Source organism: Callithrix jacchus, chromosome 10, assembly GCF_049354715.1.
Source record: "Callithrix jacchus isolate 240 chromosome 10, calJac240_pri, whole genome shotgun sequence".
NCBI classification, from domain to species: domain Eukaryota; kingdom Metazoa; phylum Chordata; class Mammalia; order Primates; family Cebidae; genus Callithrix; species Callithrix jacchus.
The window spans coordinates 115,032,381-115,171,273 of record NC_133511.1 but is presented as its reverse complement, the minus strand read 5'-3'; the positions used below and the strand labels follow the sequence as shown (position 1 = coordinate 115,171,273).

The following is a 138,893-nucleotide window of genomic DNA, read 5'->3' as shown; positions in this document are numbered from 1 at the left end:
AATGGGTTTTGAATTTTTATCCAATTTGCCAGTCTGTGTCTTTTGATTGGTGCATTTAGTCCATTTACATTTAGGGTTAATATTGTTATGTGTGAATTTGATACTGCCATTTTGATGCTAGCTGGCTGATTTGCCCGTTAGTTGTTGTAGATACTTCATTATGTTGATGCTCTTTAGCATTTAGTGTGATTTTGGAATGGCTGGTACTGGTTGTTTCTTTCTATGTGTAGTGCCTCTTTCAGGAGCTCTTGTAAAGCAGGCCTGGTGGTGACAAAATCTCTGAGTACTTGCTTGTTCGCAAAAGATTTTATTTTTCCTTCACTTATGAAGCTCAGTTTGGCTGGATATGAAATTCTGGGTTGAGAGTTATTTTCTTTAAGGATGTTGAATATTGGCCCCCACTCTCTTCTGGCTTGTAGTGTTTCTGCTGAGAGATCTGCTGTGAGTCTGATGGGATTCCCTTTGTGGGTGACCTGACCTTTCTCTCTGGCTGCCCTTAGTATTTTCTCCTTTATTTCAACCTTGTTGAATCTGACGATTATGTGCCTTGGGGTTGCTCTTCTTGCGGAATATCTTTGTGGTGTTCTCTGTATTTCCTGCATTTGAGTGTTGGCCTGTCTTGCTAGGTGGGGGAAATTTTCCTGGATAATGTCCTGAAGAGTATTTTCCAGCTTGGATTCTTTCTCTTCGTCCCCTTCTGGTACACCTATCAAATGTAGGTTAGGTCTCTTCACTTAGTCCCACATTTCTTGAAGACTTTGTTCATTCCTTTTTGCGCTTTTTTCTCTGATCTTGGTTTCTCGTTTTATTTCATTGAGTTGATCTTCGACTTCTGATATTCTTTCTTCTGCTTGGTCAATTTGGCTGTTGAAACTTGTGCAAGTTCTCGTATTGTGTTTTTCAGCTCCTTTAATTCATTCATATTCCTCTCTATGTTATCCATTCTTGTTTTCATTTCCTTGAATCTTTTTTCAAGGTTCTTAGTTTCTTTGCATTGATTTAGAACATGTTCTTTTAGCTCACAAAAGTTTCTCATTATCCACCTTCTGAAGTCTAATTCTGTCATTTCGTCACAGTCATTCTCCGTCCAGCTTTGTTCCCTTGCTGGTGAGGAGTTTTAGTCCTTTCTAGGAGGCGAGGTATTCTGGTTTCGGGTGTTTTCCTCTTTTTGCGCTGGTTTCTTCCCATCTTTGTGGATTTATCCACCTGTTGTCTGTGTAGTTGCTGACTTTTCAATTGGGTCTTTGAGTGGACTCCCAGACTGTTGATGATGAAGTATTTCTGTTACTTGGTTTTCCTTCTACCAGTCTAGCCCCTCCGCTGTACGACTGATGAGGTCCACTCCAGGCCCTGCTTGTCTGGGGTGCACCTATAGCAGCTGTGGAACAGTGAGGGATGCTACCAGTTTCTTTTTCTGCTGTCTTTGTCCCAGAATGATGGCCGCCAAATGTCAGTCTTTTGGATATAGAGGGGTCAGGGAGCTGCTTGAGGAGACAGTCTGTACTTTATAGGAGTTCAAGTGCTAAGCTGTGAGCTCTGTTGTTCATTCAGGGCTGTTAGGCTGCTATGTTTAATTCTGCTGCAGCAGAACTCATAAAAAAAAAACCCTTTTTTTCTCAGATGCTCTGTCTCAGGGGGTTGGGGCTTTCTTTGTGAGTGTCCGTTGTGCTGTCCTGCCCAGCTAGGAGGCAGTCTAGTCACTATTTGCCTGCCAAGGCTCCGCCCTGCTGGTGTGAGGTTTGCCCTGTTTCTGCAGGCTCTGCCCTGCTGCTGCAGTCTCCGCCCTGCTGCCACAGGCTACGCCCTGCGGCGGAGTCTCTCTGTTTTAGCGGGTTGCCTCGGCAACGGCAGGCAATGGGCGTGTACCTCAGTAGGGGCTGATTGCCTCGGTAATGGCGGACGCCCCTCCCCCAGGGAGCTGCACCGTCCTGGGTTTAGCTGTGTCCTCAGGGAACCTCTCCACCCAGAGCGTTTGGAATCGCTGTTTTGTTTGTCCCACTGCGCTACCTCAAACACTGTTTCCCTGAAATTTCCTGGCCTGGCTCACTGTCCAATTCCCGTTCAGTCTCATGTTCAGCCCTCTCAAGTCTCAGATTGCCGGTTCAACAGGGCACCCGGACCAGTGCGCTTTGTGCGGAGAGCTGTGTAGCGCCACTGCACTACAGCACTGGCTGCCGGCTGCACCGGCTGCCGGCTGCACCAGCCAAAGCCTCTGCCTGGCATCCCGCGTCTCTTTTATACCTGGGAATTTCCCTGTTCTGTGGGCAACAAAGATCCGTCTGGAAATGTGGCCCTGACTCACCCTCTCTGTGCATTCACAGAGAGCTTCAATCCTGGGTTGTTCTCACCACGCCATCTTGAGTCCTCTCCTTTTTTTTTTTTTAAGACAGAGTCTCACTCTGTTACCTGGGCTGGAGTGCAGTGGCTCACTGCAACCTCTGCCTCCCGAGTTCAAGTGATTCTCCGCCCTCAGCCTCCCGAGTAGCTGGGTATGCCACCACGCCTGGCTAATTTTTTTGTATTTTTAGTAGAGACAGGGTTTCACTGTGTTAGCCAGAATGGTCTCAATATCCCAACCTTGTGATCTGCCCGCCTCAGCCTCCCAAAGTGCTGGTTAGTATTTCTTCTTAAGAAAAGTTTTTGGTGGGCACTCTGGCTCATGCCTGTAATTCCAGCACTTTGGGAGGCTAAGGTGGGTGGGTCACATGAAGTCAGGAGTTCAAGACCAGCCTAGCCAACATAGCAAAACCCAGTCTCTATTAAAAATACAAAAATTAGCCAGGTGTGGTGGCACATGCCTGTGGTTCCAGCTACTTGGGAGGCTGAAGTGGGAGGATTGCTTGAACACAGGAGGCAGAGGTTGCAGTGAGCTGAGATCGCGCCACTGCACTCCAGCCTGGGCCACAGAGTGAGACTGTCTCTAAAAAAAAAAAAAGAAAGAAAAGAAAAATAAAATTATTCAAAACTTGGAAGCAGGGCAAAATAATTCTGAAAAATCAGGGTCACTTGATTCTTGGAACACAGAAAATGGCTGGAGGGATTATTTTCCCAATTCTCCCACAGACAGTACACAATTAGCACCACTCTAGTTGCAGAGGAGAGAAGTTGATCGATTATCAACAAAGAATGCTCTGGGCATTAGGGCTTAGTCCGTTCATTGGTTTCTTGGTTGAGAAATGCTATTCTAGCGGAATAGCATTTTCTCTGATTTCTTATTTTTCTAGACTAGGGCCAAGAGTCTGTAATGTCAGATGCTGACCTATGAAAAATGGGTAAGACGCAAATGGCTTTTGTCTGGTAGAGATGTGAATGAGATGATAATGATAGCCCCAAAGGTAATGGTCTTGATGCAGGACAGGTGAGCCCCAAAGTGAGGCTTAGCTGGTGAGGGTTCTTAGCTTTGCCCAGGAAAGAATTCAAGGGCAGGCCGGAGGTAGAAAACAGTTTTATTGAAGAGGCGGTGTCCTGACTCTGTAACTGCGCCTGCAAAGCAAGGCTTCTCCGTAGGCAGAGAGCAGCAGCTCAGGGCACTTCTGCAGCCATATTTATACCCACTTTTCACTATACGCAGATTAAAAAGCAGTTTAGGGGCGGGTGCGGTGGCTCACGCCTGTAATCCCAGCACTTTGGGAAGCTGAGGCAAGTGAATCACCTGAGGTCTGGAGCTCGAGACTGGCCTGGCCAACATGGTGAAACCCCGTCTCTACTAAAAATACAAAAAGTTAGCCAGGCATGATGGTGGGTGTCTGTAAAGCCAGCTAATCGGGAGGCCGAAGCAGTAGAATCGCTTGAATCTGGGAGGAGGAGGTTGCAGTGAGCGGGATGTCGCCATTGCTCTCTAGCCTGGGCGACAAGAGTGAAACTCCACCTCAAAAATAAATAAATAAGTAAACAAACAAACAAATAAATAAATAAAGCAGTTTATGCAGAAATTTCTAGGGCAGGGAAAGGAACTTTTGAGTCATCAGGTCTTTGTGGTGGAAAGGGGCAGTGACTCCTAGGTGTTTCCATGGCAATGGTAAACTGACATGGCACACTGACAATCTTATGGAAAACTGCTTCCACCTGGGCCTTGTTTTGGCTAGTCCTCAATTTGGTCGGTATCTGAGCCGCACCCCGAGAGTTGAGTCCTACCTCCTATCTCAGTCTTGTCCTACAGGGCAACAGCCAGTTTTGTAGCTAAGTTGTCTGTGTTATTCCAGCATTCTCTTTTTCACTGAACACATACACACGCACACACACACACCAGTTTCTCCAGTCATTCTTTGAGGCAACTTTGTCTTCCTGATGGTGATCTTGTGACGGTTCTCACTGTGTATTCGTGTGAGAAGGACGTTTCTAGCATTTTGAGAATTACGTTGCGGCACGCCCTTTCGTGGGGCTACTGATGCTTTGTAAGTAAGAACGGACCACGGGCTGAATTTTGTCCCTTATTTCCTACAAATACAGTAGACCTTTCTGGAGAAGGGCACAGGTTTCGCAGCCACAAGTGAGGGAGCTGTGGGGGTCCCTGCTCCCATTGTATCCCCAAACTCTTCACCAATTCCCTTTCTCACCAGCCCTGACTCATTCACCTGAGCTGTTGCCTGCCCAACTCTCCAGGGACTGGACCTTCCTGGGAACCTCACTAGAGAGTCCTCACACACAGTACCCTTCTGCTAGCGACCCTCTTCTCTTCCTCTTCCCTTCAGCCTTTAACTGGTATGAGGAGGTGGATGGGGATTAGAGATGAAGACGGGGATGAGATCCAAATAGGTGCTGAGATACAAACACCCCAAAACCCAGACTTATACACCCTATTTGCAGACCCTGGCAGGCCTAGGAATAAAAAGCTTTTCAGAGTAGAGCAGAAACATTTGATGACTCCTGACAGATGTTCTAATTTGGTTCATTTAATCATTTTTCTTTTCTTTTTTGTGAGAGAGTTTTGCTCTTGTTGCCCAGGCTGGAATGTAATGGCGAAATCTCATCTACACTGCAACCTCCCCCTGCCTCCGCCTCGCAAATAGCTGGGATCATCACAGGTGCCACCACACCTGGCTAATTCTGTATTTTAGCAGAGATGAGGTTTTTCCATGTTGGTCAGGCTGGTCTCCAACTCCCAACCTCAGGTGATCTGCCCACCTCGGCCTCCCAAAGTGCTGGGATTACAGGTGTGAGCCACTACACCCAGCCCTCATTTAATCATTTTTCTAAGGATATTTAAAATTATTCTTTTCCTGGGTGCGGTAAAGGTCACTGAGGTCAGGAGTTCGAGACCAGCCTGGCCAACATGGTGCAACCCTGTCTCTACTAAAAATACAAAAGTTAGCTGGGCGTGGTGGTGCGCACCTGTAATCCCAGCTAAGGAGGACACTGAGGCAGGAGAATCACTTGAACCCAGGAGGCGAAGGTTGCAGTGAACTGAGATGGTGCCATTGCACTCTAGCCTGGGCAACAAGAGCAAAACTCCATCTAAAACAAACAAACAAACAAAAAACAACTTTTCTATCAATTTGGACACTTAAAATTAAAAGTTACCACAGACAAACTGCTGTTAATAATTTTGAGTGTTTGCTTCCAGATTTGCCTGCTTATAAATCATGTATACCTCACCTCTCCCCATACACGTAATGGTTACTCTTCTACAGTTCCTTATTAAAGTAGCATGAGCATTGTTTTATGTCATTGCAGCCAGCTCTATCTCACTCTTTCTAACAGCTGCACAGTATTCCATTGTATGGATGTATTACAAACTATTTCTTTGATCTCAACCTGAGAGAGACATTTGGATTGACTCCCAAACCAACCCCCTTACCTGCATGCTGGTTCCAGAAGTTTCCCTCTTGCTTACTACCTTTTCCACTTTTTGTGCAGCAGCTTACCTGCCTTCTCTGCCCGCTTTCTGTTTCTGACCTTTGTTTCCAATTCTCCTTTGCCAGCTCTGTAGATAGAAACGCCGGGGCTGGACTATTTCCTCGGCTGTGAATTTGGCTCCTTTCAGATTGTGGTCTCTTGCTTTGCCTTGCACCTCCCCTGAGGGTGAAAATGCCTGCCCCACTTCCAGGAAGGCCGGAATTCACCCTGCACTCCTCAGTGCCTGCCGGGGAACAGGGAGCCACCCTCCTTGCTCTGCTCAACTTGAACATGAAGCCCCCGTGGTCTCTTCTCCAGTTACAGACTTTTCTTTGCTTCAGCCTGTAAAATGCAACCACCCTTGCCTTACAAACCATGTACGTACCACATTATCTAAATATTTCTGTGCCTCAAATGGTAACGTTTTCAGATAGAAGAGTGGCTATATTCCCCCTCCCCACCCATAGCATTATATGTGATTAGATGCAGTACGAAAAGCGGAAAGGGTGTGTGTCTTTTATTTTTTTATTTATTTTTTATTTTTTGAGATGGAATTTCGCTCTTGCTAGCCAGGCTGGAGGGCAATGGCACAATCTCGGCTCACTGCAACCTCCGCCTCCTGGGTTCAGGCAATTCTCCTGCCTCAGCCTCCTGAGCAGCTGGGATTACAGGCATCCGCCACCATGCCCAGCTAATTCTTTGCATTTTTAGTAGAGACGGGGTTTCACCATGTTGACCAGGATGGTCTCGATCTCTTGCCCTCATGATCTACCCGCCTTGGCCTCCCAAAGTGCTGGGATTACAGGCTTGAGCCACCACGCCCAGCCTTTATTTTTATTTTTTGAAACAGAGTCTCACTCTGTCACCCAGGCTGGAGTGCAGTGACACAATTTTGACTCACTGCCATCTCTGTCACCACACCCAGCTAATTTTTTTGTATTTTTAGTAGCAATGGGGTTTCACCATGTTGGTCTCAAAGTCCTGACTTCAAATGATCTGCCTTCCTTAGCCTCCCCAAGTGCTGGGATTACAGACATGAGCCACTGCACCCAGCCTGATTTAGGAATTCCTTCACTCCTCTCTCCTTCCCTCCTTCTTTTATTCCTCCCTCCCCGCCTTCTATTAGTTCATTATTGTACTGCTAATGTGTATCTGAGACTGGGTAATTTTTTTTTTTTTTTTTTTGAGATTGAATCTTGTTCTGTCACCTAGGCTGAAGTGCAGTGGCATGATCATGGCTCACTGCCTCACTACAACCTCTGTCTCCTGGGTTCAAGCGATTCTTCTGCCTCAGCCTCCCTAGTAACTGGGACTACAGGTGTGTGCCACTACACCTAACTTTTGTATTTTTGGTAGAGATGGGGTTTCACCATATTGGCCAGATTGGTCTTGCACTCCAGACCTCAGGTGATTCACAAGACTGGGTAATTTATACAGGAAAGAGGTTTGATTGACTCATAGCTCCATATGGCTGTGATGCCTCAGAATCATGGTGGAAGGCAAATGAGAAGGAAAGTCAGGCCTTACATGGGGGCAGGCAAGAGCACTTGTGCAGGGGAACCATCAAAGCTCATGAGACTTACTCACTATCATGAGAACAGCATGGGGGAAACTGCCTCCATGATTCAATTATCTCCACCTGGCCCCACCCTTGAGATACGGGGATTATTACAACTCAAGGTGATATTTGGGTGGGGACACAGCCAAACCATATGACCCTCCTCCTTTTTCTTTTCCCTTTCCTTCCCCTTTTTTTCTTTTTCCCTTTCCTTTCCTTCAGAGCATATCACTCTGTTGCCCAGGCTGGAGTACAGAGATGTGATCATAGCTCACTGCAACCTTGAAGTCCTGGGCTCAAGCCACCCTTCTGCCTCAGCCACTCAAGTAGCTGAGACGACAGGTGCACACTGTCATGTCTGACAATGTTTAAAAAAATTTTTTTGTAGAGAAGAGATCTCACTATGTTGCCCAAACTCTGGAGCTCAAACCTTCCTCCTGTCTTGGCTTCCCAAAGTGTTGGGATTACAAGCATGAGCTGCCACACCCAACCAGTTCTTTCCGATTACAAGCTTTTTGTCAGTTATATACGTTGCAAATATAATCTATCCTATGTCTATCTATTCCATTATATTAATATTGCATTTTGAAAAACAAAGGTTATTCATTGTAATATGGACAAATTTATCACTTATCTTCTTTATGGTTAGTATGACTTTGGATTGCATCATAGAACTCTCCCATCTATTCATACACCCACTCATCCATTTGTACTGCAACTGCATCAGGAATCCCTTCCAGGGGAAGGACCACATCTCAATTTGCTATGTTGAAACTGCAGCTACTTTGTGTGCACCTAAAGAATGATGATCTAAGTCAGGACCTTTCGTGAACACCACTCTGGAAGCCTCACCTCCAAGGACCAATGGGGCACCAGCCTCAGCTCAGAGACTTGGCTCCACAGCCACCTCGTCTGCGTCTTGCAGTGTACATTAACAGGAACACTCACCTCTAAGTGCCACTAAGTGGTGAAATAAAGATGGTTAAAGACTGAAAAAAAATACCCAAAACCTTTCCTATCTATGATAAAAAATGTGCTCTCTTACCATTTGAACTTTTTTTTTGGCCTTTCACATTCAGATTTACAATCTGCCTGACACTGATTTTTTTTTGTATGGTGTAAATAGGAGTATAACTTTATGTTTTCATATGTGGATATCAAATTGTGACAGCAGGCCTGGCACGGTGGCTCATGGCTGTAATCCCAGCACTTTGGGAGGCTGAGGCAGGTGGATCACCTGAAGTCAGGAGTTTGAGACTAGCCTGACCAACATGGTGAAAACCCATCTCTACTAAAAATACAAAATTAGCTGGGCATGGTGGTGCATGCCTGTAATCCCAGCTACTTGGGAGGCTGAGGCCGGAGAATCGCTTGAACTTGGGAGGTGGAGGTTGCAGTGCAGTGAGGTCAAATCATTGCACTCCAGCCTGGGCAACAAGAGCAAAACTCCATCTCAAAACAACAGCAAGAACAATGAAATTGTGACAGCACCATGTTTAAGTTCTGATATACAGTAGACCAAGTCCTCACATTTTATTCTTCTTTAAGAAGATCTCTGCTACTCTTAATCCCTGAATTTCCATATATATTTAGAATCAGCTTGCCAGATTCCACAAAATAAAAGCCAAAAATATTTTGAGATTTTGACTGGTATTACCTTACATCTACAGATCATTTTGGGGTGAACTGACATATTTATAATGGTAAGTCTTCTAATCTATGGACATGTTATAGCTTTCCAACTATTTGGATCTTCCTTAATGTTTCTCAATATAGTTGTTGATATGGTCAGGCTCTGTGTCCCCACCCAAATCTCATCTTGAATTGTAATCCCTATAATCCCCATCTGTCAAGGGAGAGACCAGGTGGAAGTAATTGAATCATGGGGGTGGTTTCCCCAGTGCTGTTCTCCTGATAGTGAGTGAATTCACCAGATCTGATGGTGTTATAAGGGACTCTCCCGCCTTTGCTCAGCACTTTTTCTTTCTGCCACCTTTTGAAGGATGTGCCATGCTTCCCCTTCACCTTCTGCCATAACTGTAAGTTTCCTGAGGCCCTCCCCAGCCATGCACAACTGTGAGTCAACTAAACCTCTTTCTTTTTAAATTACCCAGTCCTGAACAGTTCTTTATAGCAGTGTGAAAATAGTCTAATGCAGTTACATAGTTTGCTCTGAAGATGTATTCCATCTATTTTTATAACTTTATTCCCAGGATCTTGATTTTTTTTCCTGCTACCGAACACGGTATTGTACAATTCTGCTATTGAACATGGGGGTTCACATGGTGAAACCCCATTTCTACTAAAAATACAAAAATTAGCTGGGCACGGTGGCATGTGCCTATGGTCTCACCTACTCAGAAGCTGAGGCAGGACAATTGCTTGAACTTGGGAGGTGGAGGTTACAGTGAACCGAGATCACACCACTGCACTCCAGCCTGGGCAACAGAATAAGACTCCATCTTGAAAAAAAAATTTTTGGGGGGAGGGTCCTCATTTTCTCTCTTCTTTGTTTTTGCAACAAGGCCTAGTTTTATCACTGGCCTAACAGGCTCAGATTTTATATTTACTTTTCAGTTCCAGGTTCCTCGAACTTGGCTGGGTTTAGGTCTTCAGTCTTGGTTCCTAATTTGAATGCTTTATCTCCGCCTCAGGTCACTATAGGAGGCGGTAGAAGATGAACTAGCCTCTCACCCAGAGGGACTAGAGGAGATTGATCTTTCCCTACATCCAGCCCATCACTAAACCTTTTGGTAGTATCTTCAGAATGTATTCTGAATCCACTCAGTTCTCTCCATCGCTGGGGCCACAACCCCAATCTAGCCACAGCCATCTCTTGCCTGGACAACTGAATAGCCTCCTAACTGGTTTCCATGCTTCCACTCTGTCCCTTCCAAAAATTCTTCAATCCACAGACAGAATTATAATAACTAATATAATATAATATATGATAATCAATATATATTGGCTTTCCATGGGAGACCATTCTTTTTTTTTGAGACAGTGTCTTGCTCCGTGCAGTGGCACAATCTCAGCTCACTGCAACCTCTGCCTCCCAAGTTCAAGCAATTCTCATGCCTCAGCCTCCCAAATCGCTGGGATTACAGGCTCCCACCACCAAACCAGGCTGTTTTTCTTTTTTTTTCTTTTTTAGTAGAGATGGGGTTGGCCCAGCTTGTCTTGAACTCTTGACCTTGGCTGATCCACCCACCTTGGCCTCCCAAAGTGCTGGGATTACAGGAATGAGCCACTGCACCTCACTGGCAGAATATTCTTATGAGAAGTCACTCATGAGCCTTTCTCGTCACTCTTATAATAAAATCTAAACATCTGACACTGGCCTACCAGACTAGGTCCAAGCTGACCTCTGCCACCCTGTCCAACCTTTGCCTGTATTACTCAACGCTTTTTATTACATCTAGTGCCTGGCCTTCTGAAAGTTTCTAGAATATACCTGTATTAGTTCATTCTCACATTGCTATAAAGAACTACCTGAGACTGGGCAATTTATAAAGAAAAGAGGTTTAAGTGACTCAGTTCCACAGGCTATACAGGAGGCATTGACTGGGGAGGCCTCAAAAAACTTACAATCTTGGTGGAAGGGTAAAGGGGCGGCAATCATGTCTTCACATTGCAGCAGGAGAGAGAGCAAGTGAAGGGGGAAGTACCACACACTTTTAAACCATCAGCTCTCATGAGAACTCACTCATTATCATGAGAACAGCAAGGGGGAAATCTGCCTCCATAATCCAATCACCTCTCACCAGGCGCCTCCCCCAACATTGGGGATTATATTCAACACACAGAGCCAAAGCATATCATTCTGCCCCTGACCCCTCCCAAATCTCATGTCCTTCTCATAGTTCAAAATACAATCAATCATGTCTTCCCAACGGTCCCTTGAAGTCTTAACTCATTCCAGCCTTAACTCAAATGTCCAAGTCCTCTGCAGGGGTTGAGAAAATTCAAATAAAAAACAAAATAAAACAAAAAAGTCCAAGGCCAAAGTCTCATCTGAGACAAGGCAAGTCCCTTCCACCTATGATGAGCACGTAATATCAAAAACAAGTTAGTTACTTCCAAAATACAATGAGGGTACAGGTATAGGTTTAATGCTTCCATTCCAAATGAGAGAAGTTGGCCAAAACCAAGAGGCTACAGGCCCCATGCACATTCAAAACCCAGCAGGATCGTTATTAAATCTTAAAGCTCCAAAATATTCTCCTTTGACACCATGTCTCACATCCAGGGCATGCTGATGCAAGGGGTGGGCTCCCAAAGCCTTGGGCAGCTCCACCTTTGTGGCCCTGCAGGGTATAACCCCTGTGGCTGCTTTCACTGGCTGATGTTGAGTGCCTGTGGCTTTTCTAGGTGCACGTGCCAGCTGTTAGTGGATCTACCATTCTGGAGTCTGGAAGACAGTGGTCCTCTTGTCACAGCTCCACTAGTCAGTGCCCCAGTGGGGAGTCAATGTGGGTGCTCCAACCCCACATTTGCCCTCCACACTGCCCTAGTAGAGGTTCTCCATGAGGGCTGTGCCCCTGCAGTATAATTCTGCCTGGACCCCAGGCGTTTCCATACATCCCCTGAAATCCAAGTGGAGGCTCCCAAACAGCAACTCTTGCCTTCTGCGCATCCGCAGGCCCAATACCTTGTGGAAGCTGCCAAGGCTTGGGGCTTGCACCCTCTGAAGCAATGGCCTGAGCTAAAGCCCTTCATGGCAGAAAGGCAAAGGGGAGGCAAGCCTGTTTTCCCATGGTGGCAGGAGAGCAAGCTAGAGAAGGGGGAAGTGGCACACACTTTTAAACTATCAGATCTTGTGAGAACTCACTCACTATCATGAGATCAGCAAGGGGGAAATCCGCGGCCATGATCCAATCTCCTCCCACTGGTTCCTCCTCCAACATAGAAGATTACAATTCAATATGAGATTTGGGTGGGGACACAGAGCCAAACCATATCAGTAACTTTGCTATTCTCTGTGCCAGGACTGCTCTTTTGGCAGCTTTCTACCTGGTTGCTTCATCCTTCAGGTTGGGATTTTTTTTTTTTTTTTTTTTTGAGACAAGATCTCCTCTATCCCCCAGGTTGGAGTGCAGTGACACCACCTAGGCTCACTGCAACCTCCCCCTCCCAAGCTCAAGCAATCCTCCCACCTCAGCCCCCTAAGTAGCTGGGACTACAGGCATGCACCATCATGCCTGGCTAATTTTTAAAATTTCTGTAGACATGGGGTTTCACCATGTTGCCCAGGCTGCTCTCAAACTCCTGGGCTCAAGCAATACACCCACCTCAGCCTCTCAAAGCACTGGGATTACAGGCATGAGCCACTGTGCCAGGCCCAGGTTGGGACCTTTAAAAGTTTCTCTGCAGAGAAACCTTCTGACCACCCTCCTTATTTCCTACCATAGCATCTCTGTGGTTTTCCAAATCACATTTGCCACAGGAGGGACCATCATTTCATTTGCTTTTCAATTGCTGGATTATTGTTTGTCTTCCCATCAGACTGTGAACCACAGAATAGCAGGGGCCCTTTCTGTTTTATTCACCATCGTATCTTTGGCACATGGTATTGTGCTCACCATCTAGAAGAGATATATATTAGACAGAGTCTTGCTTTGTTACCCAGGCTGGAGTGCAATGGTGCAATCTTGGCTCACTACAGCCTCAACCTCCCAGGCTCAAATGATCCTCCCACCTCATCCTCCTGAATAGCTGAGACTACAGGCACACACCACCACACCTGGCCAATATTTGTTTGTTTGTTTGTGTGTATGTGTGTGTGCGTGTGTGTGTGTGTGAGATGAAGTCTCACATTGTCGCCCGGGCTGGAGTGCAATGGGGTGGTCTCAGTTCACTGCAACTTCCGCCTCCTGGGTTCACGTGATTCCCCTACCTCAGCCTCCCGAGTAGGTAGGATTACAGGCACACACCAGTATACCTGGCTAATTTTTTGTGTGTTTTTAGTAGACACAGGATTTCACTATGTTGGCCAGACTGGTCTCAAACTCCTGACTTTGTGATCTGCCCACCTCCGCCTCTCAAAATGCTGTGATTACAGGAGTGAGCCACTGCACCCACTCTATAAGATATTTCATAAATGTTTGTTGAATGAATGCATACACCTTGCTTAAGCTATAAGACAGAAGTTGGAGCACAGGGATCCCTGACAAAGGCCACGAGAAACTTCCCAGAGTTTCAAGTGATTGTGCATAATGATTAGTAAGGATGATGTGTATGTCTGGGAGAGGAGATGGGTGAATTAACTGAGAATAAACCCAGTACAAAAGTTCTTCACCTAGTTAGAGGCCACTTGAGAGTCCCATCTGTTGGCCCCTTAACAATTCCATCTTTCTGATATGTCTCCCTCCTTCATCTGAATGAGTGAAAGGAAGAAGAATACCAAAAAACAGGAAGAGTGGGGTGTTAAAAGAAGCAGACTGTTTGCACACTGGTGCCACCTGCTAGCTTCTGCTGTGGCTGGGGGCCACTGTGGGGCACTCATGGGGATGTCCATTGTGGTTCAGGGTCAGAATTCTCGCCTGCCTTGTGGGAGGCTCCGATTCCATTTCTGGTCTGTGCAACTTCCTTTCAGCCCACCACCTGGCACACAGCAGAAACTCAATAGATATTTGTTGAATGATTGAATGAGCAAGGTCCTTTGATATTGGCTATCAAGGACACAGATTAAATGGTCCAACTGTGCCTTCTAGCAGTTATTTTCTCCTATACACTACCCATATCTACAGCCTCTTCTAGCAACTGCTACTGGGAGACTGGCGGTGCTTGTTACCTCCTCTCGTAACTGATAAGAAAAAGAGAGAAGAGACGCAAAAATATTGCCTGGAGATGGGAGTGGAGGCGGGAGAGCAGGACCTCCCCCAGATTCCAGAGAAACAGCTGCACCAGGAGAATATTAACACTTCAGGGTGAAGGCATGTTTGGTACTCCACGGCCCCCACCCCAATATATTTCTGTCCTCTGTTCATTATGACTTCCAGTCTTGGGCTATTTTCATTTTCCACACCAGTTTATCAAATAGATACAGAAAACATAAACACATTTGTTGCCTACCTTTACGTGGGTGCTACCACAAAATGATCACTTGGCAAAAGTTGTTTTAAAAACCACCATGACACACAGAGCCAGGCCGACGCATGCTCTCCAGCCCCCAGCAGTATTCTGTCATCGCGTAACTTCATCCCGGGTTTATTTACTTGCTCAGCTTAGTGTTAATTTTGGATTCCAACCTGGCTGAGGCTTTTCATGTAGTCAAAAGCTTCCTAGGGTCTTTCTGGCCTCTGCTTCAGGCTACAGAACAGCTGAGCCTAGTGGCAAAGCTCCTAACTCACAGGACTCTTTCTCTGTCCGCATTTTCAAAGAGGACACTTTCATCTCCCACTGCCATTCTAATTTGCCATCCACATAGCTGACCTGGAAAGCTGACCCGGAAAGCACACCCATTGGTGGATTCCGGCTCTCCCGCTAAGCCTCTGGACTTTCTCTTCAGCCTCTTCTCCGTGAGGTTAAAATAGAAGGGTAGGCGAGAACAAAAACCCCGGGGAGGATGGGGAAGTCAGGGGCCCTGGTATCTACCTCGGGGATGTGTCCTCTGAGCAGGATGTGGTTACCTGGGTGACCAGAGTCAGTCTTCAGGCCTTTGAAGAAGCCCCCTGGTTTGAATGCTAATTTACACTTCTTCAAAGTGCCCTCATTTTTTTTTTTTAACAAGGTGAGGCAGCTTGGATTTAAAGGGACGTTGTCCTTTGTTGGCCTCTGAATGGTTTTAAAGCGTGTTCTAATGGCAAAACCCAATTCTGAAGTAGTGTTCTCTCAGGGTGCTCCAGGAAGCTGACTCCCCAGGCCCTAGGTCTTGGCAAGGGCAGGCTGTGGGGTAACTCGAGAGCTTCCCACCTTCCTGTGGAGTTGGTCCCTGGCTGATGGGGACAGATGTCTCATTCCCAGGAATGTGCTGGGGGAGCTGCAAAGTGTCCTGAAGGGTCTGGACAGCCTGGGAATTTCTGTCTCACCTCCCTTCACAAGGTGTTATATCCTTAGATCCCAGTCTCATTCTCTGTAAAATAAAGGGCTTTCACTTTTGCCATATGACCTCCACCGATTGTACTATTATTTAGTTTCATGTTGTTAATGGACTCATTTTTGTTTACTTGAATACACACATAGAAAAGAAATGACGTCTCCAGTTCTCTATATACATGGAGAACTGGCAGCATGCTACATTGATAGAATGAATCAGGGCCAACCAGGCACAGGACCTAGACTCTGTTGGTTTTTCAGGGGCCAATGGAAATGCTTTAATTGTAATTTCTTTCTTTCTCTTCCTTCCTTCCTTCCTTTCTTTTTCTTTCTTTCTTTCTTTCCTTTCTTTTCTTTCCTTCCTTCCTTCCTTCCTTCCTTCCTTCCTTCCTTCCTTCCTTCCTTCCTTCCTTCCTTCCTTCTTTCTTTCTTTCTTTCTTTCTTTCTTTCTTTCTTTCTTTCTTTCTTTCTTTCTTTCTTTTTTTCTTTCTTTCTTTTTGAGATGGAGTCTCACTCTGTCACCCAGGCTGGAATGCAGTGGCGCCATCTTGGCTCACTACAACTTCTGCCTCCTGAGTTCAAGAAATTCTCTGCCTCAGCTTCCCGAGTAGTTGGGATTACAGGCACACGCCACCACGCCCAGCTAATTTTAAGTATGTTGAATATTGGCCCCCACTCTCTTCTGGCTTGTAGGGTTTCCGCTGAGAGATCTGCTGTAAGTCTAATAGGCTTCCTTTTATAAGTAACCTGGACTTTCTCTCTGGCTGCCCTTAGTGTTTTCTCCTTCATTTCGATCCTGGTGAATCTAACGATTATGTGCCTTGGGGTTGCTCTTCTTGAGGAATATCTTTGTGGTGTTCTCTGTATTACCTGGGGTTGAATAGTGTCCAGCTTTGGTAGATTGGGAAAATTTTCCTGGATAATATCCTGAAAGCAGGAGTTGCAATTCTCACATTTGATAAAATAGATTTCAAAGCAACAAAGATACAGTGGTAAAAGGATCAATGCAACAATAAGAGATCTTAATACCCAGATACATAAGACCCATAACGAGATTTAGACTCAACAAGACAGAAAATTAATAAGGGTATCCAGGACTTCAACTCAGATCCAGAACAAGTAAACTCAATAAATATTTATAGAGTTCTCCATTTTAAATACACAAAATATTGATCGGCCATTATTAATACCCATTTTTAGAATGAAGCAATATTCCTGTTCTCTCTCCCTCTTTTTCTTCCTCTTTCGTCCTCTCCTTCTCCCCTTTTTTTACTTTTCAACATCCTAGTTCCTCACCTCTACTCAATACATTCCTCTGAACACCTGATTCCTTGTGATTCTCCCATCCCACTGAAACCTCCAATCCATTAAAAAAATAATAATAATAATAATTTTTGTATTTTTAGTGGAGATGGGGTTTCACCATCTTGGCCAGGGTGATCTTCAACTCCTGACCTCATGATCCACCTCCCTCAGCCTCCCAAAGTGCTGGGATCACAGCCATGAGCTGCCATGACCAACCACTGTAATTTCTTTTAAAATTAGGAGAAAAAAAATAAATATAATAGCAATGCATAAATAACGAGGCCTGGTGTGATGGTTCATGCCTGTAATCCCAGCACTTTGGGAGGCCAAGGCAGGCGGATCACTTGAGGTCAGGAATTTGAGACCAGCTTAGCCAACATGGTGAAACCCTGTCTCTACTAAAAATAGAAAAATTAGCTGGGCATGGTGGTGGGCACCTGTAATCTTGTCTCAAAAAAAAAAAAAAAAAAAAAGGCCGAGAGTGGTAGCTGACACCTGTAATCCCAGGACTTTGGGAGACCAAGGCTGGTGGATCACTTGAGGTCAGGAGTTTGAGATCAGCCAGGCCAATGGGTGAAACCCTGTCTCTACTAAAAATAAAAAAATTAACCAGGTGTGGTGGCAAGAGCCTGCAGTCCCAGCTACTCGGGAGGCTGAGGTGGGAGAATTGCTTGAATCACTTGAATCTGGGAGGCAGAGGTTGTGGTGAGCTGAGATGGCACCACTGCCTTCCAGCCTGGGCAAAAGAGCAAGACTCCATCTCAAAAAAACAAAAATAAAAATAACATTTCTGTATAAATTTTGTAGTATGAAAAATTTCTACAGTGCAAAGCAGTAGAAAATAAGTCTCCTTCCTACTCCATCCTTAGCCACCTGGCTTCTCTCTTCAAACTGATAAATCACTCTTATCCATTTCTTAAGCATCCATCAAGGTTAGTCTATAATTGTTCAAAGATAAGTTTCAGAAAAAGGTAAAATAATAACTCTTATACAGGTATAATATGAACATGTGTTAAAAATTTCATTCTACTGTTTTATCAATGAGAGAAACAGGCAAATGTTAGAATCAAAGAGATGTTAGAATCAAAAGAGAATCTGAAAACAGACACATCTATAGATCAAGAGTATTGAAATGAATACATAAATAAAGGCAAACTGGCTGTTCCATGGGGCGAGGGGCAGGAAGTCAATTAAGCCTCTGTAATAACTCGAAGATGGTGAAAGGCAGACAACGTGAAAGAATATGCTGTTTGTAGAAAAAATTGGTTTCCTCCCAAGTTGATAACCAATCTATTAGGTGTTCAGGTATCTTTCCAGGTTAGTCTCTAACATGCAAACATAAATGTATATATTGTAGGGTTTTGTTTTGTTTTGTTTTTTGAGACAAGCTCTAGCTCTGTCACCCAGGCTGGAGTACAGTGGCACAATTACAGCAGACTGTAGCCTCGACCTCCCAGGATCAAGTGATCCTTTCACCTCAGCCTCTCAAATAGCTGTGACTATAGGCACGTGCCACTATACCTGACTAACTTTTAATTATTTTTTAGAGATGGGGTCTCACCGTGTTGCTCAGGCTGGTCTGGAACTCCTGGCCTCAAGCGATCCTCCTGCCTCGACCTTTCAAAGTGCTGGGATTATAGGTACGAGCCATTGTGCCCAGCTTATGCTGCTGTCTTTAAACACACAAGAATGGTGCCATGCCATATGCAATGTCTGAAAAGCCTTTTACCCCCCCATGTATTAATATATTTCTCGACTTTTTTAGAAAGTCTCTAAGATCCTCTCCAACTCTGTAATTGGGCCTCTTCCAACCCAGACAGAGCTGGGTTGTTTACAGCCAGGCACTGTGCCCCACACTTGTAGTCCCAGCCATTCTGGAGGCTAAGCAGGAGGAATGCTTGAGGCCAGGAGTTCAAGGCTGTAGGGTGCTCTGATTGTGCCTGTGAATAGCTACGGCACTCCAGCCTGGGCAACACAGTGAGACCCCACCTCAAAAAAAAAGAGAAGTTTCTGCCTCATTCAAGCGTGGTAGATGACAACCATTCTCCCCCATGAAGTACCTGAGAGAGACCTGAGCAGCAACCAGGCACTGCCACACCTTCTACGACAGGAGCACATCTATGCCTGCAAAGGCCACAGATGTCATGGAGCCTAAGAAACCATGACCCTGTGTGGGACATGATGGCTCACACCTGTAATCCCAGCACTTTGGGAGGATGAGAGGGGCGGATCACCTGAGGTCAGGAGATCAAGACCAGCTCGACCAACATGGAGAAACCCGATCTCTACTAAAAATACAAGATTCACCAGGCGTGGTGGTGCATGCCTGTAATCCCAGCTACTCGGGAGGCTGAGGAAGGAGAATTGCTTGAACCCAGGAGAGGCAGAAGTTGCAGTGAGCCAAGATCACACCATTGCACTCCAGCCTGGGCAACAAGAGCAAAACGCTGTATCAATCAATCAATCAATCAATAAACCCTGACCCTAAGGAAAGGAAAGAATCAGAGGTAGGAGATGAACAAGTGAAAAGAGACTCTAGAGCACTTGTTACCTTACAAGGCTAAATGGCTAAAAAAACACCCAGGTGATGCTGGCCAGGCCAGGAAAAATAGGAGGTGATGAAGACTGTGGCATACAGGGGTATGCATTCCTGGTGTAGAGGGACAGGATTTTGATCTGTCCTCCAGGCTGGCGTGCAGTGGCACAATCACAGCTCACTGCAGCCTCCAACTTTTGGGCTCAAGCTGTCCTTCTACCTCAGCCTCCCAAGTAGGTAGAAATACAGGCATGTGCCCGGCTAAAATTTTTTTTTTTTTTTTGAGATGCCGTTTTGCTCTTGTTGCCCAAGCTGGAGTGCAATGGTGCCATCTCAGCTCACTGCAACCTCCACCTCCTGGGTTCAAGTGATTCTCCTGCCTCAGCCTCCTGAGTACCGAGGATTACAGGTGCCTGGCACATGCCTGGCTAATTTTTACATTTTTAGTAGAGATGGGGTTTCACCATGTCGTCCAGGCTGGTCTTGAAATCCTGACCTCAGGTGATTCTCCTGCCTCAGCCTCCCAAAGTGCTGGGATTACAGGTGTGAGTCACTGCACCCGGCCATTTTCTTTTTTTTTTTAATTTTGTAGAAACAGGGTTTCCCTATATTGCCCAGGCTAGTCTCAAACTCCTAGCCTCAAGCCATCTCCATCTTCCTGCCTTGGCCTCCCAAAGTGCTGGGAACATAGATAGGCATCAGCCACTATGCCTGGACTGCATTTTTCAAGAGAAGCCAGAAATAAATATTTTCCTTTATTTAAAAAAAATGTTTTTCTTGTTAGGATAGCAAAGAAATAAACATTTTAATGCAAAAATCTTCTGTGTTAAAAAGAGAATATTTATTATTTAATTGGTTATCTTTTTTTTTGAGACAGAGTCTTTGTTTCTCGCTCAGACTGAGTGCAGTGGCACAATCTCTGCTCACAGCAACCTCTGCCTCTCAGGCTCAAGTAATTCTCCTGCCTCAGCCTCCCGAGTAGTTGGAATTACAGGCATGCGTCACTGCTGCCTGGCTAATTTTTGTATTTTTACAGAGATGGGGTTTCACCATGTTGGTCAGGCTGGTCTCAAATTTCTGACCTCAAATAATCCACCCACCTCGGCTTCCCAAAGTGTTGGGATTACAGGCGTGAGCCACCGAGCCTGACCAAAATGTTATCCATTTTTGAAGAGGTAGTTCATTCACATTGTTCCAAAAATTAAAGGAAATAGGCTATAAAGTAAAAACCCCCTCTATGTCCTCCAACCTAGTCACCGAGTTACCCTCTCCAAAGATCATCACTGTCACCAGTATCTTGTATTTTTCCAGAAATGTTCTAAGCTTATGAGGCAAATGTTATTTTCCCTTTATGCACACAGATTATAACATACTTTTCACAGGATACTATATTTTGTCTTTTCCCTATGAAGAGCCTTCTCTATCAATGCATAAACAAGATTCTTCGTTCTTGGTTACAACTGTCTGATATATTTTTTTTAATTTTAAAAAATAGAAGAAATAAAATAAATAGACACAGGGTCTCCCTATGTGGCTCAAGCTGGTCTTGAACTCCTGGGCTCAAGGGATCCTCCTTCCTCAGACTCCCAAAGTGCTGGGATTATCGACTTAAGCCACCATTGGCATGCCTGATATTTCTTTGTATGTATCATTATTTAGCCAGACCCCTTTTGATAGACATAGAGATTGCTTCCAAAGTTTTGCTATAATAAACAAGCCTATATTTGTATTATTTAACACGTTGATAATAAATCTATTGGATAAAATGCCCAGAGGCAAAACTGATAGATCAAAGGAATGCATATTTATAATTTTATTTTATTTTATTTTTGCTTTGTAATTAGTATATTAAGGAGACAATGCATTTCAAGAATTGCTTAAATTCTGATACCCAGATTTAAGCATGTGAACATATGAGACTTTTAAACATACAATTAAAGCTATTCATCATAATTTGCTATACTACCAACATTAGCTACTTTGGAGCGTAAGTCAAATGGTTTAAAGTAATCCTGTAACATACCTAACGAACACCTTCCTATATTACGCATGCAAATTACTTCTCCATGTAAAGGTCTTTTCACTTTAATTTCTATGTTACCCAGTTCTGAAGTCACTACTCGGGCTTATCATGGTCCACAGACAAGGAGGGGGGTAAATAACCAGGACTGGTCAAGATATATATGGAGCTATATATATATATATGGATGGCACAGCAGAAGGAAACAGTTTTGGAAGTGCAAGCCTTCAAGAAGCAGCATATTATGATAAACCCCTCCTACAGAAAGGTATCATTTTTATCACTGATACCACAGGATAAATTATATATTATGCCATCTTCAAGTAACAGTTGAGGCAATAGAATAAATGCAGAGGCATTACAATGATTCCCACTTAATACAAGAACTATGCAGACCAACACTTCTCTACAATTTTCTTGTTGCCAGTTAAGTACAGTTTTACTTTCAGAGCTTAACAATGAAGGGTCATACACTGAAGCCAATACATATACCTAGCATTTCAGTCTAAGCTTGTCCACATACATAGCTGAAGTCAATTACAAGGTTTGGTCTAGCGATGCTAGGGGAACTTCTTTGTAAAGTAGTTTTTACAGGTATTTTGCACGCTGAAGTCATCATACATACAGGGCAAAGTCAGAGCTTTTATAGTTGCCTTTATTCTTCATTTAACTTTTTAAAACACTACTATAGTTGATTAAAACAAAAACAAGAGCAAGTAGTGAGCATATTATGATTACATCCTTACTCATTCACTACTGCACATAAAATGCCAGCAGTGAGTGTTATTCACTGGCCCATTAAGAGGTCTGACACTGAACACCACCTCTGGGGTGATGGTCATCATCCTCATATGCTTCTCCATTGTAATGGTGCCGTCTTTCCTGATTTGGATCAAAGTCCGCCAGTTCTACTTAATCCATCTCATCAGTCTCTTCTATTTCCTTCCTCTCCGGTAGGAGTTTTTCCAGCAAAGACAGTTTATCAGGAGAGAGAAAGCCATTCTCAGGGAAGTTTACCTTAAATTCGATGATTAGGCGACCCTTTTCATATGGTCTACGATAAATTGGCATGCCTTCATTTAGTACACACTTGATATCTCCATGCTTGACAATCTGACCTGGATGAGAGGTGATGACTGTGGTTCGGTTGTCAAGAGTAGATAACGGCTTTTGGAAGCCACACAGTGCTTCAACCAGCTGTATGTCCATATGCATGAAAAGGTCTTCTCCTCGTTGAGTAAAAACAGCATGGTCCTCTGATCTAACACAATGATTATATCTCCTGGCTCATGTCCTGGTTCCTGGTCTCCTTCACCATGGAATGTTACCTTCTGGCCATCTTTCATGCCTTTGTCAATATGAACTTCTAGAATCTTCTTCTCTCGAACTATCGTCCTTCCATTGCAGCTTTTACATCTATCTTTAGGACTGATGTGCTCCCCATGGCCCTGGCGCTCCATGCACACAGACTGAATTTGCCGAACCATTCCAGGTCCTATCAGATGAATTCTTATTTGCATTCCAGTACCTCGGCAATTGGGACAGCACTCTACTGCTCCTTTCTTACCTCCTCTACCTTCGCATTTGTCACAAATCACATTCTTTTGCAGAGCCAGTTTTCTTGTTGCACCATTATATAAGTCTTCTAGGGTTACTGAGGGCTGATGTACAACGTTTTTACCTCTCCTTTCTCTCTGCATCCTTCCTCCTCCTCCAAAAAACATATCAAAGATGTCCATGGGAGAGCCAAAACCGCCACCTGCTCCACCCTCTTTAATTGCCTGTTCTCCTCCTTTGTCATATAATTCCCTTTTCTTTGCGTCAGAGAGAACTTCGTAAGCTTGAGATATCTGTTTAAACGTCTCTCCTTCATTTGGATTCTTATCAGGATGGTACTTCAAGGCCAGTTTCCTATAAGCCTTTTTCAATTCTTCCTGAGTAGCATTGGGTTTGACTCCCAAAACATAGTAAGTGGTTTCTTTCACCGTCTTCTACTGCCTGTGAGAGGGCTGAGGTCGGTGTGTGAGGGAGAGGAAAGGAGCACGGAGCTGTGGGCAGCTCGGTCAGCTACCGCTCCTCCGACTCTCACCCAGCGTTCTGGAAAGTTCCTCCCAGCGCGCTGCAGCCGTCGTCTTTTGTAGCCGAACCCTGGCGCGTCACTCCCATATTTATAATTTTAAAAGATACTGACAATTTACTCATCATAGAGATGGTACACATTTACAGGTTTTTTTTTTTTTTGAGAGATAGTCTGGCTCTGTCACCCAGGCTGGGGTGCAGCCGTGCAATCACATTTACATTTCTATCAGTAATATATGAGAGTGACTATTTTCCCATACTCTCCCAAAGATATGCATTCTCAAACTTAAAAAAAAGTTCCTTTTTTTTCTTTCCATGCCTAATGCAGCCATGGCTTATGGTCCCAAGAAGCATCGGAAGCAGCTCCGAAACACTGGATGCTGGATAAATTGACCAGTGTGTTTGCTCCTCGTCCATCCACTGGTTCCCGCAAGTTGAGAGAGTGTCTCCTCCTGATTATTTTCCTAAGGAACAGACTTAAGGATGTCCTGACAGGAGACGATGTAAAGAAGACCTGCAGGCAGCGGTTCATTAACATCGATGGCAGGGTCCGACCTGACATAACCTATTCTGGATTTATGGATGTCATCAGTATTCACAAGACGGGAGAAAATTTCTGTGTGATCTATGACACTAAGGGTCGCTTTGCTGTACATCATGTTACACCTGAGGAGGCCAAGTACAAGTGGTGCAAAGCGAAAAAAAATCTTTGTGGGCACAAAAGGAGTCCCTCATCTGGTGACTCATGATGCTCGCACCATCCGCTACCCTGATCAAGGTGAATGATCCCATTCAGATTGATTCGGAAACTGGCAAGATTACTGATTTCATCAAGTTTGACGCCGAAAACCTGTGTTTGGTGACTAGAGGTGTTAACCTGGGAAGAATTGGTGTGAACTCCAACAGAGAGAGGCACCTGGGATATTTCGACATAGTTCACCTGAAAGTGGCGACAGCTTTGCCACTCAACTTTCCAACATTTTTGTTATTGTCAAGGGCGACAAACCATGGATTTCTCTTCCCAAGGGAAGGGGTATCTGGTATGTAATTTAAAATAACGTGGCATGATTAATTAAAAAATATTTTTGTCAATGTGGTGAAAATGGTACTTTGATGTGATTTTCATGTGTATTTCTCCTATTATGAGCATACTTGATATCTTTTTTTATATTTAGGAACGATTCATGTTTTTTTCATTGAATTATCTTTTATGTGCTTTGTTTTCAGCTAGAGTTGTTGATTTTTTTTGTTTTTTGAGACGGAGTCTTGCTCTGTCACCCAAGCGAGAGTGCAATGGCATGATCATGGCTCACTGCAATCTCTGCCTCCTGGGTTCAAGCGATTCTATTGCCTCAGCCTCCCAAGTAGCTTACAGGCATGCACCTCCACACCTGGTTAATTTTGTATTTTTAGTAGAGACGGGACTTTGCCATGTTGGCCAGGCTGTTCTTAAATGCCTGACCTCAGACATTCCACCAACCCTGGCTTCCCAAGGGCCATTGATATATTTATGCATTTATAGGTGCTCTTCCTATATTAGGGGAATTAATCCTTTGCTTGGAGTGGGTTTAAAATAAGTTTCCTAGTTTGGTTTTTAGGTTGCTTTTTCTTTTTGAGACAGAGTCTCACTCCGTCACCAGGCTCCAGGCTGGAGTGCAGTGGCGCGACCTCAGCTCACTGCAACCTCCGCCTCCTGGGTTCAAGCAATTCTCCTGCCTCAGTCTCCCAAGTAACTGGGACTACAGGCATGCACCACCACACCCAGCTAATTTTTTTTGTATTTTTAGTAGAGACGGGGTTTCACCATGTTGGCCAGGATGGTCTTAATCTCTTGACCTCATGATCCGCCCGCCTCGGCCTCCTAAAGTGCTGGGATTATAGGCATGAGCCACCGCACCCGGCCGCTTTTCTTTTTTTAGAGATGTGGTTTCACTTTGTCACTGAGGCTGGAGTGCAGTGGCATGATCAAGGCTCACTGCAGTCTTAACCTCCCAGGCTCAAATGATCCTCCCAAGTCAGCCTCCAGAATAGCTAGGACTATAGGCATGCACCCCTGGGAAAGGCTAATTTTTTTTTTAAGACGGAGTCTTGCTCTGTCGCCCAGGCTGTAGCACAGTGGCACAATCTCGGCTTACAGCATCCTCCGCTGCCCGGCTTCAAGTGATTCCCCTGCCTCAGCCTCTTGAGTAGCTGGGACTATAGTCGCCTGCCACTACGCCTGGCTAATTTTTTTGTATTTTAGTAGAGACAGGTTTCACCATGTTGGCCAGGATGGTCTCGATCTCCTGACCTCATGATCCGCCTGCCGCAGCCTCTCAAAGTGCTGGGATTACAGACGTCAGCCACTGCACCTGGCCTTTTTTTTTCTTGAGATGGAGTCTCACTCTGTCACCGGGGCTGGAGTGCAGTGGCACGATCTCAGCTCACCGCAACCTCTGCCTCCAAGGTTCAAGCGATTCTCATGCCTCAGCCTTTTGAGTATCTGAGATTACAGATATGTGCCATCACACCCAGCTAGTTTTTGTATTTTTAGTAGAGACAGGGTTTTACTGTGTTGCCCAGGCTGGTCTCAACCTCCTGACCTCAAGTGATCCATTCACCTTGGCCTCCCAAAGTGCTTGAATTACAGGTGTGAGCCACCGCACCCAGCCAAATTTTTTAAATAAATTTTCGGTGGCCCGGTGTGGTGGCTCACACCTGTAATCCCAGCACTTTGGGAGGCCGAGGTGGGTAGATCACAAGGTCAGGAGTTCAAGACGAGCCTGGCCAATATGGTGAAACCCTGTCTCTACTAAAAATACAAAATTAGCTGGAAGTGGTGGCACATGCCCGTAATCCCAGCTACTTGGGAGGCTGAGGCAGGAGAATCGCTTGAACCTGGGAGACAGAGGTTGCAGTGAGCAGATATTGCACCACCGCACTCCAGCCTAGGCGACAGAGCGAGTCTCCATCTCAAAAAAAAAAAAAAATTTTTTTGGTAGAGCTAGGTTTCCAAACATGAGCTGCTATGCCTGGCCAGGTCTCTCATTTTTAAAAACATTGCATTGATGGGGTTCCAGATATCCTACTCTAATATGACCAGAATATGTCATCCCAAAATACACTTCTCTCACGGAAAACTCTCGTGAAGGGAAAAAACAGGGACTCCACTCTGTGTAACAAATCTTACCCATGTTTGTGGTATTTTTCCTGGCCTCCTCGCTTTTCTTCTTTGCCTCAGCAGGCAGGAGTATTTAGGGCACCTCTTGGAGATTTACTCATCTCCCTGAGTATTTCCCACATATTCAGAAGGTGTATATGTTAATAAACTTGTTTGCCTCTTAATTTGTCTTTTGTTACAGGGGCTTGCCCCAACTAAGAATGATGAAGGGCAGAGAAAAAGGTATTTTTGTTCCCCTGTGACATCATAGCTTAAAACACGGGTAAGCCACATAAAGCCTGCAAAAATCAGACTCTGAGTCACCAGTTTGCCAAATCGTAGGGAAATGGATGGGAACACCAAGGTAGGGAGGCTATGAACTGCATGGGCCAGAGTCATGCAGCTGTAACCATGGACCTCACCACATCCAGGTTCAGGACAAGGGGATGCTTCTTGAATACCAGCTGTTCCTGATGACAATCCAACAGCGAGGTGGAACTCCTCTGCTCCCACCAAATGGCCCAATTTGGAAACACTCACGAACAAGACTGAGGCTGAGCCTGTGGAGAAGGACCTGCAAAGCAGGAAGTAGACCAGGACCGAGTACCCCTGAGTTCTAACCCATGACCTGGGCAAGGCATTTCCCCTATCTGGGCCCCTGTTTTCTTACCCAACCCAGTGGGATGTGGTGGGGAGTGGTTATATAATACTGTAGTTGACCCTTGAACATGGGTTGAGCCTCACAGGTCCACTTACAGGTAGATTTCCTTCTGCCTCTGCCACTCCTGAGACTACAAGACCAACCCCTCCTCTTCCTCCTCCTCCTGAGCCTACTCAGCATGAAGACAACAAACATGAAAATCATTGTGATGATCCACTTCTCCTTAACAAATAGTAGATATATTTCCTCTTCCCTATGATTTCCTTAATAACATTTTATTTTCTCCAGTTATCTTTAAGAATATAGTATATAATATCTATAACGTACAAAATATATAATATATGTGAATCAACTTGAGGTTCCCAGTGAGGCTTCTGTTCAACAGTAGGCTATCAGTAGTTAAATTCTGGGGCAGTGAGAAGTTAGATGTGAATTTTCAGCTGAGCAGAGGGATCAATGCCCCTAACCCCTGTGTTGTTCAAGCGTCAACTGTAGATGATCTCAAAGCTCCCTTCCAGTTCTGAGATTAAGGGGGGCTAACTGGAATGTCCTGGGAAAGCCAAATTTGAGAACATGTCTATCACTGGGCATTTTGTGGTTAAGGAAAACAACTTACAGGTGCACATCAAGTCTTCCAGGTAAAACCACATTAAGTAGACAGGGCAGAGAGTCTCACCCCCTTTTTTTTTTTGTGATGGAGTCTTGCTCTGTCTCCCAGGCTGGACTGCAATGACGTGACCTCTGCTTACTGAAACCTCTGCTTCCCAGGTTCAAGCGATTCTCTTGCCTCAGCCTCCTGTGTAGCTGGGATTACAGGTGCCTGAAACCATGCTCGGCTAATTTTTGCATTTTTAGTAGAGACGGGGTTTCACCATATTGGCCAGGCTAGTCTCGAACTCCTTCCTGACCTCATGATCCACCTGCCTCAGCTTCCCAAAGTGCTGGGATTACAAGGGTAAGCCACCTCGCCCAGCCCTCAGCCTCATTTTTAACATGAAGAACTTAAGGCCCAGACAGATGTGGCAGTTAATAAGCAGGAAGTCAGTAGTTCTGGGTTTAAGTTCCACCTTAGAGAGTGAACAGCTGTGTGACCTTGGGATAGTAGTCACCTGGCCTCGGAATTTCTTCACCTATAAAATGGAGACAAGGCTGGGTACAGTGGCTCATGCCTGGAATCCCAGCACTTTGGGAGGCTGAGGTGGGAGGATCAATCAAGCCCAGGAGTTTGAGACCAGCCTGAGCAACACGCTGAAACTCTGTCTGTATAAAAAATACAAAAATTAGCTAGGCAGGCGTGGTGGTACATGCCTGTAGTCCTAGCTACTTGGGGAGGCTGAGCTGGAAGGATCACTTAAGCCTTCGAGGTTGAGGCTGTGGAGAGTGGTGATCATGTCACTGCACTCCAGCCTGGGTGACAGAATGAGACTCTTTCAAAAAAAAAATCTGGTAACAATAAAAGAACCTATTTTAGGAAGTCAGAGAGAAAATTAAGCAAGCAGTATTGAATGGATCAATTATGACACCGCATGTCAAGCACTTAGTAGAACATCTGTGTCCCTCAAAATTCACATCTTGAAGCTGTAACCTCCGGTGTGGTTGTCTGGACATGGCACCTCTAAAGAGTACTTAGGATTAAATGAAGTCGTGAGGGTGAGACCCTAATCTGACAGAATTCATGTCCATATGAGAAGAGACACTGGAGAGCTCACTTTCTCTAATACCCACATTGCCTGCACAAGCACCCGAGGAAAGGCCATGTGAGGACACAGCAAGAAGGCAGCCGTCCGCAAGCTGGAAGAGAGCCCTCATCAGAAATCGAATCATCTGGAATCGTAATCTTGGACTTCCAGCCTCCAGAACTGTGAGAAAGTAAATCCTGTTGTTAAAGCTATTTGGCCAGTGGTACTTTGTGATATCAGCCCAAGCTGCTACTACACCCTTGCACATCCAATATACATTAGTTATTGTTGTTATCTGTTACTACTGCTACTTATCATGTCCAAAGTCTCACAACAAGGAAGCCAGCGAATGGCTGAGCCCAGCTGAGGAAGCGGGGTCCTTGACTCACCAGGTCACCTTCCTGCTCTTGTGGCAGGAATGTCCCCAGCCCCTATCCTGGGACCCCCTGTCTCGATGACTGCCTCTATCCATCCCTCCACTTTAATCACAAGGGCAGGGCTCATGGTGCAGGAGGGGTGTGTGTGTGTGTGTGCGCGCACGCGTGCGTGCATGCATGTGTGTGTGTGTGTGTGTGTGTATATGAGACCCCCAGGGGAACTGGGGGTGTGGGGTAAGCAGGAGGAAGTACCTTCCCTGATCAAAAGAAGCAGGAAATTCTCTTCTGTCTCTGGTTCCTGGGAACTTCTTTAAGCTCTAGGAAGATGGGGAGGGGTGGGGTAGTTCTGAGATTAACCCTCCCTGCTCCAAATACGAACAAGCCCAGGGAATGGGCATGAAAGGAAATCAACCGATCCTTCCTGGTCCAAATTCTCCCCTCGAAGATGCACTGAAGAAGGCTGTTGGAGACATCTGAATAACCTGAACCTCTTTTTTGGTTTGGTTGTTTTTTGTGATGGGAGTTTCGCTCTTGTTGCCCAGGCTAAAGTGCAATGGCACAATCTCAGCTCACTGCAACCTCCACCTCCCACGTTCAAGTGATTCTCCTGCCTCAGCCTCCCAAGTAGCTGGGACTATAGGCATGCGCCACCACGCCCTGCTAATTTTGTATTTTTCATAAAGACAGGGTTTCTCCATGTTGCCCAGTCTGCTCTCAAATTCCCAAACTCAGGTGATCCTACCACCTTGGCCTCCCAAAATGCTGGGATTACAGGCGTGAGTCACCGCCCCCGGCAACTTGAACCTCTTGCCCAGAACTCTAGAGGCATTATAAATAGGTAACATACTTTCGCATCTACAAGGTGTCCCCTTGCATACACCATCTCATTTTATCCTCATAAGAGACTGGCAAACCTTACAGTTGGCAGAGCTGAGTCTTGGAAGAGACATACCTCATATGTGCACATCACTTAAGAGGCCTTCCTCCAACCACCTTTTGTGATCACACAGATGTGTGTCTCTTCTTCTCAATGGTGAAGATAGAGCCAGCCTAACCCGTGCCTGAGTGCCACAGAGTGCCCCATACACCTTGTATAAGTAGGTGTTCAATAAATTTTGTAGATAGATGAGTAACTGCCAGTGACCAGATCAGAGAGAAGTAAAACAGGGTCTCCTATTGGGGAAGATAGTGTTGCACTGTTCTAAGGGAGCAAGCTCAGGCATCTCTGTTCCTATAGCCTGGTACATTCACTCCTGGGCAGGCACCTGACATCATTTTAACACTTATTTATTTATTTTTCTTTTTTGAGATGGAGTCTTGCTCTGTTGCCCAGGGTAGGGTGCAGCAGTGGGATCTCGGCTCACCACAACCTCTGCCTCCCAGGTTCAAGTGATTCTCCTGCCTCAGCCTCCTGAGTAGCTGGGACTACAGGCACATGCCACCATCCTTGGCTAATTTTTGGTATTTTTAGTAGAGGTGGGGCTTCACTATGTTGGCCAGGCTGGTCTCGATCTCCTGACCTCGTGATCCACCCACCTCAACCTCCCAAAGTCCTGGGATTTTGGGATGAGCCACCATGCCCAGCCCATTTTAATATTTACTGTGTTATCATTATTATGACTGTCACTTATTGTCCACCATTCAAAGTTAAGTTCTTTGTAAATATCCACTCATTATTCCTCACATGCACTATTATGAGCCCCATTTAACAGATGAGAAAATGGAGGCCCAGACAGGTCAAGTAGTTTGCCCAAGGTTATTTAGCCAAGAATAGTGGAGCTGGGATTCAAACTTGATTGTTTATATCTTGGACTTAGAATTTTCAAACTTCCTCCATTTCCCTCAGCTTAGCCTCACAATGGTCCTGGGAAGCAGACACCCACCCAAAGCCATACTGCACATGGGGGCAAATGTGGAACTAGAACCCAGATATCCCTGGGGCTTGTTCTGACACACAGAGGTCTGCATTGTGAAAGGACATGAAAATCACACCTGTGGGCTGCCCCACTGTGTGTGGGCTTAGAACCCAGCTATTTCCACTACTGTGAATTTGCCTCAGGATGCAGCGTTTCTGTAAGAAAAAAAAGAGCTACAGAGCGTGGACAGAGGCGTTTGCTCCTGTTTCTGTAGACACTACCCCCTTTGCTCATGCTGTTCCTTCTTGTTAGGACATCTTCATCCCACGCTCTTACTCTCGCTGACTCATCATGTTTCACAATACGCTTGGATTTTTCTCTCTTTCGGGAAATGTCTGCCCCTCTCTGAAGGGAGATTAAGTGATCTTCCTCATATTCCCGGAGTACGAGGTGATTCTCCACATCATTATCATTAAAAATCAGGAGCTGCATTCTCTCCCTCTGGCCCAGTAGTCTGAGAGCTCCTCAGGGGCGGGGACTCCCCTTTTTCATCCTGGTGTTTTCTGCTGGCAACGCCTGCCCCCAAGTAGTAAGTGCTGGTTTTTTCGTGTGTGTGTGTGTGTGTGTGTGTGTGTGTGTGTGTGTGTGTGTTTGGTTTTCTTGAGACAGAGTCTGGCTCTGTCGCCGGTCTGGGGTGCAATGGATTGATCTCGGCTCACTGCAACCTCCGCCTCACAGGTTCAAGTGATTCTCCTGCCTCAGCCTCCGGAGTAGATGGGACTATAGGCGCATACCACCACACCCAGCTAATTTTTTTTTTTTTTGAGACTGATTTTCTCTCTTGTTACCCAGGCTGGAGTGCAATGGCGCCATCTCGGCTCACCGCAACCTCTGCCTCCTGGGTTCAGGCAATTCTCCTGCCTCAGCCTCCTGAGTAGCTGGGATTACAGGCACGTGCCACCATGCCCAGCTAATTTTTTGTATTTTTTTTAAGTAGAGACGGGGTTTCACCATGTTGACCAGGATGGTCTCGATATGTTGACTTCATGATCCACCCGCCTCGGCCTCCCAAAGTGCTGGGATTACAGGCGTGAGCCACCGCGCCCAGCCTGTATTTTTAGTAGAGATGGGGTTTCACCCTATTGGTCAGGCTGGTCTTGATTTCCTGACCTCGTGATCTGCCGGCCTCTGCCTCCCAAAGTGCTGGGATGTAAGTGCTTGTTGACTGAGACTACTGATCAGAGGCAGGTGTGAATGTCTTTGTTCCCTCATCTCTACCCCTGTTCAGAGGTTACAGACAGTGTCCTATTCATTTCTGGCATATAGGAGATGCTGTTAAAGTTTATTGAATTGAATGAAACACAATTAATTGATCTGCAAAATCACTGGGAATCAAAATACTTATTTTAAAACTATGGGCCGGGCACGGTGGCTCACGTCTGCAATCCCAACACTTTGGGAGGCCGAGCTGGGCGAATTACTTGAAACCACGAGTTCGAGATTCTGTCTCTACTAAAAATACACAAATGAGCCGGTCGTTGGGGTGCGGGTCTGTAAATCTCAGCTACTCAGGAGGTTGCCTAGAGAACAGCTTGAGCCGGAAGGCGAAGGCAGCAGTAGCCGATATTGCCACCGAACTCCAGTCAGGGCGGCAGTGAGACTCTGTCAGAATCAACAAAAACAAAAACTGGGGCGCGGTGGCTCACGCGTGTAATCCTAGCATTTTGGGAGGCCGAGGCGGGCGGATCGCGAGGTCAGGAGTTCGAGACCAGCTTGACCAACATGGTTAAACCCCGTCTCTACTAAAAATACAAAAAACAAACAACAACAACAAAACTGTGAGTTGCTGAGATCACAAACCGGTGCTCAAAATCTACTGATTTCCCTTCTCCTCTCGACTAAAGTTGGGTGGGGAAGGGGAAGGAGGGAGGGATTGGCCCTCCCAACAAGTCTCATCTTCCCCAGATGCTGCTTGGTGCTCAGGGGCTGCAAGTACTCCGTCCTTGCCCAGAGGGGTGGGGACTCCAGCGATGCATGGGGGCATACGCTAGGCCCACAGCTTGTAATGGACCAGCAGTAGTAAAATAAGGGAGGAGGAGCAGACTCTCTTGGAGAGGAGCCTCCGGAGTCCGTCTAGGGGCATCTCCCACCAACCGTTTCCCAAACCAGCATACAGTAGGCACTTAGTGAATACTAAGCCTAGTAAAGGACTGAACGACGGTCGACCGAACCCCCAGAGCAAAAGAGAAAGGGTCTAACAGCGCCTCCTTGCGGTGCTCTTCTCCAAGCCACGGGGAGAAACGTTGCGGCCCGCGCGCAACGCCAGACAGCACAAAGGATCCGGGACAGCGGGGGAGCGGCTCGGAGGGCACGGGTCTACGCCGTCCACCACGCAGTTTCGGAGATGGAGCGCTGGGCCCACGGAGGGAAGGCTGCAGGCTCGGGGGCTGCGGAAGCTCGCTGGGGCAGGGGCTCAGGGCGGTGGTCTAATGGTTGAGGCCGCCGAGAACTGTCACGGAGCTGCGTTTGCACAGCAAGCATCCTTTATTTACTCAGGGCGAGCGTGTATGTGGGGCGGCGCGCGGAGGGCTGACAGAGAGCGGACAGCTTCCAACCGAGGGGACCGGAACCCGGATGAGCGCCCCCCAGCGCCCCTGCACGCTCGCGGCCGGTGCACGCGCCCCCTCAGGACTCACGGTCCGCAGAGCCGCGCGCCCGGAGGCCCGCCCCCGTCTCCCCACAAAGACCGTGAGTCCCGGGTCCGAGACCTCCACGCGGGGATCGGGCGGGTGCCCGGCGGGTTGTCCCTTGGCGGCCTCCTGGCCTCGCCCGAGCGGGTGCGGGGAGGTCCCGCACCGACGCGGGAGGAGGGGTGGGCGGGGCTGCCGGGGGTGGGGTCCTCGGGGCGGGGTGGGGCGGGGCGCGCGGTGTCGCGGGTCGGGACTCGGTCCTGCTGGAGGCCGCTGGTGCCACACACTCGGTCCCGAGATGACGGCGAGCGTGCGAGTGGCGAAGGTAATCGCTCGTAGGGTGACCCTTTTCTCTTGGCTCCCCTTGCCGCCCCCCGCCCCCTCCCCCCCCCGCGTATTCCCGCCTCCCTCCATCCCCTCCGCGGTTCTCCGAGCTCATTTATTTATTTGTCTGGGCACCTGCGCTGGCCGAATCCCTGTCCTCCCCGCCCTCTACTCAGAGGAGGAGTCTGGCCTGCACGAGTGGCCAGAGCTGGAGTTTTGGGGGCTTGGAGGGCCCATGGGGAGGGGATGTTGCTGGCCCGTTGACCTGTATGCGTGGTGAGGATGAGCCGGCTCCCACCAAACTGGTTTCAATTTCGATTTTCCTGCCTGAAACTTGTGATAAGGATGGAGTGCGGCTCCAGTGCTGGAAGCGTTCTTGGCGTCTTGGTGCCAGGCATTCTGCTACTGCTGGGTGGGTTATGAACACGAATGACCAGGATGAAGTCCTTGCCTTGGAATAAGCCATGGCCCATCCCACAATTTGATGCCTGCATTACTAGAGTACTGAGAAACAGGGAATGCTGATTAGAATTTGGGGCAAAGTTCCCTGGGTATTCTCTGGAGGAAAAGATGCGGAGGCGGACCTGGAAGGCCTCCTGGAGTAGGTGGCTTGCATTAGTGAGTTCTGCCAGTGTCGAATGCCTATATGTGCTGGCCCGGTTCTAGGAGGTGGGGGTGGGGCGGGCAGAGATGAACACAAATCCAGTCCTTGTTGAATTTTATTCCGATCAGGGACACAATTTGAAACAAGACCTGGAAGGATGGGGAGGGGGCAGTTTCCTCCAGAAGCTGGAAAAACCCAGGGTGCTACCCTCAGCCTCTGAGAAGAAAATGGCCTCAGACTGCGACACCCAGAGCAGGCTTGGCCCAGAACCTAAATCTGGAGGTTGGCAGCAAAATGAGGCAGAGGGTCTTTCCAGCCGAGTGGGAGAGAGATGGGAGCCAGAATTTATTGCACTGGAACCGTTGAATGCCAAACAGTTTACGCAGTTACTTCATTTAATTCTCACAGCAGTTCTGTGAGATAAGTAATATACACCCGCGTTTTACAAATGAGGAAATTGGGGCGCAGAGAAAATAACTTGGTTGTCCAGAGTCTTTCAGTAAGGAGCAGTGGGACTGCTATATGAAGCCAGGTCTGCAGGCCCTTTTAATGGCCTCTCTACTTTCATTTTCTGTTCTTCTGAGTCAGGTGATTTCCTAATAGGCAGTAGGAAAGAACTGTGTTTTAAGTTGGGTTTCAACTTCCTCAGGCTTTGGGAACGTTTTGGCAGAACTCACCCTAAATGGATAAAGTCCAAGGGTGCCCAGTTATAGTCAAGTCAGGAAAATGTCTATTCCAGATCTTCTCTGGTCAACCTGGGGCTTCGTTCTTGCCAAAGAATCACAGATGATAGTGAAACTCTTCCGAAATGCAGATGCTTCTAGTTTGGGGTAAAGATAAATGAGGAATAAAGATAAATGGGGTAAAGATAAATAGAACCTGGGTGGAAGGCACCAGAAGCAGCTTATTGGTTGAACGGCGATGGAACACAGATTAGAGATAGGAGGGGGGCATGGGATGTGTTTAATATTATATATTGGGCGGAAGGCAGAGAAATTTCAAGAGTTCTACAGTGTCCAAAGATCATGTATCCGTTGTATGTTTTTAGATTTGAGGTTACTGGAGGTTTTCAAACAGTATCTTATAACCTGTTATTTTATTTTATTTTTATAAAGATGGGTTTCACCATGATGACCAGGCTGGTCTTGAATTCCTGACCTCAGGTGATCCACCCACCTTGGCCTCCCAAAGTGCTGGGGTGCTGGGATTACAGGCATGAGCCACCGTGCCCAGCACAGATGATTTTTTATTGCTCATTAGCTTTTTTTTTCTTTTTTGATTGAACAGCTGCTTTTTAGCATTTCTTAATAGGACTGGTCTGGTGTTGATGACATCTCTCAGCTTTTGTTTGTCTGGGAATGTATTTCTCCTTCATGTTTGAAGGATATTTTCTTCCTTTTTTTTTAGAGATGGGATTTCACCATGTTGGTCAGGAGGCTGGTCTTGAACTCCTGACCTTGTGATCTGCCCACCTCGGCCTCCTAAAGTACTGGGATTATAGGCGTGAGCCACAGTGCCCAGCCTTGAAGGATATTTTCACTGGATATACTATTCTAGTGTAAAAGATTTTTTCCATCAGCCATAATTCATTTAAATATGTCATACCACTCTTTCCTGGCCTGTAAGATTTCCACTGAAAAGTCTGCTGTCAGACATAGTGGAGCTCCATTATATATTATTTGTTTATTTTCTCTTGCTGCTGTTGGGACCCTTTCTTTGTCCCTGACCTCTGGGCGTTTGATTATTAAATGCCTTGAGGTAGTCTTCTTTGGGTTAAGTCTACCTGGTGTTTTATAACCTTCTCATATTTGCATATTGGTATCTTTCTCTAGATTTGGGAAGTTCTCTGTTACTATCCCTTTGAATAAACTTTCTAGCCCTGTCTCTCTCCCCACCTCCTACTTAATGCCGATAACTATTAGATTTGCCCTTTTGGGGCTATTTTCTAGATCCTGTAGGCATAGTTCATTCTTTTATTATTTTGTTTTATCTGTTTTCAAATACTCTGTCTTCAAGCTCTCTAATTCTTCTGCTTGATCAATTCTGCTATTAAAAGACTCTGATGCATTCTTCAGTATGTCAATTGCATTTTTTTTTTAAGACGGAGTTTTGCTCTTGTTGCCCAGGCTGGAGTGCAGTGGTACGATCTCAGCTCACTGTAACCTCCGCCTCCCAGGTTCAAGAGATTCCCCTGCCTCAGCCTCCTAAGTAGCTGGGATTATAGGCATGAGCCACTAAGCCTAATTTTTGTATTTTTAGTAGAGATGGGGTTTCACCATGTTGGCCAGGCTGATCTCAAACTCCTGACCTCAGGTGATCCACCCACCTCAGCCTCCCAAAATGCTGGTATTACAGGCATGACCCACTGTGCCCGGCCTCAATTGCAATTTTCAACTCCAGAATTTCTGCTTGATTCTTTTTAACTATTTCAATTTCTTTGTGAAATTTGTTGATGGGATTTTGAACTCCTCTGTGGAGGAAATATTGAATTTCTTTGAGTTTCCTCAAAACAGCTATTTTGAATTCTCTGTCTGAAAGATCACATATCTCTGTTTCTGTGGAACTGGCCCCTTGTACCTCACTTAGTTTATTTGGTGAGGCTGTGTTTTCCTGGGTCGTCTTGAAGCTTGTGGATGTTTGTTAGTGTCTGGGCACTGAGGAGTTAGGTATTTATTACAGTCCGTAGTCTGGGCTTCTTTGTACTCAACCTTCTTGGAAAGTCTTTCTAGGTATTCGAAGAGGGTTGGGTGTTGTGATCTAAGTTTTGGTCATCGCAGCCATGTCTACACTGGGGGGACTCCAAGCCTGGTAACACTGCAGTTCTTGCAGATTCTTAGAGGGTACTCTTGGTGGTTTTGGATAAAATTAGGAAGAATTCTCTGGATTATCAGGCAGAGACTCTTGTTTTCTTCCCTTCCTTTCTCACAAACAAATGCAGTCTTTTTTTTTTTTTTGAGACAGAGTTTCACTCTTGTTACCCAGGCTGGAGTGCAATGGCGCAATCTCGGCTCACCGCAACCTCTGCCTCCTGGGTTCAGGCAATTCTCCTGCCTCAGCCTCCTGAGTAGCTGGGATTACAGGCACGCGCCACCACGCCCAGCTAATTTTTTTTGTATTTTTAGTAGAGACAGGGTTTCACCATGTTGACCAGGATGGTCTCGATCTCTTGACCTCGTGATCCACCCGCCTCGGCCTCCCAAAGTGCTGGGATTACAGGCATAAGCCACCGCGCCCGGCCAACAAATGGAGTCTTACTGTCTTTGCTGAGTTCCCCGGAGTTGGGTGAGGTGACATAAGCATCCTTACGGTCACCAGAACTGGGAGTGCACTGGATCAGGCCTGAAGCCGGCACCACACTGGGTCTTGCCCAAGGGCTCCTGTAATCACTACCTGGCTATGCCCTGTGTTCACTCAAGGCCCTAGGGCTCTACAATCAGCAGGTGGTGAAGCCAGCCAGGCTTGTGTCCTTCCCTTTAAGGTGGTTAGTTTGCTGCCGGGCCCCACACAGGTCCAGAGTTGCTGTCCACGGGCTAGGGCCTGGAGTTTGAAATTTTAGAAATCTACCTGGTGCTCTGTTCTACTGCAGCTAAGCTGGCACTGAAACCGCAAGACAGAGTCCTTCCCACTCTTCCCTCCCCTTTCCCCAGACATAGGCGTCTCTCCCCGTGTCTGCCACCACCACGGTGGCAGTACTCTATGAAGAGTACTGCCAGGGTACTGCTGATGTTCACCCAAGGCCCAAAGCCCCTTCAGTCAGCTTGTGGGGAATGTGACCGGGCCTGAGGCTCACCCTTCAGGGCAGCAGTCTCCCCTCTTGTTGGACCAGATAATTCTTTGTTAGGATGTTTATTAGCATCTCTGTCCTCTACCCACTAGATGCCAGTAGCACTCCCCCAGTTTGTGACAATGGAAAAATGTTCCTGGATATTACCAGGTGTCCCTGGTTGGGAAAAATTGCCCCTCCCTGGTTGAGAAGCACTAGTTTGTACCAATTCACTGTTCCAGAGAAATGTGACCTGCCCTTGAGAGTCTTTGTATCTTCCCCAACAAGAAAAGGCCTGCAGTCCCACAAGATGGACCCTAAAAGATGGGCAGCATTCCTTCATCAAATACAGTTGAGAAGTACTGCATGCTGTGGGCTCACATCTTGGGCAATCTCCATACATAATAACATATTAAAGGCTCTGGGAGGCCGGGCGCAGTGGCTCACACCTGTAATCCCAGCACTTTGGGAGGCTAAGGAGGGCAGATTATGAGGTCAAAAGATTGAGACTATCCTGGCCAACATGGTGAAACCCCCTCTCTACTAAAAAGTACAAAAATTGGCTGGGCATGGTGGCTCATGCCTATAATTCTAGCACTTTGGGAGGCTGAGGTGGGCGGATCACCTGAGGTCAGGAATTCAAGACCAGCCTGGCCAACATGGTGCAACTCCCTCTCTACTAAAAAGTACAAAAATTGGCTGGGCATGGTGGCTCATGCCTATAATTCCAGCACTTTGGGAGGCTGAGGTGGGCGGATCACCTGAGGTCAGGAATTCAAGACCAGCCTGGCCAACATGGTGAAACCCCATCTCTACTAAAATTATAAAGAATTAGCCGGGCATGGTGGCGGGTGCCTGTAATCCCAGCTACTTGGGAGACTGAGGCAGGAGAATCACTTGAACCTGGGAGGAGGACATTTCAATGAACCGAAATTGTGCCATTGCACTCCAGCCTGGCGACAGAGTAAGACTCCAAAATAAGTAAATAAATAAAAAGTGGTAAAAGGCTCTGGGAAGTCCTACAGTGAAGAAACATCTTTAGGTTAGATTTCCCAAATGTGCTTGACCTTGGAATGCTTTTCCTGTACTACCTATTAACCTCCTGCAGGACATACTGTACACATTTGCCCCATCTGGGTCCTCTGCCCTGGTGCCTCTCCCCTTCTCTGCATTATGGACTCCTATTCATTGTACATGGCCCAGCTCACAGTGTGCACCCTCTGTGAAGCCTTCCTTCTCCCCTCTCATCTCCTTCACTACTGTATGTCTATACATGTTCATATAATCACATTCATGTTTTGTCCATTACTCTACTGAAATTCCTGAGGACTAGGTCCTATCTCAGTTAAATGTGGGTAGAGGATGCTCAGTAATGGCTGTTGGGAGAATTCAAGGATGTTCAGGTGCTTGGGCTGTAGTTCTGGGAAGGTGAGTCACTTCTCGCCCCCTTGTTTCTCTGCTTGGTGTGTAGAGTTCTCCGCTGTGGTCTGCCAGAGTCATTTCCCTTCTCCAGCCCTGGTCCAGCCGAGTTTGAAGGGGTGGGTGATGGCTTTGCTATAGATGCTCCGTGGATACTCATGGAAGGAAGAAAGGAAGAGAGGAAGGGAATGAGAACTTAGTGACTTTCTGGGAAGAAAGCCAGAGAGCAGACAGAGGTTAAGTACCCTGCTTTCAGGAGAAAAGCCCCCTCAGAGCACTTACTCCCAAGTTTTAATATCTGGGAGAAGTGATCTGCTTTTCCCTGCCCCTAGTACCTACGTGTAGCAGAGCTTGTGGTGAGTCCACAACCAGAGAATTTACTTAAAGCACCAGCACCACACCCGATACATACTAAGTGCTCACTAAATGTAGGCTCTGACTTGACTAGCTTCTGTTTCTAGGATGTCCAGTTTTGGACTTGGGACAGCTTGCTGCTGGGGCAGGGGGAGGGGACTGAAATGGGAAGGACTAGGCCAACTGCCCACTCACTTGTACCCCCTACAGGAGCTGGAGGATCTTCAGAGCGAGCCTCCTCCGTACCTGCGGAACCTGTCCAGCGATGATGCCAATGTTCTGGTGTGGCATGCTCTCCTCCTACCTGTGAGTATCCGTGGGGATCATGGCTTTGGATTGGGGACAACTTAGGTGAGGGGCATGGGCAGGGAGGGGTAGGACCGGGCAAGAGTTTTCCCTGCCTTAGGGTCCTTTGACCGGAGGTTATCATTGCTGGAGGGGCCTCTCTCTGAATTGATTGCTTCTGAGGTTCATCTTCTGATGAAGATGCTAAAGGACTTTTCGACTTAGTAGGAGACTCCCCTTCCTCAAACCAGTGGCCACCAAGCTCACCACAGAACTTGAGGAGACAAGCAGCATTAAAAAGAAGAAGTAAAGATATTTTGGACCTTTGTCAAGGGGTCAGGGTAGGCTTGCAGGCTCCCACTGTTGGTAGAATTTGCTCCCACAAACCTAAATTGTATTTTGCTTTTCTTTATTCTTATTTCAGAAACCTGTTACCTATGAAAACACAAATAGCCCATTTCTACTGTTCTTATTTTTCTCTGTTTATTATTCGGTATTTTCTTTTTTTGTTTTGTTTTGTTTTTGAGATGGAGTCTCGCTCTGTCACCCAGGCTGGAGTGCTGTGGCATGATCTCGGCTCACTGCAACCTCTGCCTCCCAGGTTCAAGCGATTCTCCTGCCTCAGCCTCCTGAGTAGCTGGGATTACAGGTGCCCACCACCATGTCTGGCTAATTTTCGTATTTTTAGTAGAGATGAGGTTTCACCATGTTGGCTAGGCTGGTCTCGAACTCCTGACCTCAGGTAATCCACCTGCTTCAGCCTCGCAAAGTGTTGGGATTACAGGCGTGAGCCACTGCGCCCAGACTATTTGGTATTTCTTGATAAAGTCTCTCTGAAAGCAGTATTCCAAAATACCTATCAGAGTGCAAGATCTTACTTTCATTTGATTATTCATGACTAAAGCTACTTTAATAAGTTAATCTACACTTTTGGTTACTTGGAAATAAAATTTAAGACATTGAACTTTTTGTTAGTCAGAGCTCTTTGGAATATCATGGGAACAGTTCATCTTATTATTTAGGATTTGGACCTTTTTTTTTCTTTTTGAGACAGAGTCTCGCTGCGTCACCCAGGCTGGAGTGCAGTGGCATGGTGTCGGCTCCCTGCAACCTCCACCTCCTGGGTTCAAGCGATTCTCTTGCCTCAGCCTCCTGAGTAGCTGTGACTACAGGTATGTGCACCACCATGCCTGGCTAACTTTTGCATTTTTAGTGGAGACAGGGTTTTGCCATGCTGGCCAGGCTGGTCTTGACCTCCTGGCCTCAAGTAATCCACCTGCCTCGGCCTCCCAAAGTGCTGGGATTACAGGCGTGAGCCACCACACTCAGCAGGATTTATACTTTTTACTGACAATGCAGTGTCCTAGGTTGTGTTATCTTCTCTTTAAACTGACCCGTAATCCAGAAAAATGGACAAAAGCTTGAGTCAGGTCAACATGGGAACCTCTGTCAGGTCTCTTGGGTTACTATATCGAAATGATTCCCCTTACCTGGCTTAGAGTGAGGACACCTGTTCTAGGCCTCAGGTGCCAGGAGAAGATGCTCAAAGGAGGGCCAGGGACTGATCATATCTCCAAGGAGACCAGCTTTAAGATGATGAAAGTGAAGCGGGGATGATAGGAAAACCTAGGAAAGGTCTCGTTTGGCAGAATTCTTTAAAATCAGAAGACCTCAATGGCTGGCAAGACCAAGGTGGCTAAGTGTGCCCCAGACACTGGCCACAGATTTTCCAGCCACATGGGGGTCCTGAAGAAGCATGATAGTTGGGAAGAATTCCTGAGCTGGAGGACCAAAGTTAATGTAAGTCATCAGCTATGGGGGCCTAAAGGCGCCTGGTGAGGCAGAGCCAGGAAAGGTCTTTGGGAATAGCAGACAAATTCCCCCTCAAAGGCTTGGTCTCAATTTATGTGTTCATCAAAGTGGCCCCACTTGTCATATCTTGGTCATAGAAGGTTTCAGCTTGGTTAGTTTTTTTTTTTTTTTTGATACAGAGTCTTGCTCTGTCACCCAGGCTGGAGTACAATGGAGCAATCTCAACTCACTGCAACCTCCATCTCCCAGGTTCAAGCAATTCTCCTGCCTCAGCCTCCCGAGTAGCTGGGACTATAGGTGCCCACCACCATGCCCAGCTAACTTTTGTATTTTTAGTAGAGACAGGGTTTCACCATATTGGCCAGGCTGGTTTCAAACTCGTAACCTTGTGATCTGCCTGCCTTTGCCTCGGAAGTGCTGGGATTACAGGCATGAGCCACCGTGCCCAGCCTCGATGTTGAAGCTAATAGTAAGGGTTCTCATTCCCTGAGAGTCTCCTGTGGACCAAGTGCTGTTTTATCCTCTCAACCATCCATTGAGGAAGGTTTTCTTTCTCTGAAAATTGCAGAGATGGAAACCAAGGAGGTTAAGTAACTGGTCTGTGTTTACTCAGAATAAAGTAGTAGGAGTGGAATTCAGCGGACTCCAGGGTCTTCTCTCTTAACCACTCCATGAAAAATGAATAGTTTTCAAAATTTTTTTTAAAAAGTAGCAGGTGGAGCACAGTGGCTTACGCCTGAAATCCCAGCACTTTGAGAGACTGAGGTGGGTGGATCACCGGAGGTCAGGAGTTTGAGACCAGCCTGGCCAAAACTCTTTTTCTTTAGTAGAGACAGCAACCCTGTCTCTACTAAAAATACAAAAATTAGCTGTGCGTGGTTGTGGGCTCCTGTAATCCCAGCTACTCAGGAACCTGAGGCACAAAAATTGCTTGAACCTGGGAGGCAGAGGTTGCAGTGAGCCGAGATTGCATCATTGCACTCAAGTCTGGGTGACAAGAGTGAAACTCTCTCTCAAAAAAAAAAAAAAAAGGAGCAAAATACCTTATTTAACCTAGTACTTAGAAGGTAGTAGGACTTTCTCAAGTGACAGTAAGACACAGTATGGAATCCTCTGGTCCAACTTCTCCATTTTACAAATGAGGCAACTGATCCTCAGAGAAAGCTCAGTCATACAGCAAGTCCGAGGCAGAGCTGGGACAGGTCCCCAGAGCTCTCAGCTCCAGGACTCTGCTACCTCCTTCCTCTGTTAAGACCTACAAAGCCCAGAAAGAAGCCCCTTCAGACAGGATACACCTACACCCTCTCTTAGTCTGTTTGTGTTGCTGTAAAGGAATACCTGAGGCTGCGTAATATACAGAGAAAAGAGGTTTATTTGGCTCAAGCTTCTGCAGGCTGTACAAGAAGCGTGGCACCAGTATCTGCTTCTGGTGAGGCCTCGGGCCTCAGGAAGCTTCCACTCATGGTGGAAGGCAAAGGGGAGCTGCGTATACAGATCACATGGCAAGAGAAGTGAGAGAGAGAGAGAGAGAGAGAGAGAGAGAGAGAGAGAGAGAGAGAGAGAAGAGAGAAGAGAGGGCAGGTGCCAGGACGTTGTAAACAACCAGCTCTCTCGGGAAGTATTAGAGTAAGAACTGTCTTATTACTGTGTGGATGGCACTGAGCCATTCATGAGAGACCTGCCCCCATGACCCATACACCTCCCACAAAGCCTCACCTCCAACACTCGGATCAGATTTCTTTTCTCTTCTTTTTTTCTTTTCTTTTCTTTTCTTTTCTTTTCTTTTCTTTTCTTTTCTTTTCTTTTCTTTTCTTTTCTTTGAGACAGAGTCTTGCTCTGGAGCGGAGAGCAAGACTCATTGCAACCTCTGCCTCCTGGTTTCAAGCAATTCTCCTGCCTCAGCCTTCTGGGTAGCTGGGACTACAGGTGCACACTACCATGCCTTGTTAATTTTTTGTATTTTAGTAGAGACAGGGTTTCATCATGTTGCCCAGGTTGATCTTGAACTCCTGAGCTCAGGTAATCCGCCTGTGTCGGCCTCCCAAAGTGCTAAGATTGCAGGCCTCAGCCACCGCACCGGCCTTGGGGAGCAAGTTTCATGAAATCTGAACATGAGGTTTGCAGAGGCAAACATCCAACCACAGCACCTTCCCATCCTCCTCTGAGGCTGCAGCCCTTGGCCTTCTCCGACTGACAAGTCCAGCACTGTCTTCTTATTTTCTTACTGAGACCATAAGAGCTGAGATATTTTCTTTATCTTCCTACGAGTTACTCCATCTCTTATCTCAACGTGCTCAAGATCACCGTGGTTTCTATTTTGCCCATTAAGGAGGAGGAGCTCTGAAAATCTTGACTCCGCTTAACCACATAGGCCATTCTTGCTGTCTTTTGCTCTGTCCTTTCAATAACAAAAGCTCTGAAAAGATTTGGTAATTTGGAATCAGCCTGAAGGCACCTGTGTTCTGCACTGGGGTCACCCAAGTTCTGGGGTTTCTCCCTCCTGGGGAGGTGGCTCACGCCTGTAATCCCAGCACTTTGTTTAGCTTATTTCCCTCAGTACAGTGTCTTCAAGCTTCATCCATGTTGTAGCATTCATCAGAATTTCATTCCTTTTAAAGCCAATAGTATTCCATTGTGTGTATATGGCACGTTTTGTTGGCTGAGCCATTGATGGACACTCGTTTGCTTTCACCTTTTGCCTATTGTGAAGAATGCTGCTGTAAACATCCGGATACAGATACCTGTTCACTTTCAGTTCTTTGAGTACATACCCAGAAGAATTGCTGCATTGTGTGGTAGTTCTGTGTATAATCTTTTGAGGAACAGCTATACTGTTTTTTTTTTTTGTTTGTTTGTTTTTTCGTTTGTTCTTGACTCGGAGTCTTGCTCTGTCACCAGGCTGGAGTGCAGTGGCACGATCTCAGCTCACTGCAACCTCCGCCACCTGGGTTCAAGCGATTCTCCCGCCTCAGCCTGCCGAGTAGCTGGGACTACAGGTGCGCACCACCACGCTGGGCTAATTTTTGTATTTTTAGTAGGGACAGAGTTTCACCATGTTGGCCAGGATGATCTGGATCTCTTGACCTCGTGATCTGCCTGCCTCGATCTCCCAAAGTGCTGGGATTACTGTGTGATCCACTGCACCTGGCCTGCTATACTGTCTTCCATCGCAGCTGCACCATTTTATTTTCCCAAGCTCTTGAGTTCTTAGGATTTTCTCATTTTCTCCATTTCCTCACCCCCATTCTACTGTCCTAAGAAAGGATGTTCTATCCTTTTCTTCCATAATCTCAGAAAGCCTTGAAAGCTGAGATGGTTGTTAGAGCTCACCTAGGCCATCTTTATCCACTTTTCAATTGAGGAAACTGAGGCCTAGGGGTGGGAAGTGGCTCACCTGTGGTCACACAGCAAAGGCCAGGATCGGACTTCTCTGCCCACTAGGCCAGTGCCCTTTGGTGATTCCACACTTTGAGTAATCCATAACTCAGTTGTCAAATGAATGCAGGTGCCGTGCATACCCTGGCTCATGATTCATCCTGGAAGTGAAGCAGACAATACCTAGGACCCTCGGATGGGGGCAGGAGGGGAGGAAAACCAAACCAGAGCTTGATCCTTTTTCTCTTTGCACAGGACCAACCTCCTTACCACCTCAAGGCCTTCAATGTGTGCATCAGCTTCCCCCAGGAGTATCCGTTTAAGCCTCCCACGATCAAATTCACAACCAAGATCTACCACCCCAATGTGGATGAGAATGGACAGGTTTGCCTGCCCATCATCAGCAACGAGAACTGGAAGCCTTGCACCAAGACTTGCCAAGGTGGGTCTGGGCTTTGCCTGGAGGAGGGACTGCTATTGGAGGAGGAGAGATTACTGGAGAGGGGGTTCACAGACTTACTCTGAGCTTGAAAAGCCCAAAAAAGAGGAGATAAAAACTGTGAGTCTTGGCTGAACTTACTGTGAGATAGAAGGGGTGCTTCCTGGACAGGCTGACTTCCTCCTGCCTCTGTTTCTATACCTGGGCAGTAGTGACAGAAGAACTTTGCCGTGGTTCATGGGAGAGGCAGCTTGGCTGCACCAGGAAGGGCTCGGGATAAGAAAGCCCCCTGTTCCCTCTGTAGACTTTGGGCAAGTTTTCGATCCTTTCTGGGACTCTGTGTCCTAAATGACAGTGGAGGGAACTGGCCTAATAATAATGATAAGACCTGTCACTCGACTGAGCACTGTGCGAAGAGCATCTCAGGCCGACTTCATTTGTATTTCCTCCACAACCCCATGAGGTAGTGTTGTCATGTTTAATAGACCTGGACATTGAAGCCTGTGAGAGGTGAAGTGGTTGCCTGAGCTCATACAGATGGCAAATGACAGCACTTGGCTGGCTCACTAGCCACATGTGGTGGTTGTAATGGAGGAACTCAATTCTTTTTTTGAGACAGAGAGTCCTGCTCTGTCGCCCAGGCTGGAGTGCAGTGGTATGATCTCGGCTCACTTCAAACTCCGTCTCCCAGGTTCAAGCGATTCTCCTGCCTCAGCCTCCTGAGTAGCTGGCATTACAGGCATGTGCCACCATGCCTGGCTAATTTTTGTATTTTTAGTAGATATGGGGTTTTGCCCTGTTGGCCAGGCTGGTCTCGAACTCCTGACCTCAGGTGATCCACTCACCTCAGCCTCCCAAAGTGCTGGGATTATAGGCGTGAGCCACCATACCCAGGCAGAACTCAATTTTTAATTGTAATTAATTTTAATTCTTTTTTTTTCTTTTGACCCAAAGTCTATCTCTTTTCCCCAGGCAGTTTAGTGGTGAGATCTTGGCTTACTGCAACCTCCACCTCCTGGGCTCAAGCCATCTTCCCGGCTCAGCCTCCCAAGTAACTGGGACTACAGGAGCATGCCACTGTGCCTGGCTAATTTTGTATTTTTGGTAAAGACCATGTTTTACCATGTGGCACAAGGTGGTCTTGAACTTGTGAGTTCAAGCCATCCATCCATCTTGGCCTCCCAAAGTGTTGGGATTCCAGGTGTGAGCCACTGCACCTGGCCTGATTTTAATTAATTTAAATTTAGATGCCCGCGTGTGGCTAGTGGCTGTCATATTGTACAATGCAGCTCTAGAGCCTGTGGCTGAATCAGTAGGCTATTCTCCACCTGGATTAGCTTAGGAGTTCTTATCTCGAGAAAAAAACGTCCTTAGGTTGGTGGGAGTGGGAGCTAGGAGAGGAGTGGTTCTTGGATGAGCTTCAGGGGGTCCGGGAAGCACTCTAAGTCAGCGCTGTCTGTGTTGCATGTGGATGTGTGCATCTGTCCAGGGAGATGGGCTGCTACCTTCTCCAGGTTCCCAAAGGCACCTGTTGAAAGATGAAGAGCCAAGGGCAGTGGTGGTTTTCAGTCTTCAGCCTTAGACCCCTTTTGCCCTAGTAAAAGTTTATTTAGACTCTCAATATACTGGAGGAAAACAGTGTTTTTTGTTGAAATGGCGATAAGACCCAGAAACCGCACTTATCTCAGTGGCCCTGGTAATGAGGAGCTTCTTTGAAGCTGTGGAATGTAGCTATTTGAAAACCACTGATGTTTGGCCGGGTGCGGTGGCTCATGCCTATAATCCCGGCACTTTGGGAGGACGAGGCGGGTGGATCATGAGGTCAGGAGTTTGAGACCAGCCTGGCCAAGATGGTGAAACCATGTCTCTAAAAAAATAAAAAATTAGCTGGGTGCGGTGGCGCACACCTGCTGTCCCAGTTACTCAGGAGGCTGAGGCAGGAGAATTGCTTAGAACCCGGGCGGCAGAGGTTGCAGTGAGTCGAAATCCTGCCACTGCACACCAGCCTGGGCAACAGAGAGAGACTCCGTCTCGAAAAAGAAAACCACTGGTGTAATCATTCAGGGCCTTGGGTGTCAACAACCAAGAATGGGCAGGGCATTTGATCTGGTCATAGAGTCATCTTAAGCTATGGAACCTTTTCCCCAAGGAGTGGGTGTGGCATGTCAGGGCACTGGGAATGGGCAGCCATGACCCCCTTCCCTCTGCCCTGATGTCCTGATCTGGCCTGTCCCTTCCCAGTGCTGGAGGCCCTCAATGTGCTGGTGAATAGACCGAATATGGCAGAGCCTCTGCGGGTGGACCTTGCTGACCTGCTGACGCAGAATCCAGAGCTGTTCAGGAAGAATGCTGAAGAGTTTACCCTCCGATTTGGAGTGGACCGGCCCTCCTAACCGTGTTCTGACCCTCTGTGTACTGGAGCCTCTGCGTGGTGGACGGACACACCTCATAGACTGGGGCCGGAACCCCTGGATGATCCATTGCCCCACTCATTTTTCCCTTCTTAGGTTGTTAGTCATTAGTTTGTGTGTGTGTGCGGTGGATGGAGGGGAGCTGTGAGTGTATGTGTTGTGTGTGGACTCACTCTCGGGTTCGCCTGGCCACACCCTTCCCACACCCTTTGCATCCCCCAGAGCCAAGGGAGTTGAAGTTTGCAGAGTTACAGGCCAGTTCTCCACCTTAGAGAGACAGGTAACCCAGCAGGCCCGCTTGCAGGAAATGAGCCCAGCCACCGACTCAGATCCCCCTAGGGCTCAGGCACTGAGGGCCTGGGGACAGTGGCGAATATGGGTGGGAGGCACATGGAAGGTACCCTATTTACAACTGAGTCAGCCAAACCACTGATGGGAATGCAGATGCAGGTGCTAAGCCTTTTATTTTCCACGGATGAGTCACAGTAGGAAGAATCAAACCTCCATCCTAAAAATCTGTATGTTTCGAAACCACTTGCTGTTGTGTTCGGTTGCCGGTTCCTGGGACCAGGCCTCAGACTGTGAAGTGTGTGTCCTCCAGCATCCAGTCCAGGGGGAGCCACAGAAACCATGTTCTTGCTTAAGCCATTAAAGTCAGAGATGAATTCTGGAGTGCAGCTGAGTCTGATGGGGGGATGGGTTGGTTTCATCAGGACCAGAGAGGACTGGGGATTTAAGCTGAAATTTCTCACCCTGCTTCCCTTGGATGTTTCCCAAACATCATGAGGAGTGTTGGCCATGGAAAAATAGGCCATCCTTGGACAGAGGAGCTTTCAGAAGGTCCGCAGGGACGACATCTCCCTTTCCTTTCCTTTCCTTTTTCCTTTCCTTTTTCCTTTCCTTTTTCCTTTCCTTTTTCCTTTCCTTTTTCCTTTCCTTTTTCCTTTCCTTTCCTTTCCTTTCCTTTCCTTTCCTTTCCTTTCCTTTCCTTTCCTTTTCCTTTTCCTTTCCTTTCCTTTCTCTTTCTTCTTTCTCTCTTTCTTTCTTTCCTTTCTTACTTTGAGACAACATCTCACTCCACCACCCAGGCTGGAGTGCAGCGGTGCGATCTCTGCTCACTGCAACTTCCGCCTCCTGAGATCAAGCGATTCTCCTGCCTCAATCTCTCAAGTAGCTGGGATTACAGGCACCTGCCACTATGCCTGGGTAATTTTTGTATTTTTAGTAAAGACGGGGTTTCACCATATGGGCCAGGCTGGCCTTGACCTCCTGACCTCAGGTCATCCACCTGCCTCGGCCTCCCAAAGTGCTGGGATTACAGGGGTGAGCCACTGTGCCCAGCCAACATCTCCATTTTAAAGATGAGGCAATGGAGGAGTCACAGGGCACTTGAGTGGATTGCTTGGACTCGCTCTGCCAATCCACAGCCCCACAGGCGAGCGAGGGTTATGGCTGGGGTGTGTTTTGTGTTCTGTTCTTCCCTTTTTCGTGAGCTGCTTTCCTCAGCACACATGCCCCAAATGGCTGGTAAAGCCAAACTGGATAGTTAGCAGGAAATTGTCATCGGCCCAGGGGTTTGTAGCTCTTGAGCAATGGAAAAATAAAAACAAGCCAAAGCTTCAGCCAGATGGAGGGATTAACTTAACCCAGAGGAAGAACTTTCTGGTCGCAATTGTAAGCTCCTGGAATACTGCTGGCGTTTCAGAGACCGAATACGGGGTGTCTTTGAGTGAAGAAAATGACCCAGATCCCACTGGTTTCTGGAGAATCTTCTCTAGCTCCTGCCCTGGAGTCCCCCAGCCTGAGAAGTGTAGAAAGGGGGAAGATAACCAGAAGAAGTGCCACCAGAGTCAAAACGCAAGTTCGTTTTTATTTTTGGCCACCGCTTATTGACCACTTGAGTGGCAGGACTGGGCAAAGGTTTTTGCCCATTTCATCATCTCATTTAACTCTCACAACATAACTCTTAATTCATAAGGGTGGAATTCCCATTATTCCCTTTCAGACTGTAAACTGAGGCCCAGAGAGGTTAACCGTATGTCCCAGTGTCACACAGCTTGTTAGTGGTGGGACCCAAGCCATTGTCCTTTCCCAGACACCTTGCACAGTTACTGAGATCTCAGCAGGTGAGGAAACCCCTGTGGCCAGAGTTTATTATCCCAGAGTGCAGAGGTTCCTGGGCCAAGTATGGAGAGAGCACTGAAGGGCCAGACAGGGTTTTACAAAAGCACTTTTTTTTTTTTTTTTTTTTTTTTTACAAAAGCACTTTTAATGCAGTTAAAACCAGCATCACACATCCTTGCCTGAGCCCCTGGCACAGAAGGGAGCCTCCAGGCCACGGCTGGTGAGCTAGGCGCCCTGCCCATCTCTGCCCACAGAGCCAGCCACCTCCTCATTTCTTCTTGGTCTTCACCAGTCCTTTCTGCACGAGGCTGCGGTACAGTTCCTGGATGTAGGTGTAGACACACTTGGAGTCGGGCACGGCCAACCGCACCATGTCATCCACGTCCAGCAGCTGAGCACAGTCAGCCAGTTTCCTAAGGAATGGGGTGAGATGAGGAGCAGAAGGTCAAAGGTGAAGGAAATGGGAGCTAAGGGGATGGGTGCAGGTAGCCCAGCAAGGATGAAGCCCATAGGATGGGCTAGGATGTTGGAGGTGGGAGATCAGCTAAGCCAGCCGTCCCGTTATACAGATGAGATAACCCAGGCCAGGTGCTTTAGCTGTGATACTCCTATAGGTAAATCAGAGGATGTAAACAGGTAATCCCAAGGCCAACATCAGTCAATTCTTCAATAATGAGTTTTAGGCCAGGCACAGTGGCTCACATCTGTAATCTCAGCACGTGGGGAGGCCAAGGCGGAGGATCCCCTGAGCTCAGTAATTCGAGACCAGCCTGGGCAACCTAGTGAGAACTTTTTGGAGAATGGGAGCTTCTAAAAAAAAAAAAAAAAAAAAAAAAAAAAAAAAAATTAAAGACTCAAACCCAGCTGGGACTGATTCCAAAGCCACATTTTCATTGCACTTCTTGTCCTCACATGGGAGCAGGACCCTGTGGTCTCTAGTTCTGCATTAACCCACCACTTTCACATGCATGTGTATCTGTCCTCTGGAACCGGGGAGCTTCTGTTAGGCCAGGTCCCTCAAAAAGAACTTAAAGGGGCTGGACGTGGTGGCTCACACCTTTAATCCCAGCACTTCGGGAGGCCAAGGCAGGTGGATCACCTGAGGTCAGGAGTTCGAAACCAGCCTGGCCAACATGGTGACACCCTGTCTCTACTAAAAATACAAAAATCGGCTGGGCATGGTGGCAAGCGCCTGTCATCCCAGCTACTCAGGAGGCTGAATCAGGGGAATCACTCAAACCCAGGAGGCGGAGGTTGCAGTGAGCTGAGATCACACCACTGGACTCCAGCCTGGGTGACAGAGTGAGACTCTTTCTCAAAAACAAACAAACAGGCAAAAAGATAAAGGACAGGAACCAAATCCCAGCCAGAGTCCTGTCTTGCAGCTGCCGTATCTCCAGGAGCGTCATTCATTCGGTCTCTGTGTATTTATCGGGAGCCTATTATGTGCCGGGTCCTCTTCTAGGCTCTGAGAATTCACCAGTGAATAAAATCAAAACTTCCCCACTCTCGTGGCATGGAAATTCTTGTGGCAGGAGACAGTAATCAGCACACACAGTAGATGGTACATCAGATGGCGAGAGGTGCTAAGGAGGAAAATAAGGCAGGAAGGGAGACAGAACATGTTCCTATGTTGGAGGAGATCTGGCATTTTAATTTATTTTTTAATGGATGTAATTATTTATTTTTGAGATGGAGTCTTGCTCTGTTGCCCAGGTTGGAGTGCAGTGGCATGATCTCAGCTCACTACAACCTCCGCTTCCTGGGTTCAAGCGATTCTCCTGCCTCAGCCTCCCAAGTCACTGGATTACAGGCGTGTACTACCATGCCTAGCTAATTTTTGTACTTTTAGTAGAGATAGGGTTTCACCATGTTGGCCAGGCTTATCTTGAACTCCTGACCTCAGGTGATCTGCCCACCTTGGCCTCCAAAGTGCTGGGATTACAGGCGTGAGCCACCGTGCCCGGCTGTGGTATTTTTTTTAGGGTGTTCAGGGTAGGCCTCTTAAAGAGAGTAAGTCATATGCACATCTGGGGAAAGGAAAGAGCTTGTGCAAAGGACCCGAGGCAGGAGCTTGGTGTTTCAGTAGCTGCTGGCACTTGGCAACAAGTCTTCTTTTTCTGACTTTGCAGCTGCCCTTTGGGGCTCTGTGACACCACAGGCTTTGCTGAGGCCGAAAAGCTGAGCTAATCAGTGTTGGGGCCTCACGCCAAACTCCTGCTTTATCAGATGCTTCCCCTCAAATGTTCTAATAGACTCCTTCCCTCCATCCTCAGCCATCAGAAGAGGAACTGCAGACTCAGAGTGGTTTTGGTGGCTTGGCCAAGGCCAAAGTGAGTGACGCAGCTGAGCCTTAACCTGGGGGCCTGATGCCTCTGGCATCCTCACTCTGGAGCTGGGTCTCAGCAGTCCCTGCCCACCAAAGCCAGCCATAGGTGCTGGCATAGGAGAAACCAGGGCCCAGGTGGAAATCCTCCTTTGGGGCTGAGACTGCCAAAATCCACACCAGACTGGGAGCCGTGGGAAGAAGGACACACACTGGAGGATTTTGGAGAATTGTATAAGCTCCCTGCATCCAATGCAGTGCCCCACAGTTGTGGGTTAGGGTGCTGTCCTTCTGTGTGGCAGAGGCAAAAACCTTCATTCCCATCGAGCCTGGGGAGTGAGTGGGGAAGGGCCCCGCCACTGAGGGCTTTGGCATTGGCCACTCCCTGCCCTCACCCCTGGACTCCATGGGAATCCGAGGAGAGTTGTGGAACGGGCAGTGCGGTATGATGGCTGTGGCAGACACTCTTTCCTCTTCACACTTAATCTTCACAACAAGCCCTGTGAAGTGAGGCTTCCAGAGAGGTTAGGTCAGCTGGAGAGGGTCACAGAGCTAGGGAGGAGGAGACAGGGTTCAAACCCAGGCACCTCAGCTTCTATTCTCCTCCCTCCTTCTTCACACATCTCTACAGCCTCCTGGCCTTTCAGGTGCCTGATGCCTCCTGTCGGCCTGTCATTGCCATCTGATTTCTCCTCCCACCTTCCAGTGGCTCTGCCTGGCTTGGAACCAGAGTCCAAGCAACTGCAGGAGGACAGTGGTTCACACCCTCCAGGCCAGGAGCACTTGGTCAGGGCAGAGCTGTCTGACCTCCTGATATTCTCTTAGAGCTGTAAGTCCAGATGTCCAATTTCCCTTTCATTTTTAAAAATAATAACTTTTTTTTGGAGACAAGGTCTTGCTCTGTTACCCAAGGTGGAGTGTAGCAGCTCAATGACTCAATGAAGCATTGACCTCCCGGGCCCATGTGATCCTCCCACCTCAGCCTTCCTAGTAGCTGGGACCACAGGTACCCACCACCATGCCCAGCTATTTTTTTGATTTTTTGTAGAGATGGGGGGGGGGGTCTCACTATGTTTCCCAGGCTGGTCTTGAACTCCTGGCCTCAAGTGATCCTCCTGGCTTGGCCTCCCAAAGTGCTGGGATTATAGGCGTGAGCCACTGCCCTTGACCCAAACAGAGATTCTTGTCTGTTTCACCCACTGCTGTATCCCCAGGGCCTGAAACAGTGCCTGGCCCTCTAAAAAAAGTGTCTTTTTGACCAGGTACAGTGGCTCACAACTGTAATCCCAACACTTTGGGGGCTAAGGCAAGTGGATCATGAGGTCAGGAGTTCAAGACCAGCCTGACCAACATGGTGCAACCCCATCTCTACTAAAAAAAATTACAAAAATTAGCTAGGCATGGGGTCATGCGCCTGTAATCCCAGCTACTCAGGAGGTTAGGTCAAGAGACTCTCTTGAACCCAGGAGGTGGGGGTTGCAGTCAGCTGAGATTGAGCCACTGCCCTCCAGCCTGGGCGGCAGAGGGAGTGTCTGTTGGATACATTAATGTGTGGCACCAGCATAAATGTAACGGCCCCACTACTCAACCCCGTAAATCCAGTCCTTGCCTAAGCTCCCATCCGGCTCTGCCAGCCCATGGCTGTGGCTTACTCTGCTGTGGAAAAGGCCAGGGTGAAGTTGTGCCGGCGCTTCGTGGGGTCCAGTTCTGCGTAGTCAAATGCGTCAGGGAAGAACTTGTGGATGAGGGCACAGAAGGCCATGCCACTGCTCCAGCTGGAGGAGAAGTTCTGGATGTCCACATGCTACGGCAGGCAGGGCACAGATGGGGCCTCAGTGAGCCTCGGCCAGACGGCCTAGACTTGGCTCCCTTCCCACTCTCCTACCCTTTGGGGTTTGCACCCCTCAGACCCTCCCTGGACCCCGGCCCCACCCATGCAACTCTGTCACATGTCCACCTCGTATTTTCTCGTCATGGCTCGGCACCACTCCAAGAGCATGTTCTTGACACCACCGATGGCTGCCCCGGCTGCCTTAGTGTTCCGGAACAGGGCTGTGGGGCCAGAGGCTGCCCTGTGTGGGGGGAGGGGTGCAAGGCCAAGCCAGAGAACAGGAGGCCATGAAGGGCCCCACTGGGAGAATCCCAGTCCGCAGATGTCCATCCCCCTGCCTTGGCCTGGGCTGTTCCTGAGGTCATCCTCCCACCAACCCTCTGGTACCTACGGGAAAGCCCAGCCCAGCCCCTGGACCATGTCCTACCCGCCAAACTTGTCCATGATGGCTTTGCGGTTCTGTGCCCGCAGCCCCCGGGGCCGAGCAGGGGCTGATACCCTGCGCTCTGGTGCCTTCTTCTCCCCTGACGGAGGGGACTCAGGGGGACTCTGGGGTGCATCGCTGGGTGAAGACTCACTATATGGAGAAGTCCAGAGAAGCGTGAGAGAGGCTGGGACCAGCATTGCAGGACTCAGGGAGGGGGCCGAGGTGCTGGGGGGTGGGCATTGCTGTCTAAAGGGCTGTGTGCAGTTGTGGCACACATTTATTCTCTGCTCAGCACTGGGAGGGCATTGAGAAGGAAGAATGAGTCTGGGTCTAACTTGGGGGAGCATATGCACTGGTGAGGACATGTGGGCGGAGCTAGGACACCTCTGAGGTCTGACCTGAGTTTGGACCCTGGCTTCGCTTCTTCCTACCTGACCTATGTAAGAAGGTGAATGTAAAGCACCCAGCTGTGCCTGCCACGTGCAGTGACTATGCACTGGTTATCTTTCCCTGTGAAAGGGACAAGGAGGCAGATTTTCGCTCCATGTAATGGGAGGTTCTTCTAATGACAAGTTGCGCAATGGCAAGCACAAGCCTATGATTTTATCCAGCACCTGCCATGGACCACGCACTGGGCTAAAGAGCTTTGCACTTGTTACTCACTGAAGCCTCCCAGTAATCCTATGAGGGGGATACAGTTGCTACTCCTACTTCACAGATGAGAAGAGGTTCAGTGACATGGCCAAGGTCACACAGCTGATACCTGGCAGAACCACTGGCTTTCCCATCATGCTTTTATAGACAACCGGCACCATGGAAACATGATCAGTTGAAAGATAAGGAGCTCCTGTGAAGGGTTAGGGATGCTGAAGCACAGACTTCAGCCACAGCATGGGAAGTGGACCAGGTATCCATCCAGCTCCTTTCCGCCTCTGGGGTTTTTGTTTTTTTTTTTTTTGAAATGGAGTCTTGCTCTGTCACCCAGGCTGGAGTGCAATGGCACGGTCTCAGCTCACTGCAACCTCTGCCTCCTGGGTTCAAGTGATTCTCCTGCCTCAGCCTCCCAAGTAGCTGGGATTATAGGCACACACCACCGTGCCTGGCTAATTTTTGTATTTTTGGTAGAGTCGGGGTTTCATCATGTTGGCCAGGCTGGTCTCAAACTGCTGACCTCAGGTGATCCGCCCACCTCAGCCTCCCAAAGTGCTGGGGTTACTGATGTGAGTCCCTGCGCCCAGCCATGCCTTTGGCTTCTTTGGTTTCCTGGGCTCTGCCTGGAATAGGACGCTGAATGCCAGGAATCCTGGAATATCTTGAAATCAGGTGCTGGGGGAGACCCAGACTGAAGTGATGGTGGATGCTGAGCGGAGCAGGAGGTAGGGGGAGTGGGAGCTGGAGCCCCAGAGTTTGACATTACCTGGCTGAAGGACTGGTCTCTCCAGAAGCTACGAAGTCTGGACCCAACCCATCTGGAGGAAAGGGAAAGGAGGGAGGGAAGCTGGGGCTATCCAGGACATGCTCCTCCCGCCCCTCCCCCAGGTGGCCCCTGCAGCATTCCGTGGGCTCTCACTCACCTGTGCTGAGGGCATGCCCCTCCCCCGTGGGGCTCTCAGGCCACTCCTCAGGGGAGCTGGGAGTTACCCCTGCCCCTTCCTCAGGCTCTATTTCCACGTCCTGCTCCTGCTCTTTGCTGGGACTGCCTGGCTCCTGGAATGAGCATGATCTGCGTGGGCTCATGGTCACACGGCACCTGCCCTGGCTTTATGAGGACTCAGAAAGATCTGAAAGGCAGCCTGGGATTACAGTGCTACACCCCTCGCCCCCCTCTCCCACCCCGGGCTCTGGAAATCAGGGGGAGGAAGCCTGGACTTTCCAGACTGACTGAAGCAGAGGGGGCTTGCTTCCAGAGCAGGAGACGCCACAGCCTCCTTGCCCTGTTCCTGCCTCACTCACGGCTGCTTCAGCCTCCATTGTGGCATCATCCTCCACCTTTGCATCAGCCTCCGCCTTTGCATCAGCCTCCTCTTTTGCATCAGCCTCCTCTTTTGCATCAGCCTCCGCCTTTGCATCAGCCTCCGCCTTTGCATCAGCCTCCTCTTTTGCATCAGCCTCTGCCTTTGCATCAGCCTCCTCTTTTGCATCAGTCTCCGCCTTTGCATCAGCCTCCTCTTTTGCATCAGCCTCCACCTTTGCATCGGCCTCTGCCTTTGTATCAGCCTCCTCTTTTGCATCGTGTTTGGCCTCCTCTTTCCCACTGGGCTCCTTGGGTCCAGCCTTAGCCTCATCCTCCACCACGGCCGCCTTCTGCAGTTCCACCCTGGCCTCTTTGTCTGCAGCCTCCTCCTTAGGTTCAGTGCTGCGCTCCTCCCTCTGGCCTCTCTCCTCCCGAGAGGCTGTCTTGGCCTCCTCCTCCCCAACAATCGCCTTAGGTTCAGGCTTGTCTCTGTCATTGGCATCGGCTTTCTCCTTAGATTCTGGCCTGGCCTCTTTCTCCTCAGCCTTTTGCTTCTTGGAGGAAGCCAGTGTGCTCTCCTCCTTTTCCTCAGCCTCCTTGGGTTCAGATTTGGTCTCTTCTTTCCTGCCAGTCATCTCCTGAGAAGTTGTGGTGGCCTCTTCCTTCTCACCATCCTCCTTTTTAAGTTCAGCCTCAGCGTCCTCTTTCCCACCAGCCTCCCTCCGAGATTCCACCTTGACCTTATCTAATCCATTCGCTTCCCCCTGGAGTTCTGCTGACGTGCCATCCTCGGCTGGTGCATTTTCCTGCTTTCCTGCCTTGGCGGGAGGCCCCTCATGGATGACCTTTCCAGCTGTGCCTTTCATCTCCTCTGCCAGGTCTCTGCCTCCTGACATCTCAGGGTTGTCTGCACCTGGGGAGACGATGGTCCCATCCTCAGAGGGCTTCTCTTCCTTCTGCTCCATCTCTGGAAAGAAGACAAGCAAACCCACTCATTCCCCATCTCAGGATGAGGTGAAGACCCCATCCTCAGAGAGCTCTGGCCTGGGAGTCAGGAGGTCCATGGTTCAATCTTGGCTCCTACTTGGACATGGGACCCAAGCAGGAAGGAGAGAGAACTGCTTCCCTAAAGCTGGGTTGGTTGGGCGACATTGACATGATATTGGATGGTGTTTACCCCACAACCCTCTATAGGTTCTGGCTTCGGCTTTAAAGAACATTGAATCACATAATGCCTTTTCAGTCATGTTGCCTCTTTTTGATTAACCCAGTGAAGTGGTCACAATGTTATTGTATTATTTATTTATTATTTTGAGACAAGGTCTTGCTCTGTTGCCCAGGCTGGAGTGCAGTGGCACAATCTAGGCTCACTGCAATCTCTGCCTCCTGGGGTCAAGTGTTCCTCCAACCTCAGCCTCCTGAGTAGCTGAGACTACAGGTGCTCACCACCACACCTGGCTAATTTTTGTATTTTTTGGAGAGACGGGGTTTTGCCATGTTGCCCAGGCTGGTCTCGAACTCCTGAGCTCAAGCGATCTGCCAGCCTCAGCCTCCCAAAGTGTGCTGGGATTACAGGTGTGAGCAGTCCCTGGTCACAATTTTATACTGGCATCCTAGAACACCTACGTTACAATTGTTACTTTCCCCTGAGAGCCTAGGCAAGCAGAAGTATCTAGATGGAATTGATTGACACTGGTTTCCATTGTATCTATTTTTACAGTTACTTTCTATTTCTGGCAAATGATATTAAGTTTCTATTTCTAACAGTGATACAGTGTCTTTTAAAAATACATTTACTGAATTTAAAAATAAGTTGATTCAAAGGAAGTCATTTAGGAAACTGGAATATAGGTGGTGCAGATATAGCAAAATCATAGAGGTGGTGTATAAAAACGGCAGAAATTTGGGAGCCCCTGGGCCAGCTGGTGTCTGGAGCTTTGCCAGCTCTGCCAGCCTGTGGTTCTTGGAAAAGGTGGGCCTGGGCAAGGAAGCGTTTCCTTGAGTGAAGAATAGAACCATACTCTCCCTGGCATCTGCTGGGCAATCTGACCCTCTGACTGTTCCCTGAGAGCATGGGAGAGATTATGACACCTTAACTTGGAGTTTCCTATTTAAGTACTGTATATACTGGAGGATCTACAAAAACAGGTGTGTGGGGGCACCGGGTTAGCGCCTTCATCCCCCTGGCATTCTTGGGGGTGTAGTTACAAAGAAAACAATCCCCAAATAGGGCTCAGGGCATGACTCAGGCAGTAAGAAAAGTGGACACTCGTGTCACGCACTAAAAATACCGCCTGCCCTTGGCAGTACCATCTTTCTCAGTGATAGTATCGAGGGCATCTGGGTAATTGGGCAGAGGACAGGAGGCAGGAAGACAGGAGCAGGGCTCTGCTCCGACCACCCACTCAGGTCTTACCCAGAGTCCTGGGGTTTCTTAATTCGATGCCTTCACCATCCCCTAAAAGTAGGCTGGGATTTATCAAGATGCTCGCACTGTCCTCCGATTCCCTCTAGAGCCCTTTCCTGGTTCAGTGGCTCTAGCAATGCCTTAAAGTAAGAGGGAAGCTGAGCCCGGGAGATGGACACACATCAGCAGAGATGCCGGGGAGCCAGGGAGTTGTGGGGCTGGCTGTGACCTGCATCTTCCAGTCCCCACTGAGACCTGAGCAAGTCCTTTGCCCTCTCTGGGTCTCAGTGTCCACTGGCAGTGATGGTGTTCGTCTGGGTCAGGTTCTCCACACTGTGTTCTGTGGAAAACTAGGGTCTCCCATGACACGAAACGGGTTTCCTGTGGGGTTGGGAGGAAGAATCTTCTCTGGCTAAGGTTGATCTTTTTTTCTGAGATGAAGTCTTGCTCTGTCCCTCAGGATAGAGTGCAGTGACACGAGCTCAGTTCACTGCAACCTCCACCTCCTGGGTCCAAGCGATTCTCCTCCTCAGCCTCCCAAGTAGCTGGGATTACAGGAGGATGCCACCATATCTAGCTAATTTGTGTGTGTGTGTGTGTGTGTGTGTATGTGTGTGTGTGTGTGTATATATATATATATATATATATTTTTTTTTTTTTTTTTTTAGTAGAGATGGGGTTTTACCATGTTGGCCAGGCTAGTCTTGAACTCCTGACCTCAGGTGATCTGCCCACCTCAGCCTCCCAAAGTGCTGGGATTACAGGTGTGAGCCATCACTCCTGGCCTTTTTTTTTTTTTTCTTTTGAGACAGAGTCTCACCCTTGCCAGGCTGCAGTGCAATCTTGGCTCAATGCAACCTCCAATTCCCTGTTTCAAGCGATTCTCCTGCCTCAGCCTCCTGAATAGCTGGGATTACAGGCATGCGCTACCACACCCAGCTAATTTTTGTATTTTTAGTAGAGATGAGTTTTCACCATGTTGGCCAGGATGGTCTCAATCTTCTGGCCTCGTGATCTGCCCGCCTCAGCCTCCCAAAGTACTGGGATTACAGGTGTCAGTCACTGCGCCTGGCCAAAAAAGTCTACTCTTTACCCTCTTAGAGATATAAAATTTCAGCCAGGTGCAGTGACTCACGCCTGTAATTTAGCATTTTGGGAAGCCAAGGTAGGAGGATTGCTTGAGTTCAAGACCAGCCTGGGCACATAATGAAATTGTCTCTACAGTAAAGAAAAGAAAATTAAAAAAAGAAACGGATATACAACTTCAACAGCATTTAAGTAGATTTTAGATACCAGATAGTTAAGAAACCGTAACTTCGCTTAAACTTCATTTAACTCACTTTTCTCCAAACCTATTTGACCATGAGTTTTCTTTTTCTGCTTTTTTTTTCTTTGTTTTTCCTGAGGAGCACCCACCACTCTCTTAAGCAGCACCGTGTTCAGCAGAAGAAAGCATGGCAAATGCTGGATTAACATGACCCCTTCCCCTCCTGCTCTCCGCTCTTGTTTGGAAGATGACATGGACTAGTGGTGAAAAGCGTTGATTCTGGTGTCTTCCTCTGATAGGATCCCTGCTCCCATGAGTTTCTAATTGTGTAACGTTGAGCAACCTTTCTGTCCTCTCTGTGTTTCGATTTCAGCAGTTAACAATAGGTCCTATCCCATAGGGATGGTGCAGGATTAAGGAAGCCCTTGCTTAGAAAATATTTGGAGCCAGATGTGGTGGTCCATGCCTGCGGTCCCAACTACTTGGGAGGTTGAGGCAGGAGGTCAAGCCTGCAGTGCACTATAAAGGTTGCCTATGAATAGTCACTATACTCCAGCCTGGGCAACAAAGTGAGACCCCATTTCTTAAAAAAAAAAAAAACCAAAAAATGAAACAGGATTCAGAAGCATGCTTTGCATGAATGAGTACTCAGCACTCATCAGCTCGCATGGTGTGGATTGGTTATGCCCAGCCCTGTGCCAGAGCAAGATCCTGACGGAGCCTCGAGGGCCTTTATCAGTGAGACAAGACAGAGAGAACTGAATGCCAGTGAGATGATAACAAGCCCTTTTTATACCTCAAAGTGTGACACTATTTGGCTAAGACATAGCTGAGTGCTCCAGTCATCTTTTCTTTTTAAGAGACAGGGTCTCATTCTGTTGCCCAGGCTGGAGTGCAGTGGTTCAATCATAGCTCACTGTGACCTCCACCTCCTGGACTCAAGTGATCCTCCCACCTCAGCCTCCCAAGGAGCTGTGACCCTAGGTGTGAGCCACCACACCTGGCTAGTTTTTTGCTTTTTATTTTTTTATAGAGATGGGGTCTTACTATGTTTCCCAGGCTGGTCTCAAACTCTGGGCCTCAAGTGATCCTCCTGCCTTGGCCTCCTGAAGTGCTGGGTTTATTTATAGCCAGGAGCCACCGAGGCTGGCCACTCTTTCCTTCTGTCTACATGCTATATACCTAGGGTGGTGGAGGGGAAGGGTAGATGTACGTACACACACGCGCGTGCACACACACACACATGCATACACATCCCTCGGCTATCCTGCACGTTCATCACCTCAGCTTTCCACCCTCCAGGCTTGTCATAAATAGGAAAGGAGTGAAGATACTCAGAAATGCTGAGAAACCGGGATGCCACCCCTACCCCCAGCATTCACAGCCCTACAGCAGTTGACAGCTTAAGCTGCGGGGCCCTGCTTTCTCTCAATGGTTTCCAGCTCTGACCCTTCACAATTGGTTATTGGCCCCATTAGGGAGCCAGTAGGAATCTGAGGCTCAGGGAGTTGACATCCCTTGACAAAAGTCACAGGACAAATAGCCTAGCCCTATCTAGAATCCAAGAGTCCCGACTCCCCCTCTACAACTCACACCAAATACATGCTCCCACAAGCCCCTCGGCCCAGTGTCCCTCCAAAGGCCCCGGCCCAGAGTGCGGGCACCCCACGAGTTGAAAAGGGCAGTCAGATTCAGCTGAGGAGTTCCTCTCTCTTTCTTCTGGGTGCACAGTAGGTCCTTCATGAACGTTTCTCCACCCCCACCTTCCTTTCTTACTCTCTCCTTTCCTTCCTCCTTCCTTCCCCAGGAAGCCTTCAGACTATCCCTGTTAATGTGTCCAAAGCAGCACTGCAGATAACTCCCCTCCCTCTCTCTTCCTGTTTCTTTTTTTTGAGACAGAGTTTCACTCTTTTTGCCCAGGCTGGAGTGCAATGGCGTGATCTCAGCTCACTGCAACCTCCACCTCCCGGGTTCAAGTGATTCTCCTGCCTCAGTCTCCCTAGTAGTTGTGATTACAGGCATGTGCCATCACGCCCGACTAATTTTGTATTTTCAGTAGTGACGGGGTTTCATCATGTTGGCCAGGCTGGTTTCGAACTCCTGACCTCAGATGATCCTCCTGCCTCGGCCTCCCAAAGTGCTGGGATTACAGGCATGAGCCACCGTGCCTGGCCTTTTCTTGCTTCTTCTGGTAGCCCAGGATGAAAGGGACATGGGAGCTCAAGTTCCAAACCCTTAGAAGTATAAATGCTGGATGTTCTGTGATGCATCCTCCACCCACTGCAGCCTCATCTCTCATTCATTTGTCCTAAGGCTTCCACCTTCACCCAGCCAGAGGTCCTCCCTTGGAGAGGCTGATCTCAGGGGTGTCCAATCTTTTAGCTTCCCTATGCCATTCTGGTAGAAGTAGAATTGTCTTGGGCCACATGTAAAATATATTAACACTAGCTGATGAGCTAAAACAAAAATTGCAAAAAGAAAAAAATCTCATAATGTTTTAAGAAAGTTTATGAATTCATGTCGGGCCACATTCAAAGCCATCCTGGGCCACAGGCGGCCTGTGGGCTGGACAGGCTTGGCTTAGACAGTCTGTCCCAACCCAGCTTGACTCTCAAGACTCCCAAGGTCCCCTCCCCTGCTCTGAGGCCTCCTCATGGATGGTCACCTGCAGGCTGCTCTGTAGGTGATCTCAAGGTTGCCCAGCTCCCCAGGGTTGAGAATCCTGGCATCTAACGAGAGTAGACATCGCGGTGGAGAGAATTAGAAAGGAGCCTAGATTTCTCCAACTGGGGGGCCCTTGGAAGGTGGGAGGGAGAATTGGCAGATGGAGAGGGACCCTTAGAAAGGAGCCCAGGGCTTCTCCTACCTGTGGGGCTTCTGCCTGTGGCTCGGGAGCTGTCTCTTTCCTCCAGCTGAGCAGCCTCACTCCAGGCTGCCTTTAAGCCCCAGTGGCCTCTAGCCCCCAGCTCTTTGGTCCCGCCTCCCCTCTTCCTCTCCCTCTTCCACCCCACCCCACCCCCACTTCAAGTGGCTTGGGCTGCCTGAAGAGCATTGTTTACTGCCCTGTTGGTACAACACTTTCCCCTAGACTGGGAGGCTCGGATTTCCCATGGAAGATCTGACAGGTGGCACCTTTCAATCACGGCATGTCCCTCCCGCCCTGAGCCTGGCAGCATCCGTCCCGTGGTCACCTTTCTTCCCAATGGACTCTCCTAACCCTAGAGACCTTAACAGCTGTCTTCAGGACCCACGTGTAGCATGACCCTGGCCTCCGCTGCTCATCCAGAGCCCAGGCGAGGCCTCCCGGGTTCCTTCACACTCACACCGCCAGGTTCCTTACATAGGCCCTTTCCCTCGTCCTGAGACAAAAGCAGCTGCTTAAGGCTGGGCTAAGGAGGGGCTGAATGGGGCAGCTGCCGACACAGGGATGTGTCTCAGGGCTCACAATGGACGGAGAGATTTGGAGGAGGAGGGGCAGAGAGGGCAAAAGTGATGGGGCAAGCTGACGGGTCACTAGATGGAGTCTGGAAAACACAAAACTCCTGAGTTCTATTCTGAGCTGAAGTGGCAGGTACACAGTAGGCCCTGAACACATTTTTATACTGAACTGACATTTTGCAAAGAAAATACAAAACAAGCCCGGGCGCAATGGCTCGTGCCTATAATCCTAGCACTTTGGGAGTCCGAGGTGGGTGGATGACTTGAGGCCAGGAGTTCGAGACCAGCCTGGCCAACACAGTGAAACCCTGTCTCTCCTAAAAATATAAAAATTAGCTGGGAGTGGTGGCACACACCTGTAATCCCAGCTACTCAGGAGGCTGAGGCAGAAGAATCACTTGAACCCGGATGGAGGAGGTCACGGTGAGCTGAGATTGTGCCAGTGTACTCCAGCCAGGGCAACAGAACAAGACTCCTTCTCAATAAACAAAACAAATCAAAACAAAAAACCAGGCCTTCACTTTCTGTGTGTTTTATGATCTAAGAAAGCCACTGCTTTTGGAGATTGGGTACAGGGGATACTCTTACTACTACGAAGCTTGGGACCCCCCAATCCTCCTCCCCGACTCCCCACCACTAGGCCACACTGGCCTCCTTTCTATTCCTTAAATAAATCTATCCCTTTTCAGACTCAGGACTAGTTTTTCCTTCTACTCTGCAAGACTGGCTCCCTCTCATTCTTCTGGACTCAGCTCAAATTTCATTCCCTCAAGAGGTCTCCCATGACCTTCAATTCCTCTCCATCATTTCAGCTGTTTTTATTGTTCTCATCATACTAAATCTAAAATTACTTTATTCTTTTCCTTATAACCTGTCTGGCTCATATTAGGTGCTTGATCAATACATACTGATGTATTGATCAGTACATTAATTAGTTCAACACATAATGAACTAATTAATTAACAGACATATGTGACAGGATGGCCGGGTGCGGTGGCTCACACCTGTAATCCCAGCACTTTGGGAGGCCAAGGAGGGTGGATCACAAGGTCAGGAGTTCAAGACCAGCCTGGTCAAGATAGTGAAACCCCATCTCTACTAAAAATACAAAAATTAGCCAGGCATGCTGGCGGGTTCCTGTAATCCCAGCTACTCAGGAGGCTGAGGTAGAGAATCTCTTGAACTCAGGAGGTGGAGGTTGCAGTGAGCGGAGATCAAGCTACCGCACTCCAGCCTGGGCAACAGAGCAAGACTTCGTCTCAAAAAAAAAAAAGAAAGAAAAGAAAAGTATGTGATAGGAACTTGGAGGCCTTGTGTGGGATGATCTAAAAGAGAGATCTTTTTGTGCATCCAGGTTTGGGTACTAGTGATCGAACAGTCCAATATTAATGGTTGCTGGCTGCTTCTAGTAATACTCAAAATCCGGCTGGGATTATAGGCATGAACCACCATGCCTGGCCTATTTTTCTTTTCAATATCTAATGACAGCAGGGCAAGATAAATGAATTTAAACAAAAAAGAGCCCAGCAAGCCAGAGAGAGATGTGGAAGAACTCGCCAATCTGGGGCAGGTGCACTGTGGATGGGTGCTGTTTTGAGAGTAAAGTGAAGGGGAAGCATGGAGAGAACTGGGGAGAGCAGCCAGGAGACAAACTCAGTGGCCCTGGTGCACGACGGTGGTGGCTTGGACCAGTGTCAGCCGTGGAAGTGAGAAGAAGTGGTGGGAAGCAATGAGAGTGCAGACAGTGAAACAGGGAAACTGCAGGCAGTGATAAAGCCAGGGCCAGCTTTTTCTTCAAGTGAATAGGATGACGTAAGCCATTCCATCACAAGGGAGGTCACAGGAAGCCTCTGTTTTTGTATTCTCTGCACCTCTCATGAGTGGTCAGGGCCAACTTGAAGTGAATCTAGGTGAAAACTCTGCATCTCTTCTTCTGGGGCTGGGTCCCATCTGAGAGGGCAATACGGACCCAAGATGAATGAAAAATATACAACTCACCTTTGTGAAATTGGGAAGAGGTAGAATTCAGGGTAGACGGAGGAGCCGGAGTTGCAGCATGGTGTTGAGAGATCCGCAGTTTTGGATGACATATCTGGAGGTCTAAGGATATCTTCAAAGTCTAAGGCTAAGTTGTCTTCTACAAGAAGGAGGTCAGGCCAGGTGCACTGGCTCACGTCTGTGATCCCAGCACTTTGGGAGGCTGAGGCGGACAGATCACCTGAGGTCGGGAGTTCGAGACCAGCCTGACCAACATGGAGAAACCCTGTCTCTACTAAAAATACAAAATTAGCTGGGTGTGGTGGCGCATGCCTGTAATCCCAGCTACTTGGAAGGCTGAGGCAGAAGATCGCTTGATGTTCTTTAGGGAAAACTGAGGAAATACAGTAAAAAAAAAAAAAAAAGAAAGAAGATCGCTTGAACCTGGGAGGCAGAGGTTGCGGCGAGCTGAGATCACATCACTGCTCTCCAGCCTGGGCAATAAGAGCAAAACTCCATCTCAAGAAAAAATAAAACAAAAAGCAGCAACTCACTGGGACCATGAGAGATTCCTACCTGTAGGTCCCCACATAGAGGAAAGACACAATCGCATAGTAAATAACTATAAAAATAACAATAGCATTACCATCAGTAAGACAATGGTTGTCCAGAGGCTGAACAGTTGGGGAAATGGGGAGTTGCTCTTCAATGGGTATAAAATTTCAGTTACACAAGATGAATGAGTTCTAGAGATCTGTGTACAAAATGGTACATATAGTTAAAAATACTGTATTATGCACTTAAACATTTGTTGGCCGTGCACTGAGGCTCACGCCTGTAACCCCAGCACTTTGGGAGACCGAGGCAGGTAGATCATAAGGTCAGGAGATTGAGACCATCCTGGCTAACATGGTGAAGCCCCGTCTCTACTAAAAATACAAAAATTAGCTGGGCATGGTGGTGTGCGCCTGTAGTCCCACCTACTCAGGAGGCTGAGGCAAGAGAATCTCTTGAATCCAGAAGGAAGAGGTTGCAGTGAGCCGAGACTGTGCCACTACACTCCAGCCTGGCGAGAGAGTGAGACTCCGTCTCAAAATAGAAGTGTTAGGCAGGGCCCAGTGTGGTGATGCCTGTAATGCCAGTGCTTTGGGAGACCAAGGCAGGAGGATTGCTTGAGGCCAGGAGCTTGAAACGAGCCTGGACAACATAGCAAGATCCTGTTTCCACAAAAAAATTTAAAAACCAGACAGGCATGGTGGCTTGTGCCCGTAGCCCTAGCTATTCAGGAGGCTGAGATGGGAGGATTGCTTGAGCCCAGGAGTTTAAGGTAACGGTGAGCTATGACTAGGCCTCTGCACTCCAGCCTGAGTGACAGAGTGAGACCCTGTCTCAATAAATAAATAAATAAATAAAAAGGATTTCTCTGTTAGAAATAAAAATGGACGAAGAAAATATGGACAAAGGTTAACAATTGCTAAGTTCTGGTGATGAATATATGGAAGCTCAATGTCCTGTTCTCTCTGCTTTTCCATATGTCTTAAATATTCCAGCTTGGCATGGAATGACTCATGCCTATAATCCCAACACTTTGGGAAGCCGAGACAGGAGTATTGTTTGAGCCCAGGAGTTTGAGACCAGCCTGGGAAACATAATGTTGACTGTATTTTCTTTTTTTTATTCTTTTCTTTTCTTTTTTTTTTTTGAGTCAGAGTTTCACTCTTGCTGCCCAGGCTGGAGTGCAGTGGCGTGATGTTGGCTCACTGCAACCTCTGTCTCCCAGGTTCAAGCGATTCTACTGCCTTAGCCTCCTGAGTAGCTGAGATTAAAGGTGCCCGCCATCATACCTGACTAATTTTTTTTTTATTTTTAGTAGAGATGGGGTATCACCATGTTGGCCAGGCTGGTCTTGAACTCCTGACCTCAGATGATCCACCCGCCTCAGCCTCCCAAAGTGCTGGGATTACACTTGTGAGCCACCGCACCTGGCCAATGTTTACTATATTTTCAAAAGCAAAACCCAAGGCAAGATACGTCTATCTGTACAAGAGTATGACAGCAGCATTTTTGCATAATAGGCAAAAACTGGAAACAATCCAAACATCCATCAACAGGAGAATGGATAAACGAATTGTGGCATATTCATACAGTCAAACACTAGACAGCAATAAAACAGAAGAAATAACAGATACACACAACAAAGTGGAAGAAATCTTACAGGTAAATTGAGCTAAAGAACTCAGGCACAGGCCGGTGGGGTGGCTCACACCTGTAATCCCAGCACTTTGGGAAGCTGAGGCGGGTGGATCATGAGGAGGTCAAGAGATCGAGACTATCCTGGCTAACATGGTGAAACCCCGTCTCTACTAAAAATACAAAAGTTAGCTGGGAGTGGTGGCACACCCCTGTCATCCCAGCTACTCAGGAGGCTGAGGCAGGAGAATCGCTTGAACTGGGCAGGTGGGGGTTGCAGTGAGCCGAGATCGTGCCAGTGCACTCCAGCCTGACAACAGTGAGACTCCATCTCAAATAAATAAATAAATAAGAAGTCAGGCACAAAATAGAAAATAATGTATAATTCCATTTACCTTAAGTTCAAGAACAGGGAAAACTAATTGATGGTGATACAGGTCAGAATAGTGGTTAACTTCGAGAGGGAGTATTGATGGGGAAGGAACACTAGATAACTTTTTGGGGTACAGGAAGCATATCCTGATCTGTGTGGTGGTTATATGAATGTATATATATATATAAGCTTTAGAGTTGTGTATTTTATGCACTTCATGAATGTTATACCTCAATCTTAAAAAATCGGGGCACAAGGTTTGACAAAGATGAGTCTTCAGAGCAGTAGGAAGGTCAGCTGTTTAAAATCAGGATGGTCCTGGACAATTAGAGAAGCATGTGACGACCATACATATAAAATGTCTAGCCCACCTTTTCCAATGGGCAATGTACCCTTGAGTCATTAATTTACATCTTGTAAATTTATTTTACTAGGAAATTGTGTGACAAATCAAGGGACTGAGTGTTGTTTCCTTCTTTTTAGTGGGCAATGAGCGAATGGTGCAGTTTGAGGAATACATTAAGTCTTGAAAGATGAGAAGTTCACCAGTACCCTCCTTCTGCCTCACCCAAGATTAGTCCTGGTGGCAGCCTAAATTGCGTTTATTAATCTTTTTATGGCTCAGGGCCTCTCACTGTTGAAGAAAACGTATTTCACACGTCTCCTCTTTCTGTAAGCAGGAACCGTATCTCGCTTATCTTTGCAACCCAGACAGTGTTAGTGTGATCTACACACAGCAGTAATCGCACAACGTCCTATGGAGCACTGCTTCTCAAATTTGGCTGTACAAACGAATCACCTGGGGAATTTTAAATTGTACTGATACCTGGGTCCTACTCGCAGAGATTCTGATTTAATTGAAATGAGGCGAGTCGTGGGCACTGGGATTTTTAAAAGCGTTCCAGGTGATTTTAACGCGAAACAAAAACTGAGAACCGCTGTTGGGGGTGTTCTTCCGTCTCCACGCCTGATTTGTGGCTGTCCCGGACGGGGGTGAGGTTCACTGATATCTGTCGCCACACCTCTTCCTACAGAACCAATAAACTGAAAACTCTCGGTGACAACCTGAGACTTGAATTCTGATCGGGCCGCAGGCGCTCTGCACCCAGCCCAAGCCTCTATGGTACTTTGGCGTCCCCTCTAGCACTGGCAAATCGCCTTCCTCTTCGCCCGGCGCCGCTCGCTCCCTTTGTAAGATCGCCGAGTTCCCGGAGCCGTCTCGTTGGTATTTCATTCCGGAAGCGAGTTTGGAGCCAAGAAGAGGCGGGACTTCTCTCCCGGAAGTAATCCACGTGCTTCCGCTGGAGCCTTCTTGGGAGGCAGGTAACGTTATAGTATTTGTAAGGTCTCCGTGGGCATTGTGATCCGTCCCAGGTAGTGGTGAGTGATCCGTGACTTCTGAATTCAATGTGTCCCTGATTATGGCGTCACCATTTCAGAAGTGCATCCTTTGGGCCGGGTCCCGGTCTCCTCTGTTCAGCGTATGATCTCATTCCCAGGGCCCTGGAGGTTCAGGCCTGGGTTAGAGCGTTCTGAACCGGTCCTCGATCTTCTGAATAGAGATGACCTCTAGGGACTTGGGTATCAGAGATCCAGGGCTCGATTTCCAGGCTCGCCGTGAATGTCCCGTGCGACCTTGGACTAGGCCTCAGTTTCCACATCCGTGAAATGGGGTTAAGCTAGGTTAAGCTCACTGAGGTTAGTGGCCCCTGGTGGTCTGGCGCCCTGTGAGTCTTTTGGATCCTCTAGCCCCGGGGTAGGAGAGTGAACGACGGCAGTGGGTGATGACGGTGGTGTCTCCTCCCAGGATTAGGAGGCCAGAAGGAGATCCCTTCCAGGGTGCTAGGCCAAGATGGATCCGCTCAGGGCCCAACAGCTGGCCGCAGAGCTGGAGGTGGAGATGATGGCCGATATGTACAACAGGTAAAGAGAACCATGTGCTACACTGTCTTGGAAAATAAGCCTTGGCCACCCTTTTCGAAGGTGAATGACTTATAACAAATTTCATCCTGAATGTAGGGGAGCGAGAGACCCATGCTTACTCTCACCATACCCACCTTCAAGGTTGATTCTAATGCAGATGCAGTAAAGGGTCACTAGAATATTTAGATGGGGATAGAACTGGAGATGCGGGAGCCAAGCAGGAAGAGAAACTCCAATTCAGGCTCTGGTTAGGTTCCAAGAAAAGCTGAAAAGCTGAGTATTTGCTTTTTGGCAAATAGCACATAGCCAGCCCATTTAGTAGTTAACATTTTAAAGCCCTTGGCCGAGGCAGTGGCTCATGCCCGTAATTCCAGCACTTTGGGAGGCCGAGGTGGGCAGATCACGAGGTCAGAAGTTCCAGATGTCTGGCCAACATGGCACAATCCCATCTCTACTAAAAATACAAAAATTATCCGGGCATGGTGGCAGGCACCTGTATTCCCAGCTACTAGGGAGACTGAGGCAGGAGAATCACTTGCACCCAGAAGACGGAGGTTGTGGTGAGCTGAGATTGTGCCACTGCACTCCAGCCTGGACAGCAAGAGCAAAACTCCATCTCAAAAAAACAAAAAACAAAACCCTTTATTCTGTGTCAGTCACTTGTTAATCTTCAAAATAATCCAGTGGGTTAATTTTATTAGTCCCATCTTAAAATGAGGAAATTGATGCTTCTAGAAGTTAAGTAACTTCCTCAGAGTCCGCAGTTGGTCAGTAACAACACCAGAACTAGCACCTCAGTCTGATTCTGCAACTAGTGCTCATAATCATTTGGCAAATTTGGGAACAAATCCCGGCTCCACCAATCACCAGCAGTGTTCTTGGACGTGTTACTTGCACTGTTTGACAATTGGTTTCCTCATTATGAAAAAGACATAATGATACCTACCTCATAGGGTATTATATATATTACATTTAAAAATTTCTGAAAGCCCTTAGCCTCAAGTCCAACACTTAGCAACAGTGAAATATCTGCTATTTTTATTGACTTAACCTCTCTTGATTGGTTGGTTTACCCTGAAGGCTATAAATTAGGAAGGATTTTTAAGTGTAGGAAGTGAGGCCAGATGATCTGTGTTCATATTTTAGCTCTATGTGATTCTTAGAAAATTACCGAGCCTCTCTTGGCTTAATTTCCTCATCTGTAAAATGGGGATAAGTATCTCTTAGGGTGATTGTAAGGATTGCATAACAGAATGCATGTAAAGCACTTAGCATGATGCCTGGCACATAGCCAGTTTAACAAATGCTTTCTGCTTAATTAGTCATATACAGGGGCTCAGACAAGTGTCCTGCTTGCAAGGAGCTTCCAGTGGTTGAGGTGGAAACTGAGGATTTATAGTGCTTTCTTGGGGAAGGTGAAATCAATATAGCAGGGCTGGGATGGTCGAGGGTTCCTGGGATGTCACAGGATGCTGCTGACATGACCTTGCCCCTCCCTCCCTCCAGAATGACCAGTGCCTGCCACCGGAAGTGTGTGCCTCCTCACTACAAGGAAGCAGAGCTGTCCAAGGGCGAGTCTGTGTGCCTGGACCGATGTGTGTCTAAGTACCTGGACATCCATGAGCGGATGGGCAAAAAGTTGACAGAGTTGTCTATGCAGGATGAAGAGCTGATGAAGAGGGTGCAGCAGAGCTCTGGGCCCGCGTGAGGTCTCAGTCAGTATATACCCTGGGCTATATCCCACCCCTCCCCACTCGAATAAAAGTGCCCTCTGTTGGGTGTCATCTGTGAAGACTGCCAGGCCTAGGCTCTCGGTAGAGTCTTCAAGATCCCAGAGTGGTAGTGCTTTCTCCTGGTGAAGGAGTATTTGTCACACTGGAATGTGACTGTGTGTGAATGTATGTGTGTGTGTATATATATATATATATATTAAAACAACTTTGTTGACACCTACTATGTGCAAAGCAGTGTGCTTGGCATTTGAGAGTAAACAGAGAAAACCTCACAAGCAGAGAGGAGACTAATGTAGTATTTTAAGAGTAAGACAGTCCGGCATGGTTGCTCACTCTGTAATCAGCACTTTGGGAGGCTTGGGGCGTGGGTGATCACTTGAGGTCAGGAGTTCAAGACCAGCCTGGCTAACATGGCAAAACCCCATCTCTGCTGAAATACAAAAATTACCTGGGTGTAGTGGCATGTGCCTGTAATCCCAGCTACTTAGGAGGCTGAGGCAGGAAAATTGTCTGAACCTCAGAGGTAGAGGTTGCCTGAGTCGAGATTGTGCCACTGTACTCTCCAACCTGGGGGACAGAGCAAGACTCTGTCTCCAAAAAAAAAAAACAAAAAACCAAAACAAAACAGGAAGACAGCTTCAGTTTGCCTGCTTTCTGCTGTTTTTTATGTGGCCCTGAACCTGTCATTTTTGCCTGCTTTCGCTTCTTCATCTGTAAAACGGTTAGTCAAACATGGTTAGCCCTTTGACTATCCCTGTTTTACAGATGAGGAAGCTGAGGATTTAAGAAGCATGTTGCTTGCTTGAGTTCACACAAGCAGAGCAATAATATGGAGGCCAGACCCGACTGCTACTGCGTTTGCTGTCTCACCGAGGAGCATCTTCAGAGGACTGAGCAGTTTTCAGAATGTGTAGGTCTCCAGATGGGACTGTGGTTGACATCAATGCCACTGTGACAGTAGTACCTTCAAAGTTGGCCTTCCTGGCGAAAGTGTCTGGGATGTAACTAGGTCATTGACATAAAGGAGATAGAATAGAGGCAGTGAGTTTGGGGCTTGTGAGTGCAGGTTCAAGCCAGACTATGTAACTTTGAGTTTCTACTGAAATTTTCTGGTAGTGTGATCTTGGGTGAGGCATTTTAACTGCCCTGTGCCTCAATTACCCCATCGTAAAATGGCAGTAAGGTTACCTACCTCTTAGGAAGTTGCAAAAATTAAACGTGTTAACAACCAAAGCACTTAGGAGAGTGCCTAGCATACATTCAGTATGCAGTAACATTAGCTTTTTTTTCATTGCTAAGTTTGGTGGGAGGTGAAGATGACAGATGTAGTGGAAAACTTCAAAGCCGTTGCTCCTCTTAGGGGTAGAGAGCAATAAAGCTCTTTCTAGGTACTGAAGTGCAGCTTTTGGTCAACAGGTGGCGCTGTCTGCTCATGGTCAGCGCTGCTGCGGACAATTTCATACGTTTTATCATTTGCCTATTCTTGGAAGAGAGGACCGGTGAAGAAAATCGATATTATGTATGCCCTCAGGTTTAGCAAAAAACATCAAGAATTTGTTTAGAAAAAAAAAATCCCTGGAACATCTAGCAGGGATGGTAGAAGGGATGAGAGGTTCCAGCTGGAGGCAATGGCACTTGCAAAGGTTTTGTTGAAGTGGCTTTAAGTGTGGAGGTGGAGCCTTCCAGAAAGGAGAGCTTCAGCTTCAGTGTGGCTGGAGTGCTGAGTGTGAAGAGAAGTGAAGAGGCTTGGAGGCTGGGCAGACTTAGCTCCAGAAGAGCTTGGTGAGCTGTGTTAAGGAGTTTGGACTTTCTCCTACTGAGGGCAACAGCAAACTATTGAAGAGTTTTAATCGTTCGGTGACAATGACAAGTTTGCATTTTGGTGGCTCACTCGAGCTGCCAGCCAGGTAGACGGGGGTAGAAGAAGGTAGATAAGGGACTAAAGGGTGATGAGGCAGGAAGCCAGAGAGCAGAGAAGGGGGATGATGTGAGTGAAAGTTGATAATTTATTGAGTTGCTATTGTGTGCTCAACTCCGTGCTAAATTCTTCACATGTATTATTTCAGATAATTCTTCTAACAACTTTAAGACAGCTATGATTGTTCCCAGGTGAAGAGGCTGAGGTTCTCAAAAGCTAGTAAGTTGCCTAAAGTCGTGTAGCCTGCAAGTGGTGGAGCCAGAATTCTAACTTAGACACCAGAGGCCACTTTTAACCACTTCTCTAGGACTGGGGGGAATGGTCCTTAGTGAGAGATGTGTCAAGTTTCATATTTCACTCAACAGTATTTATTACTGGCCTGCTACGTGCAAAGAGCTCTGGAAAGTGCTCAAAGTGAATTAGTTAGATCCCTACCCTCCATGAGCAAGCAGGGTGGGGGTGCAGTGGACAGCAAGAGGGCTGGAACACACATAAAAGGGTATAAGAAATAACAATTAGGCTGACCGGGTGTGGTGGTTACACCTTTAATCCCAGCCCTTTGGGAGGTCGAGGTGGTTGGACAACTTGAGGCCAGGACTTTGAGACCAGCCTGGCCAACATGGTAAAACCCCATCTCTACTAAAAATACAAAAATTGGGCTGGGTGTGGTGGCTCATGTCTGTAATCCCAGCACTTTGGGAGACTGAAGTGGGTGGATCACTTGAGGTCAGGAGTTTGAGACCAGCCTGGCCAACATGGTAAAACTCCATCTCTATTAAAAACACAAAAATTAGCTGGGCCTGTAATCCCAGCTACTCAGGAGGCTGAGACAGGAGAATCACTTGAACCTGGGAGGCAGAGGTTGCAGTGAACCGAGATCTTGTCATTGCACTCTAGCCTGGGGAACAAGAGTGAAACTCCATATTAAAAAAAAAAAAAATAGCTGGGCTGGTGGTGCACACCTGTAATCCCAACTACTCGGGAGGCTGAGGTATAAGAATCACTTGAACCCGGGAGGCTGAGGTTACAGTGAACTGAGATTGCACCACTGCACTCCAGCCTGGGAGACAGAGAGACACTGTCAAACAAAATAAAATGAAGTAGGTACTTTCTGCCATAGGGAGGAGTCATAAACTGCTAGCCCTCAGGTGTATTTTTGCTTATCAGTTTTAAAAATCAAAAAATGTCTCAAAAAATTAGGAAGTTGGCTTCTTTTGAAATTTTGGGCTGGGAGCCGTGGCTTATACCTTTAATCCCAGCACTTTGGGAGGCTGAGGCGGGTGGATTACCTGAGGTCAGAGTTTGAGACCAGCCTGACCAACATGGTGAAACCCCATCTCTACTAAAAATACAAAAATTAGCCAGACATGGTGGTGTGTACCTTAATCCCAGCTACTTCGGAGGTTGAGGCAGGAGAATTGCTTGAACCCCGGAGGCGGAGGTTGCAATGAGCAGAGATCGCACCACTGCACTCCAGCCTGGTTGACAAGAGCAAAACTCCATCTCAGAAACAAAAAAAAAGAAAAAGAAAATTTGGAAGATCTGACAACAGTTGACATGCATTCCTGCCTGGCGTCAGCCTGATGGAAGATGGGCAGAGGCTCAATTGTCTGCCAAACTTCCCACCACTGGTGTCTTCCCTCCCTGTCATCATCTGCTTGACCTGTAGGCATTTGGTTTGTGCCTTCTGCTCTGGGTGCCCAGATGAACTGGATGCTCTATGAGAAAACATGCTGTAAATGTTTTGTGGTAGGCAGCCTGGAAGATCACTGGAGCCTCCAGTGATCCCTTCTTCCTGGTATTCATGCCTGTGTATAATCCTCTCCCTTGAGTGTGTACTAGACCTAGAGACTTGCTTCTCATAAACAGAACACAGCAAGGGTAGTGGGATGCTACTTCTAAGGTTAAATTACAAAAGAGTATAATGTCTGTCTTGGGGGTTTCCCTCTCTTGATCTTGCTCTCATTCTCTCTCTCCCTCTCTCACTGTCTTGTTCTTCCCTCCTGTTTACCCTGATGAAGCAAGCTAGCAAGCATCCATGTTGTGAGCTGACCTCTCAAGAGGCCCACGTGGTGGTAAGGAACTGAGGGAAGCCTCCAGACAGCGAGGAACTGAAGCACTCACCACATGAGTGAGCTTGGAGGCAGAGCCTTCCCCACTTGAGCTTTCAGATGACTGCAACCCTGGCCAATGCTTTGCAGGCTTGTAAGAGACCCTGAGACAGAACACACAGTTAAGCTGCACCCTATCTCCTGACCTAGACAAACTGCGATAATACATGTAGTTTTAAGCCACTATATTTTGGGATAATTTGTTACTCAGTAACAGATAACCAACTCTTGCAGTTGTCTAAGATTATATTTAGTCATTTTACACGTACACCAAGAATATGCCAGGCACGGTTTTAGACCCTTGGAATACATCAATTAACAGCACAAGTAACGAGGCCAGGCACAATGCTCACATCTGTAATCCCAGCACTTTGGGAGTCCGAGGTGGGAGGACAGCTTAAGCCCAGGCGTTTGAGAACAGCCTGAGCAAAATAGTGAGACACCATCTCTACTAAAAAAAAATTAGGCCGGGCACGGTGGCTCAAGCCTGTAATCCCAGCACTTTGGGAGGCCGAGGCGGGTGGATCACGAGGTCAAGAGATCGAGACCATCCTGGTCAACATGGTGAAACCCCATCTCTACTAAAGATACAAAAAATTAGCTGGGCATGGTGGCGCGTGCCTGTAATCCCAGCTACTCAGGAGGCTGAGGCAGAAGAATTGCCTGAATCCAGGAGGCGGAGGTTGCGGTGAGCCGAGATCGCGCCATTGCACTCCAGCCTGGGTAACAAGAGTGAAACTCAGTCTCAAAAAAAAAAAAAAAAATTAGCTGGGCATAGTGGCATATGCCTGTGGTGCCAGCTATTCAGGAGGCTGAGGTGGGAAGATTGCTTGAGCCCAGGAGTTTGAAGCTGCAGTGAGCTATGTTCACAAAACCGCCCTCTAGCCTGGGCAACAGAACAAGACCCTGTCTCAAAAAAAAAAGAAGAAAAAATAGGTAAAGATCCTTGATACTTGCCCTCTGGGAACTTGTGTTCCAGAGGGGGACGGTTTTCCATAGCGGAAGTCTGTGTTAGCAGTGCTATTTGAAGCTCCTTCAGTATCTGGGGAAAAGGTTCTTCTTTCAGTTCTTAGACCTCTCTGAAAATCTGACAAATGTCACAGCCCGTTTCCTGAATGCACATAGAATTTTGCTTGCAATTTTAGAGATTTTCATAAGCGCTCCTGTGGGCTGACCTAAGAGGAGTCTTTTGACAAACATTGTTTTAGGTGCTGGGGCAAAGATAGAAAATCTAAACCAGTTGTGGCCAGGCACAGTGGCTCATGCCTGTAATCCCAGCACTTAAGGAGGCTGAGGCAGGAGGATTGATTGAGGCCAAGAGTTTGAGGTCAGCCTGGGTCACATAGTGAGATGCTCATCTCTACCCACCCCCCAAAAAAGAGCTGTTCAGCAGGGTGCATGAAGGAATGTATCCCATAGTCTTAGTGCTCAGGGAAGCACCTCCCACAAAGTAATAGGTGAGTGAGATTTGAAGGATGGGTAGGAATTTGTCAGGCAGGAAGCATGGTGGGTGGTGGGTTCTGTGTTAGGTGGTGAGAGGATAGTGGTGAGGAAGGTGGGCACAGGCCCCTGCCCTCTGAACTGTCAGAGGAACAAATATATGATGAGTTTTCTCAAAGGGAAAGCCAGATGTTATATAGGTTACATTGCAAAAGGATTCATTGCTGGAGTCAGGCAAATTATTGCAAGAGGTCAGGCAATTATAGGAAATGACCGTTAAGATCTGAAGGGCTGCCTGAGCACAGTGGCTCACGCTTGTAATCTTAACACTTTGGGAGGCCAAGAAGGGTGGTCATTTGAGGTCAGGAGTTCAAGACCAGCCTGGCCAACATGGTGAAAACCCACCTCTACTAAAAATACAAAAATTAGCTGGGCCTGGTGCCTGTAGTCCCAGCTACTTGGGACGGTGAGGCAGGAGAATTGCTTGAACCCGGGAGGTGGAGGTTGCAATGAACTGAGATTCGCCACTGGACTCTAGCCTGGGCTGCAGAGTGAGACTCTGTCTCAAAAAAAAAAAAAAAAAAGATTTGAAGTGGCAGTTGGCTACGCTAGTGCAGGGAATGTTCCAGGCCCAGGAAGAACTTGAGGTAGGAGAGAGCATGGAGTATTAGTGGGTGTGAAGGAGGTCACCATGGCAACAACACAGAGGGCAGAGGGGCTAAAAGGAGGGCTGACAGCAGAGGGCAGGCCCGGATGGCACAGGACTCAGGGGCCATCATTGGGAGTTTGTGCATTTCCCCAAGGATCACGGGAAGGCTTTCAAGGGAAGTGGCCTGATCAAAACTGCATCTCGAGTAGTCCATTCTGATGGGCTGGTGGGGTCATGTGGGGGGATAGGATTGGGAAGACCAGGTTGGAAGGGTTGCAGGAGTCCAGGCCTGAGTAGCTGGAGATGAGAAGTCTTTATATGGTAGAAAACACAAGCTTGCTGGTAGGCTGAATGTGGAGAGTGAGGTGGGGAGAAAGCCTGGGGTGACTTGAGCTGTGTGTCTTAAGCCACTGGGTGGAGGAAGGTGGTCCTTTTATGATACAGGGAACAATGGAGGCAGGGCAAGTTAGGGAGGGGAGGTCAGTTTCAGTCACTTGAGTTTTTTTGAGAGGGAGTTTCACTCTTGTTGCCCAGGCCAGAGTGCAATGGCATGCTCTCGGCTCACTGCAATCTCCACTTCCTGGGTTCAAGTGATTCTCCTGCCTCAGCCTCACGAGTAGCTGGGATTACAGGCATGTGCCACCATGCCCAGCTAAATTTACATTTTTAGTAGAGATGGGGTTTCTCCATGTTGGTCAGGCTGGTCTCGAACTCCCGACCTCAGGTGATCCGCCTGCCTTGGCCTCCCAAAGTGCTGGGATTACAGGCGTGAGCCACTGCGCCCGGCCTATTGCATACTCTGTATTGTCTCAGAAGATCCAATGTAATCAGCCTGTTATCTTTTCAGCAGCAACCTCACACCACAGGCCCCTCATCCTACATGCATTGTTCACACCGGCCCTCATTCAGCTCTCAGATTGTCTCCACATCCTCCTGTTAAAAGATTTTTTTCGTTCGCTGTTTCCTTCTCTCAAGGGCTGATAAATTCTATTGATTCTGACATGGAACACTCTTAGCACAAGCGTCACCCTGAAAGATTCTTCCTTGACCTCCAGTCTAGATGAAATTGCCTTCTTTAAGCATACGTTCTCATAGCACCATGTCTCTTGTCCGTGATCCTTTCTGTAGATGAGGTAACACTTAATTCATCTGTGACTCTCTCCTGCTGGACTGTGTTGTCTGAGGATAGGGTCTGTGTCTTATTCACCATTGAATCCCTAATGCCCGACACATGCAAAGGTTGTTTGTTTGTTTGTTTTGAGACAGAGTTTCACTCTTGTTACCCAGGCTGGAGTGCAATGGCACGATTTTGGCTCACCGCAACCTCTGCCTCCTGGGTTCAGGCAATTCTCCTGCCTCAGCCTCCTGAGTAGCTGGGATTACAGGTACGGACCACCGTGCCCAGCTAATTTTTTGTATTTTCAGTAGATACGGGGTTTCACCATGTTGACCAGGATGGTCTCGATCTCTTGACCTCATGATCCACCTGCCTCGGCCTCCTAAAGTGCTGAGATTACAGGCTTGAGCCACCGCACCCGGCCCTGTTTTTTTTTTTTTTTTTTAAATTGAGATATAACTCAAACACCATACAATTCACTCTTTTAAAGAATACAATTTAGGCTGGGAGCAGTGGCTCACACTTGTAATCTTAGCACTTTGGGAGGCTGAGGCTTGTGGAGCACTTGAGTCCAGGAATTCAAAACGAGCCTGGGCAACATAGTGAAACTATCTCTCTACTAAAAATACAAAAATCAGCCGGGTGTAGTAGCACATGCCTATAGTCCCAGGTACTCAGGAGGTTGAGGCAGGAGGATTGCTTGAGCCCGGGAGGTGGAGGTTGCAGTGAGCTGAGATCATGCCACTGCACTCCAGCCTGGGTGACAGAGTGAGACCTTGTCTCAAGAAAGTAAATAAAGTATACAATTCAGTGTGTTGCATATTCACAAAGTTTTATAGACATAAAATCACATAAGTAGCTGCAGAGCCAGGATTTAGACCCAGCCTGTCTCCGTGTCCTTGTCCACTAAGCTCTGAAGCAGCCTCTAGCCAGGAGCCCACATGACAGCCAATGCGATAATGCTGTTATACTGAACCTATGAGTATTGTCAGGAGAACAGAGTTTAGGGAGGAATTACTTTTGGGGCCAGGGGAGAAGGTTGATAAATCCTATTAATTCAGATATGGAAGTATGTCTTCGATTTTTTTCCTCTTCTCTGTTTTTTATTATTTTATTTATTTAGAGAGAAAGTCTTGCCCTGGTACCTCAAGTGGAGGGCAGTGGCACGATCTCAGCTCACTGCAACCTCTGCCTCCCAGGCTCAAGCGATTCTCTCACCTCAGCCTCCTGAGTAGGTGGGACTACAGGCATGCGTCCCCACTCCTGGCTAATTTTTTTGCTTGTTTTGTAATTTTTGTAGAGACGGGGTTTTGCCATGTTGCCCAGGCTGGTCTTGAATTCCTGGGCTCAAGAGATCTGACTGAGTTGGCCTCCCGAAGTGTTGGGATTACAGACCTGAGTCACCAGGCCTATTTTTTATTATTTTAAATGTGAACTATTTTTGTCTGTTTCTTCTTCTTCTTTGTTTTTGCTTTATTTCTAAAAACAAACAACAACAACAAAAAAAGAGGATACATGTGCAGAACGTGCAGGTTTGTCGCGTAGGTGCCATGGTGGTTTGCGGCACCTATTGACCTGTCCTCTAAGTTCCCTCCCCTCACCTCCACCCCCAATAGACCCTGGTTTGTGTGTTGTTCCCCTCTCTCTGTCTATGTGTTCTCAATGTTTAACTCCCACTTATGAGCAAGAACATGCAGTGTCTGGTTTTCTGTTGCTGTGTTAATTGTTGCTGAAGATGATGGCTTCCAGCTTCATCCATGTCCCTGAAAGAACATGATCTTATTCCTGTTTTTTTTTTTTTTTTTTGAGACAGAGTTTCACTCTTGTTGCCCAGGTTGGAGTGCAATGGCATAATCTTGGCTCACCACAACCTCTGCCTCCCAGGTTCAAGTGATTCTCCTGCCTCAGCCTCCCAAGTAGGTGGGATTACAGGCATGTGCCACCATACCCAGCTAATTTTGTATTTTTAGTAGAGATGGGGTTTCTCCATGTTGGTCGGCCTGGTCTCGAACTCCCAATCTCAGGTGATTTGCCTGCTTTGGCCTCCCAAAGTGCTTGGATTACAGGTGTGAGCCACCACCTGGCCTCCTTCCTTTTTATGGCTGAAAAATGTGAACTATTATAGTGACCTCCTAATTGCGTTAAGGTCTCTGTCCTTTCCATATCCTCCATTCATTAGACACAAAAACCTGACAATAACTCTCCCCTTCATTAAAAATAAACAAAACCAAAAGAAAACAAAATCCGGCTGGGCGTGGTTGCTCACGCCTGTAATCCCAGCACTTTGGGAGGCCAAGGCAGGTAGATCATGAGATCAAGAGATCAAGACTATCCTGGCCAACGTGGTGAAACCCCATCTCTACTCAAAATATAAAAGTTAGCTGGGCATGGTGGTGCGTGCCTGTAGTTTCAGCTACTCTGGAGGCTGAGGCAGGAGAATCACTTGAACCAGGGATGTGGAGGTTGCAGTGAGCTGAGATTGTGCCACTGCACTCCAGCCTGGGGACGGAGCGAGACTCAATCTAAAAAAAAAAAAAAAAAAAAAAATTCAGGTGTTTCCTGTTACCTACCTCACAAGACTGAAAGTCCTTGGCCTCCCAAAGGTCATTCCAAACTGAGCCTAGACTACCTTTTCAGCTTCATTTTCCACCACTCTCTTTTCATTTATTCAACAAATGTTGGCTGCAAGCTTATTAGGCGCCAGGCCCCGTGATAGGGAGCAGGTAAACAAATCACCTACCACGTGGTGGTTCCTGCCCCCAAGAGATGTATATCTCATGGGGTGAGATGGGGGCAGAAAACTAGGCTGATTATTTCAAATCACTGTGGGGGCTTCCATAGAGGTCAGCAGAGTGTTTAGGGGTGGGTATGTGGATGAGGCCCTGAATCCAGCCTAGGGTGGAGCTTCCAGTGAGAAGTGAAACTTGAGCTGAGTTGTGAAAGATGAATATATTAGAAATGAAGAAAGAGGCTGGGCGCAGTGGCTCACACCTGCAATCCCAACACTTTGAGCGGCCAAGGTAGGCAGATCACATGAGGCCAGGAGTTCAAGACATGGTGAAACCCTGTCTCTACTAAAAATAATAATATAAAAATTAGCTGGGTGTGGTAGTGCATGCCTGTAATCCCAGCTACTTGGAAGGCTGAGGCATAAGAATTGCTTGAACCTGGGAGGCACAGGTTGCAATGAGCTGAGATTGTGTCATTGCACTTCAACCTGGGCAACAGAGCTATAATCTGTCTCAAAAAAAAAAAAAAAAATCAAGGCAATCTGTTGTTTTCACAAGAAGGAATAGCAGGTGTGAAGACTGGGAGGTGTGAAAAGAGCTGGCTGACTCTTCATTGCACATGTGCTGAGTGCCCCTTAGGTGCTGGGTGCTGTGCTGGGTGCTGGGATACACAGCAGTGAATGAACACACCAAATGAGGCCCTTGTCCTCATGTAGCAGACAGTCCAACCCCATGGAAATGTGGGTTGGGATGAGGAAGAGTGAGTGTTCCAGCCGTGGGTGTCCACGGACCACTAGAGTCTCATGGTCACACAAGCATTTTCACAGAGAGTGGAGTAATAACTTCTTTATTCTTTTATGTTTATTTTGAGACAGGGTCTCTGTCACCCAACTGGAGTGCAGTGACAAGATCTCGGCTCATGCAGCCTCTACTTTCCGGGCTCAGGGGATCATCCTACCTCAGCCTCCCCAGTAGCTGGGACTACAGGCACATGCCACCATGCCAGTTAAATTTTTTGGAGAAATAGGGGTCTCACTATGTTGACCAGGCTGATCTCGAACTCCTGTGCTTAAGTGATCCTCCCGCCTCAGCCTCCCAAAGTGTTGGGATTACAGGCATGAGCCACCACATCCGCTGTCTTTTGTATTCTCAAAGGGATCCATGACCCTCCTAGCTTAGAAAGTTCACTCTAGGGCTTCCTGTGCTGAGCTGAGGAGTTTGGCCTTGATCTGGAAGTTCTGGGAGCCAGTACTGTATTTTAAAACATTAAACCATCAGAGCCTGACGCGGACTTTGGTCAGCGAGAACTCCTTGTGCCTTTCCCACCGTTAAGTCTTTGCTCTTGCTGTTCTCCCTCCAGGAGGAATGGGAAGGGCAGTACTTAAATGCCAGGCTGACCTGACTCTGCATCCTAACTCTAGCCTTGCTCCAGCTGCAAGCCTACAGCTTTCCCCCTCTGTGAAAGTTATGAGGTTTAAGTGAGCCATGGTGTCTTGAGGAATTGGTAACAATATTTTTATTTTGGAAAGTGCCCAGTGTAAAGTAGCCATTAGTTCCTCTCTTGGCTTGGTGGCTCATCTGTTCCCTTTTATCTGAGGTCTTCTTGGAGCTTTCTGTAGTCACCCTTGTTTTGTTTTGCTTTTGAGACAGTCTTACTCTGTCACCCAGGCTGGAGTACAGTGGCATGATCTTGGCTCACTGCAGCCTCCATCTCTCCAGCTCAAGTGATCCTTCCACTTCAGTCTGCCCGGTAGCTGAGACTGCAGGTGCACGCCACCATGCCTGGCTAATTTTTGTAGAGATGGGGTTTCACCATGTTGGCCAGGTTGATCTCAAACTCCTGAGCTCAAGTGATCCTCCTGCCTTGGCCTCCCAAAGTGCTGGGATTACAGGCATGAGCCACCACGCCTGACCACCAGTATCACTCTTTTTTAAAAATTTATTTAAGGTTCTGGGCTACATGTGCAGGATGTGCAGGTTTGTTACATAGGTAAATGTGTGCCATGATGGTTTATTGCACCTATCAACCCTCAACCCATCACCTAGGTATCCAGCCCAGCATACATAAGCAGCATCATTCTTAACACGTGATTAAACTCACATGTAATGAGTTTACTTCTCATTACTCCACACCATAGTAGTCTGTTTTACAAATGAGGAAACTGAGGCTCAGGGAGGCTGAGAGATTTACCTGGAATCAATCAATTATTGATCTGGAAGCATCCGATCGCCAGGTGTCTGAAATGATGACAGCAGCAACAATGAACATTATGCTCACTATGCCAAATACTATGCTCCGCATTTTACCTGCATCACAATCCTGATTCCTTTGGGCAGTTAGGTAGGTTCCTTTTTACCCGAATTTAGGGAGGAGGATGAGACTCGGAGAGGTAACTCGCCCTAGGTAACCCAGGGTAGTCAGTTGAAAAGTCAAGACTCAGACCACGATCTGACTAACTCCAGAGAAACCCATGTCATTCTGCCTCTCGGAAAACACTGCTCCCAACTGCACAGTTCAAAACCCCACCCAAGCCGGCCCTGAATCACTGTCGGGCGGCTGAAGCCGAGTCGCACTTTGTTTTGACCAAGAATACAGAGGGCGCTGCCTGACATTAGTCGGGGGGCTTGGGAGAGAAGATGGGGGTCTAGGGTGGAAATGTAGGTGCTGGGGCTGTGCCAGAGGGAGAGTGTCCGGGACCAGCGGGCGAGTCACGTGCGTGTGAAACTCGACCTAAGGGGAGGGGAAGGGGAGGGAGCCCCCGCCCCCACCTCGGGGCGCAGCTCCGGACGCGAGTAAATACAACTATCAACTCCGCAGATCCACTTCATCCAAGCCCAGCCTTGCAGACCTCTGGCGCCCGGCGGGTTCCCAGTTCCCCCTCTTTTTCCGAGGGGACAGTGGAGGCGAGGCCACCGGGCTGTCAGGCTGAAGCTCCGTGGTCGCCGGGTCCCACACGCTGAGAAGACCCCAGCGCGGGCGCGGCTCAGGGCAGGGCCCGCGGGACTCTGTACTGGCCGCGAAAGCGTTGTGCTTCCCAAGGCGTCCGCCGCTGCTGGCTACTCCTTTGCCCCCGACCGGAGGTGAGCAGCGCGGGCGGGGAGGTGGGGCGCGGAGGGTGCCCGGCAATGCGTCCGCTGAAAGCCATCGAGGCCGGCTCCTGCCAGCACTCCCAGGCTTCCCAAGGAAAGCCCGTTACTTGCGCCCGTGGTCCTGCGGCACAGGGTCCTGTCTCGCCAAGCATGTCCTTCCTTCTTTTCTCCTGCCCCTCCGACTCCTCTCTTCCTCCCCGGCCCCGGCTCGCTACACTTCTTCTGGTTAGAGCTGCACTTTTGCCAGAATTCAGCGATCTCTGCGAGCACCTGAACCAAAGCCCCATTTCACAGATGCGGATACCGAGGCCCTCTGGAAGTGGTGACTCGTGCTTCCTCCCCTCGCCCTGGGTCTTCCTTGCCCTCCTCCTCTCCACCTTCCTCGGTCTCACCCCGGTTGTCGCTCCCTGCCCCCGCGCCACCCGCGTTCCCTCTCCTCCCGCCTAGGCTGCAGCGGCTGCGGCAGCGGGGGGAGCTGGGGCTCCTTCCCTCCCTCTAGTAAACACACCCGCCCGCCAGCCGATCCACCACCACTGCCCTTATAAAGTCAGCAGCCACCAGACTTCCTGCTGAAGTCCGAGCCCCCTCCCGGGGCCAGAGGGGATAGGCGGGTTCCGAGGTAAAAAGCCTGGTGCCCCGTGCCCTACGGAGTGAGTGGGGGGCACGCGGGGGCGGAGGGGACCGGTGAAAGCCAGTTCTGGGTCTTCCTCCACGTGGCAGCTGTTGGCTTGGCCGGAGAGACTGTAGGGTTGTAGGTCGCCTGCTGTGGAAACGGGGAGGGCTTGCTGCCGCCCAGCCCCAGAGGGGAGGATAGGTCTCGGAGGGGCAACTGGAAGGTGGGGTGGTAGGCTAGCCTTGAACTTGCCCTTCTTCCTCCTGGCAGCTTTTAGGGGTCTTTACTGGCGCGAGAGTCCGGGAATGAGCCAGCGGTGCTTCAGAGCGCGCTCTGTCCCTCGCTGTCCCCTGGAGACCTGGGCAAATGCGGACTTGCCCCCCAGCAGCTCTGCCTTGCGTACCCTGGCCTGGGTGGGAGAACCCGGCAGCGCGCCAGGAAGCTGCAGCGCGTGTACAGGACCTTCCTTGTTTCCGATAGTGGAGCAGCAGGAACCCTGTGCCGCGTGCACCCCTGGCACTGCTAGTGTGCGCAGAGCCAGCTCTGTGGCACCGGCTGGGAAGCCCAGGGCTCTATGGGGGCTCCATGAGGGTCCTCTCGCGGGTTGGCCTGAGGGGTCTCGGATGCCACCGTGATGCAGGACCGCTCCCAGGGGCCACTGGGGGGCCCTTCGCCCAGCGCTCTATTTCTGTGCAGGCTCTCGGCCAGCATGGCCCCCACGCTGCAGCAGGCATACCGGAGACGCTGGTGGATGGCCTGCACGGCAGTGCTGGAGAACCTCTTCTTCTCGGCTGTACTCCTGGGCTGGGGCTCCCTGCTGATCATGCTGAAGAATGAGGGCTTCTATTCTAACATGTGCCCAGGTATGCCTGAAAATGGGCTGGGTGGGCTGGGGGGAGGGATGGCAAAAGGGTAGGTGAGAGCCCGAGAACACCAGGTGGCCAGGTGGACCAGAAAGCAGGGTTGGCAGTTGGACAGTTTCACTTTTCGACCTCTTCAAATTTCAGGAGGAGAATGGGTGGCACTCTGCCCACTCTACCTCATTTATCCAATCCAGTGGTCACTGAATGCCAGGTGTCCTGCTGGGCATCCAGACCCTGGGACTAATAGGCAGAGTCCTAAGCCTCTGAGAGCCTCAGGCCTAGAGCTCTTGGAAGAAGAAGTGCTGCACCTAGCTGGGAGAGGAATTTCTTAATAGGGCTACTGTAAGGCAAGGGAGAGCTGCAGGAAGTGGAGTATGAATGTAAAGGGCCCCACACTCTTCCCTTTTCAGGACCTGGGAGCCCCCAGGTTTTCAAATTACTCATTTGCGCAAAGTTAAATAGCCTTATTTCCTCTAGGATGGCATTTTGGAAGATCTCTGGATTCCACTTCAATCACCTTGTGTGAGTGGCTTGGAAACTGGGAGTAGGAATTCTAACACTCTTTGGGAGCCGTAACTACAGCCACGAGCTGTCTGAAGCTGTCTGAAGCTGCCTTGGGGCAGGGAGTTAGCCTAGCTAGTGTCTGGGACTTGTATCTGATGGGTATCTTCCTATTCTGGGAAGAGGAGAGCTGTGCTGACAAGCTCCACCTAAGGAGCTGGGTGGAAGTGGAATTTGGCTCTCCTCCTCTCTTTCTATCCCCTTTCCCCAACCTCTGTTGTGGAATAAGCTTGGAAGGAAGGCTAGCTTGGATTTGAATCTCAGCTTCCACCACTTTTATCAGTTGGTGACTTCAGTGAATTCCTTAAATATGGAGCTTCAGTTGCCTAGTCTTCAGAATGGGAATAATAATAGTATCAATTCCATGGGAGTGCTGTGAGAATCTATAGTGCTTAATAAACGTTAGTGTCCTTCTGGTTCCTCCTGGCTTCTCATTTCAACTCCTTGCTGCACAGCACCTGATGTGGCTACAGAAGAAAACCAATTCCTTGAGGGGGTGAAGATGGGGAGGTCTTGATGGCTGCTCTAAATGGCAGCTGCTCCACCCCAGGATCTGCCCCATCCAGCCAGGGTTATCTGTAAACAAGCAGTGGGTGGCACCGAAAGATGGCAACTTGCCCATGCCTTCTGGCCCCAGTTTTGGGGTGATAGGGGCTGGAGGAGGTGGGGTTGGCAGCCAGCCTGCGATAGCTGGGTGGGTCGGGAAGAAGAGGCCTGAGATGAAATGATACACATACCAGGATGGCTACAAGAACCAAGTGGAGGGCTATGAGGGACCCACATGATATCCAAGTCCCCTATGAGTTTATCCTGGAGATAGGAGAGAACCTGCCTGCCCTTGATGCCTGACACTGCCCCCATGTAACTTCTTCTTTTTATTTTGAGACAAAGTCTTGCTCTGTCGCCCAGGCTGGAGTGCTTTGGTATGATCTCAGCTCACTGCAACCTTCTCCTGGGTTCAAGCGAGCATGCCTGGCTCACTTTTGTATTTTCAGTAGAGACAGTGTTTCACCATGTTGGCCAGGCTGGTCTCTAACTCCTGACCTCAAGTGACCCACCTGCCTCAGCCCCCACAGTGCTGGGATTATAGACATGAGCCAACATGCCTGGCCTACCCCTTGTGTAACTTCTTCCAGCCTTCCCCACCTGGTGCTGGTGGCATTTCTTTAAAAGCAACTTGAAGATTTTTCCATCATACATTTTGATGAGGTCTGACAAATTGCATGCCTCGGTACCCACCACAAAGTATTTAGAACCTTTCTATCACCTCCCAACACTCCTGCTTCCCTTTTGAGGGCTCATCCCTCCACCTGCACCTTTAAATATGAAAAATATGTAAAACAGCTTTATTAAGATATAATTTCCATGCCTTACAAATCACCCATTTAAAGTATATGACTTAATGGTTTTAGTATATTCAGAGTAGTGCAACCATCACCAGAGTCAATTTCAGAACATTTTCTTTATCCCCAAAAGTAACTCTGTTTTGATTAGCAGTACTCACTACCCTCACCCCCACCTCCCCACCCCCAAGCACCAGGCAACCTCATCGATTTCCTGTTTCAGTTGCCTGTGATACAAGTTAGATTGACCTATTCTGAATATTTCATTTAAATGGAATCTTGTAATATGTAGCCTTTTGTGATTGGCTTCCTTCACTGAGCATAATGTTTTCTGGGTTGTGCCACTGCACTCCGGCCTGGGCCACAGAGTGAGACCCAACTGCTTGTCTCTTTTGGGTTTTTTTTTTTTTTTTTTTTGAGATGGAGTTTTGCTCTTGTTACCCAGGCTGGAGTACAATGGCGCAATCTCGGCTCACTGCAACCTCTGCCTCCTGGGTTCAGGCAATTCTCCTGCCTCAGCCTCCCGAGTAGCCGGGATTACAGGCACGCGCCACCATGCCCAGCTAAATTTTTGTATTTTTAGTAGAGACGGGGTTTTACCATGTTGACCAGGATGGTCTCAATCTCTTGACCTCGTGATCCACCTGCCTCGGCCTCCCAAAGTGCTGGGATTATAGGCGTGAGCCACTGCGCCCGGCTCTTTTGGGTTTTTTTGTTTTTGTGTTGAGACAGGGTCTCACTCTGTGACACAAGCTCGAGGGCAGTGGCACAGTCACAGTTTACTGCAGCTTCCACCTCCTGGGCTCAAGCGATCCTCCCACCTCAGCCTCCAGAATAGTTGGGACTCCAGACCTGCATCACCACATCCAGCTAATTTTAGAAATTTTTTGTAGATACTGGGTCTCACTATGTTGCCCAGACTGGTCTTGAACTCCTGGGTTCAAGTGATCCTCCCTCCAGGGCCTCCCAAAGTGTTGGGATTACAGGTGTGAGCCACTGTGCCTGGACCTCATTACAAGTTTTCAATGTGGATTTATGTTATCATTTTTCTTAGGTGTTGCTAGGTCTGTCATAAGGGTAACTATGTTTAACATTTTGAGGAGCTACCAAATTGTTTTCCAAAGTGGCTGCACTATTTTACATTCTTTAAAAAAATTTTTTTTTTTTTTTTAACAGAGTTTTGCTCTTGTTGCCAGGGCTGGAGTAGTGCAATGGCATGATCTTGGCTCACTGCAACTTCCGCCTACTGGGTTCAAGCCATTCTCCTGCTTCAGCCTCTCGAGTGGCTGAGATTACAAGTGCCCACCACCACACCCAGCTGATTTGGTATTTTTAGTAGAGACGGGGTTTCTCCATGTAGGTCAGGCTGGTCTCAAACTCCCGACCTCAGCTGATCAGGCTGCTGCAGCCTCCCAAAGTTCTGGGATTACAGGCGTAAGCCACCATGCCCAGCCACAACAGTTTTTAACATTGAAGTCCAATTTATCTATTTTTTTCTTTTGCCATTTGTGTTTTGGTGTCATGTTTAAGGAACTATTGCTTAATCTCAGGTCACAAAGATTTATACCTCCGTTTTCTTAGAGTTTTGTAGTTTTAGCTCTTATAGTTAGATCCTTGATCCATTTTGATTAATTTTGTATATAGTATAAGATATTTACCTGGTGTTGTAAGTTGCCCAGAAGTGGGTGTGCTTCTAAACCTGACTGTTAGGGATTACTAGCGGTGACCAAAGTGAATTCCTTTCCTTTTTTCGGAATTTCTTTTCCTTCCTTCCTTCCTTCCTTCCTTCCTTCCTTCCTTCCTTCCTTCTTCCTTCCTCCCTCCCTCCCTCCCTCACTCACTCTTCCTCCCTCCCTCTCTCTCTTTCTTTCCTTCTTTCCTTCTCTTTCGTTCTTTCAACAGAATCTCCATCACCCAGGCGGGAGTGCAATGGCTCCATCTTGGCTCACTGCAACCTCTATCTCTTGGGTTCAAGCAGTTCTCCTGCCTCAGCCTCCTGAGTATCTGGTATTTCAAACGTGTACCAGCATGCCTGGCTAATTTTTGTATTTTTAGTAAAGATGGGGTCTCACCTGTTGGCTGTTCTGGAACTCCTGGCCTCAAGTGATCCATCTGCCTCTGCCTCTGCCTCCCAAAGTGCTGGGATTACAGGCGTGAGCCACCGCACCCAGCCCTTTTCTAAGAATTTATTTGTTGATTTTTTGTTTTATTTTGTTTTTGAGACAGGATCTCAATCTGTCACCCAGGAGGAGTGCAGTGGCGCATCATTGCTGCAGCCTCAAACTTCTGGACTCATGTGATCTTCCCACCTCAGCCTCCTGAGCAACTAGGACTACAGGCCTTTGCTTCCACGCCTGGCTAATTTTTTAATTTTCCAGGAAAATTTGGCCTCCCAAAGTGTTGGGATTACAGGCATGAGCCACCACACCCTGCCCCTAAGGTGTTTTTGCTGAATGTGACCATGTCAGTGGCAGGAAAAGGAAGCATCATGGGGTCAGGAAAGGAACGCTAAGCAGGGAGACAAGATAATGGGATCATTTTGTGAGTGTTTGCTATGTGGCAGTTCTCAGAGCCACAGTTCTCCAAATCGCTGTGTGGCAATTCTCTGTTTACTGTCTCATGTGACTGAGACCACTGTCCCCATTTCCCAGATGGGATCATGGAGCCTCAGAAAGTTTCTGCAGCACAGCTAGTGGAGTTGAATTGGAACCCAGCTCTTCCAGACTCCAGAGGGTAATGCTTCACAACCATCCCATTTTCGGGTGTCTCCTAGACCTAGTCATTTGCAATTCACCTTCATGATTTTACCCATGTGCCATAGCTACTGTTATTTACTTAATAATTCCTTTTGAATCAGTCTACTTTAAAAAAATATAGCTTCGGCAGGCGCGGTGGCTTATGCCTGTAATCCCAGCATTTTGGGAGGCCAAGGTGGGCCGATCATGAGGTCAAGAGATCGAGACCATCCTGACCAACGTGGTGAAACTCCGTGTCTACTAAAATACAAAAAAATTTTAGCTGGGTGTGGTGGTGCATGCCTGTAGTCCCAGCTACTCGGGAGGCTGAGGCAGGAGAATTGCTTGAACCCAGGAGGCGGAGGTTGCAGTGAGTTGAGGTTGCGCCACTTCACTCCAGCCTGGCGACAGAGCAAGACTCTGTCTCCAAAAAAAAAAAAAAAATTATATATATATGTATATATATGGCTTCATTCTAAGATGTAATGTTCTTGGAATTTTGGGTTTGCTGTTACCCACCCCCACATATTATACATATACATATATGTTGCTATACATACATATGTACATATATACATGTATTTTTTTTTTTTTTACATGGAGTCTTGCTCTGTAGCCCAGACTGGAGTACAGTGGTGCGATCTCGGCTCACTACAACCTCCGCCTCCCGGGTTGAAGCAATTCTTCTGCCTCAGCCTCCTGAGTAGCTGGGATTACAGGCGCCCACCACACACCAGGCTGATTTTTGTATTTTTAGTAGAGATGGGGTTTCACCATGTTGGCCAGGCTGGTCTTGAACTCCTGACCTCAAATGATCCGTGTGCCTTGGGTTCCCAAAGTACTGGGATCATAGGCATGAGCCACTGCAGCTTGCCAATGTGTGTTTTTAATACACATTCAAATAACGAATAGCTATGAAACCATTTCATGTTACCCTGAACCCATCTTGAGTGCCCACATGGTGTGCCTACCACATGTCGGGAAACACTGCTTTCCCTGGCTTCCAAGCTCAGCTTGATCACTGTCCCACCCTATGCTTCACCTTATTTGTCTATAAAACTTGGGGTCCGGGGGGGGGTGATGCCAAAGACCTTTTCTGTTGTAATTAACATGTACATAGGTCTAAGACGTCTTGGTATCTTTGGGCTGGCTCCCCTCTTAGTTCAGAATTTGGATTTTATTCAATTTCTCAGAGTGATCAAGCCTCATGAACGTACTCATTGGTCAAACTCATAAAAGCCTGATCGATAAAACAGGAATGAATGTATTAATTGACACTAAATCATTAGCAGTTCACTGGGCTGGATTATTCCTCAGTGGGAGAATCCATGTCCTTGCTGACACTGACATGTGCTTGAGAAACTTGCTAAGCTTACTGGCCCATGTAACACAGAGGCCCTTTGGTGCAATGGAAAACTGTTGACTTTGGAGATTATCTTGAGTTTGAATCTGAGCCTACCTGTAAGAAGCTGAGTAAATGAATTGCTTTGCTTCTTGGACCCTTAACATTTATAAAATGGGGACCATTGCACTCACCTTGCAGGGTTGTTATAAGGGTAAATGGGATTCTCTATAGAAAATACTGGCACAAAGTAGGTGTTAATTTGCACGCTAGTGGGACTGTTTGTGACAGAAATTGTCATTCAATTATTAAAGACTTAGAAGCAGGAACGGTGTCTAATTCAGGGACTGCAAATGGAAATGCCAGTTGGGGCCAGGCATTTGCTAATAATTGGGTAAAGCAGGGCAGGTGTAGGACAGCAAATGTCTGGGAATTAAAAGAGAGATGAAGACTTGTATGCCCTTGAGAAGGCAAGCCCTAGCGAAAGGGGTGGCCCCCACTCAGCTACCGTCATGCCCAGATCTTCTGACTTTTTAAAGAGAAGCAAGAAATCTGGATTTTTATGTGATTATTCCGGATTATAAACTGGCACTCAATTATAATTTACAACACTATAACACTGCCAGCTGAAGAAGACTCTCCATTGCCCAGGACAGTTCCTTCCCTGGCGGATCAGCACTCAGGATCTCCAGGCCTTTATGTTCTTCCTCATGTTAACACACAGATCCCTTTACCCTTGCTCTTCTGCCGCCTGCATGCCCTTTGGATACGTAAAGTCAGGGGTCATTTTCACCACTGAGGGCAGATATCCTACACCACTCCCTACTATCCAGGCATTATCACATCCTCCTGTTGGTTATTTTGTTTTATTTTGCTTTTTTTTTTTTTGAGGCAGGCCCTTACCCTGTCACCCAGGATGGAGTGTAATGGTGTGATTGTGGTTCACTGCAGCCTCGACCTCCTGGGCTTGAGCAATCCTCCCACCTCAGCCTCCTGGATGGCTGGAACTAAAGGTGTGCATCACTGTGCCCAGCTAATTTTTTAATTTTTTTTTTTTTTTGTAAAGACAATGTTGCCCAGGCTGGTCTTGAACTCCTAGGCTCAAGCCATGCACCCACTTTGGCCTCGCGAAGTCCTGGGATTACAGGTGTGAGCTACTGTACCCAGCCTGCTTTGTTCTTTTGGCAGCACCTGTTACTCTAGAGCTGAGAACTTCCTTTCTCACGCATTGTGGGATGCCCAGCTCCTAGAGTACGTGCTTACCATGTGACCCACCAGGAGGGTCAGCTACCCCTTTGTCAGATCCTTCAGGAGCACTTTCTCTGGGCCAGGCACTGTGCAAAGCTCTTTGTTTACTGTCTCCAATTTAATCCTCCTAAGGAGGTTGTGGGTTAGGCATTCTCTGCTCCAGTTTACAGACAAGGAGCCTTAGGCTCAAAGGGAGGAAGTTCCTTGGTCAAGTCTGCAAAGCTAGTAAAGGCTAGTGGTGGGAATTCAGACCCTGGTCTGCCTGCCTGCCCCAGGTGCACCCGGAGCTTGCCCTTGGCAATGCTGACAAGTGACAAATTGGAGGCCTAGGGGCAGCCACCTCATGACTCACTGAGCATTGAGTAAAGGGAAACAACCCTTTGTCTCCTATCACTAGCTTTTCTGCTGAACTTGTCACAACTCCAAGCTGGCAGTTTACCATAAGGACAAGTCCTCCAGGTGGACTCCTAGAGGGGACTGGAGGGCAGTGCCTGGTCCTCATTCTGTGCCTCCGCTTCATCATCTGGGGAACGGGATACTTTAACTGACTCATGGGGCTATTGCATTTAGAACAGGGCCTGGAACATAGTTATGTGCTCAATAAGTATTAGTTATTATTTTCTTAGACTATTGTTTATTGGGAAAACTTCCTCTAAGTTTTAGTGAATTCTTTTTAAATTTCCTTTTTTATTTAGAGATGGGGTTTTACCATGTTGTCCAGGCTGGTCTCAAACTTGTAGGCTCAAGTGATCTGCCTGTCTCAGCCTCCCAAAGTGGTGGGATTACAGGCAGGAACTACCATGCTGGGCCATTTTAGTGAATTCTTGTTACAGCCATTAGAGCACCACTCATGCCTTTGCCTTTGCCTCTAGATATGGGGGCGCTTCTTGTTGGGGGTCCACAACCCCCTAAGCTTGGACACTGAGTGCATATTACCACTTGGGAAATATCTCATTTATGTCCAGTATCTCATCTGAGCTAGTTGAAGCCTCGGGCTGTGTGCGTGCAAGACTCTCCCAGGGTCAGGTATGAACTGCTGCCATTTCTGGAGCAGCCTCATCAGAGGAGACGTGACTCTAGGGTACTCTGGCATGGGATTTGAAAGGAGGCCCCCTGACCCTGGGCTGCTCTCTCCCGTGCCCAGCTGTTCCTGCTGTCATGTGCTGAGCCCTCCCTTCCCCCTCCTCAGCTGAGAACAACACCAACACCACCCAGGATGAGCAGCGCAGGTGGCCGAGCTGTGGCCAGCAGGACAAGATGCTCAACCTGGGCTTCACCATTGGTTCTTTCGTGCTCAGCGCCACGACCTTGCCACTGGGGATCCTCATGGACCGCTTTGGCCCCCGACCCGTGCGGCTGGTTGGCAGGTGAAGGGGCTGGGCCGTGGGGAACTGGAGGATAGGAACCCTGCTGCAGGGGGAGGGGAGGCTGGGTGCTCACTTCCCCGTGTCTCCACAGTGCCTGCTTCGCTGCATCCTGTACACTCATGGCCCTGGCCTCCCGGGACGTTGAAGGTGAGCTGTCTGTCCTTTTGTGGCCCCACAAGGAAAAAGTGGGTGGAATGAAGGTGGACATTTACCCCAGCTCCTGCCCTTGGCATCCCACAGCTCCCCAAATGCCCTCATCTGCCCTCTCCCCCTTCCAGTTCTGTCTCCATTGATATTCCTGGCGCTGTCCCTAAATGGCTTTGGTGGCATCTGCCTAACGTTCACTTCACTCACGGTGAGTGTTACAGGTCTGGCCTGGCAGCAGAGTTCCCCTGAGTGGGGTGGGGGCAGAGTGAGTGGGCTGGCGGAGGGGCCTGTGGACGCAGATCACTAGATCAAGTGCATGTGTGAGAAACTGTGCAAGTGGCTGCGAAGGGCGGGTGTGAGGCTGTGTGTGTGTGTGGATGAGGCTGTGTGTGTTTGTATGTACAGAGCCCATGAATGTCTGCGAAGCTCTGTTCTAGGTACTGGAATACAGCACAATCAGGACTGATCATGCCATCCTCCATGCCGGAGGTTACATTTTGGGGGTGAGGGGCACAGACAACCCAATAAACAGTAAACTCATAAATTATGTCAGTAGTCGTAGGTGCTGGGAAGAAAATAAAACTGGGTAACATGATCATGAGGGGGAGAAAGCAGCTCGAGACAGCGTGTGTACGCCTGCTATGTCTTGGGAGAGTGGGTGTGTGACCCTGTCTCTGTGAAAGCCATGAGTTCATAGGTGTGTTTGTGAGCGTACTAAGTTGAACCATATGAAATTATCGACACCTCGCCACGCTTGATTTATAAAAACGGCTTTTGCACATGGCTTGACCTATTACATGTGTGTGAGTTGTGTATGTGTGTTGCTCTAAGTTTGTATATTTATGTGAGTGCGTAAAAGCGTTAAAGGCTTAGGAGTGTCAGGAGGGTGGAGGGGAAGATTCGTGGCTGGGCTAGCTCGGCTGTTTATCTCCGGGAAGGGCTGCCTGACTAGGTGGTTTTGGCCGAATTTCACCTCGCCCCAGCAGCCGCCTTTAATTCCAACCGGGGACATTTCACAACTCTGAAGGAAGGAAGCGGATCCCTTTCTTCCCGCCCCTCTGCGCAGCCCATTCTCCCTGCTGTGCAACTTGGCCCAGAGCCCTAAATCCCTTCTCCCCGGGGCTTGACCTCAGACCCTCCCCGGCGGCCTGGTGGGGCGTGGCCAGCGGCTCCTCCCTGCTATGGCCCTGCCTCCTGTAATCTCCAGCCAATGGCGGGGCTCGGCGCCGTCCCCGCCCCTCAGCCCCTCCCCCTCCCTCTGGCCGGCCCCGCCCCTGGGCCCCTGCGCTTGGCTCAGACTTGAACCAGGACATCCCGTGCTGCGTCCTGCGGGCCCAGCTGCTGTTGCCACGCGCGCTGCAAGGCCGCCAGCCCGGGTTAGCCGGCCGGCCTCGCCCTACCCACTGTGCTGGGCGGAGACAGCGTCCGTGGCCCCTTGGAGGGGAGAGGGCTCTGCCCCTCTCCAGATTTGGCTCCCTTCCCTGGCGTCTTTGGCTGCCTCACAGATGCAGAGTGCCAGGGAGACCTCTGCCTAAGTGGGTAGAGGCTTTTCCTGAGCCACTTCGCGGGGGAGGGGAAAGGAGAATTTAGTTATTTGTGTTTAAACACTTTTTTTTTTTTTTTGAGACGGAGTCTCGCTCTGTCTCCCAGGCTAGAGTGCAGTGGCGCCATCTCGGCTCACTGCAACCTCCACCTCCCAGGTTCAAGCAATTCTCCTGCCTCAGCCTCCTAAACAGATGGGATTACAGGCGCTCGGCGCCACACCCAGCTAATTTTTTGTGTTTTAGTAGAGAAAGGCTTTCACTGTGTTGCCCAGGCTGGTGGCGAACTCCTGAGCTCAGGCAATCCACCTGCCTCAGTCTCCCAAAGTGCTTTGTTTACAGGCGTGAGCCACCGCGGCGGCCTAAGCACCTTCTTTACTAGAGCAGTTGAGGTCTCCCTTCAGGGTCTCAGTTTCCCCTTCTGTGGAGGGGGTTTAGGCTTTGTACAGCTCCTAAGGTCTTTTCCAGCTGTGGGATCTGGTGACCTTGGGAGGCTGATGGGGCCAGAGGACGGTGTGTGTGTGTGTGTGTGTGTGTAAAGGGCATTCTGACTTTGCCTTCCCTTGCCCTGAGGGCCCGGCAGAGGCAGGTGAGTGGAACACAGGATCAATTAATTCTCTCCTGGTGGGGGTTCTGGTCCTGCTCTGCGTCAGAGCCACCTCCTCTGGAGACCTGGTCAGCTCCCCCCCCCCCCCCCCCCCCCCCCCCCCGCTCTGTTCCCTCCCTTATTCCCACCCTCACTTCCCAGGACGTGATTGGTCCTGATTAAGCAGAAACTCCGCTGAGAGGGTTAAGAGGCACGGCCTATTACCGGGACACAGCCATGGCCACAGCCTTGGATTAGGGCTGGGACAGTCACAATGTGGAGAAAGTCATTCATGTGCTCTGTGAACTTGAGTACACTTTTTCTCCCTGGGTCTCAATTTTCTCTTCTAAAAATGGGTTGGAACAAGATCAGTGTTTCTTTTTTTTTTTTTTTGAGACATAGTCTCAGTCTAAAGTGCAGTGGCGCAATCTCCGCTCACCGCAACCTCCACCTCCCGGCTTCAAGTGATTCTCTTGCCTCAGCTTCTAGAGTAGCTGGGATTATAGGCACCTGCCACCACATCCAGCTAATTTTTGTAGTTTTGGTAGAGATGGGGTTTCACCATGTTGGCACAGGTGGTCTTGAACTCCTGACCTCAAGCTACCCGCTGGCCTCGGCCTCCCAAAGTGCTGGGGTTACAGGTGTGAGCCACTGCGCCAAGCCAAGATCCGTGTTTCTTAAACACCTGTTCCATGCGTTGTTCGGAGGTGCTACGTAATAAAAGGGCTCCATAAACAACGAACTTGGGAAACGCTGGGATTAAACAAAATTAACAAAATGTCTCTTTGAGGACACGCCTGGAGCCTTATGGAAGCAGAAGGGCACTGTGAGTGTGTAGGCAGGGGGCAGAGCACAGTTTCCCACATTGATTTTTCTGTTTGCTTGTTTGGCCTTGGGGCTTTTCTGCTGCATATCCTGGGGCTGTTATATGGAACAGGGCTGGGAACGCTGGGCAAAGGTCAGGAGGTCCCCTGATGATGGGTGCTGTTTTCCCCCATCAGCTACCCAACATGTTTGGAAGCCTGCGCTCCACGTTAATGTCCCTCATGATTGGCTCTTATGCCTCTTCTGCCATCACCTTCCCAGGAATCAAGGTATGGAGCTGCTTGGGGGGCCAGTGAGGCCCCCTGGGTTTCCTTTTTGTCTTGACACAAGAACTGGGTGGGGCGGGGTGAGCAGCAGCTAGTGCTGACCCATGGGTCTGATTTCTCTGCTCTCCTTTCTGTCATCGTCCCAGTGCAGGCCTTTCCCCTCTCTCCTGGGCCAAGGCAAGCTTTCTCAGCTGCTCTCCCTGCCTCTGATCCTTTTTCCCTGTAGTCTGTTACTCATATGACTTCCAGAAGTAATCTCAGATGGAGAACAGGCTCACACACTTGAAAAACCTCCAGTGGTTTAGCTTCACCTACAGAATCAAGTCCAGCCTCTTTTCAGGCATTCAAGGACCCTGACTCTCTGGCTTCCTTCAGCCTTTGGGGCCACATTTTTCCACACTTTCCAGAGGCTGGGTGGATTGGTCCAAGTCACAAAGTTAGTTTATGCCAGGCTGGACCCTGGGCAGGTAAACCTGAGGTACCTGGAAGCCAGCATACCAAAGTTTTAGCTCAGTGCAAGCAGGGAGCCTCTGTTTCCTCTGTCAAATATCAAAGCATCCTTTAAGCCATGCTCCTCAACCTCCACTGCGGGCAATTATTTTGTTATTTTAGAAGGTACTTTTGCTCAGCATCTCCAGAGGAGTTTGAGAGAGCGCATGGGTGGAGGGCCATCAGTTGTTCTGGTGGCAGGCATGGAGGGCGGGCAGTTCTCCCTTCTTTTCAACTGAAGTCGTGTTTGAGGAGCCAGATCTTACCCTCCGCACATTTGGTGGTGTGGCCCCTTTGAAGCTCTATCCTGTCCCCAGGGAGGGAAAGGCCCCATGGTCCAAGACTGCAGAGAAACAGAGGTTTGAGCAGGAGCCCGAGGGGAGGGCAGGCATTAGTTATCCTGGGCAGGTGGCATGGGGAGGACAAGAGGACAGACGTCTTCTCTGTGCATCAGCTTCTTCCATCAGAGGGACTGACACATTTGCACAGAATCTCATTCAATTCATAACCTATCTGCCCTGGGGTTGAGAGGCCTTAGGCAGAGCACCTGTACCTCCCTCTCCCCTACCCACCAGGTGTTGCAGCTGGGAGCACCTTGGAAAAGAAAGATGAGGCTGAGCATAACCAGTCTGGGTTTGCCTTCCCCCTGGGGAACGTGCCAGGAAGGGGCAGGGTAAACAAGGTTAGGCCTGGTAGACCTAGAGTGTTAAAGTTTCCTTTGTATATACTATGAAATGGACATTTTTGGGTGAACATAAATGAGAATGTTCCATAAATGTGGAGTCATAGGCAAAAATGTATCTGTCTTTTTATGATCGTGGAAATTTCAGAGCCATTTTGAGTCAGGGCCTGGCAATTTCAGGTTTTGCGGTGACTACTTCATAGCTCTCTAGGGGCGCTCAAGTGAAAAAGAGGAATGATGGGTCTTCTGAGTCTGACTCTAAATTTCCAGTCTTGGTTTCCTCATCTGCAAACTGGGCACAAGGACAAGGGGAGAAGGCCTCGGAGGCCTGGGATCCACCTTGGTGGGGTCTGGGGCCAGGCAGCCTTCCCCACGGGCCTTCCCCCTCCTCTCACAGCTGATCTACGATGCCGGCGTGGCCTTCGTGGTCATCATGTTCACCTGGTCTGGCCTGGCCTGCCTTATCTTTCTGAACTGCGCTCTCAATTGGCCCGTGGAAGCCTTTCCTGCCCCTGAGGAAGTCAATTACACGTGAGTGGCTGGACTGGGCTGAGACTCTATGCTGCGTTGCCGGGGCTGTGGTGATATGATAGATGGAATTAGCTTTGGATTGAGAGAGACCTCAGCTTGGACTTCTGCGTGGCAAATCGCTTGAGCCCTGCAAGTTCTGCTTTCTCATCTGTACAATGGGCCTGTTCCTACCTACCCACGGGTTGATTTTGTTTGTTTGTTTCTTTAGAGGCAGGGTCTTGCTCTGTCACTCGAGCTGGAGTGCAGTGTCTTGGTCCTGGCACACTGCAGCCTCAAACTGCTGGGCTCAAGCAAGCCTCTGCGTCTGCCTCCCAGGGTGCTGGGGTTACAGGCACATACCACCATGACCAGTTAAGTTTTGAATTTTTTGTAGAGACAGGACTTACTATGTTACTCAGGCTGGTTTTGAACTCCTGACCTTAAGTGATCCTCCTGCCCTGGCCTCTCAAAGCACTGGATTAGAGGCATGAACCACAATGCCCATCTCCCATGGATTTTTTAAGTAATAGAGTTGGCACATAACAGGTGGTCAAAACACAGTAACTATTTATTTTTTGAGGCAGAGTCTCACTCTGTCACCCAGGCTGGAGTACAATGGTGCAATCACTGCTCACTGCAACCTCCTGAGTTCAAGCAATTCTGCCTTAGCCTCCTGAGTAACTGAGATAATCGGCGTGCACCACCACACCCAGCTAATATTTGTATTTCTTAGTAGACACAGGGTTTCACTGTGTTGGCCAGGCTGGTCTTGAGCTACTGGCCTCAAGTGATCTGCCTGCCTCAGCCTCCCAAAGTGCTAGGATTACAGGTATAAGCCACTGCACCCAGCCATGGTAACTACTATTGTGGGTGCAAAAGTAATTGTTTTTTTTTGCCATTAAGAGTAACAGCAAATATTGTCATCCTTTCTGGGTTTGGAAGAGGAGATCAGAGTAGGAGCACCTCAGCAACAGCACTGGATGCCATGTGGTCCCAAAAAGTGAGCACTCCACCTTTTGTGGGGCAACCTGAACACCAACTTTTTCCAGCCCCCAATCAGTTCAGCAGAAGCAAGGGATGATACTCCACATGAAGCACATATGGTGACATGACAGAGCTGACAGTTACGCCAGGCATTGTACTTAGCGTCATACCATCCTCAAAAGCTGTGTGATGTAGATTTGGTATCGACTCCATTAATAAGGTAATAACAACCCCATTATAACAACTCCATAAAGGGAACAAAGTGACTTTCCGAAGCTCATACCATTCAAAGGAGGGTGAATCTTTGGTTGGACAGAGCCTGTCTGACTCTGGAGTCTGAGGTCTTTTTTGTTTTTTTTTGAGACAGAGTCTAGTTCTGTTACCCAGGCTGGAATGCAGTGGTATGATCTCAGCTCACTGCAACCTCTGCCTCCCGAGTTCAAGCGATTCTCCTGCTTCAGCCTCCTCAGTAGCTGGGACTACAGGCATGCACCACCACGCCCAGAGAATTTTGTATTTTTAGCAGAGACGGGGTTTCTTCATGTTGGTCAGGCTGGTCTGGAACTCCTGACCTCAGGTGATCCGCCTGGCTTGGCTCCCAAAGTGCTGGGATTATAGGTGTGGGCCACCGTGCCCGGCCAGAGTATGAGGTCTTAATGTCACCTCCTCCGTGGGAACAGCCCAAGTGAAAAACAGCTGATCCACTCTTCATTTACTTGGCATCTGTGCTAAGCTGGTCCCTGAGCCAAGTTCTGAGTGACACAAACAGGAGCCCTGCATTAGGGAGCTTGCTAGCTTGTCAGTGCTGGGAGAAGGGGTGCTGGACACCTCTGGGACCGCCACCTAGCGGTAGGCTGTTGAAGGTGGGCTCTGTGTGGCGGGTTCCCCTACACGCTGGCCCGGCTGCCTGCAGGAAGAAGATCAAGCTGAGTGGGCTAGCCCTGGACCACAAGGTGACAGGTGACCGCTTCTACACCCATGTGACCACTGTGGGCCAGCGGCTGAGCCAGAAGGCCCCCAGCCTGGAGGAGGGGTCGGATGCCTTCATGTCCTCCCAGGATGTTCCGGGCATCGCAGAAAACCTTCCTGAGAGTGAGTGTCTGGCCAAGGTGCCAGCCTTGGGGGACAGGGGTGGTGGGTTCTCATATTTAGTGGTCACTCATGTTCGATTATTTATTTGCGCCACTCTTCAGTCCTTACAACACCCCATGATGTAGGCGGGGTGTGCTCCCGATTTACAGATGGGCAAAGAAAAGCTCGGGTAACTCTGGGAAGTTCAGATGCAGGATTACCCTGCTGGATTCCTGGGTTAAGGGAGGGAGGAACTTCCAAAATGGGAACAAGGTCTCTGGGCCCGTCGGGTGGCTGGTTTCCTCAGCGCCCCTTGCAACCTCTGAGATTTGCGTGTCACATGAAGCCAGGCCTGGGAGCCTCCGGGCAGGAGTCCTACACACCTGGCTGGCCTGTGCCCCCTGCTGGTCACGGGAGGAGCTGCACCACCAGCCTAGGCCGCTTCTCTGGAGGGTACAAGGAGATGCCAGGACTGTCAGCTCCATGATAAGTGGAAGGAGCTCCTTGGAGTTAGGAGCGGGAGTTGAGGGCTTGGAGTCCTGCTCTCCAGTTATAGGCTATGTGACTTGGGTAGATCACCTAATCTTGCTCTTAATTTCCTCACCTCTTAAGCCCACAAACTGTTGTTAGTAGTGATGACTGAATAACACCATGGATGTGGAAACTGTAGAGTGCAAAATGGTGTGAAGTTCGAGGCTGGTTACCCCAGTGCTGATTCTCAGAGGGCAGCATGGCTAAGGGCATAAGCCGGAGTTCAGCTGACTGCTACTCCCGCCCTGTGAGCTTGGCCAAGTCATTTAACTTCCTGAGCTGCAATTTCCTCATCAGTAAAATGTGATAAGGATAGGGTTGTCGTAAGATTTAATTAAATGTGATAATGCCTGTCAAGTAGGTAGCCCAGAGTGACTGCTTTAGAGATTTTTTTTTTTTTTTGAGATGGAGTCTCTGTCATCCAGGCTGGAGAACAGTGGTACGATCTTGGCTCACTGCAACCTCCACCTCCCATGTTCAAGTGACTCTCCTGCCTCAGCCTCCCGAATAGGGGGGACTGCAGGCCTGCACCACCATGCCCAGCTGATTTTTGTATCTTTAGTAGAGATGTGGTTTCACCATGTTGGCCAGGCTGGTCTCGAACTCCTGACTTTGTAATCTGTCTGCCTCAGCCTCCCAAAGTGCTGGGATTACGGGCGTGAGCCACCATGCCCTGCCAGTTTTGTTTTCTATAAAATAGAGACAGGGTCTTGGTGTTGCCTGGGCTGGCGTGCTGTGATACAATCATAGCTCACTGCAGCCTTGACCTCCTGGGCTCAAGCGATCCTCCTGCCTCAGCCTCCTGAGTAGCTGGGAATACAGGTGTGCACCACCATGCTTGGTTAACTGAATATTGTAGGTCTTGCTGTGTTGACCAGGCTGGTCTTGAACTCCTGGCCTCAAGTGATCCTCCGACCTCTGCTTCCTAAAGTGTTAGGATTACAGGAGTGAGCCATGGCATCCAGCTGAGTTATTTTTCCCACATGAAGCACAGGATATACATCCAGAGGGCACCTAAAAATGTTCTGAGCTGGGCCAGGCGCGGTGGCTGATGCCTGTAATTCCAGCACTTTGGGAGGTTAAGGTGGGTAGATCACAAGGTCAGCAGTTCAAGACCAGCCTGGCCAAGATGGTGAAACTCCATCTCAACTAAAAATATAAAAAATTAGCCGGGCATGGTGGCAGGTGCCTGTATTCCCAGCTACTTGGAAGGGAGGCAGAGAATTGCTTAAACCTGGGAGGCGGAGGTTGAAGTGAGCTGAGATCGCGCCACTACACTCCAGCCTGGGTGACAGAGCAAGACTCTATCCCCCTCAAAAATAAAAATGTTCTGAGCTGAGCAAGAGCCTGGAGACAAGTGAGTCTGAACATTCCCGTCCTCTCCAAAATCACACAGTATCATTCCCCACAAGAACTGCATGAGCTGGGATAGTCAGAGGAAGATCTGGGGCTCAGGGGCACCCCCTGCTGTCTCCCCAGGGTCTGTCCCCTTCCGCAAGAGCCTCTGCTCCCCCATTTTCCTGTGGAGCCTCCTCACCATGGGCATGACCCAGCTGCGGATCATCTTCTACATGGCTGCCATGAACAACATGCTGGAGTACCTTGTGACTGGTGGCCAGGAGCTTGGTGAGGCACTGCGGAGGCCCCTGGGAGTTGGGGGCATAGGAGGTCACCTTGGCTGGGCCTCCCTCACCATACCTTCCCCTTCCTGCAGAGACGAAGGAACAGCGACGAAAGGCCATAGAGACAGGTAGGGCAATGAGAGCTGGGCCCTGGGCCCACACCTACCCTACTGCAACCCACTTTCCAGGGGGCGGGAGTCCTCTAGACCTGGGCCCACCCAGGTAACCCTGGGCATCTGGGGGATGTAAGAGTCTGAGTTCAGAGGAAAGTGATTTTGGTGCTCTCTGGCCTCCGCTGGAAGGGGTGGTGGTGCCCACTGAGTGCCAGTTCCTGACCCCACTTCCCTTCCCCTCCTGCCCAGTTGGGTTCTACTCCTCCATCTTCGGGGCCATGCAGCTGTTGTGCCTTCTCACCTGCCCCCTCATTGGCTACATCATGGACTGGCGGATCAAGGACTGCGTGGATGCCCCGACACAGGGCACTGTCCTTGGAGATGCCAGGTGACCTGCCAGCACAGGGATGGTGACAGCAATGGTCAAGCAATGCTTTTCATTTTCTCTGCACTTTTATATCCAGCATCTCATTTCTTTCTTCCAAGAAACCTAGCAGAGCAGGGGTACCTCTCCATTTTACAGATGAGGAAACTGAGGCTAGAAAGGGACCTGGCATGCTTAATAATAAGAATAGCTAATGCGGAGTGCACTCGGCACCTTGTTTAGGCCTACAAGACCTCTCTGAGGTAGGTGTGTTCATATCTTCATTTTGCAGGGTTGCACAGTGAAGTCACTCACCCAAGATCATACAGCTTTTAGAGGCAGGCTTCAGAACCTGTGTTATCACCGTACACTCCAAAGTCTTGTTAGACTTGCTAGAATAGAGTTGGTATATTAGATGTTTATTGCTGTATAACAAATCACCCCAAGGCTTGGCTTTTTTTTTTTTGAGACAGAGTCTCACTGTGTCACCCTGGCTGGAGTGCAGTGGTGCGATCTCGGCTCACTACAACCTCTGCCTCCCAGGTTCAAGGGACTCTCCTGTCTCAGCCTCCTGGCTAGCTGGGACTACAGGTGCCTGCCACCATGCCCAGCTAAATTTTCACTTTTAGTAGAGATGGGTTTCACCATATTGGCCAGGCTGGTCTCAAACTTCTGACCTTGTGATCTGCCCACCTCAGCCTCCCAAAGTGCTGGGATTACAGGCATAAGCCATCACGCTCAGCCTTAGGCTTAGCATTTTTAAACAATAGATACTTCTCATTTCATACAGTTTCTGACAGTTAGAAGTCAGGGAGAGACTCAGCAGGGTGATTCTGACTCACAGTCTCTCTAATGAAGCCATAATCCAAGCTGTGGGCCAGGGCTGCACTCATCTGAAGGGTTGACTGTGGTTGCAGAATCCATTTCAGTTCAGTTACTCCCATGGCCTCTTCATAGGTCTGTTCGGGACTTAGCACCTGGTCTCTCCCAAGCAAGAGGGCTGAGCGACAGAGACCCAGACAGCCACAGTACCTTGTCTCAGATAATCTCAGAAGTAGCATACCATCACTTCCATTAGACTCTATTGGTGAATAACCTGCTATACTGTGGGAAGGGATTGCACGAAGTGGGGGAATTCCATGAGGCAGGATCCTTGAGGACTGTCTTGTTGGCTGGAGAACACCATTGAGTCTTTTTTTTTTTGAGACAGAGTCTTGCTTTTTCACCCAGGCTGGAGTGCAGTAGCACAATTTCAGCTCACTGCATCCTCTGCCTCCCATGTTCAAGTGATTCTCCTGCCTCAGCCTCCTCAGTAGCTGGGATTTGCCATTGAGTCTTGAACCCAGATTCTGTGACTGCTTTTGCTCTTGTCGTGTTCATCCAAATAGTCCCTGTTTATCCTGAGAGGATGAGAGAAAGAGACTGGGAAAGAAGAAAATCCAGTGGCTTCCCTCCCTGCTAGTGGAGCCTGGCCCTGGCACTGGCCTTCCTCCTCTACCCTCTGCTCTTAATGTGGCAAGGCCCTTAATAGCAGGGCCCTTCTATCCAGGACACATGGGTGCCTGTCCTCACCCCAGCCTACTGACCTCTGTCCTCGGCTGACCTCAGGGTCCTTGTGTGTGCCAGAGAGAGGGAGCACTGGACAGTCAGACCGACCTGCTGTCCCCAGGAGGGCATCTGCTTTTGTCCAGGGCAGGGCCACATTCCTGAGGACTTCTGATGAGAGACAGTGTGAGAGCTTCCCACTTTCCACCTTCCTTCCCATCCTTCATTCTCAAACTTTCAAGTGAGCATGAGAATCACTTAGTGGGGGATATTTGTCCAAATGTAGATTTGCAGATCTCCCCACTGAGATTCCGAGGGCTGAGATCAGGTCTGTGAATCTGCGGGTTAAGAAAGCACCCCCTTCGATGCTTGTGTCGTTGTATAGGGGAGCAACATTTTGAGTAACATGGAGCTAGAGAACATGGGTGTCTGTAGATTTCCCATGTTTTCTACTGCCCCAACAGCGAAGGCATATCTGAAGGGGGAGGGGCCAGGCTGAGAACCAGGGAGTTCTGGGAATGCAGAGGCAGCAGCCAGTGACTTCCCGTTCTCCTCAGGGATGGGGTTGCTACCAAATCCTTCAGACCACGCTACTGCAAGATCCAGAAGCTCACCAATGCCATCAACGCCTTCACCCTGACCAACCTGCTGCTTGTGGGTTTTGGCATCACCTGCCTCATCAACAACTTACACCTCCAGGTACCCATCTCCATCCTTCCCCTCTCCCTGCCTCCCGGGACTCTTCCAAAGGGATGGTCCACCCAGCATCTGCCTTCCCAGAAGCATGGTTCTGGTCTTCCAGATCTATTTTCTGGGTTCTCCAGGAAGTGTTTCTAGTAGATTGGATTGGTGAGGGGGCCTCTTCGCCCTACCCCTCCTTCCTCCAGCCTCCACACAGCCTCCTAACCTCTTCACATGCTCTTTTTGGTTTTAGTTTGTGACCTTTTTCCTGCACACCATTGTTCGAGGTTTCTTCCACTCGGCCTGTGGGAGCCTCTATGCTGCCGTGTGAGTCTGTTGGGCTGAAACGCCTTCCTGAGCTTTGCACCCGTGATCAGAGAATCCCAGGGCAGGGCTGGAAGGGCCCCAGGCATCCCCTAACGTACCCCTCTCTGAGCCCCTCTGATGGCAGGGAGCTCACTTCCTTAAAGGCAGCCTACCCCGCTGTAATTGACTCCCCCTGTTGGCGTCTTCCCTGTAATTGACTCCCCCTCTTGGTGTCTTCCCTTAGAGGAAGCTGAAATACCTGGCGTGATGAAGCTTTGGTCCTATAACTGCTGTTTGAAACGGCCCCCAGAGTGGCCTCCCCTCCATGTCCACCCTGAAGAAATTTCCCACGGGCAGCCATCTGCCTTATAATTTTCCTCTTCATGTTAGACAGTCCCCACTTCCCTCTCTCCTGGTTTCCCCTGCCGGGCGCTGCTGAGGGACTCTCCCCTGTGTGTGTGATGGAGTAACAGGACATTACAATAGAGATGACAGAATCATAACCATTATCGAGTGCTTCACTGGGGTAGGCAGCAGGCGGGTCCTCGACCATCAGTCCCTGCATTCAGCCTCACTGCAGCCGTCTCGGCAGAGGGCAGCTCCGTTTCCCTCATCTGCTCAAGTCAGAACTCTGGCGTTTCCTTGACTCTTCTCTCCCTTACCCTCCACGTTCAGTCCAGCCCCGGTGCAGCCAGCAGCAGCTTCCACACCCCAAATCTGAACCCTCTTGTCACCTCCACTGCTGCCTCTCCAGTCCTAGCCACCAACATCTCTAGCCTGGATTACTGTGGCAGCCTTTAGTCTCCCCACGTCTGCCCTGCCCCCTCCCTGAGTCTATTTTAAACACAGCGGCTGCAGTCACCTGTCAGCACATAAGTCTCTGCACACCACTCTGTGTCGTCCTATCTCATCTGTCTCAGAGTAAAAGCCAAAGGCTATACTGTGGCCTAAAAAGTCCTCCCAAGATCTGGCTCAGCACTTCCCTTCTCTCTAGCTCCCCTTCCTCCCTTGCTTCCTCTGCCACAGCCACAGTGGCCTCCTAGTGCTCCGGAAGTCCCAAGCGTGTTCACTGCTTTGCATCTTTGCCTCTACTTATCCCTGTTTCTAGAACATTCTTCTGCAGCTATCTGCGAGGCTCCCAGTCTTACCTTCTTTCCTTCTTCAGGTCTTTCCCTGACTGTCCTCAGGGGGGCCTCCCTCAGCTGTGCCATGCACAGTTGCAGCCTCTCGATTGCCTCGTCCTCTGGCTTTTCTCCTTAGCGTGTATTACTGCCTAACACTGTGCATTTCTCTTGCTTATCGTCTGACCGCTGCCTGCTCCATCTGTAGGCCACCTCCTTGAGGGCAGGAATCTGTGGGCTTGCTTGATCGCAATATCTCCAGCACCTAGAGCAGTGCCTGGCACATAGTAGGTTCTCAGCTAAGTATTTGTTGACAGACTACAGTGGACAGTCCTGTGAGGTCAGTGCCCTCCCTGTTATTAATGGAGGAAGTGGGGCTCAGGAAGGTTGAGCGGCTTGCTAATATCACACATACAGGAGGTGTCAGCATTCAGCTCAGTGGCCTTGAAGTTGCATTTGCCCTGAAGGCTGGGAACCAAAGGGCCCATGCAAAGATCCTGAACACTGAAGCACCACCCTGCCTGCCCAATGGGGACCATGTAGGGGAGGGGATAGGAGAGGTGCTGGCCTGGGCTGGAGAGGGCCACGCACCCCTGATGCTCCCCGTCTCGTGGACAGGTTCCCATCCAACCACTTTGGGACGCTGACAGGCCTGCAGTCCCTCATCAGTGCTGTGTTCGCCTTGCTGCAGCAGCCACTTTTCATGGCGATGGTGGAACCCCTGAAAGGAGAGCCCTTCTGGGTAAAAACCAGGGTTGGCAGGGGGAGGAGGAGTTAGAGCCACCCTCTTGCGGGCAGGGGTGGGGCCTTGTACGTGGCCAGAGGCATCTTGCATGTGGTGCTATCCCTCACTTATCGGAGGCACCTCGGAGGCCTCTAATCTGCAGGTCCCCAAGTTGCCTGCCTTTGAGAACCCCCCACAGAGTGTTTTAAAAATCCAGATTCCCCAGCCCACCGAATCAGGATATCTCAGCCTGAGCCTAGGAGTCTGTCTGTGTTTTTAATTTATTGTTACTTTTTATAGAGAAGGTGTCTTGCTCTGTTGCCCAGTCTGGAGTGCAGTGGTACAATCACAGCTCACTGCAGCCTTGGACTCCTGGGCTCCAGCCTCAGCCTCCTGAGTAGCTGGGACCACAGGCGGTGGCTACCATACCTGGCTAATTTGTAAAAAATTTTTTGTAGAGATAAACATGTCTTGCCATGTTGGCCAGGCTAGTCTTAACTCCTGGCCTCAAATGATCTTCTCACCTTGGCCTCCTGAGTGCTAGGGTTACAGGCATGAGCCACAGTGCCTGGCTCCTATGCGTCATTTTCAATAAACTCCAGGTGCTTTTTGAAGTGGCCCGGTCTCAATTCTTGGACCTGTGTTCAGGCACAATTGGTCCAACCCAGCTCTACCTAGTGTGGGGTCCTGTCTCCAGCACCCCTGAAAGGGGATTCTTCCCTCTTAGCTTGGATACCCTCAGTGTTGGGGTACCCACTCCGGCACAAGGCAGCCCGCTGCTGGTAGACAGACTTTTCCTTACATTGACTCCTCTGCCTCCCTGAAGCTGATCTTTCATGTGCCCTGTGGGGCCACCAAAACAGAAACCCTCCCACAAGAACTGTGATGAAATAACTGCTTCCATTTACCAAACACTCGCTATGTGCTAAGCATGATACATACTTTTTTTTTTTTTTGGAGACAGAGTTTCACTCTGTTGCCCAGGCTGGAGTGCAGTGGCGTGATCTCAGCTCACTGCAACCTCTGCCTTCCGGGTTCAAGCGATTCTCCTGCCTCAGCCTCCAAGTAGCTGGGATACAGGCATGCACCCCCACGCCCAGCTAATGTTTTTGCATTTTTAGTAGAGATGGGGTTTCACCATGTTGGCCAGGCTGGTCTCAAACTCCTGACCTCAGGTGATTTGCCTGCCTTGGCCTCCCAAAGTGCTGGGATTACAGGCGTGAGCCGCCATGCCCGACCCTTGTGGGTAACTTTTTTTTTTCTTACATCTTCGCCACAACAGCCCTAAGAAGGAGGCACTAAGTAAGAATAAGGAGGAGGCACTCAGTAAGAATTGCCATTATTTGCCCAAAGTCACACAGTGAGTAATGCAGAGTGGTATGTGAACCGAGTCACAGCCCATGTGTCCTGAGCCTTCCAAGCCTTCTGTCTACCAGGCTGGGCATCCCAGCTCCTAGAGCTGTGTCTGAGAGCCTCCCTTGCCATCCCGAACTGGAACCCATGGGTTAACATCTCCAAAGGTCAGAGTGGTGAGCCCAAAAGGTCCAGTTTCGGGAGCAGCCTGACCAGCCCAGACTCCTCAGGGGTGTGTCTTCCTCATATTTACCCAGAGAGTGCTATATGGTATGGGCATCCACCAGGCCCTGCCACTTGTTAGACCCAAGGAGTCTCAGCCACTTTGCAGAATTGCTGAACTTTTTTTTTTGAGCTGAAGTCTTGCTCTGTCTCCCAGACTGGAGTGCAATATAGTGTGGTCTGTGCTTACCTCTACCTCCGCCTCCTGGGTTCAAGTGATTCTGCTGCCTCAGCCTCCCGAATAGCTGGGATTACAAGTGCACAGATTAGCTGTATTTATTAAATACATTTATTAAATAAATAAAAAGTATTAGCTGTATTTATTCTGGCTCAGGACCTGGAGAAAAATGGCCACCTTCTCCTCCCTGTCGGAGGCTGAGGGCAGATGAGGACCTGCCTGACTCTGTTTCTCCCTCCTTGCCTTGAAGGTGAATCTGGGCCTCCTACTCTTCTCACTCCTGGGGTTCCTGTTGCCTTCCTACCTCTTCTACTACCGTGCCCGGCTCCAGAAGGAGTACACCGCCAATGGCATGGGCCCGCTGAAGGTACTTCGTGGTTCTGAGGTGACTGCATAGACTTCTGAGACCCAGGGACCTGGATGACAGGCAGTCAAGTCCTGAGCAACCAAAGGGAGAGCCCCGTGTGGCTTTTCCACCTGTAACATGCACACAGAGCCCGGGCCATGGATTTATAAATACCAAGAGAAGTTATATTTTTGTAAAGACTGCAAAAAGGAAAAAAAAAAACCTTCAAAAACGTCGCCCAAAGCAACGCTCCATTGATTGAAGACAGTCCCTGTTCTAGAGGGTTGATCCTTCTTCTTCCTTGGATTGGAGGAGACCAGGTGTGGAGCTGCCTCTTCTCCCCTTTTAGGAGTCTGCTTCCTGGGGGCATCAGCGAACAGGCTGGCCCTAAGGTCCCACATGCATGTGTCTTTGTGTGTGACTGTGAGAGAGACACAGCCTGCCCTTCAGAAGGAAAGGGGCCTGGGGTGCCGGCTGTGTCCTGGGTCGGGGGTTGGGGGTCGGCCCCTTCCAGGGACAGGAGGGCGGGTTCCCTCTCTGGTGCTGCTTCTTGCAAGTCTTAGAGGAAATAAAAAGGGAAGGGAGAGGCTGGCTGGTATGCGCCTGTCTTTGGCAGTTGGTGGGGGGTGTCTTCCCACACCCCCATCCTTCTTCACCCAGGCTCAGCTGGGCATTAAGTAGGACGCTTGACGTGCCAGCCCGTTCACCTCTGGCTGTCTGGCTCACCTCCCTGTTCCTAACCATGCTCTGCCCTTGGTGCTTGGAGGGAGTCCAGATCCTGCCCCCCACTTCCCAGGATTTGGGGTATATCCAGGAAGCTGGCTTTTCTCCATACAGAGGGATTAGGGCAGAATGTTTGAGAAAGAATGCTAAGGTATGACTCAAACTTTCCCACCATAGCATCCCTAGGGCCTGCCGAAAGTAACACTTTTGTGGAGTCTTCCTATTTTATCTTCAAACTTGATGCAAATTTTGAGCTTCCGTGTTATACTATATTTACATTTACTTTTAACATTGAATTGAGGCTTTAAAGTAAATAAATAAATAAATTAATTAATTAATCGAGGCTTTAAAAGTATCTATGTCCGGAGAAGACACCATCTTTGAGGACAAGAGATCCTGCAGAAAGACTGATCTTACTCATCCAGCTCTGCACCTGCTTGTGCCCCTGAGACATGAGCCTGGGAGGTTAGAGCAAGTTCCTGAATGAAGAGAAATCTAGCATTGGCTTAGGATCTGTCTGGTCTACACAGCTATCTCATTCTAGCCAACCTATGGCCCAAGAGGTGGGTGTTGTCATTCTTTCTTGTGACTCTAGGAAACAAGCCAGGGCGCACAGTGGAAGGTGGTGTAGCTCAGTTTGGAACCTCGGCAGTCTGTGGAAAGGACAGCTCTGCAGAAAGGAGGTCCCAAGTTGCTTTCCGGTTCTCAGCTGCACTTGGGGCTAGCAGGGACCTCAGAGGCCTTGGCCATCCTCCCCCGCCTCCAAAGGTTGGCACTGTAAGACAGCATTCGGGATAAGCCGTCTTCCCTCCCTTTGTTTCTCTTGAGAGGTTAGTAAGTGAGACTGAACCCACCCATTTTAAGATAGGAAAACCTGTCCACAGGGGTCTGGAGACTTGGCAAAGTCACATCCAGATCCCTGGCTGCTCTGAGCCCAGACTCCCGACCTCCAACACTGCCTTTTTTTTTTTTTTTTGCAAAATACAAAATCAGAATTGGACCGCACCCACCAGCAGGTTCGGCCCGCTTTTAGAGGGCCTTCGGGGTCTCTGAACTCTCTGTCCGGGATCCTCACTTCGCGAGTAGTCTGGGGAGGTTGAACGCGAGCCGGAACAGACCCCGGGGGAAGCGCCACGTGCCCGCCCGGCCCTTGGTGTGCCCGGCAGGCGGCGCTGTGCGGCTGCGGCTGGCGCCGAGGGTGCAGGGGGCGGCGACCCAGAGGGGAAAACCCTTGCTTCTTCCCTGGTCTCGGGTCTCGGGCTCCAGAGCCCTGACATGGGGCTTGCTCTTCCCGTCCTTTAAACCCTCCCCGCCCCCCGTCCTTGCAAGCGTAATCTGCAGCCTCACCGACCCTCGTAACGGAGGGGTGTGTGGGGTGGCCAGGGGTCTCGACGCCTGCCGCGGGACAGCTGGGCCCCGGTGGGAGATGGAAGCAGGAATTTCGGCCTCGGGAGAAGGGCGTCTGCTCACTCCCCCACTCCCCGGGGCTTGGGGAGGGGGCTGGGCAGGGGCGGAAGCGAGCTGGAGCCGTGTTTGTCGCGGCGTTGCGGAGTGGAACAGATGGCTGGGGAGGGGAGAGGGTGCGTGAGGAGGAGGGGTGCGGGGGCCGGAGGATAGGGAACGAGGAATTTCGACGCGCCCGGAGTCTCCCAGGAGAAGCCCCCCTCCCCGTCTCTTCTCAGAAAGAGGGGTGGATGTGCGCCTGCCTTTTTTCCGGAGAGCCCTGGCCTCTGGCCCGCGGAGGACCCCGCCGCGCGATCCTCCGCCCTAGGGCGCGCCCCAACCCCCCCTCCCCCGTTCCCCACCGCAGGACGGGCTGGCGGAGTCAGGACCGCGGGGAGCGGCCCAGGTCGCGAGGGTTATTGCGGCCGCGATCCCAGGGGCGAGGGGGCGACGGGAAACGGGCTCGGGGCTGGGAACGAGTTCTGGGATCGCAAATAGCACAGGAAAAACGTGTTAATTGGAGCTTTATGCAGATGAGCTGGGACCAGGGACTGTGGGGTATAGGAGGGACGAGGTCGGACCTCGAGGAGGGGTGTAGGGCTCTGGCCAGGGGAGTGATGGACGCTATCCAGATATCCGCGCGTTGAGCCTCCGGGGATGAGAGGCTCCGTCTCTGACCCCCGCCCCAGAAACGAGGTCCGGGGCCTCTCCAGGGTCTCCACGACCTGGATCTCAGATCGCCACGAAGAGAGGGCGGGGCGCACCCTGCAAGTGTCTGCTTTAGTTTCTGGCTGCTGACCTGTTTCACCTTGGCTGATGCCCCCTCCTCCCCCATCTGGCTTGGACTCCACTCACTTTGCCTCCTCCATCCTTTGTTCCCCACACCTGGCATCACCCTCTCCGCGCAGTACTGTCTGAAACCTTCCCCAAATGTGACCCCTTCCTCCTTCGCATTCTCCTGTCTGCCCCCCACCGACCACTCCACTTCTGATGCGTGTCTCAAACTTTGGAGGGCTTCATAACCCACCTCCACTTGCTAAAATGCAGATTCCAGGGCCCCCTTAGCGATCTGATTCAGCAGATCTGAGGGACTCGGGAATCAGCTTCCTACTTAAAGCAGATGCAAAAGGCCCTTCTTTTCTAGAAACACTGGGCAAGGAATTGGTGGGCTGGAAAGACTCGGCAAAGACGGCCCCCACCCCTCCTCAATGCTCACCTCTCCACACAGGAGAATAGAAACTTTCACCAAGTGTAGTCCTCTCTGCTTCTGTGTGATGGTACCAGGTGTGGAGGAGATGGACAGAAGGAAGGGAGGGAGGGAGGGAAGACAAGAAGAAGGGGAGGGGAAGGGGAAGGGGAAGGGGGAATGGGAAGGGGGAAGGGGAAGGGAAGGAGAGATGAAGGAATGAGTCTGTGCCTGGCTCCTCTCTCCGAGCCTTCCTTTCTCCACTGCCCACTTCCCCGCCCCCCACTCTAGGGCTTCACCATCTATCTCCCTCTCTCACTGCACCAGCCTTGCCCAGTTTCTAATCTCCCTGCCTCCTCCTTATGTGAAGTTTCTACCCAGGCCAAAGGATTTTGAGGTGGGCAGTTTGGGCCTGAAGGGCAGGCCAGAACCAGCCAAAGCTCCTACCTTCAAAGCAATAGCCAGAGACACCTTTGGGGTTGGAAGAAAAGCTGAAAGAGGGAGCAGAGCTTGAGGAAAGAGAATAATAACAGCAAGCATGTAGGTCACCTTTCCTTGGGCTATTGTACTGATTCCCCACAACAAATTGATTTAGGCCAGCACGATTGCCCCCAGCTTACAAAATTTAAAAATAAAAAAATAAAACCCTTAATGTTCAGAGAGGTTAAGTAACTTGCTCAAGGTCACACAGCTTACTAGTGGGAGAATAACTAGGTCATTCATCCTTCCACTGTCCCCAAACCGTTTCTCTAGAGGCCACTGGATATCTGTCCCAGGCCTGCCCTCCTGCAGGGGCAATGGTTGGAGAAGGGCATCATGTACGGAGATGAATGGAGATGCTCAGGTTTCAGAACATTTGACAGGTCCGTCTGGAAGCATTTAATATTCATGTAGAAACCTGACCCCAGCCGGACCTTGGGCCTGCCACCTGGACTATCCCCGGCCTCCTGGCCTCTCAGAGTCTAATGGGAAATTTCCCGTCTTTGTATTTCATAGCAGGAGTTCCTCTTGGATTAGGGATGGAAAATTGGGAGCCCTCAGCTAGTAAAACAGGGCTGGGAGCCCTCCCCCTACTCTGGGTGTAAGAACCTTAGAGGCTTAAGGGCTTATAAACCTAGTCATCTGGTGTCCTTCTATTCCTCTCCCCAGGCGGTTAGATGCTCACTCTCAGTTCCGGAGGACTGAGGCCTGGGCTGTGCTTCCCAAGGTGGCCAGTCGGGGGCGGCCATCTGCTTAGAGGGAGACGGAGCCTGAGCCTCTATCTGCTGCCTTGAAGAACCCCCATATATGGTCAGAGAGGTGCAGTGTTGGCCTTGGGAATGGGCTCTGGAGTCTGTGATCTGAGGATGAGGGAGAGGTTTCCTAGTTCAGGGGAGACTGAGAAATTTTAGAGGGTATTCAAAGTTGGTTGGTTGGTTTCAGATATGGGAAAACTGGTGGCCAGTATGCCATTCTAGCTGGAGTGCAGGTTTGGGATGAGACTATGAGAGAAAAGGCTAGAAAAGCACTTGGCACCAGACTCTGAGGGATCTTTGATGCTCTGCTAAGGTGTTTTACTTTACCCTATAGGATTAGGAAGCCATTATAGGCTCCGGAGTGACATCATAACATATGCAAATTTTGATCAGATGAATCTGGTCACCATGGTATGGCTGGGTGCGAGGGAGGGAGAGATTGCATGTAGGAAACCAGCGAGGAGGTTATCGCTGCTTTCTTTTATATTCCAGGAATGAGGTAATGAGTAGCTGGAGTGGGGAGGTGGTGGGGAGAATGGAAAGGAAGAGATAGACCAGGGCTAGGCGAGGGACTGGGTAACAGAATAGATACAGGAAATTAGAGAAAGGGAGGAGTTAATTACAACTAGACTGGGTGTCTGGCAGATGACAAGAATGCAAAATGGGGTACACTCACAGAATGTGGGAGGTGAATGAATTTTGCTTTTTTCAGGGGATAGAATAATCTCAGACAAACCCCTTCCTTTCCTTGGCCTCAGTTTCCTCATCAGACGGTTGGTGGGGGTTGGGCCGGATGGCCTTGAACGTCCCTCCCATTTCAGGGTATGTGGGTCAAGGTGGTAAATCTGGGTTGTTTGGAGAGCTTGGGGGTCTGTGCTTGTGAGATCGCTGGAGGTGGTCTCTGTGCTGGGTCCTGAGTGGGTGTGTGTGCATGTCAGAATTTGGGGGGCATCTGCCTGTTTGTGGGACCTGTGGGTGGTTTGTGTGTTTGCACATGCTATATGGCTTTGCTTGGTGAGAGTGTGTGAGTGCTTGAGTGCGGGTGTGCACGTGATGGGCGTCCGTGGGTCTGTCTGGGCCGGCGGTGGGAGGGGTGGGGGTTGCTGGAGAGTGGCATTGCTTCAGGCTTCTTCCTGAGGCTCACACACTCCTCCTGCTTTCACTGTTCTGAAATAGCATCTGGACCGAAGGCCCATGAATATTTCACAACGATAATTCTGTGACCTGGACAGCCTGCCTCTAATTTACCAGCAGCCCCCCTCCCCCTGCCCCGGCCCCAGCAGCCCCTCCTCCACCAGAGCTCTTGCCTGGCTGTCCCCTCAATCCAACCCATTAACCTCAGAGCCAGTCTAACACAAACCCCTGAAAGACCCCAGACTCTGAGCTCCCTGGGTTCCTGACCAGCTGCTCCTCCAACCCACCCCTCACCCTTATCCGAAGTCTACCTGCCTCAGGCTTAGATGCTAATTTCTTCTCATTTCTTCCTCTTGTTCTCAAGACCATTTGACCTCCCTGGCCAGAGTCACAGAACCTCAGCCTGCCTCCTCAAGCATCTAGGCCCCTTCTCTGTCTTTCTATTCCCACCTCCCAAGCTAGGTTTTTGTTTTGTTTTGTTTTTGAGACAGAGTCTCCGTCACTCAGGCTGGAGTGCAGTGGTGCAATCTCAACTCACTGCAACCTCTGCCTCCTGGATTCAGTTCATTTTTGTGCCTCAACCTCCTGAGTACCTGGGACTATAGGCACTCACCATCATGCCTGGCTATTTTTTTTTTTGAATTTTTAGTAGAGATGGGGTTTCTACCATGTTGGCCAGCCTGGTCTTGAACTCCTGATCTCAAGTGATCTGTCCACCTCAGCCTCCCAGAGTGCTGAGATTACAGGCATGAGACACCGTGCTCCGCCCCAAACTAGATTCTTTAAAAAAGTTTTTAGAGAGACTGGGTCTCAATATGTTGTCCAGACTGGTCTCAAACTCTTAGCCTCAAGTGATCCTCCCACCTCAACCTCCCAATTAGCTGGGATTACAGGTGCAAGCCACCACACCCTGCCTGAGCTAGATTCTTAGCCCCAAATTCAAACTATCAAACTTCTCTCCAAGTGCTCAGTCTGATGAGACTCACCCCTAAACCCCAACCCAAGTCCTTCTTAGCCTGAGCCTCTTCCCTGTCCCCAGCCTCTCCTCCACACACCAGAAAGATGAAGGTTCTGATTGTACCTCAAGCCAGTAAGGCACCCCAATTTGGGATTCCTGTCCCTCTGATCACCCTAGCTCCTTGGTCCCTCTTCTAGCCTGTTTGGAAACCTGCTTCTCTGAGCTGGTTCATCCCTGATGGCTTCTATCTCACAGGAGCCAAGAGAGAGATCACATATCCACAGGGTAGCTGTGTGCAGGTGTGCAGGCTGTGCACTGCACAAAGGCACTTAGCCAGGGAGGCAAGTGTGCGCTGAAACCCAGCCTTGGTCTCCGTTTGCTAAGGTGTTCGCCCTGGCATGGGGCTGTGTTCCCCTGAGGGAGAGGTGCCTTTTCCACATTTACCCAAAGCCATGTGTGGGCTATCTGCGATCAGGAGTATGTACAGGGGACCTTCTCTTTCCTGAAGGCACCGGGTCTGGAAGAGGTTCATTAACCAAGCAGGAGGTCTTCCCCAGGCTTAGTTCCTCAAGCGCCAGACAACTCAGGGTTGGCTGCAACTCCTCCCCTGGACAAACAAAAAGAGGTGCCATCAGCACCCACTCTTGGCTGCCAGATTGCACCCCACTTGAATGCAGGGCCACAACTCTTCCGGGGCTTCAGCTTCTGGTCTCGGGAGAGCGCACACCATTTCCAGCCAGCAGGAAGCTCTTTGATGGCGTGGGATGGCTCCCCTTCTCCAACCCTCCTGGCCCTGAAATCCTTACATCCAGAGAACTCATCCCACTTTTCGGGTACCGAGTCAACAAATCTTCCAATAGATAAAATAATAGAATTTTTTAATAAATTTTTTTCCCAAACAATTTCTTTTGATCTTCACCACGCAGGGACCACAGTGGAGAGGAAAGCTCTCTCCAGGTGCCCTAAAAAGTGTCCAGGGTAGACTTAGGAGAAAAGTATTCCTCCAGTGTCAGGAGGTTGAGGGGCTAGGGTAAGCAGGGGTCAGGGTCAGCCTGGCCCTGACTGAGGCATCCCCCAAAGGGTCCTGGGTGGGGCTCCCTGGGGGAGCTTCCAAAGGCTCTGCTGGTGGAAGATGCTCTACAGACAAAAGCCCCTCTGGGGTCCGCAGTGGGCTCTAGGAGTGCGGGTCGGCGGCTGCCTGGGGTGCCCCACTCCAGCCTCGGGATGGAGAAGAGTTAATGGCGAGTTGGGGAGGGCAGGGCTGAGCCACCACACACGCCCTCTTGACGCTGCCATAAGTCAGGACAGCCCAGGAGGCAGGCAAGGAGAGGTGGCCTGGTCCCCGGGACGGAGAGGAGCTGGGTGGGGGAAAGGGAGGCAGTAAGGCCAGGGGCGGGGACGGGACGGGGGCCGGAACCGCAGCTCGGGGTGGACGGGAAGCCGGAATCGGACACTGGCCTCTTCAGTCTCAGCACCGCAATCAGAGGTGGTGGGGCGCCAGGAGCAGGAGGCAAAGCAGAGGGGTGGGGAGCCCGGCCAAGAGCGCAGGGCCTCGGGAGTCCGGGGGCGCCTGGCAGGCAGCGCCGGGGCACGTCTGCTCCCCACGCTGGTCCTCACCCCCGTAGCCCCCCCAGTAGTCGTCCTCGGTGGGCGCGTCCCCGCCCTGGCGCCCCCGCGAGTCTTCGGCGGGCAGGTCTCGGTAGAGGGTGGAGGGGTCGGCGGGGGGCGCCCCGGCCTCGGCCACCCCGTAGAGGTGGTTGGAGGAGCTGTTGCCGCGTGCGCGGCTACCCGGCCGCGTGGGCGTCGCGGGCGGGCACGCCTGGAAGTCGGCCTCGCGGAGCGCGCGCAGGTCTCGGCCCTGGCGCTCCGGGGGCGTGGCGCAGGTCACGTCGGAGCTGGACACGCGCGCGCGCTGGAACCAGGCCCAGAGCGGCCGCGCGCGGCAGTCGCACGCCCAGGGGTTGGCGTTGAGCCGCAGGAACTCGAGCGAGGGCAGGTCGGCGAGCGCCTCGCCGGGCAGCGAAGCCAGGCTGTTGTTGAACAGGTAGAGGATGGTGAGGCGGCTGAGGCCGCGGAAGGCCGCGCGGTGCACGCCCTGCAGCCGGTTCCCGTGCAGCAGCAGCCGGTCCAGACTGCCCAGGCCGCGGAACACGTGCTCTGTGAGCAGCCGCAGGCGGTTCCCGTGGAGGAAGAGGTGGCTCAGGTTGGCCAGGTCCACGAACAGGTCATCCTGGGTGGGGGGAGGGGCACAGAAGAAGAAGAGAGTGGGCCTGAGGCAGGTTGCGGACCCCGCTGGGGCCTGGGCGGGAGGAGCGAAGGGGCTGCACTGTGGCAGAAGAGAAAGGGTTGATCTTTTGATTCATAGCGTCCTGGGTTTGGATTCTGCCTCCTGTAACCTATTTCCATGGAAAAAGTGGTATCGGTGAGGTCAGTGGTTCTGAAACTTTCAGATGTATTAAGATCCCCTGCGGATCTCTGGCGGGGGGGCGGGGACGGAGTTTCTGATTCAGGAGGTCTGCGGCGGAGTCTGGGAATCCGCTGGTCTACAGGTTCCCCAGGGAAGCCAGTGTGGCCGTGGCAGGACCAGTTTGAGTTCCAGAACTTCTGGTGTGGTGAAGTGTGCAGACTGGGGAGCCAGCCCTTCTGACTTCAAATCTTGGATCTGTCATGAACTGACTGTGCCAGCTTGGGCAAGTCCCTCACGAGCTCTGTGACTCAGTTTCCTCATCTGTGTAAGGTGGAAATTAAATGAAGTGGCATGCATGAAGGTGCTTAGAACACCTTTCCTTGTGGAGTTCTACGAGTTCCATGAGTTAGTGTTATTCTTTTGTTTTCTTCAATTTTTGTTTGGTTTGTTAGCCATTATTCTTAACAAGGCCAAGCCAGTCATCTCTTTGTGCCTGTTTCCTCATCTATAAAACGGGGATGCGTATACCTACTTCATAGGTTTGCGCTGAGGATTCCAGAACAAGGTTCACATAAAGATCATATGAAGGAGGTGCTGGGCACGTGCCACGAACACAGGGAGTCAGTCTAATGATGGAGCCCACAGGTGCAGCTCTTACAGCCCTAGTGCGAAATCCAGCTAGCCTTTTCCCTAGCTGTGTTACTTTAGGCAAGTTTTAACTTCATGGAGTCTCAGTTTCCTCAGTATGTGTAACATTCCTTATTATGTATGACCCCTTCAGCAGACTAAATGAGGTCGGATGATACTGTACCCCAGGCCCAGAGAGGTACTTGGAGCTGTTCAAGGTCACACAGCCCAGTGACTGATTTGATTAGTGTCAGAGCCAAGAGCTGGGAGTTTTGAGGGAGGCAAGGTTAAGAACAGGATGCTTTCAGGGAAGGGGGCAGGGATGCTGATACTGTACCCTTAACAGGTACATAGTCAATCCATAAATGGTGGTTACTATGACAATAGGGGCTCAGTTAGAATTGGGTCCTGTCCCTTTCCTCTAAAAGAGGAGGTCACTGGGGGAAGCCAAGTCCTGCTACTAGGCTGGGTTTTGGAGGACAGGACATCAGCTCCACCCCCAGAGGCAGCAGGAGAGGAGAGGAGAGGAAGGAAGCCACATTGCATTACTACTCCACTTAGAGGCACTGCCCCACCTGCCTGGGGCTAGGGAGTCACCTAATCAGGCCACTTAGTTTGGGAAGGATCTTGGAACTATGGATCAGAATTAACAGGGGTGGGCGTGGCCCACGGTGGCAGTGGGGACTCGTGGACTCTGCATTATAACCAGTTCACCAGGGGATTCTGTTGATCAGCTGACTTGGGAGCGGATGCTGCAGCACCCATCAGCCCAGCTCACTTTTTACAGAGGAGAGCACTGAGGCTCAGGGAGATAAGGGCTTGCCGGGGAGGGGAGCAGGGCTTCAGTCCCCTGACCTCACTGCCTTGAGGTCCTCTCCTGTCATGCAGGGCATCACTGTGGTCAGCAGTTTCCAGGAGGTCCAGTTCTCAGAACAGGAGCATCCACTCTGCTCAGGCCAGCTCACCCCAGAGGATGGGGGCTGTTTCCTGACTGTGGCTCTACCTCCCTCACTGCCTGGGGAGCTGTTCTTCCCATGCCTGCCACCCAGAGCCTGGTCGGAGGCCTCAGGTTGGGGGAGGGCGTTGACTCCCAGCCCACACCCACAGCCTCCACCTTCCTGTGCTCCTGCATGTTCTCGCCCCCTCCCATCTGGCTTCCGCCCTCTTTGCTACAGGAACTGAGCCTGCCAAGAGCCCTCCTCTTGGCCACATTGAGATCCGTCCCCCTCAACCTTCTCAGCTGCCTCTGACACCAGCATTCTCCGCCCCCTGCTGCCACCACCCCAAATCCTGGCTTTGGCCTCCAGCTGGCTCCTTATACCTCCCTGGCCTCAACCTGGCTCACTATGGCCTGGTGCCCTTGTTCTTTTCTTCCAGGCCCATCCAGGGGGTAGGCTTGGAATCCCTGCCACTCAAACACCTAAATAGGGTTCCTGTTTTCATGGAGTGTCAGCAAGAGTAGGACACACCCAGAGACTATGGCCGGGGGTGTGGGGAGAGGGAACAGGGGTAATCCATACTTTGGGAACCTCAGGAGTTCAGGAAGAGTACACCAAAGGTTCAGAGATCCTAGGGAATTCAGGGACCTTTGACTCACAGCCCCAGTTTTTGGCCCACAGAATTTCTTAATTCCAACCTCTTCTCCTCTCCTTTTGTTTCTCTGCAAAAAGTCCTGCCCCTCCCTTCTCTGAGCCTCCGCCTTGGGGTCCAATGCCCCCTCCCCCCATCCAAGCTGTTGCCAAATCCCGTTGCCACTTCCTTGACTGTAGCTCTCAAATCCGGTCCTTCCTCTCTCCACCGTTAAAACCGTTCTCTGTGCATTAATAAGCTCTTGACTTTCACAGCCCTAGCCCTCTCCCTGCCCCTCCCTATCTCCCCTCCCTCTGGGCTGAGAGCCTCTGCTCAAGTCATCCTCTTCCATTTCAAAAACCACATTTCCCTTGCCTCCCCCCTGACCGGTTCACAGCTCTCTGCATCCATTTGGAATCTTAACGCAGCCCTGCCCCCTTCCCTGACAGCATCCTGTTCTTAACCTTGCTTCCCTCCAAACTCTCCGCTCTCAGCTGTGACACTAATCAAATCAGCTGCTGGGCTGTGTGACCTTGGACAGCTCCAAGCACCTCTCTGGGTCTCGGTCTCTTCATCTGTGAAACAAGGGACTTGGGATAGGTGATCTTTAAAATCCCATCCTTATCTGATTTTTATGAATTGGTGAGTTCTGGGATGTGCCTCATTCATTCAGCAGAGCCGTTACTGAGTGTCTGCTCTGTGCCAGGCACCCCCGCTCAGAGTGCTCATCAGTCTATGGTGGGGATCATCGTCATCATCGGCGTCAGCACTGTCAAGCAGGTAACTTATTGAGCTCTTAGCATGTACCAACCTCTGTGCTACACAGATCCTATATAGTAACTTAATCGTCACAACCTTATGAGGTGGATACTATTATTATCTCCATTTCAGATTAGGAGAGGGAGCCTCAGAGAAGTGAAGTGACTGGCCTGGGGTCCAACAGCTAACATGCAGTGGAATGCGGCTTCCAACTTCAGAGACTTCTGGACAAGTGCACTCTGGAGTCAGATAGACCGAGGCCAGTTGTAGGTCATGTTCCTTACTAGCCGGGTGACCTTGGCCTGTGCTGTTATTTTTGCTGGGCTTCAGTGGGTGTTCTCCCTGGTAAATGTTAATGGATAGCTACCATTCATTGGATACTCACTCCGTGCCAGACACTGGGCTGAGCTCAGCAGTGTCTTCCTTAATTCTCACAACCCCTGCTCCCCAAGGTACAAGTTATCTCCATTTCACAGAGGGGTCCATCGAGGCTCACTGATTAAATAACTTGCCCAGAGCCACAGAGCAAACTGGAGGTGTGGCTGGGATTCAAACTAAGATCTGGTCTGCTTAAGCGTAAAGACAGCTTTTAAACCATTCAGGCCAGCTGCTTTGGGAGGCTGAGGTGGTGGCCCACTTGAGCTCTGGAGTTTGAGACCAGCCTGGGCAATGTGGTGAAACCCCATCTCTACAGAAATACAAAAATTACTGGGCATGGCACATGTCTATGGTCCTAGCTACTGGCGAGGCTAAGGTGGGGGATTGCTTGAGTCCAGGAGGTTGAGGCTACAGTGAGCCAAGATTGTGCCACTGCACTCCAGCTGGGTGACACAGCAGGACTCTGTCTCAAAAATGAAAGCTAAAACAAAACAAACAAACGAACAAAAACCATGCAGGCCACTGTAATGATTCTAAGAGAAAACAAGTGTCAGCCAGGTGTGGTGGCTCACACCTGTAATTCCAGCACTTTGGGAGGCCGAGGCAGGTGGATCACCTGAGGTCAGGAGTTTGAGACCAGCCTGGCCAATATGGTGAAACCCCGTCTCTACTAAAAATAAAAAAATTAGCCAGGTATGGTGGCACACGCCTGTAATCCCAGCTGTTCATGAGGCTGAGACAGGAGAATCGGTTGAGCTGGGAGGTGGAGGTTGAAGTGAGCCAAGATTGCGCCACTGCACTCCAGCCTGGGCAAGAGAGCAAGACTCCATCTCAAAACAAAGAAAAAAGAAAAAAGAAAAAAAAGTGTCTTTATCATCTGGCTACACTTGAGTGTAGCTCTGGGAAAGCAGGGCTACTGTTTCTGTCTATTCTCCCCTGAATCTCTGGCACCTGGAGCTCTGCCTAGCATGTGGTAGGTATTCAGTAAATATCTGTTGATGAATGAACTCACCTGGCACGGTGCCTAGCATACAGCAGACAGTCCCTTAGAACCTCTACTCAACCCCATCTCCATGTCTACCTTCCCTATTCTGAAAAGCCATGGTCCCCTGGTGGAGCGTCCTCCAAAGCTCCCCTTTGGGGCAGGTCTGGCTCCTTCCTGGGTCACGCCTGCACTCTGCAGATCTCACCCCAGCCCACGTTTCCCCACCTGCCCGTGGCAACTCCTAGCCCAGTTCCGCCAGGCAGAGGCTGTTTTTTCCATCTCCTCTATAAAGGGCTGGGTGTGAAGATGCTTCCTTTCCTTGATGCCTGGTACCGTTCATGCCAGGGGCATAGAGAACAAACACTTCCCATTTCAGAAGACCCAGTGCCCACCTGAGGTTCCCTCTGCCCAAGCCTTTGCTGACCTCAGGTCCTGATTGCTGTTCTTGGCCTGAGAGTCAATGGAGGATGGGGTCATAATAACATGATTTCTTCAGCACTGAACTATGTGCTTTTTTTTTTTTTTTTTGAGGCGCAGTCTTGCTTCGTCACCCAGGCTGGGGTGCAGTAGTGCTATCGCGGCTTGCTGCAACCTCCACCTCCCGGGTTCAAATGATTCTCCTGCCTTAGCCTCCCTGGGGGCTGGAATTACAGGCACCTGGCTAATTTTTGTATTTTTAGTAAAGGGAGTTTCACCATGTTGGCCAGGCTGGTCTCAAACTCCTGACCTCAAGTGATCCACCCTCCTCAGCCTCCCAAAGTGCTGGGATTACAGGCGTGAGCCACCGAGCCCGGCCTGAACTATGGGCTTTCTAGACACTAACTAATTTGCTGTTTACTCCATTCTTGGTGGAAGGTATTATTTTCATGATTTCCAGTTTACAGATAAAGTAAGTGAGGTTCAGAGAGGGTTAGCAACCTACCTAAAGTTAAATAAGTCAGAAAATAGCAGATCAGGGATTCAAGCTCAGGCCCTCTGACTCCAAATTCCTCCTAAACAACTAATATATATTGATAAGGAGATTCTGCAAGCATTAAATGCACGAATAATTTGTAGTAGTATTTGATCTCAGTAGGAGTAGTAGCAGCAGCAATTATTATCATGCTACCCATATCTTGAGAGTATGACCTTGTGCTAAATGCCTTACATTTTAATCCTTACAAAACTTCTTTTTTTTTTTTTTTTGAGACAGAGTTTTGCTCTTCTTGCCCAGGCTGGAGTGCAATGGCGCCATCTTGGCTCACCACAACCTCCGCCTCCAGGGTTCAAGCGATTCTCCTGCCTCAGCCTCTTGAGTAGCTGGGATTACAGGCATGTGCTACCACGCCTGGCTAATTTTGTATTTTTAGTATACATGGGGTTTCTCCATGTTGGTTGGTCTGGTCTTGAACTTGTGACCTCAGGTGATCAGCCCGCCTTGGCTTCCCAAAGTGCTGGGATTACAGGTGTGAGCTACCATGCTCAGCCTACAAAACCTTTTTTTTTCCTTCAGCTTTTCCCTACTTTCTTTCCCACAACAAAACTTCTTAAATAAGGATTATTATTGGCCAGACACGGTGGCTCACACCTGTAATCCCAGCACTTTGGGAGGCTGAGGCGGGTGGATCACCTGAGGTCAGGAGTTTGAGAACAGCCTGGCGGCCGACATGGTGAAACCCATCTCAACTAAAAAATACAAAAATTAGCTGGTCGTGGTGATGCATGCCTGTAATCCCGGTTACTTGGGAGGCCAAGGCAGGAGAATCGCTTGAACCCAGAAGGCAGAGGCTGCCACTGCACTCTACTACACTCCAGCCTGGGCGATAGAGTAGGTCTTCATCTCAAAAAAAAAAAAAGATTATTATTAAGTACTATCCTGAGGAAACTGAGGTGAGGAAATGAGGTTAAGTAATTTATCCAAAGTCAAATAGGAGCCAGGATTTGAACCTGGGTCTTTCTGAGTCAGGTCAAAGTCAAAAGTGTGTGCTTTTAAAAATGAGCTTGCTCACTGTACTCCAGAGTAGTGTCCCCTTGTATCAGACCACAAGGCTCAAGCACCAGCTCTTCCTGGCTGTGTGGCCTCAGGAATACTCATTCCATGTCCCTAGACATTTTATGTCCCTCACTGTCCCTACCACCAGGTTGTTATGAGGCTCAATGTGATGGGCCTCACATAAGCCTGGTGGTAGGGACACAGAAGACATAAGCCTCTGGTCACAGCCACAATGGTTGAAAAGATTTATGATTAGAGGCGACTCTATATCTATAGAGTCTTCAGGGCCCCAGCCTCAGCTTCTCCATTGTGAACGAGGAGGTGAAAATAATCTCCCAACTGGGCTGTAGAAGTGAGATGAGGTGGCTGAGCGCTCTTCATCAACTCTGAGGTGCCAGGCAAATTTAGGAAGAGGAACAATGAAGGGTGTGTTTTGGGACTCACTCATGACCTCAGTATAATCCTTGAAGTTGACCCAGATCTTCAGGATGGAGTCCAAGTTGGGCCACTTCACTGAGACCAATGTTAAATAAGGCTTGTTTCTTTTTTTAAAACACTATTTTAACAAGCATTTATATAGCGCTTACCGTATGCCAAGCACTATTCTAAGTGCTTTACAAATTATTCATGCATGTAATGGTTTCAGAATCCCTAGGAGATGGGTATTCTCGCTACCCCCATTGTACAGATGAGAAAACTGAGGTCCGAGGAGGTTTAAAAATGCCACACACTTGTCAATGGCAGAGTGGATATGTGTAAAGTGCTTGGCACAGTGGCTAACCCCCATGTGCCCTCTAAGTGGTGTTGGCTATTACTACTGTCATTATTTATGCAACAATAAGAATAACATAAGACAAATTTCTCCAATATACTGTGCATGTTGCTCCTTTCCCTCCTCCAGGGAATCTCTGTGAAGGCAGGGAGTTGGGTCTGACCTGTTCACTACTATATTCTTAGCATCTAGCTTGTGGTGGGTGCTCAATCCATGTTTGTTGCATTGTTATGGCTGTTGTTACCATCATGAGCCTCATCGGCACTGACCTGATTTTCCAGCCAGCAGATTGGTAACTAGTTAGGCACTAGCCCTGGATGAGGCAGAAGAAGCACCTTCCAGGGGCAATCAGGGAGAGGGCAGAATTTGGATATTCTCACCCCCTTCCAGCCAGAGGCTGTGTGGACAAGGGAAGATTTTCTCTCAGGGTGGTTTGGAGGATGTGTTATTGCTCCTTGGGGAAATGGAGTGGAAGGATCCAAGTGTCAAACAGTCAGCTTAACAACAACAATAAACTATCATTAGATCAATAATCATAACAATAAATAACAATTACTGTTATTCCTTCCATTTTCAGAGTGTCCATTTTCCCGCCGCATAACAGAGATTTATCCCTTTTTTTCCTTTCCCTGCATTGAGATGACAGGTTTGGAAAACGGCAATCTAGCAGGGGTATGGATTTCTCCCATCCCATTACCCAGTGAATTGGAGAGAAACGCAACTTTCTGTGGGATGCCAGTGGCCGTGGCTCTGCCTTCCCTTTACGTCCCCGGGATGTGGGCAGACTTGAGGGTGGGTGAGAAAAGCAGCTGCAAAGGCCTTTGGGCAGGGGACCCTGGGGGAGGGCAGAGTCCCCCAAAGGCAAACACGTGAGATCACAGAAAGAAACAGATACACATACGCAGACAGACATGGGGGTGTGTGCAGAGTGGGTGTGTGAAGGGAGACAGACAGAAGAGGCAGAAGACAGATGGGGGAGGCAAGTTAGTGAGAGAGGCAGTGATGGACGGAAAGGGATAGACAGGCAGAGGCAGAGAGGTGAAGGTTGTGGACAGTTAGAGGGGGCGGGGGCAGCTAGGGACCTAAACAGGTAGAGAGACAGACAGAAGGGACAATTCTCCCCTGGACAATGTGAGAGAGATGGAAACTTAGAAGAGAGACAGAAACAGACAGATGGAGATGCTGAGGCAGGAAGGGTGGCCTGGGGAGAGAGGAGGGACGTGCACGCTGGGGCAGGCTCACCTGTAGGTGGAGCAGGCTGTTCTCCTGGAGGTAGAGGTACTGCAGGCTGACCAGGCCTCGGAAGATATTGCCGGGCAGGCTGCTGAGCTGGCAGCGGTATAGATGCAGCGACTGCAGCCGCTCCAGGCCCTGGAAGGTGTCAGGCTCCAGTGAGCGCAGGTGCCGGTTGTCACCGAGGTCCAGCTCCTCCAGGGCTTGCAAGTGACGGAATGTGCCCGGGTAGATGGTGGAGAGGTTGTTGGAGAAGAGCCACAGGGTGAGCAGGTTGGGCCCAAAGGTGCCCGGCCGCAGCGTGCGGATGAGGTTGTTCTGCAGGAAGAGTCGCTGAGTGCTGGGTGGCAGGGACAGCGGCACAGAGGAGAAGTTGTTGGCCTGGCAGCTCACGGTGGGCGGGGATGAGTAGCAGGTGCAGAGCATGGGGCAGCTGGGGGCAGCCGGGGGCAGGGCCAGGAGCATCAGCAGGAGGCAGGCTGAGGCGGGAACTGTGGGGAGGGGAAGCAAAACTTACTAGGTGGGCTTCGAGGGCTGGAGTGCCAGCCAGGGGCCTGCCCACCCTCTTGGTAAAGACCTAGGGGCGGCTGAATAGGGTGGCTCACACCTGTAGTCCCAGTACTTCAGGAGGCCAAGGCAGGAGGATTGGTTGAGGCCAGGAGTTTGGGACTCTCTGGGCAACATGGGGAGATCCCTATCTCTTGAAAAAATAAAAATAAAATCAGCTTGAGCCCAGGTGGTCAAAGTGCAGTAAGCTGTGATCGCACCACTGCACTCCAGCCTGGGCGATGGAGCAAGAGCCTGTCTCCAAAAAAAAAAAAAAGAAAAGAAAAGAAAAAAGTAAGTGTTTTACGATTGCTTTCTCCTCCTGAGTTTCTCAGACCCACTACGGGCATGGTGGCATGTGCCTGTAGCCCCAACTACTTGAGAGGCTGAGGCAGAGGGAGCTTGAGGCTGCAGTGAGCAATGATCACACCCTGGCACTCCAGCCTGGGCAACACAACGAGACCCTGATTTGGGGAGAAAAAATAAAAAATAAAAATAAAGGCCTGGTGCCCTGGTGCTCCCATGTTGGGGGACTGAGGGGACAACATTATAGCTTCGAGTGGCCTGGCCACTTCCACTTTCTGAGGCTTCTGGTGTATATTAAAAAATAACGCCAAGAGGACACTGCAGAAAGCACTGTGACACGTTTAAGATTATTTGAAGAATGATCACCTTTTCATTCCTGCTTTCACTGTTGCCTGTTTGACCTTGTCTAGAGATTAATGTCAAAAGACTAACGTCGAAGTTTCTCTGCGTCGGTATTGACAGTTGGGCTGGATAGTTCCTTGCTGTGGGGGCAGCCCTATAAAAGGCATTTAGCAGCATCTCTGTCTTCTACCCACTAGATGCCAGCAGCACCCTGCCTCCAGTTGTGACAACCAAAATGTCTCCAGACATTGCCAAATGTCCCCTGGGGGACAAAGTCACCCCATTGGAGAATGAGTGGAAGTAACCTGAGACGCTGTGGGGATCTGAGGCCCATGTGAAATGGACCCACCCTGGGGTCTGGTTTTGCCAGCCTGCTGGTGCCCACTGCCCTTACTTTCCTGTACTTTTCAGAGTCAGAGCCTCTTTGTGCCGGGAGGGGCCTTAGGGGCCAGGGCTCAGTGGGGTCTCTAAGTGGAGCCACCAGCCACAGGTGACATCATCAGCTGCAGTCCTGGGAACATGAAGAATTCCTGGGGGGACAGCCTGGGAATCTGCATTTTATACCCCAGGTGCTCTTCATTCACAGTTACTTAAAAACATTTTTCTTTTGGAGGCAGGGTCCTGCTCCATCGCCCAGGCTGGAGTGCAGTGGTGTGATCACAGCTCACTGCAACTTTGACCACCTGGGCTCAAGCGATCCTCCTGCCTCAGCCTCCTGAGTTGCTGGGACCACAGGCCTGTGCCACTGCACCCAGCTAAAATTTTTTAAATTTTTGTAGAGATGGGGTCTTGCTATGTTGCTCAGGCTGGTCTCAAACTCCTGGCCTCAAACAGTCCTCCCACTTCGGCCTTCCAAAGTGTTGGGATTTCAGGCATGAGCTACTGCGTCCAGCCAAAGCTTTTTTTTTTTTTTTCCCAAAGTAACTTTCGAAGGTTGGATCGTATCCAACCTTCTTATACCAGTGGAAAAGCAGGCTCAGAGAGCCTGGGGGCTAGAGAGTGGAGTGCAGGTGCCTGTACTCATACTTTTAACAGGGGTCCAGGACCTCCAGTCTTCCTGGCCTTTGCCTTCCTGCCCTCGCTGTAGCTGATAAAGTTCTAGGCCAGAACTAGCTTGACATCTACACTTTATTATGATTTCCAGGTGACTCCTGGGATTTTCTTCTGGCAATTTTGCCTGGGGAGAAGGGGAGCCTGCACCCCCAAAGTCAGGCAGTCATTTCCCGGAAAACACAGTGACTGAGCACCTTCTGCTTCAAGCAATGCCCTAGGCTCTTGAAGGCAGAGGGGAGGAAGGCCTGTTTCTGGACCCTGAGATCCTGGAGCTCCTTGGGGTTCAAACACCCAGGGAGAGACTGAGAGGTTGGTGATTTTGAGCGTGGGCTCTCTGAGGCTGCCAATTGCACATGCGTAGTGGTTGTTTTGTGTGTGATGTGTCACGCTCCTGAGGTTGCTGTGTATGTGTGAATATGTGTATATGTCTGTGATTTTCACGGTGTGGACCAGGTGCTTGCCAAATGTGGTGCTGCCGGGCCAGGTGTGCACGCGTGGCACTGACAGGCCCCAAGTGTGTCGCTGGCATCCGAATGTCCTGGTGTTCCTCCCCCAGAGGCGGGAGCACACAGGTGCGGGTGGAGGACCCACACCCCCGGTGTGCTGTGCTGTTCCTCGATTTTGGCCCTCCAACCCCTGTGAGTGTCCCTGGCCCCCCCGCGGCGCTGCGTCGGTGCGTGCTGGCTATCCTCCGCGTGTGTGTGAGCGCCGGGCCCCGTGCGTGTGTAGGCTGGGTGTGATGTAATACTCAGTGACACAGCGGCTGCTGTTCCATTCCTTCACACCACCTCCGCGCTTCTCGGCCCTTCTCACCCCTCCCCCGTTCGGCGTTTCACGATTACTTTCTCCTCCCGAGTTTCTCAGACCCACGTGGGGTGGAGGAGCAGTGTCTCTCACCCCTCATGTGAACCAGGCAGAGGTGGGGTGTGGAAGCACAGGGCGGACCCAAGAGGGTTTCATGAGGGTTGAGTTTTGGGGCTTAGAACTGGAGATTTCAAAGCCGGAAAGGTCCCTTCAATTCCTCTGGTTCAAGCATCTGTTCTTCTGAAGTGATGATTGGAGCTCAGAGAAAGCAAGTGACTTACCCAAGGTCACACAGCAAAGTGCTGGCAGGGCTAGGACCAGAAAAGTCTCTTGATGCCCAGCCAGGGCGCTTCCCTTCCTGTCAGAGTCACCCTCTGAGCTCTACCTCCCTAAGGACTTGACACCAACAGAAGCCAAATCCCTCTCTGAGCCCTTAATCGTACCCCTTCCACAAGCTCACCAGAGTGTGAGCTCTGATGGCTGCCAGCCCCTGGAGGATTACAGAGCTCTTCCCCAGCCTCCGGACTGACCGCTGCCCCAGGAGAGGTAGAGGGAAGGATGTGCAATCTCAGAGGGCCCCAGAGTCAGCACCCACTCCCCTGGCACCAGGGTCCCTTCCAGCCTGGAGGGTAAACTCTGCAGGAGCTGGCAAGGGTGCCCACCCCTCCTTCTTCCCCTAGACCCTCCTGCCTCTCACCTGCCCATATTAGTCCTCTTCTCTTCTCTTTCCCACACTCCTTCCGTCTTCTTCCCATGTCTCCCCCAACCAGGGCTCACCTCCCCCAGCCCGTGATAGTGGTCCCTGCAAGCTCTCTGAAGAGGGACCCCGTGCAGTGGGGGAGGGGGGCCCTCCATGACAGCTACTGCAGAACAGTGACTCTGTTGCCATTTCTGGCCCTTGCCACTGCTGTGCAAAGCTGCTGTAACCCAAGGAGCCTCATCCATAATTCAGGCTGCGGCTCTCACTGGAGGCAAGGAGGAGGGGAGGGTGGGGGGCTCTGGGCTTCACTGCCCCCAGGCCCGCTGGGGCTGGAGGGAGCACTCCAGGGCAGAGGTGGCAGAACTTGGGGAGGGCTGGAGGACTAGAGAGCTGCGCCTTTCCCTCCCTCCCCTGCCCTCGGTCCCAGCCCTGTCCAGTATGTGTGCCCTTTTCTTTCCTGCCACGTCCCTTCCCCACCCCGAGTTCTCACGCCCCCTCACCACCGCTCCTTCAGGCCCATGCCTCTGCCTCTCTTTCCCGAGGACCACAGTTCTGCTCCTGGCCTTCATTTTGTGAATTCCCGGTGGAGACTGGGGCAAGAGGCACAGGGTGTCAGAACTGGGAAGGGGGATACCTCGGTGGCCACCTAGAGCCGACCCTTCAGGTCACAGGTAGCACCACGGAGGGTGGGGGGGGGGAAGTGGCAATTTCTGAGCACCCCAGGCCTCCTGGCTAGGTCTCTATGGCCTGCCTTCACCGTCTTTCTCAGAAGCCTTCGCTTCTGCCCTCCACTACTTCAGGGGCAGAGGAAAGCCCTTTGTAGCAGCTCCCCCACCCTCTCTGCACACCCCTCCTCTAAAGCCAGCAGGGGATGGCTAGAACTGCAGGGGAGAGTACAGCAGGGTAGGAGGAAACCAGGAAGCACCTGTTTTGTGCCTGGGCACTGCTTTTGTATGTTAATTTCTTTATACATGCTAATTTCTTTATACAGGAACACAACACACCCAACCTCCTAGAGGTCAATATTGTGGCCTCCAATTTGCAGATGAAGGCAGGGAGCCCCAGAAACAGGACCCACTGGCCTCAGGCCATGCAGCTAGTACAAGGTGGAACCCAGATCGGAAAAGAGGGGCGTCAAGTCCATGTCAGAGGGACTCTCTGACTTTTCTTCAAGAGTCTGCCACATCCTCCACAGAAACCACAACTGGATGTGTGAGACACTGCCCTTGAGGTAAAGGCAGGACAGTAATTGCACGAAGGTGCCTAGGGCTGGGCCAGCCACAGTGCTGAGTCTGTTTGGCTACTTGGGGTCAAGGCACGGAAGGGATTCCAGCTCTCTTTGCAACTCTCATCTCCTAGGCTTCCAGTTGTGGTGGCTCTAGAGTAGTGATTACATTTAGGAGTTAAGAGATGACCCCTGTCCAGAAGATATGGCCAGAACTGACCAGGGGAGCGAGTCAAGAGAGGCCAGAACATGATATTGATCCTGGAAGGCTGAAGTGTCCAGAGCCAAAAGTATCCATTCACAGAAGGACCACTGTGCGGGACTCTGGCTATCAAAGCTTGGAGTACCAAGTCTCAGAAACAAAGTTCTCAGTCCACAGGCCGCTCTTTGGGCCAGAGTCCCCTGTAGAAGAAGGAACTTGAGGTAGGGGGCAGAAGCCAGGGTGCGCACCCACCCACAGGGTAGAGTCGCTGGAACAGAGTAGTCCCAGGAAACAATGCTCCCTGAAAAGGCAGCTGAGGCCTCTCACTCTGGAAAGAGGGGCACAGGGTCCCAGCCAAGAAGCAAGGGCTCCACATCCAACAGGCTGCTTCAGGGAAAGGCCAGGGCCCGCAGGCAGATGCTGAGGGGGCAGGGGCTGAGGAGGTGGGAGCTGAGGAGTGGGATGGAGGTGGTGGTGATGCCAGTGACGCAGGGGCCTGGGGAGGCACTGACGCGGGTGACGGAGGTTTAGAGCTGCTGCAAACAGCTTCTCACTCTGCCAGAATTTAACACCCCAAAATAAGCAGCCACCGCAGTGGTGGCGGCGGCAGGATCCAACGTCGGGCCGGATAAATAAATGGCAGCACAGGAGCCAGTCTGGGTGCCCACCCTCAGAGGCTGCCACTCCCCTGCAAAGTCCTCACCCTCCGTCCCTCACAGCCACCCCCAGGGCCCTGAGCTCAGAGCACCCCCATCTGGCCCACCAGCCACTCCCTGAGAGAAGGGACGTGGCAGGCAGGCGCTTTGGGAACGGAGGGCTTCCCACGTGGAAGTGGTTACCAGAAGCCTCTTTGTCTCATCACTGGGCAGCACCCCCAAGCCCTAGTCTTTTTCTCCCAGCCTTTCTCTTCCTCCTCCTCATCCCTCCTCTTCAGCCCCTCTCCCATCCATGGTTGCCTATCCCCAACCCTCTTGCCCCGTTCCTGACACCCGTTCTCTAGCCACCATCCCCATCCGTCTCTGGTTTCTGATTTTTCCATTCTCTTTTTCCATTCCGGTCCCCAGCGTCCCAGTCCTGATTCTCTTTCCCATTACCTCCATCCCCGGATTCTGGGCCCCCTACCTAGACTTCTTCCCACCCCTCCCCTAATCTGGTCTTTCCTCTCCTTCCCCCTTCCTTGGTCTTCACCTGGGTCCCATTTCCCTCCACGATTTTCCCTTTTCCCGTCTAACCTTCATTCCTTCTCCTCCTCCCCTTCCCCCGCTCCATCTTCCTCCTCCTTTCAGCTTCCCTCACCACTTTCTCCATCTTTGACTTCCCCTTCCCATCCCTCTCCCCTTGACCCCTCCCCCCCATCTCAGGTCCACACCCTCATCAGTCACTCAATCAGTAGAACTACCCTCTTTCCAGCGCCCTCCATCTGTCCTGACAAAGAGGGCCACTTGGGTTTCCCTCCGCACCTCCTACCTCCCCAGACAGCCCCCTACCCACATCCCCTGTCTTCCCAGGTGACTGGAAAGTGCTGAGGCACCGGCCAGGAGGAGTTGCTGAGTCGGCGCTTCCCCAGCCGGCCCGAGTCCGCAGCGTTCCCCGGAGCAGGTGGAGCCGGGACGCTGGAACCTGAGCCTTCCTCCCCGCTCCCGGCCGGGTCCGCCTGCCCCCTGCGTCCCAACTCGGTCACGAGCTCCCCGCACGCACCCTCAGGCTCCCAGCCAAGTGCCCTCCTGCTGAGAGCAGCCCTGAGGGCGGGGGCGCGGCCTCAGCGCTAAGCTCTTCCCCATCCCCAGGTTACCCACCCCCAACTGCCCCACCCTCGATCCCTGAAAAAGGGGACGCCCTCCGCCCTCCCGCCGCCGGTTCTTACCTTGCAGCAGGCGCCGGAGCCCGGGCAGCATCTTGTCTCGACGCTCGGGGGAGGGGCAGCGGGGGGAGGGCGCTCCCACTCGCTCCCTGAGCCCGCCGGATGTACGGCGGGGACCCCGCGGGGCTCCGGAGGGCCCGGGAGTCCCCGGGCTGCGTGGCCGGGCCGCGGCGCTCTACCCTGCGCCCCCCGGGCTGCGGGCCTCGAGAGGAGCCATCGGCCCCGACGGGACGGGGCGGGGCGCGACGGGGCGGGGAGGGCTGGAGCTGGCCGTCAACGCCCAGCGCCTGCACCCCGCTAGCTGCGCGGTCCGCGCTGGAGTCCGTCAGTCCGTCGGTCCGTGCGCCCAAGCTGCTAGCCGAGGGAGAGTGGGGACAGCGAGGAAGCTCTTCCCAACCACCCCCACTCCTTCCCGCACTCGCTGGCTCCTCCCTCGCCTGCTGGCTCGCCGACTTAACCCTTTCTTGGCCAGTAGGAGGCGGGAGCGGCTTTCTAACCCCCTCCACCCCGGCCTCCTCCCCTCGTTTAAAGGACCGGGAGGACTGTGTTCGACCGCCCTCGAGGCGCCAAGCTTCTAGAGAAATCCCTTCTTGGGGGAGTGCGGTAGTTGAGGGGAACCCCGTGGACTTGCTCTGTTCCCCCCTCCCAACTTTCCAGGAGAAGATGAGCTTGTGGGTCACACCTGCCCTGGCCCCCAGCCGCGTCCCTCCCGCCAGTGTCCCGGTCTTCAAGGTTTCTGTCCCCTGGGACCGCTCCGAGATTCCACTTTTCCTTCCATTCCCAGACCTCAAGCCCAGTGTGCGACTATAAGAATAGTATATGCCAGAGTTTTTGCGTGCAAGATCGAGTGCCTATGAGCGTGCACGTGCGCGCAGGGACGTTTGTGCAGGTGTGACTCAGGAGGCTTGCACGTTACCCCCTGTACGGGCCTGGGAAAGTGGGGGCACGTGAGTGTGCACACGGGTGAGCCGCTGAGAACCTGCCAGCGTGCATGTCTGAGCCGGTGGGAAACGTGAGGCTGTGTGAGGTTTTGCGCTTGCAATCTTGGGGATGGGTGGAGAGGGAATAAGTGCCCGGTGTGTGTGTGCCCCTCAGTGCAGTTACGAGCGGGTGCGAGTTGGGCGCGCCTGCGAGGGTGTGCGTTTTTATGTGTATGTGTGGTGTGTCTGGGAGGGCAGATCTTATCTCTCGCGGGGGCGCAAGAGAGGACCCAAAGCTGGGCAGGAGACCGTTGGCTTCGCACGAACTTCCTCTACCCACTTTTAAAGAGGGGCGGATCTGGTCTCACTGGAGCCCCTCTGGCACTTGGTGGCCTGGTTCCGTGGTCTCAGCCGATCTGTGACCTAGGCACTTCCCTACAAAGGCTGAGGGGCTGTTGACCCAGGTCTCTACTCGGCCCAGCGCGTCCGCCGAGCCGCCCCAGCATGGGCTAGGCTTGGGGTAGCCGCTTCGGGTACCGTGGCCAGGCAGCGCGGGCTGGTTGGGGCTGCGGGAGCCGCAGGTGCGGCCGTGCCGGGGTCTCTGAGCCACCCAGGGCTGTGGCTCCCACGAGCACAGAAGCCCCTCGCCCTACGGCGCGCGCCGCGGCTCCTCCACTCCTATCCGTGCCAGGGTCCAACGCAGTGCCGGGAATACAGTTGGCGCTTGATAAATGCTGGTTTTATTCTTCCCATTCATTCTCTGCTCCTTCCACGGTCTCTCGTTCTTCTGGCGTTCTCATTCTATTTCCCTAACCTTCTCCCCACACTCTTATTCATACTTCGTGGTCTCCGTCTCTCTGTTCCCTCCCTCCCTCTCTGGGGCCTCTCCTCACTCTTCTGTTTCCGTGCCACCGTCTTCTGTCTTTCTCAAGTCCTCTCCTAGTCTTCATCTCCCTCCTCCTATCCCCGGGGCTCCCTGCGTCTCTGTCTCTCGTCTCTGTGTGTCTCGTGTCTCTGCCTCCCTCTCTCTCCCCCGGACTCCCCCAGTTTCAGGCTCCGGCTGCAACCCCCGGGCACCTCGGCTCTCGGGCTCCCCCTGCCGGTTCCATTACCGGACCTTCCGGGGCTCCCGGCTCCCCTCTTAGTGCCCCTAAATTTCCTCTCCCGCCCCTCCCGTTTTCGGATCAGGTAGAAACAGAAAGGAACGTCTCTGGGGCTCCCGTCTGCCCCCTTCCTCGCCTCTTCCTATCTCCAGGAAGCGGGACAAGCCCCTGCGTTTCCCCGGGACCCACTCCGACTGGGGCCCGCGCCTAGGGGGAGGGCCCGGAGGCGGCAGCGGGGAGGGAGTGTTGGGGGTAGCAGGGTGGGGTTTGGCGTCCTTCCCCGGAATGAGCCGCGGCACAATCTGTCGCTGGGTTTGTTTGCCGAGCTGCCTCCGGAGCGCAGTGGGGCTGGCTCCCGGGGAGCGAAATATCACAAGATGCGGAGACAGACGCTGAGAGGCGGGTGGGCGGCGGGCTGACTCAGGTGTGCTGTCATCGGTTCCCGGGCTCGCGCTCTTCGAGAGGGGTGGGAGGGGACCCCGGGCCCCCAACGCAGGCGGAACCCCGAAGCTGGGAGGGGAGCCCCGCTCCCAGGACGAGCTGCGGGGAAAGGGATGCCCCGTCCAGGAAGTCGCAGCCCCTCTGCGCA

At 49.9% G+C, this 138,893-nt stretch overlaps 5 protein-coding genes, 2 long non-coding RNA genes and 1 pseudogene across 23 annotated transcripts; 4 read left to right on the top strand and 4 right to left on the bottom strand.

Annotated features, from left to right (window-relative positions):
* Positions 1 to 21,907: 21,907 nt before the first annotated feature.
* LOC100894302 (dnaJ homolog subfamily A member 1 pseudogene) lies at positions 21,908 to 23,099 on the bottom strand (annotated as a pseudogene).
* A 10,277-nt stretch (positions 23,100 to 33,376) lies between these two features.
* Positions 33,377 to 49,223, top strand: UBE2L6 (ubiquitin conjugating enzyme E2 L6). Of its 2 annotated transcripts, none has more exons than XM_009008144.5 (4): positions 33,377 to 33,830; positions 40,447 to 40,542; positions 45,964 to 46,150; positions 48,389 to 49,223. In XM_009008144.5, exons 1-4 carry the CDS (start codon positions 33,717 to 33,719, stop codon positions 48,538 to 48,540), a joined length of 549 nt encoding a protein of 182 aa, XP_009006392.1. In that variant the 5' UTR covers positions 33,377 to 33,716; the 3' UTR covers positions 48,541 to 49,223. The 2 variants fall into 2 exon arrangements, with proteins under 2 accessions (XP_009006392.1, XP_002755332.1); XM_002755286.6 differs by lacking the exon at positions 33,377 to 33,830 and adding an exon at positions 33,995 to 34,097.
* Positions 49,224 to 50,408: 1,185 nt separating this feature from the next.
* SMTNL1 (smoothelin like 1) lies at positions 50,409 to 63,808 on the bottom strand. Of its 2 annotated transcripts, none has more exons than XM_009008142.5 (8): positions 63,761 to 63,808; positions 57,220 to 58,187; positions 56,841 to 56,973; positions 56,684 to 56,735; positions 55,267 to 55,416; positions 54,966 to 55,080; positions 54,661 to 54,812; positions 50,409 to 51,095 (listed from the first exon to the last, which is right to left on the bottom strand). In XM_009008142.5, exons 2-8 carry the CDS (start codon positions 58,183 to 58,185, stop codon positions 50,951 to 50,953), a joined length of 1,713 nt encoding a protein of 570 aa, XP_009006390.3. In that variant the 5' UTR covers positions 58,186 to 58,187; positions 63,761 to 63,808; the 3' UTR covers positions 50,409 to 50,950. The 2 variants fall into 2 exon arrangements, with proteins under 2 accessions (XP_009006390.3, XP_009006391.3); XM_009008143.5 differs by having other exon boundaries at positions 57,256 to 58,187.
* A 6,349-nt stretch (positions 63,809 to 70,157) lies between these two features.
* Positions 70,158 to 72,746, top strand: TIMM10 (translocase of inner mitochondrial membrane 10). Of its 4 annotated transcripts, none has more exons than XM_009008140.4 (3): positions 70,158 to 70,191; positions 70,680 to 70,795; positions 72,302 to 72,746. In XM_009008140.4, exons 2-3 carry the CDS (start codon positions 70,725 to 70,727, stop codon positions 72,501 to 72,503), a joined length of 273 nt encoding a protein of 90 aa, XP_009006388.1. In that variant the 5' UTR covers positions 70,158 to 70,191; positions 70,680 to 70,724; the 3' UTR covers positions 72,504 to 72,746. The 4 variants fall into 4 exon arrangements, with proteins under 4 accessions (XP_009006388.1, XP_003734304.1, XP_003734303.1 ...); XM_003734256.4 differs by having other exon boundaries at positions 70,158 to 70,195; XM_003734255.5 differs by having other exon boundaries at positions 70,158 to 70,252.
* Positions 72,747 to 73,293: 547 nt separating this feature from the next.
* Positions 73,294 to 76,651, top strand: LOC144578154 (uncharacterized). Its single transcript, XR_013523434.1, has 3 exons — positions 73,294 to 73,438; positions 74,595 to 74,665; positions 76,468 to 76,651. It is a non-coding gene; the product is annotated as an uncharacterized LOC144578154 (long non-coding RNA).
* An 8,636-nt stretch (positions 76,652 to 85,287) lies between these two features.
* On the top strand, positions 85,288 to 112,919 carry SLC43A1 (solute carrier family 43 member 1). 12 transcript variants are annotated; one of them, XM_017978139.4, is made up of 16 exons: positions 85,288 to 85,573; positions 86,892 to 87,058; positions 91,614 to 91,695; positions 95,477 to 95,654; positions 95,746 to 95,801; positions 95,933 to 96,009; positions 98,930 to 99,022; positions 100,588 to 100,721; positions 102,598 to 102,776; positions 104,766 to 104,912; positions 105,001 to 105,036; positions 105,271 to 105,409; positions 107,488 to 107,629; positions 107,865 to 107,938; positions 109,657 to 109,780; positions 111,766 to 112,919. In XM_017978139.4, exons 4-16 carry the CDS (start codon positions 95,545 to 95,547, stop codon positions 111,910 to 111,912), a joined length of 1,458 nt encoding a protein of 485 aa, XP_017833628.3. In that variant the 5' UTR covers positions 85,288 to 85,573; positions 86,892 to 87,058; positions 91,614 to 91,695; positions 95,477 to 95,544; the 3' UTR covers positions 111,913 to 112,919. The 12 variants fall into 12 exon arrangements, with proteins under 12 accessions (XP_017833628.3, XP_009006385.3, XP_002755330.3 ...); XM_009008137.5 differs by lacking the exon at positions 91,614 to 91,695 and adding an exon at positions 85,813 to 86,201; XM_078341063.1 differs by lacking the exon at positions 85,288 to 85,573 and adding an exon at positions 86,151 to 86,201.
* On the bottom strand, positions 106,661 to 115,434 carry LOC144578155 (uncharacterized). The gene is made up of 3 exons (XR_013523435.1): positions 115,244 to 115,434; positions 111,528 to 111,582; positions 106,661 to 106,785 (listed from the first exon to the last, which is right to left on the bottom strand). It is a non-coding gene; the product is annotated as an uncharacterized LOC144578155 (long non-coding RNA).
* Positions 115,435 to 119,401: 3,967 nt separating this feature from the next.
* RTN4RL2 (reticulon 4 receptor like 2) lies at positions 119,402 to 136,651 on the bottom strand. The gene is made up of 3 exons (XM_002755283.6): positions 136,285 to 136,651; positions 129,252 to 129,733; positions 119,402 to 120,770 (listed from the first exon to the last, which is right to left on the bottom strand). The coding sequence occupies exons 1-3, from the start codon at positions 136,313 to 136,315 to the stop codon at positions 120,021 to 120,023; spliced, it is 1,263 nt and encodes a 420-aa protein (XP_002755329.3). The 5' UTR covers positions 136,316 to 136,651; the 3' UTR covers positions 119,402 to 120,020.
* Positions 136,652 to 138,893: the final 2,242 nt, after the last annotated feature.

Bases quoted from the DNA above. Each gene is read 5' to 3' on its own strand.
- UBE2L6 (XM_009008144.5), top strand. From the start codon at position 33,717: ATGAGCGCCCCCCAGCGCCCCTGCACGCTCGCGGCCGGTGCACGCGCC. The intron at 33,831-40,446 runs GTGAGTCCCGGG...TACCCCCTACAG, and splicing joins CCCGTCTCCCCACAAAGACC to GAGCTGGAGGATCTTCAGAG. The intron at 40,543-45,963 runs GTGAGTATCCGT...CTCTTTGCACAG, and splicing joins GGCATGCTCTCCTCCTACCT to GACCAACCTCCTTACCACCT.
- SMTNL1 (XM_009008142.5), bottom strand. From the start codon at position 58,185: ATGGAGCAGAAGGAAGAGAAGCCCTCTGAGGATGGGACCATCGTCTCC. The intron at 55,417-56,683 runs GTAATGTCAAAC...TTCTCCATATAG, and splicing joins GAGACCAGTCCTTCAGCCAG to TGAGTCTTCACCCAGCGATG. The intron at 54,813-54,965 runs GTGGACATGTGA...TGCCTGCCGTAG, and splicing joins CCATGACGAGAAAATACGAG to CATGTGGACATCCAGAACTT.
- TIMM10 (XM_009008140.4), top strand. From the start codon at position 70,725: ATGGATCCGCTCAGGGCCCAACAGCTGGCCGCAGAGCTGGAGGTGGAG. The intron at 70,796-72,301 runs GTAAAGAGAACC...CCCTCCCTCCAG, and splicing joins ATGGCCGATATGTACAACAG to AATGACCAGTGCCTGCCACC.
- RTN4RL2 (XM_002755283.6), bottom strand. From the start codon at position 136,315: ATGCTGCCCGGGCTCCGGCGCCTGCTGCAAG. The intron at 129,734-136,284 runs GTAAGAACCGGC...CCCTCCCCACAG, and splicing joins GCTCCGGCGCCTGCTGCAAG to TTCCCGCCTCAGCCTGCCTC. The intron at 120,771-129,251 runs GTGAGCCTGCCC...CCCCCCACCCAG, and splicing joins ACAGCCTGCTCCACCTACAG to GATGACCTGTTCGTGGACCT.
- SLC43A1 (XM_078341058.1), top strand. From the start codon at position 86,830: ATGCAGGACCGCTCCCAGGGGCCACTGGGGGGCCCTTCGCCCAGCGCT. The intron at 104,913-105,000 runs GTGAGGCACTGC...CCCTTCCTGCAG, and splicing joins GACTGGTGGCCAGGAGCTTG to AGACGAAGGAACAGCGACGA. The intron at 107,630-107,864 runs GTACCCATCTCC...TTTTGGTTTTAG, and splicing joins TCAACAACTTACACCTCCAG to TTTGTGACCTTTTTCCTGCA.